Source organism: Eubalaena glacialis, chromosome 1 (assembly GCF_028564815.1).
Source record: "Eubalaena glacialis isolate mEubGla1 chromosome 1, mEubGla1.1.hap2.+ XY, whole genome shotgun sequence".
Classification (NCBI taxonomy): Eukaryota; Metazoa; Chordata; class Mammalia; order Artiodactyla; family Balaenidae; genus Eubalaena; species Eubalaena glacialis.
The window spans coordinates 189,421,166-189,565,344 of NC_083716.1; the positions used below are offsets into that span (position 1 = coordinate 189,421,166).

The 144,179-nt window shown below is 37.2% G+C and overlaps 1 protein-coding gene across 1 annotated transcript; it reads left to right on the top strand.

Annotated features, from left to right (window-relative positions):
- Positions 1-10,088: 10,088 nt before the first annotated feature.
- Positions 10,089-79,717, top strand: DNAJC10 (DnaJ heat shock protein family (Hsp40) member C10). Its single transcript, XM_061185622.1, has 24 exons — positions 10,089-10,296; positions 10,863-10,913; positions 11,825-12,174; positions 13,754-13,916; positions 16,565-16,615; positions 22,059-22,141; positions 22,746-22,877; positions 23,450-23,543; positions 24,596-24,673; positions 50,963-51,006; positions 51,655-51,792; positions 54,859-54,948; positions 55,728-55,841; positions 57,386-57,500; positions 62,269-62,396; positions 62,696-62,812; positions 66,921-67,022; positions 68,252-68,407; positions 69,368-69,501; positions 70,159-70,212; positions 70,488-70,635; positions 74,062-74,181; positions 75,994-76,098; positions 77,236-79,717. The coding sequence occupies exons 3-24, from the start codon at positions 11,971-11,973 to the stop codon at positions 77,245-77,247; spliced, it is 2,382 nt and encodes a 793-aa protein (XP_061041605.1). The 5' UTR covers positions 10,089-10,296; positions 10,863-10,913; positions 11,825-11,970; the 3' UTR covers positions 77,248-79,717.
- The last annotated feature ends 64,462 nt before the right edge of the window (positions 79,718-144,179 follow it).

Consider the following 144,179-nt stretch of genomic DNA (forward strand, 5'->3'; position numbering starts at 1 on the left):
TCCGCGGCACATGGGATCTTCCCGAACCAGGGCTCAAACCCGTGTCCCCTGCATTGGCAGGTGGATTCTTAAGCACTGTGCCACCAGGGAAGTCCCAACATTGCTGTTCTTAATTCACATATTAAATTTATTCATCTATTCCTTCAACAAATACTAAAATCTACTCTTTAACAGATACCTCTAGAATATCATAGGCAAAGCAGACAATATTTCTTGACTCCATGTAGCTGACATTCTAGTAACGTAAGTTAAGTTGAATTTTTTATAATTATTTTTTGGTAAAAATCGTTGAAAAATTTCCTCCCTGCCCCTACCCCCAAAAGATCACCTGTGTCCCTCCTGGGATGCACATAGCCCACTTTGTGTGCACTATTAACTCCACTTTTTTTTTTTTAATTAATTAATTAATTTATTTATTTATGGCTGCTTTGGGTCTTTGTTGCTGCACATGGGCTTTCTCTAGTTGCAGCGAGCAGGGGCTACTCTTGGTTGTGGTGCATGGGCTTCTCACTGTGGTGGCTTCTCTTGTTGTGGACCATGGGCTCTAGGCGCAAGGTCTTCAGTAGTTGTGGCACGCGGGCTCAGTTGTTGTGGCTTGCAGGCTCTAGAGCTCAGGCTCAGTAGTTGTGGTGCACGGGCTTAGTTGCTCCGCAGCATGTGGGATCTTCCTGGACCAGGGCTTGAACCTGTGTCCCCTGCATTGGCAGGTGGATTCTTAACCATTGTACCACCAGGGAAGTCCCCCCTCTTTTGTTAGTTGTATTTTTATGTTTTGGGTTTTGTTTCTTAGTTTTGTGCCTTCTTTGTTGAGTTGATCTTGAAATTTTGGTGATTCTTAGTTATGCTATCTTTGTTTTTACAACTCTTCTTGATAGCCTATATGTATATGCTATTCCCATGTACGATAGGATCTCCTTTGTGTTCATGAAGGAAGGGAAAATGTGCTGCTGAGAGGAATGTGACGTTCATTAATATTCTGAGTATGTCATCTTCTCCTCCCTCCTAGCAAACCAGGACCTTTCCTTGACACCTTGAAAAATCTCATGCCCTCACTGTACCTGTCTGGCAGCAGATGCCTCCTTAGTGTACTGCTTGATTGGTTGGAAGAGAGTGATTAGAGGAGGCTGTGCAAAAAAGAGTTAACATAGCAAACCTGAGACTGCTCTCCTTGGAAAGTCTTGCTGGGAAGCTGGTCTTTGTCTGGGGTCTGGGAACTTGGCTGGTAAACAGTTTCCTGGTACAAAACTTTCCTTAAATGATAAAAATGACTCACTGTACCTAAACTCTAAAACAACGTGGTTTGTGCTGAACATTTACTTTCCTTCTGGTGGTCGGTCTACAATTTTGGTGCCTACTAAGCAGAGGATGCCTACCTGCCCAGTTGCCAATAAAAACCTTAGCCACTTAGTCTCTAATGAGCTTCCCTTGTACACAACCCTTTGCATGTGTTGTCACAACTCGTTGCTAGAGGTGTGCATCCTGTGAACCCTACTGGGAGAGGACTCTTGGAAGTTACTTGGTTTCCTCCAGACTCTGCTCATGCATTTTTCCCCTTTACTGTTTCTGCTTTGTATTCTTTCTGTATAGTAAATCTTAGCCATGAGTGCAATTACATTCTTAGTCAGATGGGTCATTCTAGTGAATCATCAAACTTGGGGATGGCCTTGAGTATGCCCAATACAGGGGCTCACCTGCATAGCTACCCTAAATTCAGTGCTTCAACCCACCAACATCTCCATGTTCTTTCATTCCCATGTCATTCTCTTCTTAATAATATCCAGAGCCATTCTCACATTTTGCAGCATTCTTCTCCTTTGGGCTTTGCTCAGTGATTTCTTCTGTTAACTCAACACCTCCTGTCTTCCACATTTCAGGGATCCCTCAAAATTTCTGGTCCATTGAGGGCACTTGTTGTTCTGCAACAATGATTTGGATTTTTTTAAAATAAACATCTCTATCATCTCTAAAGATTTGGGATGTGGTAGACTGTCAAGCACATTTTATCAGTTTATATTCCAATCTCCTGGTCCCCCTTTTTCTTTTCATTTTTTTTGTTTTTGGCCATGCCACATGGCTTGCGGTATCTTAGTTCCTTGACCAGGGCTTGAAAACCCCAGCCACTCCAGTGCAAGTGCTGAGTCCTAACCACTGGACTGCCAGGGAATTCTACCCCCATTTTTTAATCAAGTAAAATAGAAAGAAAAAATATTTCATTAGGACTGTCAACCTGTATTTGCTTTTTGTTTGCTTTCAATTCAACTTAGCAATTATTTATTTAGGAATTAGTGCCAAGAAAATCCAATGTACACAAAATATATATACAGATATGTGTATATATACATATGTATATTTATATGTGTTATACATTTTATGTATGCTTTATTGTGACTTTTTTGTTTAAGTATTTAGTTACTACATAACTTTTTTAACACTAAAAACTGTAGTGTCAAAAAATTGGGATAGGGGCTTCCCTGGTGGCGCAGTGGTTGAGAATCTGCCCGCCAATGCAGGGGACACGGGTTCGAGCCCTGGTCTGGGAAGATCCCACATGCCGCGGAGCAACTAGGCCCGTGAGCCACAACTACTGAGCCTGCGCGTCTGGAGCCTGTGCTCCGCAAGAAGAGAGGCCGCGACAGTGAGAGGCCCGCACACCGCGATGAAGAGTGGACCCCGCTCGCCGCAACTAGAGAAAGCCCTCGCACAGAAGCGAAGACCCAACACACCCAAAAATAAATAAATAAATAAATAAAATTTTAAAAAAAAGAAAAAGAAAGGAGGAAAAAAGAAACAGAAAAGGCAGAACAAATAACACAAAATAAGACTCTAGAAATAAACCCACATATATCAGTAATAACAGTAATTATAAGTGGACTAAACTATGCAGTTAAAAAAAAATTGGGATATAGGAAAATAAGCATAAAAGAAAGGTCAGTTGTAGGTAAAAGGAGACCTGTTTATTGGAGACTAAAATGTAAAATTATAATTATCATAGAAATATAAGCAACTGAAAATTCAACTGATTCAACACACATAATGAATGTCAATTCTATCAGTAGGTGCTGTAGGTGATTTTAAGACATCAACCAATTTGTCTTTACAAATAAGGTCTGATCTAATAGAGTATTACAATTTACCCCCAAAGTCAAGCACTTGTGATAGGTTATTACGGAAAAAAAAATCTATGAAAATAACACCTTATTAAATAAAAGCTGTCAAAAATACTTCAGTTAATTAGCTGATTATGGACTCCAGATCAAGACTGCCCAGGTTGGAATCCAGCTTCTACCACTTACCAGCTGTGCAACAGTGGGCAAGTAGCTTAACCTCTCTTAGCCTCAGTTTCCTCATCTGTAAAACTGACATAATGATTGCACTTACCTCATAGAGTTGTTATGACAATTGAATGTGTTAATATAAGTAAAGTGCTTGATATAGTGCCTGGGACATATAATGTATATTAAGTTTCAGTTATTATGATTATGATTATCATTTCATACTGGCTGAGAAATCTAAAAACACAGGTAGTAGTCCCATTTCATTCATTTACGTTTGAGTAATGAGTATTTTGACTCATTTGAGTCTTTAGGCAAGTCACTCATCAACATTCTTGGGCCTCCATTTCCTCCCCTATGAATTTAAGAAGTAAACTTTACAACCTCAAAGATTCTACCTGGTTCTAAAATTCCAAATTTATTAAAGAATTTTTTTAAATTTAGAAACACCTATACTGTCCTCTCATTCTACTCTGTACACTTGAGCCCCAAACTGAGTCCCTCTGGAATACATTGTTTATATCACTCATTCAACATTTACTATTTTGCTACATGTGAATGTGTGTTCTTCATGCCTCTCCTCCTAGGACAGACATTAATGACTTTAGAGACAAAGGGCTATTCTTTCCTCTTTGCACATAATAAATATTGATTCTTCATTCCATTGTAATGCATGTATTGAATAAGTGCCAAGCACTGTTCTAGCTAGGCAGTGAGAAAAAAAGTAAATAATATCTGATTCCTGATCTCAAAGAATTCATTAGACCAACCAATGAATTGTAATTACAATATGGTGTGATAAATGGAATAATAAAGGATGGAGTGATCAAACATGCTTGAATGGCTCACAGAAAAATAATTTTTAGAAGAAACGTGAACTGGATCTTAAAAGATAAATAGCAATTCCCCAGATGGAACTAAAAATGAAATAAAACAGTCCCCTCGTTATAACATATCTCATGCATATATGATGGAGCTATTTTATCAAGTTTTGATTTATTGTACTGAAGCTGGCAAGGCTTCAGTTTCTCTGAAGCAAGTGGACATTAATTATCTGAAGTAGAGATCTGTCTTCAGATATCTTTCTCTTCCCCACCATGACCAATTCATCACCAAATCCTATGTATATTACCTCCCACTTTTTTCTTGAATCTGTTCATTTTTCTACATCTGAACTAATTCCACCCTAGTTCAAGACATTATCCCCTAACACCTAGGCCATTGCAATAGTCTCCTAGCCAGTTTTCCTATATTTACTATTGCCCTCTTACTATAAATTCTTCAAACTATAGCTAAAATGATTATTAAAAAATAATCCTGGCCCTTCCCCATCCTGAATAATTCAGACCAAAAGCCATTAGGTGGGTTTGGCACGAGTTAGAGCCCAACCAGGGTGGGGAGAGTGTCCATACTGGGTGAAGGAAAAGAGATGAGGGAGCAAGTGAGTGCATATTGGAACCATTTCTGGGTGTCCCTGTGGGAGTGCAGCCTGGCATAGGTTGGAACCTGCATGAAGTGAGTGGAGCATCTGCTCAGGAGAGTGACCCAGTATAAAGTGTGAGAAACCAAGTGGGATGAAGAGGGCAACTGCACAGGAGAGGGGCTAGCATCATCATATTGGAATTGGAGGTACTGGTGGGACCTCATAGTTTTATATATATGTAAATGTGAACATGTGTATGTGTGTAATTGTGTGTGTGTGTGTATGTATACGTATATGTATTCCCAACCTCTGTCCACTGGTAAGAAATGGGAGTAACAGCATCCCAAAAGCATGGAGCATGGTTAGCACCAAGATCTTGCTATCTAAATACCATTCTCTGAAAGAATCAGGACTTTTATAGAAATGGCTGGTATCAGGGCTGAGGCAGGAAAAGTGCTGGATGAGTGTAGAATGTCTTACTGTGCTCTAAAAGAAACATATTCAAAAAATGATGGGGATTGTCAAAGAAACATGAAAGTCAGCTTGAAAGAATTCCAAATAGTCAAATCTAGAACAACTTGGGCATCTAAATAAATGATAATAATGGATTTTAACCCTTTAAACAAAATAGGAATCCATGAATCCATAATAACATAAATTAATGAATAAATTGAAAGTTTGAGGAGCAACAGGATGTTCATAGGGTTTTGAAGTTTCTCCCCACAACGCACTTCTTAATTACAAAGAGAAAAAATGTAACTTTACAGTGGAAAGGCCTCACAGACACCTCTTTAATCAAACGATCCAATTTAACACTACCAATAATGGGACAAATCAAAATTGGGGACCACATCATAACATGCAATGAAAACAACAAAACGTCACTTCTATTAGATTCGCGACAAAGATGCATAACCTAAATCTGATCATGAGTAAACATCAGACAAACCAAAAAAGGGAGACATCTATAAAATAACTGGCCTGTACTCTTTACAAGTATCAAGATATTGAAAGTCAAGGAAAAACTGAAGAACTGTTTCTAACTGAAGGAACTAAGGAGTTATGACAACTAAATGAAACACGTTGTTCTGCACTGGATCCTACAAGGACATAATTGGGACAAATTGCAAAGCCTACAAGGGATATGAGGATTAGATAGTAGATTAGATGGTAATAATGTATCAGTGTTAATTCTCTGATGATTGTGTTGTGGGTATATAGGAGAATGTCTTTGTTTGTAAAAAATACACACCACAGTTTTGGGAAATAATGGGAAAACATGTCAGCAACTTACTCTCATATGGTTGAGGAAAACAAAGAAACTTTGAATTTTTTTGTAACATTGAGATTGTTCCCCAATTTTTAAAAGTAAAATCATAACAATAACAATGATGATGATGATGATATTCCACTGTCTAAAACTGGCTGTGACTTTTTATTGCTTAGGAAAAAAGATGAGAATCCCTAAAATGAACTATGAGACTTTGCATGATCTTGTCCCTGTGTACTTTACCAGGGTCATCCTGCTGACTCTCTCCTTTAGGCTCACTGCATTTTATTCTTTTTGATCCTCAATCAACCCATGGACTTTTGAAGTACAAAGACCATGCACCTGCTCTTCCCTCTGCCTAAAACATTCTCTAATTCCTTGCCCATATACATTAAATTTCTTTTTTATTTTATTTCATTTATTTTGGTAATACCTTTTCAAACACTTTGCTCCCCAAAGGTCAGTTCTCCGTTATTTACTCTCACAGCACTATATATTTTCCCTTCATAATTATAGATTTGCTTGAATAAAAGATTAATGTGTCCTCCATTATCCTACTTCTTTGGGGCAGAGTTATAACTTTGCTCACCACTTTACCCCAAGGACCTAGCCCAGAGGACAATAAACAATGTTAATGAATAAATGAACTGTTTATGATCAATCCATTCACTTGGGCCCTTGAGTCTCTCCTATATCTGCAGCCTCCCTCTCTTTTTTGGCTCCTAACCAGCTTTTAAACTTGTTCAAGTCTTTTCAAGCCTAAAGCATTTCCTCTCTTGAATCCACATCCTCCTTGAATTGCAATAAGTTTACCTGCCTCTCTCTTCGTCCAAACTTTCAGTAGATTCCTATTGACTTACAATTTCCATTTCCTCAGCTCCCATCCAATCTCCAGTCCACTGCAATCTGGCTTCCACCCTTACCACCCACTAAAATTGTGCTTTCTGTGATGGCTATAACCTAACTACCAGACCCAATTAACAAGTTTTAGTCAGTATCTTACCTGAATCATTCTCATTAACTTCCTTCATGTTTAGTTGTTTTTGAATATATCTAATCATCTAATTTTTGACTCCTTGATGAGCTCTTCTTTTTCAGATCACTTCTCAAATTAATTTGTTTTATTCAAAAAAAATGTATTTAGTACCTACCATATGCCAGGAAGAACTGGGGATACAACAGTAACTAAAACAAACAAAAATTCCTGTCTTCGTGGAGCTTACATTCTTCTTTTTTTTAAAAATTAAGGTAGAATTCACGGGCAGCATTATATTAATTTCAGGTGTACAACATAATGATGTGATATTTCTATGTATTGTGAAATGATCGCCACAATAAGAATTTTACAGAATTTTATTCTTGTGATAAGAACTTTTAAGATCTACTCTTTTAACAATCAAATACCCAATACAGTATTATTCACTATAGTCAACCCTGCTGTACATTACATCTTCAGGACTTATTTATTTTATAACTGGAGGTTTGCACCTTTTGACTCCTTTCTGCATTTCACCAACCCTCCTACCCCCAGCCTCAGGCAACCACCAATCTGTTCTCTGTATCTATGAGCTTGGTTTTTTGTTTTGGGGTTTTTTTTAGAATGCACATATAAGTGAGATCATACAGTATTTGTCTTTCTCTGCCAACTTATTACTCTTAGCATAATGCCCTCAAAGACCATTCATGTTGTCTCAAATGGCAATATTGCATTCTTTTTTATGGCTGAATAATATTCCACTATATATACATATTTTTCTTATCTATTCATCCTTCAATGGACATTTAGGCTCTTTCCATATCTTAGCCATTGTAAATAATGTTGCAGTGAACATATTGATGCATATGTCATTTCTAATTAGTGTTTTCATCTTCTTCTGATAAATACCCAGAAGCAGAATTGCTGGATCACATGGTAGTTCTATTTTTAGCTTTTTGAGGAACCTCTGTACTGGTTTCCATAGTGGCTATACCAATCTAGATTCCCACGAACAGTGCACAAGGGTTCCTTTTCTCCATGTCCACTCCAGCATTTGTTATCTCTTATCTTTATAACAATAGTCATTCTAACAGGTGTGAGGTGTTATCTCATTGTGGTTTTGATTTGCATTTCCCTGATGGTTATGTAATAGGGAAGAACCTTTGTATTCTATTACAAGTTAATCACTAAAGGGATGTTGCCTATAAGCTTAAATTACACATAATGCCCATCTCTGGGAACCCTGCCTCCCAGGTAACCAGCATTAAGGTAAAATACCTTTGTATAGCTCACAGGAAACATCCTGACCAGGCCCACCTGTGAATGACTGCAAGGAAGAAATTAACACATCCCCTCTGGAGATTGACCAGAACCGGGAAATGTTTGACTTTACTCCCTCCCCTTTTAGTATAAAAGAAGGCTGAATTATAACTCAGGCAAGATGGTTTTTTGGGACACAAGTCTGCCATGTTCTTGGTCTGCTGGCTTTCTGAATAAAGTTGTTCTTCCTTGCCCCCAAAACTGGTCTCTTGATTTACTGGCCTGTCATGCAGCGAGCAGTATGACCCTGCTGTGTACCTTTATTTGGACATAATCTAGGGAACTTGAAATAGATATATCCAAATCAGAATCCTTTATCTTCTCCCTAAACAGATCTTCGTTCCGTGAGTGGTACTCAGCCACCTAAACCAGAAGTTAACCCTAGATCCTTTCTCTCTTTTATCTCCCACAACCAACTAATCACCATTTCTTGCCAAATTTACTCTTTCTCTAACATTCTCCTAACTGTTCTCCCTTTCTCCAGTCATGGTCCCTTTGTATTCACTCTCCAATAGCTACCAGAATGATCTAAAATACAATCTCAGTCCCTTACTTAAAAGCTTTAAGTAGCTTCCTGATTACCTAAAAGGTAGTCTATGTCTTCATCATGGCATAAAACCCACTGTAATCTTGGCCCCTGCTTGATTCTCCAGTTTTCTTTTTTGCTCTTCAATTTACTCTAAAGATTTTGGTGGCTCACAGGGTGACAATAATGATTAACATTACAGTCTCTGGAGCCAGGCTGCTCAGGTGTGAATCTCAGCTCTATCATATATTTACCTTGGTTTCCTCAACTGTGAAATGGATATATTAATAGTCCCTGTCATATAAGATTACTTGGAGGACTGAATTACATGTGTGCTTAGACCAGTTCCTGGCACTTATTAGCTACTATTACATTAGGCTGCTTCTAATATTTCTGCCTTTGCTCTGACTACTTTCTCTTCTTTTGGGCAATATATTAGTTTAGCTATGGATCCTACATGGTCATCATTTTTTAACAAGCTGACATTTGATTTACTACACATGAAATTGTTACCAAGTACAACTTATATTAGGGTTGATGTCATAAGCAGGCATCCTCTTCATCAGAATGTTTTCTCTTTTGATGGTTGCAACTGCAGCTACTTCCATTGTTCTAGTTACATTTCTGCAGATCAAAAATGCAGTTTCTATACCACATCATTTAGATGTAAATGTGGGAGAGAGGAGTATGGATAACTCCCCAGTTTCCAGTTTGGATGACTAGGAAGTCAGGCAATACTGTAGAATGCTCAAAGGTTTGTCACCCACACACACTCATAAATATTTTTATTTCTTCCAAATTTCCTACTGCCTCTTCAGCCCTCTAGACCGACACTGCTATCAATGTCACTTAAGTTAAATTCCCCTTTCTGCCCCACCCACCCACCCAACGACCAGAAAAATCCTCTATAGCTCTGCCTTTCCCTTTAAGAAGAACAGGGTCACAGGGAAATTGCACGCCTAAACCCGCCCTCCGGGGGAGGGGGGGAAATTGGTCCCGTCACCACAGCAACGGGAGCAAAAGGGGGCGGACTTTGTCGTCCAGCTTCCTGCCCGCGGCGTGCGCCAGCCGCGATGGTGCGGCAGCGCGGGCTTTGTGGGTATTGCGTGTTCTTCAGCTCCGGGTTGGAGCCGGAGCCGGAGCCGCAGCCGGATTCCGCGCAAACGGCCACGTCAACCTAAACCTACACCGCCCTCCCAACCCCTCTGCGCCCGCAGATCCTGAGGCGAGTCCTCCCAAGCAGCGTCCTCCACGCCTTTCCCACAATGCCCCGCGCCAGGCCCCGCCCCGCCTCGCCTAGGAGACGGCCGCGCGAGGAGCCGAGCCGAGCCGGCCGCGCTCGTCGCTGCCGGTGCGGCTGCTCGTACCACATATCGGGCGCCGCGGGCCAGTGGTCAGAGAGTGCGTGCTTCCTTACCGCACGCACAGCTTGGGTTTGGCCGAGTGGGGTCCGCCGCCGGGGATTGAGGATGGGGAAGTAGCTGTAGGAGACGACCTCGCAGCACCGAGGTGGGCATGGGTGGGGAGCCGGGGCTCTGCTGGAGCTGGCGGCGGCCTGGGCCCTCCGGGAAGGGAGGGGCTAAATGCCTGTGCACCGGAATCTCCCATCCTCTTCGCTCTTGAGGCTGGTTTATTGTGTTCTCGCTTCCAGTCTTCTTCCTCCTTTCTACCTACACCGCCATTCCTCCGCCCAGCAATTCCCCGGTTTTTGCTCCAATTTCTCACTTTACCCTCAGTTATCCAGGTTCCTTTCTCCCTAATCCGACCTGAGATTTCACACACCAGCAACACTTGACAGTCTCTTTCACCCAGTGTCTCCCTTTCCCCTCTCCCCGCAACGCATCCTGGAGTGGTGGCAGCGAGGAGTTAGTGTTGCATTTACCTGCAGCTTCCACCTGTCCCCGCAGCTCGGCGCACAGCCTCAGGCACGCCCACGCTGTCTGAGAACCACCGCTAGGCAGGGAACAAACACCGCTTGTCTAAAAGTGGTGTTTGAGAATATATTCTCTACTTTATTCTAAACGTTGTTTTTTAGTCTGGATGTTTATTAATCTCCATCACTCTGTTTTACAAAGGGTTTTCTGGTGGCGTGAAAAGGATTAGAAATGAACCAAAACCATTCACAGGTAAGGAAAAAAATTTTTAAATAGGCATTTAGGATTAAATGAAGAAAGGAGGAACTGAGGATGCTAGGAAGGTTAGATTTTTCGAAGCATTATGACATGTTTGGAACTATTGATAAAGTATACAAGTTTACATGTGATCTGATTTTATTTTTACCCTGCACAGGTGAGCATGTCTAAATAACTGATTCCTTTTCTCCTTTTGTTTCTTTTTCTATTTTTATTAATGCCAAATGTAAACTTTGCAATAAAATTACAGTTAACTTGCAGTTATTAGTCTTCTAGTTTATAAAATAGTAACTACTTAGGTATAAGTAAGCACCTTCTGAGAAAATTCAGGGGAAAAAACGTCTGACTATGTAAGTTGTTACAGCGATATAAATTCACTGCTATTCTTGGACGGTTTATATGAAAAATACAGACCCTTTGGAAGGATCTGGTGCTTCTTTCTAGTACCCCCAAAGGATATTTCCTACAAGTGAAATTTGATTGAAATGAAAACTGAATAGCCTTAAAGGGGTGAAGAAATAACCAAAAAGGAAGCAGATCAAAAGAGGCAAGCTTAAGCTGGGTAGAAGATGGAAGGAAATAGCTCTCCCCCCGCTCTCCCGCCTTGTGTTCTGGTGCTGATAGAGCAAGTTGCTGCACTTGTTTGTTTGTCAAGAGTTCTAGGTAGCTGCAACCTCACTAGCTACTTTTTACCTTTATCTGCTACCTTGAGTGATCTCACGAATCTGGCTACCTAGATAACGGAAGCAGTGAAGGGGGCCCCCAAAGAACAGAGCCTGAGGCACTCACCATGATTAGTCATTTACTGGAGATTTTATTGCTGACCATGTTATTTAGTAAATAGCGTTATTGATGTGTTTGGTTTTTTATTAATGTATTTCAACTACCTGATTTTCTCTCTTTAGATTAACATTTTGGGAAAAAATTCGTGATACCTGTTTCACCTTTGGAGTAATGTGGACAGAAGTTCTCAGATTTGCATATTACATCAACCGGAACCAGTGGCATTATCTTAATGTTCACTTGAGTCAGAACTTGTACAAGAAAAACAATGGGAGTCTGGTTAAATAAAGACGACTATCTCAGAGACTTGAAAAGGGTCATGCTCTGTTTTCTAATAGTGTATATGGCCATTTTAGTGGGTACAGATCAGGATTTTTACAGTTTACTTGGTGTATCCAAAACTGCAAGCAGTAGAGAAATAAGACAGGCTTTCAAGAAATTGGCATTGAAGCTACATCCTGATAAAAACCCGGTGGGTAAAAATTTCTTTTTAAACATATCTAATTAATGTGTTTTAGTAAGTTTGGGTATATATTTAAATTATTTTTAAAATTATTTTAAATAAGTGCTCAAAATGCTTAAGAACAATCACATGTCAAAAATCATAATGCAACTTCTGTACTAAAAACAGAAGAAGCAAAATGTTCTAAGTTCAGAAGAGTGTAAAGGAATGTCAGTACCAAAAATGCAGTTCTCTCTTAATTTGAAAACTAATTTCCAACAGTTATATTACAGATGTTAATCACAAAGCAGTAGATTTCCTAGTAAAGCAGTTTAAAATCAAGTATTTTAGAACAGTAACAGAAAAATTATTTCCTTAGAACTTAGAGGATATGTCTTGCTAAAAATGGCAGTAATAGCTAATAATAGTATGCTTCAACTTTAACTATTTTCTCCCATGTGCAAGTCTAAGAACAGTCAGAAAGTATTATAAATTAAAACTTGGGAGCAGCCAAATCCAGTTAATTCCAATCATAAATATTTGATTATGTATCCTATGATGTAATCCTTCAAAACTGTATTAGTTTTAATTCTTAAGGTATTTTTATAATTTATCTCATTCATTTTTTTCTTAATGAGATTTGATACTCATCAAGGAGAAAGATTTAATTATATCTAGATAGAATTTTTTTTACTGTTAATTTCAGTAACTGCAGTTTTTTTGGTTTTTTTTTTTTTACTATTTTTATTTTTTATTTTTTATGTTTTATTTTTGGCCTCACCACGGATTCAATCCCTGACCAGGGATTGAACCCTGGCCACTGCAGTGAAAGCCTAGAATCCTAACCACTAGGCCACCAGGGAAGTCCCTAGATAGAATTTTAAATAGGATTATTTTATTTCAATTACATAAAGCTGAGCAATAGAATCAGTATTTCTCTAAAACTCTTGTTAATTGGTAATCTTTTCTTGAGATCTACATTGTATTGTGTTTAGGGTTTTCATTTTTTCAGATTTTTCTTTAAAATTTCAGAATGTTATTTCTTTTAAGTTTCTACATGAAAGATGGTAGACTACTTACAACTAAGTATTATTTAGATGAAAACATTCTTCAAAAAACAATTCTATGAAACGTATTAATCCAGTTTTGAGTTGTTACTCTGATATTAGTCCTTATGTCATTATCTGATAGATTGGAGTACATAACTTTTTTTTACTTAAAGTACTGGGTTTTGCCTCAAATAGAAAAATAACCTGCAAATTTCTTTGTGATTGTTTTAAGGGTAACACATAATATTTACAATATTAAGTGTTTCCAAGTGTTCATTCGTCAGTTTTTTCTGTTGCATCTTTTAGAAGTAGTGACTTATATTTGATGACCACTTCTATCAACCTTTTGAAGCATCAATTCTCATTTCTATTACTTTTCATATTTTTTAAGATTGTAGTTCTTTAAAAATACTTTTTGACTTTTTTATTTCAATGCATGAGCACCCATTTCATATTGTTCTACTCCTCCTTGGTATCTGTTCACACAGAAATCTCAGGATTAAGTTAAATCAATTGATTGTGTATCTGAAACAAATATTATATCTAATATTTTTTAATAGAATAACCCAGATGCACATAGTGATTTTTTGAAAATAAACAGAGCATATGAAGTACTCAAAGATGAAGATCTGCGGAAAAAGTATGACAAATACGGAGAAAAGGGACTTGCAGATAATCAAGGAGGCCAGTATGAAAGCTGGAATTATTATCGTTATGATTTTGGTAAGATGATATGATATTCTTATGAATATGATTGTTTATTCGAGTAAATTTAGAAAATTTTGTTTCACCACTTAGCTAATGTATAAGCTATTATGTAGTTAACATGTGTCCCCTTGACCTTCATTTTTTTTTTTTTAATTTAATTTTATTTTATTTTTGGCTGCATTGGGTCTTTGTTGCTGCACGCGGGCTTTTCTCTGGTTGCAGCGAGCGGGGGCTACTCTTAGTTGTGGTGGACAGGCTTCTCATTGTGGTGGCTTCGCTTGTTGGGAGCACGGGCTCTAGGCGTGTGGGCTTCAGTAGTTGTGGCACACGGGCTCAAGTAGTTGTGGCTCGTGGGCTCTAGAGCACAGGCTCAGTAGTTGTGGCGCACGGGCTTAGTTGTTCCGCGGCATGTGGGATCTTCCCGGACCAGGGCTCGAACCCGTGTCTCCTGCATTGGCAGGCAGATTTTTAACCACTGAGCCACCAGGGAAGCCCCCCCTTGACCTTCTCTAATATAACATGAAAGTGGAATTCAAAAGGAAAGTCAAGGGCTTCCCTGGTGGTGCAGTGGATGAGAATCTGCCTGCCAATGCAGGGGACACGGGTTCGAGCCCTGGTCTGGGAAGATCCCACATGCCGCGGAGCAACTAGGCCCGTGAGCCACAACTACTGAGCCTGCGCGTCTGGAGCCTGTGCTCCGCAACAAGAGAGGCCGCGATAGTGAGAGGCCCGTGCACCGCGATGAAGAGTGGCCCCCGCTTGCCACAACTAGAGAAAGCCCTGGCACAGAAACAAAGACCCAAGACAGCCATAAATAAATAAATAAATAAATAAAATTAAAAAAAAAAAAAATTAACAAAAGGAAAGTCAAGTAGTATGTAGATACCTGTATAAATATGAAGGTGTTTTGGTCATAATCTTGTTAAATACTTTTAAAATAAGGATTGCTATTTAATTTTTTAAAATATTTGTATTAGAAGTTAAATATTGAAGCCTTTCAGCATTTTTAGAGCATCATATTTTCCAAGGAAGACTAAAGTTTCCTTTAATAGTGGTCACTTCAGTAGATATGCCATTCTTCTTAATTAGTAATGATTAATAATGGTTGAAGGTATTGACAGGAATGAGAAATGAGACAAGAGCAGAGAGAGTAAACAAGTTAAAGAGATTGAGGGAGGGGGAAGGTAAATACAGGTATCAAGCAAAGAGGGAGCATTCTGATACCCAGTAGTTCTCTTGTGATTGTTTTAAGGGTAACACATAATATTTACAATCTCTCTTAATTAGCCTCAAATGCAGGCAGAGAACTGAAGTATGCTTTTATCTTAGACTAAATAAAATATTTTCAGTTTGTATCTGGAGTATTTGTTTCTCAAGACTGACTTTTTTTTTTTTTAACTGGTTTTTTTTTTTTTTTAATAAATTTATTTATTTTTATTTATTTATTTTTGGCTGTGTTGGGTCTTCGTTTCTGTACGAGGGCTTTCTCTAGTTGCGGCGAGCGGGGGCCACTCTTCATCGCGGTGCGTGGACCTCTCACTGTCGCAGCCTCTCTTGTTGCGGAGCACAGGCTCCAGACGCGCAGGCTCAGTAGTTGTGGCTCACGGGCCCAGTTGCCCCGCGGCATGTGGGATCTTCCCAGACCAGGGCTCGAACCCGTGTCCCCTGCATTGGCAGGCAGATTCTCAACCACTGCGCCACCAGGGAAGCCCAAGATTGGCTTTTCAAAATAGTATTTTCAGGTATAATCACTATAGCTTAATAGTCTATAACAGGTGTCAGCAATCTGTATTTCACAGGCTAAGTCCGGCCTGCCACCTGCTTTTGTAAATAAAGTTTTATTGGAATACAGGTTTGTTCATTTATCTGCATATTATTTTTCTCACTTCAGGGGCAGAGTTGAATAGCTGTGACAGAAACCATATGTCCCACAAAATCTAAAATATTTACTAACCCCAGGTATATATCCATCACTAATATTTAGATAATTTATGTAGTAATGAGAAACTTTCTCACATTGGTGTTAACATTATAAATAAAATTTATATTTACTTAAGTTTGCTTCTACCTCTGCAAGTATTCTAATTATATAAGACTTTTAGCAATACAAAATATTTTTCAACGATAACACATTAAAAAAAAAACATGCAGTCTGAAAGTGAATGAGGTCTGTAATCTAGTTAACAGTAATGTACTAGTGCCAATTTCCTGGTTTGGATATTGTACTAAAATTACATAGTATGTCACCATTAGGGGAAGCTGGATGAAAGATAAGTAGGACTCTGAACTGTTTTTACAATTTCCTGCAAGTCTATAATTATTTCAAAATAAAAACTTTTTTTAAAAAACGTATAATAGAAATTTTCTGTGGAGATGACATTGTGTGAATATTGGGAATCCCCGCCCCCTGCCACACACAGACACACACACCCCATGACAGTCCATATCAGGAAACTAATGTCTTTTGATACTCTTTAAATGTATCACCAATGATATTATTACTCTTTGCTTTTCTCTTAGTGTGTTGCATATTCTTCCACTTGGAGATTTAGTATAGCAATCTGATTTTTGATGATTGAAACAAAAGTAAGTAACATCTTTTATGTGGTAATTTATTTTTATGATGAAGTTTTAACTATAATTTTATGTACTTTTCAAAATAGGTATTTATGACGATGATCCTGAAATCATAACATTGGATAGAAGAGAGTTTGGTAAGTTTGTGGGTATATGATTTTCTAAAGCTAGTTCAAGACCAGTCTCTTAACTGAAATGCTCAAGGACAAATGTATTTAGAATTTAGAAATTTTTAAAATTTTAGCAAGGTAATATGGTATATACTGTATTTTAAATAATGTTCTATAACCATAGTTGAGGTTTTCACATAGTTTCGTTTATTGTCATTATCAACTTTTCTTCATTATGTCAGTGAACTTTTATGACATTCTGTGTATTAGCAACAATAATTCCTCTCATTTGGCAGTTGAGGAAATGAAACCTTAGAAGTGCTAGCAACATTCTCAACATTCTGTACGTGTGTGTTTGTGTATAATTGACACACTTGAAATAATGAACCAATATTCTTTTTTCTATATTTTTTCACATTATTAAAAAGTGTTTATATTTAAGAGTAGTTATGTGAAAAAAAAAGCCTAACACAAAATTGTATATGCAGTATAATACAAATCATACAAAAGGTATACACATATATGCATAGAGGATAAAAGCTGGATGAGAACAAAATAAAAATATCAGCACTGATAAAAAAGTTCTTAGCAGAATGTGGGGCAGTGTACTATTTTTTAAAAAATAATATTTATGCAGTGAAATGCATAAATGTGTATACTAAATAAAAGAAGTAAAAATAACACATAGCCCCCATATCAGTTCAGGATAGGTTTGTATGCCAGGTGAGCTTCCTGCAAACTTGCAGAAATACTTCTGGATTTAGAACTTTTATATTTCAGGGTTTTGAATAAGTATGTGGTTATTTTTGGAAGCAGATTTAATTTGATCTGTGATTTGTGTGAAAATGGATATAAAAATATACTTCTACTGCACTTTGCATTGCATTGTAGAAAACCTTAAAGATTCTTACATTTTCAAATTTGTACACTTGTAATAAAATATTCTTTTCTACTTCAAACCAATATATTTTACCTCAAATCATATTTCAATTTTATTTTGCTGTGTTACAGTCTCATTTAATTTAGAAAACTAAAATAGCATACTAGCTGCAAAATAAATTTATATAATTTCTCATGTTATCATCATAAACAATGTGTTACAGTCACTTGTTTCTGTACAGTTCCTTCTAAGCAAGAATTGCATCGTATTCTTACTTTGTATATCATGTTGGCGAGTTCAGGCCTACAAGGTAGCTGTTCAGTACATTATTTTGTTAAAAGTCTTGTAGTGAACACTTGAACAAGCTGTAAGGAAAACGAGTGTCTTCTCTACAGAGGAAATGGAGGAAAATTTGATTCATTTGTATTGTTGGTAGACAGAACTGACACCCATGTCACAAGCTTGCAGAATCATAACTTTTTGGAGTGTAGTTATATGAACCTATTGATTTTTCTGTGGTTATTGTCTCTCATCTGCTAGTCAATCAATAAGTATTTTATGGTCCTGTGGGGCAGAAAACTTTGGAATTAGAGATAGAATTACAGGAACTGAACAAAACCTGCAAGCTGACTAATCCATGAATCCACCCAGAATGAAAGACTTTCCTGATGGTTGTATTGCACATGGGTTCAAACTTTTTCAGATTTGTCATTATAGAGAAAAGGTTAAGAACTGCTAATAATTCATATTGAACTCCAAATAGTAGTTAAGAATTAATTAACAGTCACAAAACCTTAGAGACAGTTTTTCAGAAATAATTAACTGACATTGATAGGTTCGGTGCAAAGTTGCCACTATTCAGTCTGAACTCTAACACTACCCTGTGTATTACTAGGCTAAGACAAGCTGATCCCTAAGTTTTAGCTGAAGAAGCCGAGGGAGGACGATAAATAAGGATGGATAGTCGTATCAACTTGTGCCTATGTAAATATCACATTAGCATACTTGGTTATGGGTCTCTTTCCATTACCAGTAGTTTCTATTGGTTTGGGTCACTTAATCTGGTCTTTTGTGTAACTAATTATATAAACAATTATGGAGTTATTTTTAAGTTTTGTATGTTCTCTTGCTCCAGAGAGAAGTTATATTTTCTTCTGAGTAGGGTCACTAACAATCTCAGATCAGCTTTATCCAAACAGAGACTGAAATGATTCAAAAGCTGAGCTTTGTACTTGTACAGGACTGGTCTCCTTCCAGTTCATCTTTATTTACAGGACCCTTCTCTACGTGTGCCCTGAACTCCGTCTTTGTCCCTCTAGTCTCATGAATCTATTGAAAGCTCTGCTCAGTTTCTTGCCTATCAGCTACCTCCTGGCAAACACTGGCCCCCTGATTTCTACCTCCTCCCATTCCTCGGCCCTGTAATTCTTCTCTGCATTGGTAACTCTCTGATGCTTTCAACAGGAGTCTTTTGTATTTTGTCCAGTTCTGAAGTTGTAGTGGAAGAGTTAATCCAAATTACATAGTTCACTTTTATCAGGAGTGGAACTCTGAAATGTTCAACTATAGTACAGAAGAAAAAATGTGATTAATAAACTTCACTTTGAAGTTCTTATCCTTCCCATTAAACATGATGCATATTATCTTTTTATATGTCACAGAAAAGTATTATGCAGTTATTAAAACAAGTTCTAGATAGTACCTGTGAAAGCAAAGAACATCTTGCACTTAACAGTAGTCATTTTGAGTAGTACCCACACAATACATTCATCCTTTTGAAGACAAGCTCAAGAAATTAAAGAGGAACTCAAAGCACTTCTGCCTTTTTTTACATTTTTCTAGGCTAACAGAAGCTATTAGCTATAATCACATAAATATTAACAGACGTTAGCTATAGTTGTATAGTTTAGAAGCTGAAAATCACATTTTGAAATATACTTTTCTATTCTGAGTCACTGGGTTATGCAAAAACATCCCATTGAGCTTTGATAATACAGTATTAAAAATATTTTTAATAATAGTGGGAACTGGGCAAATAAGTTAGAAGTAGTCTATGAAAACAAAGTACCAAGATGGGAGACATTTTTTTTTCCCACTTTAAATAAGGTTTTGTGTCAAATTAAATGCCATTATTTTTTTCCCTTCCAGTTTTATTGAGATATAACTGACATACGGCACTATATAAGTTTAAGGTGTACAGCATGATTACATCCATCGTGAAATGGTGATCAAAATAAGTTTAGTAAATATTCATTATCTTATACAGATACAAAATTAAAGAAATAGGAAAAAATGTTTTCTTGTAATGGAACTCTCAGGATTTGCTCTTAACAACTTTTATGTATGATATACAGCATTGTTGATTATATTTATGATGTTGTACCTTCCATCCCTAGTACTTATTTGTCTCGTAACTAGAAGTTTGACCACCTTCATCCAACTCTCCCTCCCCCCGACCCCCGCCTCCAGTAACCACAAACCTGACCTCTTTTTCTGTGAGTTTGTTTCTGAAGTATAATGACATACAACACTGTGTTAGTTCCTGTTACACAACATAGTGACTTGGTGTTTCTCTACATTTCAAAGTGATCACTACAGTAAGTCTGATTATGATATGTCACCATACAAAGATATTACCTAGTCGTTGACTACTCCACACACTGTACGTAGCAGTCTCTGTGTGTGTGCTTATTAACTCATTTTAACAACCCTGCATTTTTACTCCCTCCACCACCACATTTACTGACTTTGACGTCATATTTTACATCTTTTTGTTTTATATATTCCTTAATTATTTATTGAGTATATATTTTACTACTTTTGTCTTTTAACCTTTCTACTAGCTTTATACATGGCTGATTTACTACCTTTATTGTATATTTGACTTTAACAATGAGATTTTTTTTCCTTCCGTAATTTTCATTTCTCTAGTTGTGGCCTTTCCTTTTTCACTTAGGTAAGTCCCTGTAACATTTCTTGTAAAGCTGGTTTCATGGTGATGAACTCTTTTAGCTTTTGCTTCTCTGTAAAACTTTTGATCTGTCCTTCAAATCTTAATGAAAGCCTTGCTGGGTAGAGTCTTCTTGGTTATAAGTTTTTCCCTTTCATCACTTTAAATATATTGTTAAGATGTTCAAAGAATTTGGGAGAAGATTGAATGAACAGAGTGAGAAGTTAGAAGTTTTTGAACAAAGAGTTAGAAAATATAAAGAACAACCAAACAGATGAAGAATATGATAACTGAAATGAAAAAATACACTAGAAGGAATCAACAGTAGATTAGATGATGCAGAGGAATGGATCAGTGAGCTGGAAGACAGAGTAATGGAAATCACTGAAGCTGAACAGGAAAATGAAAAAAGAATAGAAAGAAATGAGGACAGTTTAAGAGACCTCTGGGACAACGTCATGTGTACTAACATTTGCGTCATAGAGGTCCCAGAGGAAAGGGGCAGAGAACATATAAGATTTTACCTAAATTCATACCAGTTGATCTAAGTCAGCATGGCAATTATTTTGACAACCTAGATAGAGTGGTCTATTTGTCAGACTTTCTAACCTTTGCCAAAGAACAGCTGATAAAATCCTGATGTATACACTTCGCTTGTAATGTATGGCTTAACTGTTTTTCACATAGATCTGTGTGTCTTGTAACTGAAATGTAGGTGAACCTTACTGCACATGTTACTAATTAATCTGAATCAGTTACACATATTTAGAATAGTGTGCATGTTTTGATGTCTTGGTATAATTTATTATAACTTATGAAAATATTTTCTTTAAAAATTACTGATAACTGATTTTCATATGGAATTACATGGAGACTAACTAAAAGCAAATTTTCTTAACTTTTTTATCTTGAATGTTAGAGCACATCCTTACAATGATAAAATTTTTAAATGAATAAATTTTGTTTATATCAGGTCCTCTTATAGATTAGATTATAACCTATAAGGTATTGTTGGGTAGATATTATGTAGTGTTCAGATCTATTAGCAAATATGTATTCATGTTATGAATTGTTAAAAACTTTGATCTAATATTTCAAATAACACAATTTTCCAAGGAAAATGTCTTTTTAAGAGCAAAGATTAGATTTAATCCCCACAGTCCTTACTATGTCGTGTAGGTCTCTTCATTCTTTCAGAATCTGGAGTAGCTGTCAGAATTGATTGTGTGCTTAACCAGTGCTGCAGATAGTAGAAGAGCTTAAATCTCAGTCTCTCTATTGTTTCTCTTCATTTCTCTCAACCACACAGACTGTCATGAGGTTTGGCTGTTGCTTCCTTTTGTTGCTTCCTTTCTTTTTACAGCTTCTTGGTGACATTGATCATGCAGTTCAAGGTTGTTTCTTATTCAAGTAGGGCTTGGAAGAGTCAAAAAAAAAAGATATTGTTAGTTTGACAGTTGAAATAGTATGTTTTCTTCTTATAGAAAAAATTATACAGAAAATGATAAAGGCAGTGTGAGAAATACATGACTTTTTTTCATTCTGATATCAAGGAAAATTCTTAACTAAAATAGGTACAAACCTTTAGTAAATTGGTTGTTTTGGTTGTTCTAAGTTGTTTTGGTTTTATGTACTTTCAGATGCTGCTGTTAATTCTGGAGAACTGTGGTTTGTGAACTTCTACTCCCCAGGGTGTTCACACTGCCATGATTTAGCTCCCACAGTACGTATTTTTTACATCCTGATTATTAAAGTCTTACTGTTTACAACTGATCTGTTATTTGAGTGTTTTTTTAAATTTGAGTGTTATTTGAGTGTTTTTTCTATTAGTAGTAACTGTAACAGAAATGACTATAATATTTTTTCACGTGTATATGGTTTTATTTCCTGAGCATAATCTCCTTTAAGAAAGTACAGCTTGGGGATTTCCCTGGTGGTGCGGTGGTTAAGAATCCGCCTGCCAATGCAGGGGACACGGGTTCAAGCCCTGGCCCGGTAAGATCCCACATGCCACAGAACAGCTAAACCCGTATGCCACAACTACTGAGCCTGTGCTCTAGAGCACGTGAGCCACAACTACTGAAGCCCGCGCGCCTAGAGCTCGTGCTCCGCAACAAGAGAAGCCACTGCAATGAGAAGCCTGTGCACCGCAACAAAGTGTAGCCCCCTCTCTCCGCAGCTAGAGAAAGCCTGCGCGCAGCAACAAAGACCCAGTGCAGCCAAAAAGAAATAATTAATTAATTTAAAAAAAAAGGAAAGTACAGCTTGAAGAATGTTCAGGGAAAGATAAATGATCTTATCAGAAGAAACTTTTTTTTTCCTCATAGTGGAGAGACTTTGCTAAAGAAGTAGATGGATTGCTTCGAATTGGAGCTGTTAACTGTGGCGATGATAGAATGCTTTGCCGAATGAAAGGAGTGAACAGTTATCCCAGCCTCTTCATTTTTAGGTCTGGAATGGTAAGAGATAAAATTGGCTTTTTTTTTTTTAATTGGTAGAACGTTATAACAAGGGGAATACTAGAGAAAACACTATGTGAATTTGTAGAATCTTTTGATTTTTAAGTCTTATTTTAGATGCCATCTAACTGTAGTCATAATAAACATTTTTTATTATACTGTGAATACTTTTAGATGCCATTATTTTGTCTTTGTTCTATTTCAAAATTAAATGTTTGCCAATTTCAGTTTCCATCTTAAAGAACATAATGTTAACCAATATACATGTTGTACTTTATAATTTACAAAGTATTTTACAGGTGTTTTCTCTCATTGAATGTAAAGTTCTGATTTCCCTTCCTCTCCCCAGTGTTAAGTGATAAAAGTGAAACTAAAAACATTATAAATAGTATTATTCAAATGTCTGACATGGAATGTGTGCAATCAAGATTCTTAGCATGTCAGTTAGAAATACACTGTACTATTGAGAGACAGATCTTACTTATTCAGAATAATGGAGAATCAAGGTATTTGGTATGAGTTTTAAAAAGAAAAAGTAAAAGACATTTCTCTTTTTATAAATAAAAAAATAGGCTGCAGTGAAATACCATGGTGACAGATCAAAGGAAAGTTTAGTGAATTTCGCCATGCAGCATGTTAGAAGCACAGTGACAGAATTATGGACAGGTAATTTTGTTTTCATAATTTGCTTGATTTTCAAGGATACTTTGAATTGGTATTTTAAGTTTTTCAGTGGCAATATTCTGGTCATAATACTGAAATTTTTGAATATCTTTTCCATGCTTCTTAGAAGGGAATTGTGTCATTTGTTCTGAGCCCTACTAAATAGTAGGCATTTAATAAATTAACTATATTTATATATAAACTAAAACAATTTTGATGTAGGACATGGGTATGAAGTGGGGCTAGGTGAAAAGGCAACTTTTAAAGTGCAACTAAATATTTAGTAAACCAAGTGTTTTATTGCTTTCATAAGTATACTACATCAAGCAGTAAATTCATGCCTGTCTCGTCTAATCTTAGGTTTTGAATTCATCAAGTGACTTTAGGTGGGTTATTTAATTATCTGTACTACCCATGAAATGATAGTATTTACTTCTAAAGGGATGCTCATATCATTCATTGAATACAGTTATGTCCCTGAAACTATGTTAAATACTAGGGCTGTAGTAATAAACTGTATAATCCCTGCCTTCCGGGACCCCATTAGTAAACCATTAAAATGCAGTGTAGTAACCATTATGATAGAGGTAAGCTTAGGGAAGCATGAAGGATATGAAAGAACTCAGGTGGGGAAAGGAGGAAGGGTTAGGAAATTCTTCTTGAACGAGGTCAGATATAACCTGTCTTGAAAGTGAAGAGGAAGCCTTAAAAGGTCACTGTATTTGGGAAACTGGCAGTATTTCATGAATCTAACAAAAAGATGGGTAATGGGTAGAGTGGCTTGGGGAAGAATATGGCTGGCTGAATGGGTATACAAAGCTCAGATCACAAGGGGCCTTACTTGCCAATTTGTTTCTTAATGAAATAATTTAGATTTTATGTGATTAAAAAAAATAGTTGAAGGAATTTGATATGCTCAAGAGGATTTTTAGGAATCCTGAAAACTACTCAGAGTGGATTGGAAATGGGTGACATTAGAAGGGAAAACCCATTTAGAAAACGGTTTCCATTATGGAGTAGTAAATGATCAGAAGTTTTCTTTATTTTCTCTTAAGGAAATTTTGTTAACTCCATACAAACTGCGTTTGCTGCTGGTATTGGCTGGCTGATCACTTTTTGTTCCAAAGGAAGAGGTAATATTTGTTATTTTGTTATGATGAAGAGACCATGACATTTGATTTTTAGGTGACAGTCTTTTTTTTCCCCTAGGTTTATTGAGATATAATTGACATAGAGCATTCTGTAACTTTAAGGTGTACAATTTGTTGATTTGAAACACATGTTGCAAAATGATGACCACCACCATAACATTAGCTAACACCTCCATCCTGTCACCTATTTACCATTTCTTTCTTGGGGCGAGAACATTTAAGATCTACTCTTTCAGAAGCTTTCAAGTATTTTATACAGTATTGTTAGCTATAATCACTATATGCTGTACAGTAGATCCCCAGAAGTTATTAATCTTGTAACTGGAAGTATGTACCCTTAGATTAAGTGGAAGTCTTAAGTATGCTTGTATAATTGATTATTTTCAAAATACAGTTTGTACCCAGTTATAATTTTTTTATTTAATGAATATTTCTTTTTGATTATTTTACACATAGGTTATAAAATTATTAAGTTCCTTTTTTCTTTTGAAGTTGAAGTATATATTTACAATATTGTGTTAGTTTCAGGTGTACAGCATAGTGATTCAGTTTGGTTTTTTTGTGGAATATATTCCAATAATGGAATATATTCCATTATAGGTTATTATAAGATATTGGGTATAATTTCCTGTACTATACAGTAAATCCTTGTTGCTTATCTATTTCATGTAAAGTAGCTTGTTTCTGTTAATCCCACACTGTTAATTTGTCCTTTCCTCCCTCTCTCTCCCCTTTGGTAACCATAGAGAACCATAGTTCTCTGTGCTATACAGTAGGACCTTGTTGTTTATCCATTCTGTATGTAAAAGCTTACATCTGCTAACCCCAACCTCCTATTCCATTCCCCCCCAACCCCCTCCCCTTTGGCAACCACCAGTCTGTTCTCTATATCCGTGATTCTGTTTCTGTTTCATAGGTTCATTTGTGTTGTATTTTAGATTCCACATGTAAGTGATGTCACATGGTATTTGTCTTTCTCTTTGACTTACTTCACTTAGTAGATAGTCTCTAGTTGCATCCATGTTGCTGCAAATGGCATTATTTCATTCATTTTTATGGCTGAGTATTATTCCATTGTATATATGCACCACATCTTCTTTATCCATTCATCTATCGATGGACATTTAGGTTGTTTCCATGTCTTGGCTATTGTGAATAGTGCTGCTGTGAACATAGGGGTGCATGTATCTTTTTGGAATGGAGTTTTGTCTGGATATAAGCCCAGGATTGGGATTGCTGGATCATATGGTAATTCTGTTTTTAGTTTTTTGAGGAACCTCTATTCTGTTCTCTATACTGGCTACACCAATTTACATTCCCACCAACAGTGTTAGAGTGTTCTCTTTTCTCCACACCCTCTCCAGCATTTGCTATTTGTAGACTTTTTAATGATGGCCATTTTGACTGGAGGTGGTACCTCACTGTAGTTGTGATTTGCATTTCCCTAATAATTTGTGATGTTGCGCATCTTTTCATGTGCTTACTGGCCACCTGTATTTCTTCTTTGGAGAAATGTCTGTTTATGTCTTCTACCCATTTTTCGATTTGGTTGTTTGGTTTTTTGTTGTTGAGTTGTATGAGCTGTTTGTGTATTTTGGAAATTAACTCCCTGTTGGTCGCATCATTTGCAAATATTTTCTCCCATTCTGTAGGTTGTCTTTTTGGTTTTGTTTATGGTTTCCTTTGCTGTGCAAAAGCTTTTAAGTTTGATTAGGTCCCATTTGTTTATTTTAGTTTTTATTTTTATTGCCTTGGGAGACTGAGCTAACAAAACGCTGGTATGATTTATGTCAGAAAATGTTTTGCCTATGATTTCTTCTAGGAGTTTTATGGTGTCATGTCTTATATTTAAGTCTTTAAGCCATTTTGAGTTTATTTCTGTGTATGGTGAGAGGGTGTGTTCTAACTTCACTGATTTACATGTGGCTGTCCAACTTTCCCAACACCACATGTTGAAGAGATTGTTTTTTCCCCCTTGTATATTCTTGCCTCCTCTGTTGAAGATTAATTGACCATAGGTGTGTGGGTTTATTTCTGGGCTCTCTGTTCTGTCCCATTGATCCATATGTCTGTTTTTGTGCCAGTACCACACTGTTTTTTTTTTGTTTTTTTTTAAATTAATTTATTTTGGGCTGTGTTAGGTCTTCGTTGCTGCGCAGGTTTTCTCTAGTTGTGGCTAGTGGGGGCTACTCTTCATTGTGGTGCATGGGCTTCTCATTGCGGTGGCTTTTCCTGTTGTGGAGCATGGGCTCTAGGTGCACGGGCTTCAGTAGTTGTGGCACACGGACTTAGTTGCTCCGCGGCATGTGGTATCTTCCCGGAGCAGGGCTCGAACCCGCATCCCCTGCATTGGCAGGTGGATTCTTAACCACTGCGCCACCAGGGAAGTCCCCACACTGTTTTGATTACTGTAGCTTTGTAGTTTGTCTGAAGTCTGGGAGGGTTATGCCTCCTGCTTTGTTCTTTTTCTTGAGGATTGCTTTGGCAATTCCGTCTCTTTTATGGTTCCATATGAATTTTAGGATTATTCTAATTCTGTGAAAATGTCATGGGTAATTTGATAGGGATTGCATTAAATCTGTAGATTGCTTTGGGTAGTATGGCCATTTTAACAATATTAATTTTTCCAATCTAGGAGCATGGGTTATCTTTCCATTTTTTTGAATCGTCTACAGTTTCCTTTTTTAATGTTTCATAGTTCTCATTGTATAAGTCTTTCACCTCCTTGGTCAGGTTTATTCCTAAGTAGTTTATTTTGGGGCTGCGATTTTAAAAGGTATTGGTTTTTTACATTCTCTTTCTGGTATTTCATTGTTGGTGTGAAGAAATGCAACCGATATCTGTATGTTACTTAAAAAAATTTTTTTATACAGCAGGTTCTTATTAGTTATCTGTTTTATACATATTAGTGTATATATGTCAGTGCCAATCTCCCAATTCATCCCACCACCAGCCCCCACCCCTGCTTTCCCCGCTTGGTGTCCATACGTTTGTTCTCTACATCTGTGTCTCTATTTCTGCCTTGCAAACTGGTTCGTCTCTGTACCATTTTTCTAGATTCCACATATGCATGAATATACGATATTTGTGTTTCTCTTTCTGACTTCATTTTATATACAGTCTCTAGGTCCATCCATATCTCTACAAATGACCCAATTTTGTTCCTTTTTATGGCTGAGTCATTTTCCATTGTATATATGTACCACATCTTCTTTATGCATTCATCTGTTGATGGGCATTTAGGTTGCTTCCATGACCTGGCTATTGTAAATAGTACTGCAGTGAACATTGGGGTGCATGTGTCTTTTTGAATTACGGTTTTCTCTGGGAATATGCCCAGTAGTGGGATTGCTGGGTCATATGGTAGTTCTATTTTTAGTTTTTTAAGGAACCTCCATACTGTTCTCGATAGTGGCTGTATCAATTTACATTCCCACCAACAGTGCAAGAGGGTTCCCTTTTCTCCACACCCTCTCCAGCATTTGCTGTTTGTGGATTTTCTGATGATGCCCATTCTAACCGGTGTGAGGTGATACCTCACTGTAGTTTTGATTTGGATTTCTCTAATAATTAGTGATGTTGAGCAGCTTTTCATATGCCTCTTGGCCATCTGTATGTTTTCTTTGGAGAAATGTCTATTTAGGTCTTCTACCCATTTCTGGATTGGGTTTGTTTTTTTAATATTGAGCTGCATGAGCTGTTTATATATTGTGGAGATTAATCCTTTGTCCATTGATTCGTTTACAAATATTTTCTCCCATTCTGAAGATTGTCTTTTCATCTTGTTTATGGTTTCCATTGCTGTTCAAAAGTTTTGAAGTTTCATTAGGTCCCATTTGTTTATTTTTGTTTTTATTTCCATTACTCTAGGAGGTGGATCAGAAAAGATCTTGCTGTGATTTATGTCAAAGAGTGTTTTTCCTATGTTTTCCTCTAAGAGTTTTATAGTGCCTGGTCTTACATTTAGGTCTCGAATCCATTTTGAGTTTATTTTTGTGTATGGTGTTAGGGAGTGTTCTAATTTCATTCTTTTCCGTGTAGCTGTCCAGTTTTCCCAGCACCACTTATTGAAGAGACTGTCTTTTCTCCATTGTATATCCTTGCCTCCTTTGTCATAGATTAGTTGACCATAGGTGTGTGGGTTTATCTCTGGGCTCTCTATCCTGTTCCATTGATCTATACTTCTGTTTTTGTGCCAGTACCATAGTGTCTTCATGACTGTAGCTTTGTAGTATAGTCTGAAGTCAGGGAGTCTGATTCCTCCAGCTCCGTTTTTTTCCCTCAAGATTTCTTTGGCTATTCGGGGTCTTTTGTGTCTCCATACAGATTTTTTGTTCTAGCTCTGTAAAAAAAATGCCATTGGTAATTTGATAGGGATTGCACTGAATCTGTAGATTGCTTTGGGTGGTGTAGTCATTTTCACAATATTGATTCTTCCAATCCAAGAACATGGTATATCTCTCCATCCGTTTTGTCATCTTTGATTTCTTTCATCACTGTCTTACAGTTTTCTGAGTACAGATCTTTTACCTCCTTAGGTAGGTTTATTCCTAGGTATTTTATTCTTGTTGTTGCAATGGTGAATGGAATTGTTTCCTTAATTTTTCTTTCTGGTCTTTCATTGTTAGTGTATAGGAATGCAAGAGATTTCTGTGCATTAATTTTCTATTCTGCAACTTTACCAAATTCATTGATCAGCTCTAGAAGTTTTCTGGTGGCATCTTTAGGATTCTCTATGTATAGTATCATGTCATCTGCAAACAGTGACAGTTTTAGTTTTTCTTTTCTGATTTGGATTCCTTTTATTTCTTTTTCTTCTCTGACTGGTGTGGCTAAAAATTCCAAAACTGTGTTGAATAATAGTGGTTAGAGTGGGCAACCTTGTCTTGTTCCTGATCTTAGAGGAAATGGTTGCAGTTTTTCACCATTGAGAACAATGTTGGCTGTGGGTTTGTCATATATGGCCTTTATTATGTTGAGGTAGGTTCCCTGTTTGCCTACTTTCTGGAGAGTTTTTATCATAAGTGGGTGTTGAATTTTGTCAAAAGCTTCTTCTGCATCTATGGAGATGATTATATGGTTTTTATCTTTCAGTTTGTTAATATGGTGTATCACATTAATTGATTTGCGTATATTGAAGAATCCTTGCATCCCTGGGATAAATCCCACTTGATCGTGGTGTATGATCCTTTTAATGTGTTGTTGGATTCTGTTTGCTAGTATTTTGTTGAGGATTTTTGCATCTATATTCATCAGTGATATTGGTCTATAATTTCCTTTTTTGTAGTATCTTTGTCTGGTTTTGGTTTCAGGGTGATGGTGGTCTCATAGAATGAGTTTGGGAGTGTTCCTTCCTCTGTAATTTTTTGGAAGTGTTTGAGAACAATGGGTGTTAGCTCTTCTCTATATGTTTGATAGAATTCACCTGTAAAGCCATCTGGTCATGGACTTTTGTTTCTTGGAAAATTTTTAGTCACAGTTACTTGTGTAACTTTCATTACTTGTGATTGGTCTGTTCATATTTTCTATTTCCTCCTGGTTCAGTCTTAGAAGGTTATACCTTTCTAAGAATTTGTCCATTTCTTCCAGGTTGTCCATTTTATTGGCATAGAGTTGCTTGTAGTAGTCTCTTATGATGCTTTGTATTTCTGTGATGTCCATTGTAACTTCTCCTTTTTCATTTCTAATTTTATTGATTTGAGTCCTCTCCCGCTTTTTCTTGATGAGTCTGGCTAAAGGTTTATGAATTTTGTCTATCTTCTCAAAGAACCAAATTTTAGTTTTATTGATCTTTGCTATTTTCTTTGTTTCTCTTTCATTTATTTCTGCTCTGATCTTTATGAGTTCTTTCCTTCTACTATGGGTTTTGTTTGTGCTTCTTTCTCTAGTTCCTTTAGGTTGTAAGGTTAGATTGTTTATTTGAGATTTTTCTTGTTTCTTGAGGTAGGATTGTATTGCTATAAACCTCTCTCTTAGTACTGCTTTTGCTGCATCCCATAGGTTTTGGATCGTCGTGTTTTTGTTGTCATTTGTCTTTAAGTATTTTTTGATTTCCTCTTTGATTTCTTCAGTGATCTCTTGGTTATTTAGTATTGTATTGTTTAGCCTCCATGTGTTTGTGTTTTTTACTTTTTTTCCCTGTAATTGATTTCTAATCTCATAGCGTTGTGGTCGGAAAAGATGTTTGGTATGATTTCATTTTTCTTAAGTTTACCAAGGCTTGATTTGTGACCCAAGATGTGATCTATCCTGGAGAATGTTCCATGTGCACTTGAGAAGAAAGTGTAATCTGCTGTTTTCGGATGGAATGTCCTGTAAATATCAGTTAAATCTATCTGGTCTATTGTGTCATTTAAAGATTGTTTTTCTTTATTAGTTTTCTGTCTGGATGATCTGTCCATTGGTGTAAGTGAGGTGTGAAAGTCCCCCACTATTATTGTGTTACTGTCGATTTCACCTTTTATAGCTGTTAGTATTTGCCTTATGTATTGAGGTGTTCCTATGTTAGGTACATATATAGTTATAATTGTTATATCTTCTTCTTGGATTGATCCCTTCATCATTATGTAGTGTCCTTCCTTGTCTCTTGTAACATTTTTTATTTTTAAAGTCTATTTTATCTGATATGAGTGCTGCTACACCAGCTTTCTTTTGATTTCCATTTGCATGGAATATCTTTTTCCATCCCCTCACTTTCAGTCTGTATGTGTCCTTAGGGAAGTGGGTCTCTTGTAGACAGCATATATACGGGTCTTGTTTTTGTATCCATTCAGCGAGCCTGTGTCTTTTGGTTGGAGCATTTAATCCATTCACATTTAAGGTAATTATTGATATGTGTGTTCCTATTACCATTTTCTTAATTGTTGTGGGTTTGTTTTTGTAGGCCCTTTTCTTCTCTTGCATTTCCCACTTAGAGAAGTACCTTTAGCATTTGTTGTAGAGCTGGTTTGGTGGTGCTGAATTCTCTTAGCTTTTGCTTGTCTGTAAAGCTGTTGGTTTCTCTGTCAAATCTGAATGAGATCCTTGCTGGGTAGAGTAACCTTGGTTGGAGGTTCTTCCCTTTCATCACTTTAAATATATCTTGGCACTCCCTTCTGGCTTGTAGAGTTTCTGCTGAGAAATCAGCTGTTAACCTTATGGGAGTTCCCTTGTATGTTATTTGTCGTATTTCTCTTGTTGCTTTTAATCATTTTTCTTTGTCTTCAATTTTTGTCAGTTTGATTAGTATGTGTCTCAGCATGTTTCTCCTTGCATTTCTCCTGCCTGGGACTCTCTGCGCTTCCTGGACTTGGGTGGCTATTTCCTTTCCCATGTTAGGGAAGTTTTCAACTATAATCTCTTCAGATATTTTCTCGGGTCCTTTCTCTCTCTCTTCTCCTTCTGGGACCCCTATAATGCAACTGTTGGTGCATTTAATGTTGTCCCAGAGGTCTCTTAGGCTGTCTTCATTTCTTTTCATTCTTTTTTCTTTATTCTGTTCCATGGCAGTGATTTCCACCATTCTTTCTTCCAGGTCACTTATCCATTCTTCTGCCTCAGTTATTCTCCTATTGATTCCTTCTAGTGTATTATTCATTTCAGATATTGTATTGTTTATCTCTGTTTGTTTGTTTAATTCTTCTAGGTCTTTGTTAAACATTTCTTGCATCTTCTTGATCTTTGCCTCCATTCTTTTTCCGAGGTCCTGAATCATCTTCAGTATCATTATTCTGAATTCTTTTTCTGGGAGGTTGCCTATCTCCACTTCATTTAGTTGTTTTTCTAGGGTTTTATTTTGTTCTTTCATCTGGTACATAGTCCACTGCCTTTTCATTTTGTCTTTCTTTCTATGAATGTGGTTTTTGTTCCACATGCTGCAGGATTGTAGTTCTTCTTGCTTCTTTGTATGTTACCCTTGTATCCTGTTACCTTGCTGAATTTGTTTATCAGTTCTAGTAGTTTTTGTGTGGTGTCTTTAGGGTTATTTATATATAGTATCATATCATCTGCATATGATGACAATTTTACCTCTTCCAATTTGGATATCTCTTATTTCTTTCTCTTGTCTGATTGCTATGGCTAGGACTTCTAATACTATGTTGACTAGAAGAGGTGAGAGTGGGCATCCTTGTCTTGTTCCAGATTTTAGGAAGGCTTTCATCTTTTCACCGTTGAGTATTGTATTGGCTGTAGGTGTGTCATAAATAACTTTTACTATCTTGAGATATGTTCCCTCTGTACCTACTTTGGTAAGAGTTTTTATCATGAATGGACGCTGCATTTTGTCAACTGCTGTTTCTGCATCTGTTTAGATGATCATGTGGTTTTTGCCTTTTCTTTTGTTTATGTGGTGTATCACATTAATTGAGTTGTGTATGTTGAACCATCCTTGTGAATTTAGGATGGATCCCACTTGGTCGTGGTGTATGATCTTTTTTATGTGTTGTAGGATTCGGTTTGCTAATGTTTTGTTGAGGTTTTTTGCATCTATATTTATCAAAGATATTAGCCTGTAATTTTCTTTTTTGGTTGTGTCTTTGTCTGGTTTTGGTAACAGGGTGATAGTGGCTTCATAGAATGTCCTTGGGAGTGTTCCCTCCTCTTCAGTTTTTTGAAAGAGTTTGAGAAGGGTTGGTATAAATTCTTCTTTGTATGTTTGGTAGAATTCACCTGTGATGCTCTGTGGTCCTGGACTTTTGTTTGTAGGGAGTTTTTTAATTACAAATTCTCTTTCACTTCTGATGATTGGTCTTTTCAAATTACTTCTTCTTGATTCAGTTTTGGTGGGCTGTATGTTTCTAGAAACCTGTCCATTTCTTCTAGGTTGTCCAATTTGTTGGTATATAATTGTTCATAGTATTTTGTATTTCTGTGGTATCAGTTGAGATTCCTCCTTTTTCATTTCTTATTTTGTTTATTTGCATTCTCTTTCTTTTCTTCTTGGTGTGCCTGGCCAGGGGTTTGTCTATTTTCTTTACCCTTTCAAAGAACCAGCTCTTTGTTTTATTGATTTTTTTTTAATCTCTATTTTATTTATTTCCTCTCAGATCTTTATTATTTCCTTCCTTCTGCTGACTTTAGGTTTTGTTGTTCTTTTTCTAATTCTTTTTAGTGGTAGGTTAGTTTGTTTATTTGAGATTTTTCTTGTTTTTTGAGGAAGGCCTGTATCACTATGAACTTCACTCTAAGAACTGCTTTTTCTGCATCCCAGAGATTTTGTATCATTGTGTTTGCATTGTCATTTGTCCCAAGGTATTTTTTAATTTCCTCTTTGATTTCATCGTTGACCCATTGGTTTTTTAGTAACATGTTGTTTAGTCTCCATGTAATTGTTTTTTTCTCTCTTTTTTTTGTGGTTAATTTCTACTTTCATGCCATTGTGGTCAGAAAAGATGCTTGAGATAATTTCTATACTCTTAAATTTGTTGAGGCTTGTTTTGTGCCCTAGTATGTGGTCAATCCTAGAGAAGGCTCCATGTGCACTTGGAAAAAATGTGTATTCTGATTTTTTTTGGATGTAATGTCCTGAAAATATCAATTAAGTCTAGCTGTTCTGTTATATTACGTAGGGTCTCTGTTGCCTTATTGATTGTCTGGAAGATCTGTGCATTGATGTGAGTGTGGTGTTAAAGTCTCCTACTACTGTTGTATTCCTATCAATTTCTACCTTTATCTCTGTTAATATTTGTTTTATGTATTTGGGTGCTACTGTATTAGGTGTATGTATGTTGATGAGTGTGAAGTCCTCTTGTATTGATCCTTTTATCATTATATAGTGTCCTTCTTTATCCTTCTTTATGATCTTTGTTTTAAAATCTATCTTGTTTGATATGAGCATTGCAACTCTATCATTTCCTTTTGTATGAAATATCTTTTTCTGTCCCCTCACTTTCAATCTATGTGTGTCCTTTGCCCTAAAGTGGGTGTCTAGTAGGCAGCATATTTTAGGCTTTTGTTTTTTAGCCAATCTTCTACTCTGTGTCTTTTGATTGGAGCGTTTCGTCCATTAACATTTAAGTTAATTATAGATAGATATGTATTTATTGCCATTTTAAACCTTGTTTTCCCATTGATTTTATATTTCTTGTTTGTCTCTTTGTTTTCCCTTTTGTGTTTTTTTTTTTCACACACACACACTGTATTTTATTTTTACAAGAGATAAATAAACTGACACCAAGCATTGTAAATGGATGACCTTTTTGTGGTTTTATGATTTTCTTTTGTATTATACTTGTGTTCTCCTCTTTTTGGTTTTTGTGAATCTATTGTATGTTTTTGATTTGTGGTTACCCTGCTTTTCTACCATTTTAACCCTTCCTATTTCTGCTTGCCTTAGACTGGTAGCCTTATAGGCTCAAATATATTCTAGGAAAAAAATATATACACATTTTCTTACTCCCCACATCTTATGATTTTTGATGTCCCCTTTTACGTCTTCATGTTCATCCTTTTGCTGTTCATTGTGGTTATCATCACGTTCACAGAAGTTTTTGATTTTTTTTTTTTTTAATTTGTGTACTGGCTTATTTAAGTGACTTACTTTGAGGTTGTGATTTTCTCTTTCCTATAGAGTCTTGCTTCTTTTCTCTCTGTTGTTTTTTTTTTTTTTTTTTTGGCCACGTCACATGGCATGCAGGATCTTAGTTCTTCGACCAGGAATCAGACCCATGCCCCTGCTGTGGAAGTGCAGAGTCTTAACCTCTGGACCGCCAGGGAAGTCCCCTGAGAAATTCTTTATTTCTCCTTCTATTCTAATGATAATCTTACAGGGTAGATTATCCTAGGTTGTAGATTTTTCCCTTTCAGGATTTTGAATATATCTTGCCAGTCCCTTCTGGCCTGCAGTATTTCTGTAGACAAATCAACTGATAGTCTTATGGCGGTTCCCTTGTAATTAACTCTTTTGTTTTTCTATTGCTGCTTTTAGAACCCTCTCTTTAACTTCTGCCACTTTTATTATCATATGTCTTGGTGTAGGTCTGTTTGGGACCCTCTGTGCTTCCTGTACCTGGATATCTGTTTACTTCTTCATGTTTGGGAAGTTTTCAGCCATAATTTCTTCAAATACACTTTCCATCCCTTTTTCTCTTTATTCCACTTCTGGAATCCCTATTATGCATAGGTTGGCACGCTTTATATCAGAGGTCCCCAACCACTGTGGCCTGTTAGGAACCGGGCCGCACAGCAGGAAGTGAGTGGCGGACAAGTGAGCGAAGCTTCATCTGCCACTCCCCCTCGCTCCCCCTCACTCACATTACCACCTGAACCATCCCCCTACCCCACCCCACCCCCCACCCCCACCCCTGTCGGTGGAAAAATTGTCTTCCACACCAGTCCCTGGTGCCAAAAACGTTGGGGACCACTGCTTTATATTATCCTGTAGGTCTCTTATATTGCTTTCATTTCTTTTTCATTTGGCTTTCTGTCTGCTGTCCTGATTGGGTGATTTCCATTATTCTGTTTTCCACGTCACTTATCTGTTTTTCTGCACTATTCATTCTGTTTTTCATTGCTTTAACTCAGCTTTCATCTCGGCAAATGAGTTTTCTAATTTTTCTTGGTTCCTCTTTATAGTTTCTAGTTCCTTTTTACACTATTCTGCATGTCTGTTGATAGCCTTTCTTAATTTCTTCAGTATTTTCATTACCTCCTTTTTGAACTCGGTGTCTATTAGACTGAAGAGGTTTATTTCATTATTTGTTCTTTCAGGGGAATGCTCTTGGTCTTTTAACTGGAAGTGGTTCCTCTGCTTCTTCATTTTAGTTATATTTCTCTTACTCCCTGAGTTTAGGAGAAACAATTATCTTGTGGTCTTGAATGGCTATTTATACGTGGGGGCATCCCTGTGTAGCTCGTGTGGGTTTAATTTATTTGTTGTAGGGACTGTTTTTAGTATGGATGCCTGTCACCTCTTTCCTCAGCATGTGCTTGTTGTTATCCCCTTGATAGGGGGTGTGCAGTTGCAGTGGCTGGTGCCCAGTCCTGGAGTTCTTGGCAGCAGTGGCAGCTCAGGGGCCCCCCTGGAGCATGCGATGGGAGCAGAGGTGGCTTGCGACCACTCCTGAGGTCTGGGAGGGAGGCGGCAGCAGCCTGCAACCGCTCCTGGCATCTGGGCAGGCAGTGGTGGCAGCTTGTGACGTCCCCTGCATCCCTTGCAGGCAGTGCCCTACCCTCTCCAAGTGTGTGCACAGGGAAAAAGGCTACAACCCGCATCCCGCCCCTCCCCTCCCCTCATGCACCCCCCAAATAATGGCAGCTGGCCTCTAAGGCAGCCCAGGCTTCCTCTGTGCACACCACCAGCCATGGTCGCACTGGATTCCAGCACCCCCCCGGGCTGTCTTCACACAGTCAACCCCAGTCCTCTCCCCAGTTCCGATTTCCGAAGCCTGAGTTCCAGTACCCAGCCCCTGCCCGCACTGACAGACATGTGCCTCCGGCTGGGGAGTGCAGGGTGGTGACACTGACCGTCTGTGCAGTTCTTCCTTCACTCTGGCTGCCGCGAACTAGCTGCTGCACTCTCCTCCGAGTCTCTGAAGCTCCCCTTCTGTCCTGGCCAATCTCCCTGCCAGGGGTCTGGCACATTTCCTCTTTCACAGCTCCCTCCCAGGGGCACAGGTCCTGTCTCGATTCCTTTCTTGCTTTCTTTTTTTTCTTTTTTCCTACCTGGTTACATGGAGATTTTCTTGCCCTTTCAGCAGTTTGAGGTGTTCTGGCGGTGTTCAGTAGATATTCTGTGAGAATTGTTCCACATGTTGATGTATTTTTGATGTATTTGTGGGAGAAGGTAAGAGTCACGTCCTACTACTCTGCCATCTTGATTACTCTCTCCTTTAAATCATTTTGAATTTATTTTTGTATATGGTGGGAGGGAGTATTCTAAATTCATTGATTTACATGTAGCTGTCCAGCTTTCTCAACACCATTTGTTGAAGAGACTGTCTTTTCTCTTTATTGTTGTTTCCTTTGTCATAGATTAATTGACTGTAGGTGTGTGGGTTTATTTCTGGGCTCTTTGTTCTGTTCATCTATATGTCTTTGTACTAATACCATGCTTTGTGATTACTGTAGCTTTGTAGTATATTCTGAAGTTGAGAAGGGTTATGCCCCCATCTTTGTTCTTTTTCCTCAGAATTGTTTTGGCAATTCTGGGCCTTTTATATTTTCATATAAATTTTAGGATTATTTGTTCTAATTCTGTGAAAAATGTCATGGTATTTTGATAGGGATTGCATTAAATCTGTAGATTGCTTTGGGTGGTATATCCATTTTAACAATATTAATTCTTCCCATCTAAGAGCATAGGATATCTTTCCATTTTTTTGAATCATCTTCATTTCCTTTACCAGTGATTTATAGTTTTCAGCATGTAGGTATTTCACCTCCTTGGTTACATTTATTCCTAGGTATTTCATTTTTTTGATGAGATTTTAAATGGGATTTTTTTTTTTACTTTATCTTATATTTCATTTTTAGTGTATAGAAACATGACAGATTTCTGTATATTAATCTTGTATGCTGCTGTCTTACCAAATTCCTTTAATAGTTCTTATACTTTTTTGGGTGAAGACTAGGGTTTTGTATATAGAGTATTGTATGTCATCTGCAAAGGGTGGCAGTTTTACCTTTTCCCTTCCAATTTGGATACCTTTTATTTCTTTTCCTTATCTGATTGCTGTGGTTAGGACGTCTAATACTGTGTTGAATAGAAGCTCTGAGAGTGGGCATCGTCGTCTTATTCCTGAATTTAGAGGGAAGGCTTTTACCTTTTCACCACTGAGTATTATGTTGGCTGTGGCTTTGTTGTAAATGGCCTTTATTATGTCATAATATGTTCCCTCTACACCCACTTTGGTGAGAGTTTTTATCATGAGCGGATGTTGAATTTTGTGAAATGCTTTTTCTGCATTTGTTGAGATGATCATGTGATCATGTGGTTTTTGTCTTTCCTTTTGTTAATGTGGTGTATCACACTGATTGATTTGCATATGTGGAACCATCCTTGTGATCCTGGAATGAATCCAACTTGATCATGGTGTATGATACTTTTCAGGTATTGTTGGATTCAGCTTGCTAATATTCTGTTGAGGATTTTTGCACGTATATTCATCATAGATACTGGCCTGTAACTTTTTTTTTTGTAGTGTCTTTGTCTAGTTTTGTAATTAGGGTAATAGTGGCCTCATAGAATGAATTTGGAAGTGTTCCCTCTTCTTCAATTTTTTGGAATAGTTTGAGAAAGATTAGTTTAAGTTCTTTATGTTTGGTAGAATTCTTCAGTGAAGCCATTTGGTCTTGGACTTTTGTTTGCAGAAAGTTTTTCTTTTAATTATTATTACAGATTCTGTTTCACTTCTAGTGATTAGCCTGTTCAAACTGTGTTTCTTCTTGACTTAGTGTTGCCAGGCTGTATGTTTCTAAAAATTTGCCCATTTCTTCTAGGTTGTCCAGTTTGCTGGCATGTAAACTGTTCATTGTATTTCTCTTCTGATTTTTTGTATTTCTGTGATATCAGTTATTTCTCGTCTTTCATTTCTTAATTTGTTTATTGGAGTCCTCTCTTTTCTTCTTGATGATCCTGGCTTGTCGATTTTATTTATCTTTTCAAAAAATCAACTCTTGGTTTTATTGATCTTTTCTTTGTTGCTTTTTTTTCTCCTGATCTATTTTATTTCTCTCTGATCTTTATTATTTCCTTCCTTCTGCTGACTTTGCACTTTGTTTTTCTTTTACTAATCCTTTTAGGTGGTTGGTGAGATTGTTCATTTGAAATTTTTCTTGTTTCTTGAGGAAGGCCTGTATCGCTGTGGATTTCACCCTAAGAATTGCTTTTGCTGCATGCCAGAGATTTTGTAATGTGTTCTCATTTTCCTTAATCTCAGGGTATTTTATAATTTCTTCTTTGATTCCATCTTTGACCCACTTGTTTCTTAGTAGCATGTTGTTCAGCCTCCACTTGTTTGTTCTTTCTCTGTTTTTCTTTCCATAGTTAATTTCTGATTTCATATAATTGTGGTCAGAAAAGATGCTTGAAATAACTTCTATCCTCTTAAATTTGTTGAGGTTTGTTTTATGACCTAGCATGTGGTCTGTCCTATAGAACATTCCATGTGCACTTGAAAAGAATGTGTATTCTGGGGTTTTCAGGGGATGTAGTATTCGGTAGAAATCTGTTAAGTCCAACTGGTTTGTTGTATCATTTAAAACCACCGTTTTCCTTCTTGATTTTCTGTCTGGATGATCTGTCCATTGATGTCAGTGGAGTGTTAAATCTACTATTACTGTATTTTTGTCAGGTTTTCCATTTATGTCTTTTAGTATTTGCTTTATATATTTATGTGCTCCTATATTAGGTGCATATGTATTTTTTTTCACATTTCCAAGTTTATTATGTAATATTTAAACCATGTAACCATACATATAAAAGTTCATAATTTGAATTTTTTCACTTAATATCATATCTTTTTTATGTTACTAATACATTTTTTTTTAATTCAAACAAAAAGTCACAAAAATTATAATCATCCTCATCAGTTCACTCAGTCCCATGTAATTAATTTTTTTTATCTTGATCTTTTGTTAGCACTTTTATGAGTTCATCAGTTTTTCATTAGAGTTCTGAAAATGCTTATTCATTCAGTTCAGCAGTACAGTCAGTTACCAGAAACCTGTACTTGTCAGAGTCTTTTCCATGAATTCCTTGAAGATGAAACCCTTTTATAGGAACATTTTTGCAAAAGCATCAGAGTACACCCAGAACTGTCTGTAAATGACAAAAGACTTCAAAATGACCACGGTTAAAGATTTGATGAAAGTTCATAATAATGCAATTGACAAGGAAATTTAGTTATTTCTGAGATACATATTTTAAAGTAATAACTAGAATTATGACTTATAACATTATACCAGAACATATAAGATTTTTAGAAATTTCATGTAATGTCTGAAACATTTATATTATCATATTTCCATACAAATAACCCAATGAAGGTTTAGCATTAGTTGTTTTTTTTGTTTTTTTATACTGCAGGTTCTTATTAGTCATCAATTTTATACACATCAGTGTATACATGTCAATTGCAATCGCCCAATTCAGCACACCACCATCCCCACCCCCCCGTGGTTTTCCCCCTTGGTGTCCTATATGTTTGTTCTCTACATCTGTATCTCAACTTCTGCCCTGCAGACTGGCTCATCTGTACCATTTTTCTAGGTTCCACATACATGCGTTAATGTACGATATTTGTTTTTCTCTTTCTGACTTACTTCACTCTGTATGACAGTCTCTAGATCCATCCACGTCTCAACAAATGACTCAATTTCGCTCCTTTTTATGGCTGAGTAATATTCCATTGTATATATGTACCCCATTTTCTTTATCCATTCGTCTGTCGATGGACATTTAGGTTACTTCCATGACCTGGCTATTGTAAATAGTGCTGCAGTGAACATTGGGGTGCATGTGTGTTTTTGAATTATTGTTTTCTCTGGGTATACGTCCAGTAGTGGGATTGCTGGATCATATGGTAAATCTATTTTTAGTTTTTTAAGGAACCTCCATACTGTTCTCCATAGTGGCTGTATCAATTTACATTCCCACCAACAGTGCAAGAGTGTTCCCTTTTCTCCACACCCTCTCCAGCATTTGTTGTTTGTAGATTTTCTGTTGATGCCCATTCTAACTGGTGTGAGGTGATACCTCATTGTAGTTTTGATTTGCATTTCTCTAATAATTAGTGATGTTGAGCATCTTTTCATGTGCCTCTTGGCCATCTGTATATCTTCTTTGGAGAAATGTCTATTTAGGTCTTCTGCCCATTTTTGGATTGGGTTGTTTGTTTCTTTAATATTGAACTGCATGAGCTGTTTATATATTTTGGAGATTAATCCTTTGTCCGTTGATTCATTTGCAAATATTTTCTCCCATTCTGAAGGTTGTCTTTTCGTCTTGTTTATGGTTTCCTTTGCTGTGCAAAAGCTTTTAAGTTTCATTAGGTCCCATTTGTTTATTTTTGTTTTTATTTCCATTACTCTAGGAGGTGGATCAAAAAAGGTCTTGCTGTGATTTATGTCACAGAGTGTTCTTCCTATGTTTTCCTTTAAGAGTTTTATAGTGTCCAGTCTTACATTTAGGTCTCGAATCCATTTTGAGTTTATTTTTGTGTATGGTGTTAGGGAGTGTTCTAATTTCATTCTTTTCCGTGTAGCTGTCCAGTTTTCCCAGCACCACTTATTGAAGAGACTGTCTTTTCTCCATTGTATATCCTTGCCTCCTTTGTCATAGATTAGTTGACCATAGGTACGTGGGTTTATCTCTGGGCTTTCTATCTTGTTCCATTGATCTATGTTTCTGTTTTTGTGCCAGTACTATATTGTCTTGATTACTGTACCTTTGTAGTATAGTCTGAAGTCAGGGAGTCTGATTCCTCCAGCTCTGTTTTTTTCCCTCAAGACTGCTTTGGCTATTCGGGGTCTTTTGTGTCTCCATACAAATTTTAAGATGATTTGTTCTAGTTCCGTAAAAAATTCCATTGGTAATTTGATAGGGATTGCATTGAATCTGTAGATTGCTTTGAGTAGTATAGTCATTTTCAGAATATTGATTCTTCCAATCCAAGAACATGGTATATCTCTCCATCTGTTGGTATCATCTTTAATTTCTTTCATCAGTGTCTTATAGTTTTCTGCATACAGGTCTTTTGTCTCCCTAGGTAGGTTTATTCCTAGGTATTTTATTCTTTTTGTTGCAATGGTAAATGGGAGTGTTTCCATAATTTCCCTTTCATATTTTTCATCATTAGTGTATAGGAATGCAAGAGATTTCTGTGCATTAATTTTGTATCCTGCAACTTTACCAAATTCATTGATTGGCTCCAGTAGTTTTCTGGTGGCATTTTTAGGATTCTCTATGTATAGTATCATGTCATCTGCAAACAGTGACAGTTTTACTTCTTCTTTTCCAATTTGTATTCCTTTTATTTCTTTTTCTTCTCTGATTGCCGTGGCTAGGACTTCCAAAACTATGTTGAATAATTGTGGTGAGAGTGGACATCCTTGTCTCGTTCCTGATCTTAGAGGAAATGCTTCCGGTTTTTCACCGTTGAGAATGATGTTTGCTGTGGGTTTGTCGTATATGGCCTTTATTATGTTGAGGTAGGTTCCCTCTATGCCCACTTTTTGGAGAGTTTTTATCATAAATGGGTGTTGAATTTTGTCAAAAGCTTTTTCTGCATCTATTGAGATGATCATATTGTTTTTATTCTTTAATTTTTTAGTATGGTGTATCACACTGATTGATTTGCGTATATTGAAGAATCCTTGCATCCCTGGGATAAATCCCACTTGATCATGGTGTATGATCCTTCTAATGTGTGGTTGGATTCTGTTTGCTAGTATTTTGTTGAGGATTTTTGCATCTATATTCATCAGTGATATTGGTCTGTAATTTTCTTTTTTTGCAGTATCTTTGTCTGGTTTTTGTATCAGGGTGATGGTAGCCTCAGAGAATGAGTTTGGGAGTGTTCCTTCCTCTGCAATTTTTTGGAAGAGTTTGAGAAGGATGGGTGTTAGCTCTTCTCTAAATGTTTGATAGAATTCACCTGTGAAGCCATCTGGTCCTGGACTTTTGTTTGTTGGAAGATTTTTAATCACAGTTTCAATTTCATTACTTGTGATTGGTCTGTTCATATTTTCTGTTTGTTCCTGGTTCAGTCTTGGAAGGTTATACCTTTCTAAGAATTTGTCCATTTCTTCCAGGTTTTCCATTTTACTGGCATAGAGTTGCTTGTAGTAGTCTCTTAGGATGCTTTGTATTTCTGCAGTGTCTGTTGTAACTTCTCCTTTTTCATTTCTAATTTTATTGATTTGAGTCCTCTCCCTCTTTTTCTTGATGAGTCTGGCTAATGGTTTATCAATTTTGTTTATCTTCTCAAAGAACCAGCTTTTAGTTTTATTCATCTTTGCTACTGTTTTCTTTGTTTCTATTTCATTTATTTCTGCTCTGATCTTTATGATTTCTTTCCTTCTGCTAACTTTGGGTTGTGTTTGTTCTTCTTTCTCTAGTTCCTTTAGGTGTAAGGTTAGATTGTTTACTTGAGATTTTTCTTGTTTCTTTAGGTAGGCTTGTATAGCTATAAACTTCCCTCTTAGAACTGCTTTTGCTGCATCCCATAGGTTTGGATCGTCGTGTTTTCATTGTCATTTGTCTCTAGGTATTTTTTGATTTCCTCTTTGATTTCTTCAGTGATCTCTTGGTTATTTAGTAACGTATTGTTTAGCCTCCATGTGTTTGTGTTTTTTACGTTTTTTTCCCTGTAATTCATTTCTAATCTCATAGTGTTGTGGTCAGAAAAGATGCTTGATATGATTTCAATTTTCTTAACTTTACTGAGGCTTGATTTGTGACCCAAGATGTGACCTATCCTGGAGGATGTTCCGTGCGCACTTGAGAAGAAAGTGTAATCTGCTGTTTTTGGATGGAATGTCCTATAAATATCAATTAAATCTATCTGGTCTATTGTGTCATTTAAAGCTTCTGTTTCCTTATTTATTTTCATTTTGGATGATCTGTCCATTGGTGTAAGTGAGGTGTTAAAGTCTCCCACTATTACTGTGTTACTGTCGATTTCCTCTTTTATAACTGTTAGCAGTTGCCTTATGTATTGAGGTGCTCCTATGTTGGGTGCATATATGTTTATAATTGTTATATCTTCTTCTTGGATTGATCCCTTGATCATTATGTAGTGTCCTTTCTTGTCTCTTGTAACATTCTTTATTTTAAAGTCTATTTTATCTGATATGAGTATAGCTACTCCAGCTTTCTTTTGATTTCCATTTGCATGGAATATCTTTTTCCATCCCCTCACTTTCAGTCTGTATGTGTCCCTAGGTCTGAAGTGGGTCTCTTGTAGACAGCATATAGTTGGGTCTTGTTTTTGTATCCATTCAGCAAGCCTGTGTCTTTTGGTTGGAGCATTTAATCCATTCACGTTTAAGGTAATTATCGATATGTATGTTCCTATGACCATTTTCTTAATTGTTTTGGGTTTGTTTTTGTAGGTCCTTTTCTTCTCTTGTGTTTCCCACTTAGAGAAGTTCTTTTAGTATTTGTTGTGGAGCTGGTTTGGTGGTGCTGAATTCTCTTAGTTTTTGCTTGTCTGTAAAGCTTTTGATTTCTCCATCGAATCTGAATGAGATCCTTGCCAGGTAGAGTAATCTTGGTTGTAGGTTCTTCCCTTTCATCACTTTAAGTATATCATGCCACGCCCTTCTGGTTTGTAGAGTTTCTGCTGAAAAATCAGCTGTTAACCTTATGGGAGTTCCCTTGTATGTTATTTGTCATTATTCCCTTGCTGCTTTCAATAATTTTTCTTTGTCTTATTTTTTTGCCAATTTGATTACTATGTGTCTCGGCGTTTTTCTCCTTGGGTTTATCCTGTATGGGACTCGCTGCGCTTCCTGGACTTGGGTGGCTATTTCCTTTCCCATGTTAGGGAAGTTTTCGACTATAATCTCTTCAAATATTTTCTCATGTCCTTTCTGTCTCTCTTCTCCTTCTGGGACCCCTATAATGCGAATGTTGTTGCGTTTAATGTTGTCCCAGAGGTCTCTTAGTCTGTCTTCATTTCTTTTCATTCTATTTTTCTTTATTCTGTTTCGCAGCAGTGAATTTCACCATTCTGTGTTCCAGGTAACTTATCCGTTCTTCTGCCTCAGTTATTCTGCTATTGATTCCTTGTAGTGTAGTTTTCATTTCAGTTATTGTATTGTTCATCTCTGTTTGTTTGTTCTTTAATTCTTCTAGGTCTTTGTTAAACATTTCTTGCATCTTCTCGATCTTTGCCTCCATTCTTATTCCGAGGTCCTGGATCATCTTCACTATCATTATTCTGAATTCTTTTTCTGGAAGGTTGCCTATCTCTTCATTTAGTTGTTTTTCTGGGGTTTTATCTTGTTCCTTCATCTGGTATATAGCCCTCTGTCTTTTCATCTTGTCTATCTTTCTGTGAATGTGGTTTTTGCTCCACAGGCTGCAGGATTGTAGTTCTTCTTGCTTTTGTTGTCTGCCCTCTGGTGGTTGAGGCTATCTAAGAGGCTTGATGGGAGGCTCTGGTGGTGGGTAGAGCTGAGTGTTGCTCTGGTGGGCAGAGCTCAGTAAAACTTTAATCCACTTGATTGTTGATGGGTGGGGCTGGGTTACCTCCCTGTTGGTTGTTTTGCCTGAGGCAACCCAACACTGGAGCCTACCTGGGCTCTTTGGTGGGGCTGATGATAGACTCTGGGAGGGCTCACGCCAAGGAGTACTTCCCAGAACTTCTGCTGCCAGTGTCCTTGTCCCCACGGTGAAACCGAGCCACCCCCTGCCTCTGCAGGAGACCTTCCAACACTAGCAGGTAGGTCTGGTTTTGTCTCCCCTGGGGTCACTGCTCCTTCCCCTGGGTCCCGATATGCACACTATTTTGTGTGCACCCTCTAAGAGTGGGGTCTCTGTTTCCCCCAGTCCTGTTGAAGTCCTGAAATCAATTCCCACTGGGCTTCAAAGTCTGATTCTCTATGAATTCCTCTTCCCGTTGCCGGACCCCCAGGTTGGGAAGCCTGACGTGGGGCTCAGAGCCTTCACTCCAGTGGGTGGACTTCTGTGGTATAAGTGTTCGCCAGTCTGTGAGTCACCCACCCACCAGTTATGGGATTTGATTTTACTGTGATTGCGCCCCTCCTACCGTCTCATTGTGGCTTCTCCTTTGTCTTTGGATGTGGGGTATCTTTTTTGGTGAGTTCCAGTGTCTTCCTGTCGATGATTGTCCAGCAGCTAGTTGTGATTCTGGTGTTCTCGCAAGAGGGAGTTAGAGCTCGTCCTTCTACTCCACCATCTTGGTTCCTCTATCTCTAGGTGCGTATGTATTAATGAGTATAATATCCTCTTCTGGTGTTGATTTCTTTATCATTATATAATGCCCTTCTTTGTCTTTTTTTTATGGCCTTTGTCTTAAAGTCTATTTTGTTTGATATGAATATTGCTACCCCCACTTTCTTGTCATTCCCATTTGCCTGAAATATCATTTTCCTTCTCACTTTCAGTCTGTGTGTGTCTTTTATCCTGAAGTAAGTCTCTTGTAGACAGCATATTTCAGGTTCTTGTTTTTTTAAATCCAATCAGCCACTCTTTTGATCAAAGCATTTAGTCTGTTGACATTTAAAGTAGTTGATAGGTTTGTACTTATTACCATTTTAATCCTTGTTTTCCAGTTGTTTTTGTAGTTCTTCTTTGCGTATTCTTTTTGTTTTTTCTTTTGGTCTGATGATTTTCTTTTGTTGTATGCATGACTTCCTTCCTTTTTGCTCTTTGTGAATCTATTTTATGTTTTTGATTTGTGGTTACCGTGGAATTCAGGTATGTTGACCCGTAACTCTATCTACTTGATGTAAACTGATAGTCATTCAATTCAAACACATTCTAAAAGATAAACATTTTTTACTCCCCTCCCTGATACTTTGCAATTTTGATATCCTATCTTACATGTTTATACTTATCCTTTTATTTTTATTATAGAGTCACTTTTACAATTTTTTTTGATTGTTTAGTCTACATACTAGCTTATTTAAGTGATCTTCAATTCTTACTATATATTTGCCTTGCCTCTTTTGATTTTCTCTTTCCTATAGTTTCTTGCTCCTTTTCCATTTAGAGAAGACCCTTTCTTTTAGGGTAGGTTTAGTATTACTGAATCTTTTTAGTTTTTGCTTGTCTGAGAAATTCTTTATCTCTCCTATTCTAAATGATAATCTTGCTGTATAGAATATCCTAGGTTGCAGGTTTTTTCCTTCCAGAACTTTTAGTATATTATGCCACTCCCTTCTGGCCTGCAAATCAGCTGATAGCCTTATGGGGGTTCCCTTGTGATTAACTCTTTGTTTTTTTCTCGCTGCCTTTAGAATGCTCTCTTTGTCTTTAAGTTTTGCCATCTTAATTATGATATATCTTGTGGGTCTGTTCGGGTTCATCTTGTTTAGGACCCTTTGTGCTTCTTGTACCTGGATATCTGTTTCCTTCTTTAGGTTTGGCAAATTTTCAGCCATAGTTTCGTCAAATAAGTTTTTGATCCCCTTCTCTCTCTCTTCTCCTTCTCAAACCCCTATTATGCATAGGTTGGCACATTTTATATTATTTTATAGATCTTGTAAGTTCCTTTCATTTTTTTTTTTTCACTTGTCTTTGTCTGCTCTTCTGATTTGGTGATTTCTATTATTCCGTCTTCCAGCTTACTTATTCATTCTTCTGTGTCATTTAGTTAGCTGTACATTGCTTCTAGATTTCTTTTTATCTTAGAAATTGAATTAATTATCCATTTTTGATTTGTTCATCTTTATAGTTTCTAGTTCCTTGTTACAGTGATCTGCATTTATATTGATCTTTCTTAATTCATTTAGCGTTTTTATTACCACCTTTTTGAACTTGGGGTCTGGTAGACTGGTGAGCTCTGTTTCATTATTTGTTTCAGGGGATTTTTCTTGCTCTTTTAATTGGGAGTATTTCCTCTGCCTTTTCATTTTACTTAACTGTCTCTGTCTCTGAATTTAGGAGAAACGATTATCTATTATGGTCTTAAAAGGGTGTTTTTATGTGGTAGCATCCCTGTGTAGACTCTGTGTGTACGATGGACACCAGCCCTGTCTTTCTTCAGGGTATGCTGGTCGTTATCACCTAGATAGGGGGTTTGGTTGGTTTTGGGGGATCTAAAGACTGTGCAGGGTGTGAGGCGGGACTTCCTCTTTGCTGCCTAGTTGTTGCCGCCCTGTCAGGGACAGGGTCTGCTCCCCAGCTGTTGGAGTAAATGCCCTGAGGGTCGGGCTCAATCAGGCTCCATTCCCCTTGAGTGGTGCCCTGCCCCCAAAGGAGGTGATTGCTGAAGCAAGTGAGGCCCATGTGCTCACAAAGGACCAGTACACCTCCTCTGTAGGCGTCCGAGGCTCCAGTCAGAACCAGCCCAAGGTCTCATCCCTTCTTCTGTTTATCCCAGATCTAGTGCAAGGCTGTGGTGTGGAGTGGGTGGGGCTGGGACATTCACTAGGCTGGGGCTGGGGGTTGGGGTGTAGTGGCTGCAAGAATTGAGGTGGCTGTGCTACCACCAGGGCACTGGGCTGACCCTGTGGCAGTCTTCTCCCAGGACCTGTCTGCCCCAGCTCCGAGGCTAAGCTGCTGTGTGGAGTGGGTGGAGCCAGAGCATCGGCTCCACTGGGAGGCAAACTGCAGGGTGCTCCTGCGGCACTACCTGAGCAAGTGCTGACAGTGGCCACCTCCACTCCACCCAGGTCACATCCCAGGACCCCCAGTCTGTCTCTGCATAGCTAGACCAAGTCTTCTCCCAGGGCTTGGTTGGCCCAAATCTAGCACCAGGCTGTGGTATGGAGTGAGCGGGGCCGGGATGTTCAACCAGCTCGGATTGGGGAGTGTGGCGAAGTGGCAGCTGCCAGTGCAAAGCTCTCTCCGCCCTGATTTTTGGTAAACCAGCACATGCGTACTCCTCATGAGTAGAGTCTAGGCTCCTCTAGCCCTTCTGTCTGTCCCAGCAGTTCTCCTGGCAGCCAAGGGTGCTTGTCTCCCCCTTGCAGGACCCCAGGACTGGAATGCCCAGTCTGTGGCTCAACCCACTTGCTCCCCACATTGAGGGTCTGCCCATGGGGACCTTCTCTTCCTTTCAGATCCCTCTCAGGTGGGGGTCCCAACCCTATGCCTTTTCCATCCTACCTGGTTATATGGAAATCTTTCTTGCAGCCTTGGTTGTATAGGAGTTCTTCTGCCATTTTCCAGTTAGTTTTCCATGAGAATTGTTCCACATGTAGATGTATTTTTGGTATGTTGTCAGGGGAGGTGAGCTCTATGTCTTCCTACTCCACCATCTTGATCTCTCCTCTACAGTTATTAATTTCTTAAAGTATCATGTGGTTTATGTTCAATGGGCAAATTTTTCAGCTTAATTATACTTATGGTAAATTATACCATCAGATAGCTACAAATGTTTTTGACACTTCGAAAAAATAATTAGTTGTTGACAGATACAACCCTCACAAAATAATAATTTTTTGCAGTTACTGACTTTCCCTCGTATGTATTCATTTCAAAAATGTACATGTTTGCCTCATAAAAGTATATATTTGGGGGACTTCCCTGGTGGTCCAGTGGTTAAGACTCTGCACTCCCAATGCAGGGGACACAGGTTCAATCCCTGGTTGGGGAACTAAGATCCCACATGTCACGTGCTGCGACCTTGAAAAAAAAAAAAGTATATATTTGAAGATGATAACTTTCCATTTCTAGGACCCTTTCCCCTAGTAAATTAAGTTGGAAGTTCAGTACCCTACACAAACATAAACTGTATTCAAGCAATAAGATTGGTTAAAAATTGGTCCTAGTGTTAGAAAATATCCTAATTAATTAATGCATTTTCATATGTTTAATCCCAACATGGATCTTTTCCCCATACTTCACCTCTCAGCCTTTATGCTGCTATGTTGGAAAGGTATTGCCTTGCAGCTAAAATCAGCCACTCACCCCATGGGGTAAGGCCCATCTTAGGAATGTATTGCCTTGCAGCAAAAATCACCTAATCACCCTTAAACTTAGTCTGTCATTGAGGGGTTTTCTCTCATTTTGGCCTAATGCACATGTTTCTCTCCATTCCACACATAAGGAAAACTTTTAAAGCTTTCTGACATTATTTTACTTTTACCGTAGGTAGATTGATTTTACCTATCCCCGTGAGCTCTGTGATGCTGCCTCTCCCTTTCTTCTAAATCTATCTCATTGTATCGTAGCATTCATATTTATAGGACTTACATAAAAATAGTGAAGAAGCTATTCTAAGATTGTATTGTATTTTAAGGATTCTGCACATATTGTTATTTATCAAATAGGCATTACATTTTATTACCCCAAATCATGAGATCCCTTGGATAAAGGGTACTGTTGATAGGAGGAGACATTTGAGAATAAGATCCTAAACAGGTACTTGAAAGGGAATTCCTTCTTTTTTCTTTAGCTGGAAATCCTGAGAAACTAAGGGGAGAGAATAAAAGACTAAGGAGAGGGAAGGGAAGGGTAGGGAGAGAAAAGGGGACGGGGGGAGGGAGAAGAATGAGACATTGACCTCTATGTCTACCTAGTAAATAAAAGTCTCAGTATTTACCAGCACAGCCCAATTAATTGCCTAAGAATCAACATGATGGTTTGGGGGAACAGCAAATGAAAGTACAGACTTAAGCTGAAATTGCCTCATAAGTTTTTTTTTCCCCCACCAGATTGTTTGACTTCACAGACACGTCTCAGGTTAAGTGGGATGTTGGTAAGCATCAATTACTTTGTAAAATTGTATCACCATGTTAAGAAACACATTTAAAAACTGATTCCAAATATTTTCTTTGGTGGTTTCTTAAACATTTATCTCACTTATTTGTAATCTTGCTTGTTTTCTGATAAATGTATTCATAGCTATAAGTTTCTTTCTAATTAATTAGCTGTGTTCAGTACATTTTAACATGTGGTGCTTTCGTTATCATTCACTTCTAAGTATTCCATTAGAGTTCCTCTTTAACCAGAAAGTTATATATTAGTGTTTTTGTCATTTCTAAACTTTATTTTTTGTCGTTTTGTTATTTTACTTATTTAGCTCTCATCATGTTATGGTCAGGGAGTGCCGTCTGTGTGTTGTTGATACTTTAACACTATTGAAGTTGCCTTATCGGTTGGGAGTTTGCCACTTATGAAGGTTGTTAATGTTCTGTGTATGCTTGAAAATGTTTCCTATGTAAGGTGTAATTTTTATATATATTAGATTAAATTTATTAATCATGTTATTCAAATCTGCATCATTTTTTGAGTGTTCTTTTTAAAAGTTTAATTAATAGTAGAAAAGTTGTGTTTTTGCTAAATGTAAATCCTTTTAACTTTTTCTTCCACTTACAACACGATTTTTTGTTTTTTTCCATTTTAGGATGGTCTTGTTAATGTAGGATGGATGGACTGTGCCACCCAGGACAACCTTTGTAAAAGTTTGGACATTACAACAAGTACTACTGCGTATTTTCCTCCTGGAGCCACTTTAAATAACAAAGAGAAAAGTGGTATTTTGGTATGAATCACTTTAATTTCTTTACACACACACGTATTCAAATACATCATTTTCTAAACAATGAGCAAAACAATGAACCAGTTTATATCATCTGATTATAGGACACTTAATTATTTAGAACAAATATTTCTGGGATTCTGTTTAATACTTCAGTTTATAAAGTTAAGCTATAAGGATTATTTTTAAACTGGCGTAAACCATTACAGTTTTAAAAACCCAAAGGTATGGAATACATTCTTAGGTTAAATGAATATTTATTGGTTTCCATTTATTTGTATATTTTCTAATGTTAAAATATAGATCATTGGTAGATTTAGATGGAATCTGGTATCTGTTTTTTTAAAGCACCCTGTTTGATTCTGGTGTAAACTCAGTTTGGCAATCTACTGGTGTGGTTCACATTCCTAATTTTATAAATGAGGAAACTGAGGTTCAAGATAGTTGTCAAGGAGCTGAGACAAATACTGGGATATCGGATAGGCCCCTAGAGAACCCACAAAGAAAAAAAGACTGATATAAGACAGACTACCTTTAGTTTTCTTTTCTGTATTTTAATCTTTCCTTTTTTGGTATTGACAAGATTACACATATTCATTACAGAAATTCATATTTGGTATATAAATGTATAAAGAAAGATGCAAAGTTCATTAGAATTAAATCACCCATAGGCAAGCACCATCAAATCTTGGTACATACCCTTCCAGGTCTCTACCTATATGTACATACAATTATGACTTCATGCAGACAACTCACCAGTTTTGTCTTTGGCCCAGACATGGATATTCTCCAGCCCATGCAGTATTTCCCCTGGGATATTAATTGATGTCTTGAACTTAGATCTGTAACTAAACTCCTCATATTTCCCCATACGTCTGCTGTACCCAGTTTTTCCCCATCTCAGTTGATGAAAACTTCATCTTTTATGATTAAGGCCAAACACTTTGGGAGTCATTCTTGACCCCTCTTTTTCTCATACCATATAACCTATACCGTATTCATCAGGGAAATCTGTGGCTCTGTCTTTAAAATCTTTCCATAATCCACCTCCATTGCACTTATCCCCTTATAAAATACACTGTAATTTACTTATTTATTTACTCTTTCATTATTTTTCTTCTGCAGTAAATTTTAAGTTTGGATTTTCCATTGATGTATCCCAAATGCCTAGAAGAATATCTGGCACATAAGTACTATATATAGTGCCTACTTATGTGCCTTATATTGTGTGTGTGTGTGTCCCTGAATAGTAGTATATACAATAATTCCTATAAATATATACATCAATCAAAAATACATCAACAATTCCTGAATAGTAATCCATTGACTAAATGTAACATACTGAGTTTAATCAGTCCTCTCTTGATAGATATTTGTTTCTACTTTTTCATGATTGTAAGCAGTGTTGTAATGACTATCTTGTTCACCTTTGTGCGCTTCTTCTGTTACCTGTTCAGAATGAGATGGCTGCAGCAATTTTAAATTCAATTCATATTGCCAGAATGCCCAGAAAAGTTGGGTTTATCTACACTGTGCCATTAGCTCATGAGGATTGCCTGTACCCTGGCCAACACTTAATATAGGCTCCTGCCTTCAGTACTACAATCTCATATTTCAGTGAGGTCTTTGGGCTTTTTGATATAAAACAGCAAGCTCAGATATGATCTTAGGAAACATAAATGAGTGATATTAGAAATGTGACAACACAGAGTGACAAATTAAAAGTCCCTGTCCCTCCTAAAAGCATTCACGTTTTAAAAAATGTAAAACACTATGCCAGCTAAATATGTCTGGCAGGTGAAATTCAGAGGCTGGACAGTACCCTTCTAGATGTAACTGCCAAATTTTACTCTAAAACAAACAGGTTTATAAGGAGGTTCTACTGGATTTATAACTTACATATTTATATAAGCTGCTATGGGAGTATTTTTAGTAAAATCTTCATGAATGTGACTAAAGTCAATGAGCTTATAGTACTGAGACATGAAAGTCCTCTGTTTTGGCCTTTTAAGCCCTTTGGTAACAAGTTATTTCATAGATTTTTGAGAATATGCTATAGATTTTTTTTAAGCTGAAAATCTGAGTTTTCTGTTCTTATGTTATAGACATTGTTTCTATTGATTATTCTCATGTCGAACACAATTAAACTGTGAATACAGTGGTAGTTCCTACAAGTTTTTAATGGAGTTTTAGATCTTTCAAGTAATATATGAATTTCAAACAAATAGTTTATTATAATTAAAGATATACAGTAAACTGTTTCATCAACCCCTGTATACATTTTCTTGATGTAACTATTGCTGCACTCTTTGTAATAGCAGCTGCTTCCATGAGAATTAGAAGAGCAAAGAGAGTTCTGTGAGAAAAATATGCTGAGGATAAAATATGGACAGAAATAAAGAAGGTTTGTTAGAATCGAGATGTGTCTATTTCAGTTGTTTTGTTTTAAATAAGAGACCTAGATCTAAAATATATTTAATTTAAAATATATCTCTTATATATATACATTTTACTCTGTAAAACTCCTAAGTGGTTTGGTTTTGGTACATTATTTCTAAAAATCTCTATAATAAACAAAGTCCATTCCAGTTTTCCAATAATAAGTTTTTCTTATCTTAATTCCTATTAATTATTGATTGGGGTATGAAGCATCTTAGGTCACCAAATATTCTAGTGTTTTAACAATTTTTAAAGAATTCGTAAAACTGAACATAGCATAGCTTTTTCCCAGTGAGCCAGAGGTCACTCCAGGTTATTTTGAGGATTATCATAGAATATGCAGCACAGTTAATAGAAAATTCCAGGTAATGAAACACCTAATAATGAAATTTATTTTACATCACTATTTTTTAAAGAAACAACCCAGTTTAATAATTGCCACAATATGATATACTGTCCTTTTTTTTTTTTTTTTTGGAAAAGGACAACATTTAGGATAATTAGCTTAAAAACTGTGTAACTTCTATGATTTTTTTCCTTAAAAGTTCTTTCTCTGAAAACTGAAAAACTAAGACACTAAAATAAGTGAATATTGATTAAAAAGATTACAATATGATTCTCTTATTCTAGTTTCTTAATTCATTGGATGCTAAAGAAATATATTTGGAAATAATGCATAACCTTCCAGATTTTGAACTACTTTCGGCAAACACACTAGAGGTAATATTTTTTTTAATAATAAATAGTATTAAATGTTGGTAACATTTCAGATCTTAACATTTTAAAATCAGCGTTTGTTTTATTCATTTTGGAGAAGAAGTAGCAGTTTCAAAGGACTTATATATATATCAGTTGGTTCTAGGTTGAACTCTAATGCCAGGGTTGCTGGCGTTGCGGCTTCAGTGTGGATCTGTAGTTTTGGAAACCTAACTAGTCCTGAAGGTAGGCTGTAGGAAGTGCACCAGAAAAGGCAAGATTTTGATCACAAAGCAACTTTGGATCTGATCTGGAACTCTTTGTTCTCGCTTACAGAACTATCTGTGTTGTTCACTGAGAATTAAGAAGCAACTTTAGAAATACTCAGTTTGTAGTAGAATCAATTATTTTTTTCTACTTTTTGATCCCAGAGTGTTCTAAGTCTATATCCCTACCAAACTTTTTGTTAAACCTGAAGAAATCTGACTTCCCCGCCTTTCAGCTTTTTGGCTCTGTGTTGTTGAAATCATACTTTTTCCTGGAACAGTCATCGTCTTTAAGATTTTATGATTTAGTGACTCTTTTCTTTGTGTAATATTATATAATTGATTTATATAGCATTATTCCAAATAAACTACAAAATAAGAATATGACTGGATCTGAATTTTAGACAGTATTTTGAAGTAATGGGTAGGATAGTTAAAATTAAGTCAAAGAAATAGAAATTATTGATAGAACTCTTAGGATTTCCCATCTCTGATGTTTCTTTTCCTTTGTCACTTTCTTCTTTAATCACTTTTAAGGATCGTTTGGCTCATCATCGGTGGCTCTTATTTTTTCATTTTGGAAAAAATGAAAATTCAAATGATCCTGAGTTGAAGAAACTAAAAACTCTACTTAAAAATGAACATATTCAAGTAAGAAAAGTGTATTCTGCCTAGCCTTCTGCTTATGTGCTTTCTTCTTAATTTAGTACATAAAGTTAATGTTTTAAATAACATAAAAATGTTTATTTGAAATTCTAGGTTAAGAAACCCCTAAATGCCTTTGTTCTTCTGTTGCATTTTCTTTTTTCTATTAAAAGTTAAAATGATATCCGAAAAAGGTTAACCTTCATTTCTCTTGGGTAGTTATGTGATAAATCTGTATGATAGTTTTTCTGGAATGCATACTATAGAATAGGATATCTTTCCCTTTTTTAAATTCTTATTTCTTTATGTAAGTAATTTCATATTCATTATTTTAAATTAAGATATATAAATAAGCACAAAAATGAATTAAAGTAGAATGCCTAAAAATTATCCACATTTTCTCCACTGTTAATAAACCTACTAAGAATTTACTGTTATAATAACCTTTCAAGCTTTTTAAGTGTGGGCATATGTATGTGTGTGCACATATATGCATATTGTAATGGCCATTGTAATAGACACACATGTAAATTTATATGTATGCTTTTTAATCAAATTAGATTCACTAAATTCTCTTTTGTAAAATTTTCCGTTTAGTGATATAAATTTTTCCACATACCAGTGTAATATATATGTGTATATGTGTGTATGTATATATAAATATATCGGTCATCATCCTAAAGACCAAGCAGTATTTCACTGTATGGTTACATCATTATTGTTTGACAAATCGTCTTTTACTGGTGACTTTGTTTCCATTTTTATGTCAAAAAGATATACTGCAAAAATGCAGTATGAGGAATTTTTTGAACCAAGGTTATATATTTTCTTCAGAGTTTTTTATCCTCATTACCAGAGTCTTCCAGGAAGTTTATATCAGTTTATATTCTTACTGACAGCATGTAAGTGACCATTTCTCTATACCAGTGCCAGCCCTGGTATTATCATTCTTTATAATTAGCACTGTTCTGATAGGCCAAAAGTGATTTGTTAATAATACTCATTTTCATTTATTTGCTTTCTGCTTTATTTTCCATGTATGTCTCTGGCCCATTTTCTTTCTCCTGATAGGATGTTCATCTTTTTATTTCTTAATAGATCCTTTGTCTTAAATGCTACAAATATTTTTTTTGGTTTATCATTTGCCCACTGGGTTTTTTTTCCATACCGTATGAAAATGTGAACCTTTTTCTTTATTATTTCTGCTTGTAGGGTCTCTCTTAAGACGTTCTCTCTTTCCCCCACCCCAAGATTATATAAATATTCTCTACATTTTTAGAAGGGTGGGTTTCTTAAACAACTTAATATTTTCTTGGAAATTTCCTCTCAGGTTTTTGAAATCTCTAGGAGGCATTTTTTTTTATAGCTAAATTTAGTTTCAGTGTTAAATGTAAATTAATGATTTCTGTCTCTTACTTTCATGGTCCATTAACTTCTGTTTAGAAGCTGTGTTGTTATAGCAATGTCATTTTTGGATTATCCTTATGAATATTTAACTGAATGGGTAAGATTTTATTTTCAATGGATTAAACCTTCTCTTTATACTTTAGGTTGGCAAGTTTGACTGTTCCTCTGCACCAGACATCTGTAGTAATCTCTATGTTTTTCAGCCATGTCTAGCAGTATTTAAAGGACAAGGAACTAAAGAATTTGAAATTCATCATGGTAAGAAGGGAAAAAGTGATAAAAATTTCTTGATTTTCAAATAGTAATTCTTAATTCTACTTTTTAACCTTGTTTTATATGGACATGATTATGAAAAATAACTTTGCTCTCATTTATTAGTAAATTTGTTTCTTGTGGGGAAAGATATTTTGAATTAAATATAGTTGTTTTATCTTCTTTACTCTTTAAAATAAATCCCTTTTTTCTCCCCAATATTTTGATCAGTGTTTCAACAAGGGCTCTGATGACTTGTCAGGCTAGTAAGTAATTTCAGGGTTTGTCTTGTTGACAAAAATAAGAAACATCTAGTTTCCATTTCAGTGTGCCAAATGTAGCATCTCAATCATTATGGGCAATTTCTAGACATTGTTTTGGATTTTTCAAACACTGGATGACCAGACATCTCCATTAACTGCTTTGTTATCTCCCTTGAATTTATATTTCTGCATTTCACCTTGTTTGGGACTTTAGCCCTGCATCATGAAAGTACGGTTCCAATTCCTAGGGTTTGGAATACAACATTGTCCCTGTCCTGAAAAAGGTCAAATGTAGCAAGAGACATAAACTACTGACTGTAATACAGTCAGTAAATAACAGATATTGATAACTATGCCTGTTACATGACAAGCACTCTTCTAGGTGTTAGGAATGCAAAATTATAGGACATGGACTCTGCTCTCAGGAAGCTTAAAATATCATCTAGTGGTGGGTGAGAGGAGGGAGAGTTATAAGAAAATATGAAAAACATTGTAATAGTCATTATGTATAAATTATAAGATAAAATAAAGAGACTTTTGCATAGTATAGGTCAGGAGGTGATCTTTGAATTAAAATGACATTTGAATACTCAATTTCCCAAAGCAAATAAGAGAAAAACAAGTGAGGCCCTGTAGACTGAAGGAATTCTGTGAGCAAAGACTTGACAAGATAAACTTAACAGTAACTACTGTTTATTCAGTATCTTTTATAAATGAGATGTTTTTCTAAAAGAATTTGCATATTGTGCATATCCATTTTTATCTTCACAACAACCCAGCAAGGGAGAAAACTGAGGCTCAGAAAGATAAAGTAACTTGCCCATGACAACTAGTAATTGGTCAAGGTAGATTTTGTATCCCAATGTGTCTGACTCCAAAGCGTAGGCTTATAGCCACGCTAAACTATGCCACCTCCTGAAAGTGCTGGAAATGACCCAAGTTTTAATAATGGAGTTCTGTTCTTTTTCACCTCTGAAATATTTCTCAGATTCCCCCTCGCTGCCTTATTTCAGGTCCATTATTTCCTTCATCTTCTTTAATATTCTCCAATATAATTGTCTCATAGCATTTTCTCTTTACAATTAATTACTTGTTTTATTTGCAGATTTATTACCCTGGAATACCTAGAACATTCACGTGTCACTTTTTTGCCTTGAATCTCCTGATCTCTTTTAGAATAAACTTCAGATTCCTTAGCATAGGAGCAATGACTTTGTCTGTCTTGCTCACCACTGTATTTCCAGCACCTAGGATGCTGGTGCATAGTAGCTCAGTAAATAGTTGTTAAATTAATAGGGTACATTCACTATCTGCCTCTGCCTCATCTTCCTCTGCCTCATCTCCCACCTCTGCCCCTCCCAATAATCTTAGCTCCGCTACTTGTGGATCACTGAAAATATGTTCTTTCACTCCTATGCCTTTACACAAGACTTTTTTCTTCCTCCTGCATTGTAATCATTTCTTCCTGCCCCTCAAAATATTTAGCAAACTCCAAGTCACCCTTCAAAACTTTGCATAAAGCATTTTCTCCCTGTAATATACCATGAATACCCAAGTACTTCCTTTTGTATGTTGTCACTAACTTCATAGCATAACTTGTATTATTTCTTTGGATTTAAATAGGTATTGAGTATTGGATTTAAATAGGTGTTTATTATGAACATTATGAACTAGTAGAGAAAACAGACAAGTAGATGGGCAACTTTTAAAATGTCTGAAGTGAGGAGTATTATCTATTTCTGAGTAATAAATTACCCCAAAACTTAGCAGCTTAAAACAACATTTATTAATTCACACAGTTTCTGGTGTTCAGGAATCTGAGAACAGCTTAGCTGAGTGGTCTGGCTCAGGTTTTCTCATGAGGTTGCAGTCAGGGTGGATAAGGACTACAGTCATCTGAAGGTTAGACTGAGGCTGGCAGATTTGGTTCTAAGCTGACTCATGGCATAGTCAGGAGGCCTCAGTTCCTTACCAGGTGGGACTCTCTGTACGGCTACTCACTTCTCTCAGAATGAATTATCAGAGAGAGAGAGAGAGAGACACACACACACACACACAAATGCAATGATAATCTGATCTCAGATAATATAAACCGTCACATCCACCATATCCTATTGGTCACATACACCAACCCTGGTACAGCAATGGTATGAGTACCTGAGGTAGGGATCATTGGGGGCTATCTTGGAGACTGACTACCATAAGAGATAAGTATGGGTTGCACTTAGGCAGAACATATAGATGGAATAATTTTCTGAGGTTAGAGAAAGCAAGCTCTTCATTGAGATCTAAAGTAGAAGTAGTGGTTATACAAATAAAGAGGTGTTAAACACATTCCAAGCCCAGGAACCAGCAGATGTATTCATGGACTCTGAAATGAAAGGGTATCTCATTCATTCTTAGAAAGCAAGAATTTCAGGATAACTGGAATGTTGAGTGTGGAAAGGAATGAGACTTGAGGCTTGAGAGGGCACCAGGGGTCCAAATTATGTGTTTCCTCTGTCAGGTAAAGTAATTTGGACTCTATCCTGGAGGCAAAGCAGAGGGATTCATGGATTTAAGCAGAGATATGATTTAACTAGTTCTACATTTTAGAAAGGCGACTGGCTGCCTAGAATGGATAGAAACAAAAATTGGATGAAGGGAGAGCAGGTAGTAGTCTGATGCAGTCATTTATGTAAGAGGAGATGGCTACCTTATCTAAATAGTGGAAATGTGGATGAAAAGAAGTGGACAGAGTTTTTAAATACCAAGAGTACAAAATCAGTATAACTTGATGATTGTGGGGTTGTTTTTGTTTTTTTGTGTGTGTGTGTGTTTTTTTTTTTTTTTTTTTTTGGCTGCATTGGGTCTTCGTTGCTGTGTGCGGGCTTTCTCTAGTTGCAGTGAACGGGGACTACTCTTCATTGCAGTGCGTGGGCTTCTCATTACAGTGGCTTCTCTTGTTGTGGAGCACTGGCTCTAGGGCGTGCAGGCTCAGTAGTTGTGGCGCACGGGCTTAGTTGCTCCGCAGCATGTGGGATCTTCCTGGACCAGGGATCGAACCTGTGTCCCCTGCATTGGGAGGCGGATTCTCAACCACTGCACCGCCAGGGAAGCCCCAGTGATTGTGTTTAGATGTAGGGGAATAAGAAAAGGAAACCCAAGCTTCTGACTTGGTGAATTGGCAACTGAGTGACTGATTGCACCATTCTGTGAGGAAGAGAACACTGGGGGAGGAGGTGCCATGGAGTAGACACCCCCAGTTCACAGTTGAATATAGGCCTGGTCCTTAGGAGAAGAGTTTGGGCTAAAACTGTAGATACAAATATCAATGGTAATTGAAGCCTTGGGTGAGTATGAGCTTGTCAAAAGTGCATAGAGAGACAAAATCAGGGCCCTATGGGTCACTTTTAAGGGACTGTCAAAGATAGAATTCATGAAGCAATTCAAGCAGCAGCAGCTAAAGAGTGAGAAAAAAGCAGGAGAATGTGGTGTCATTTATCACTCTATTTAAATACTTATGAAAATCTCTCTCTCTCTCTCTCTCTCTCTCTCTCTTCTACTGGCCTGTGAACTCCTTAAGGAGAAGGTCTGTATCTTTTTTAATTTTGCATGCACTATGGCATTTAAAACAGGATCTGACACGTAATAGGTGCTTGACTTAATATTGACTATTGAGTGAATAAATCAGAGGGCACATGGGAAAATGGACTATGTGCTGGTCCTAAGAAAGCTATTATTTGCCAAGCCAAGGAGTATATTCTTTAGGCAGTGGTCTTTAAGCAAGGAGACAACATGATCAGATTAATGTTTTTTTTTAACTTGCCTGTGGTAGCAATGTAGAAAATGAATTAGTTAAGGAAGGCAGACAGAAAGACCAGCTTGGTTATTTCAGTAGGTCAGACTAAATTTAGGCAGTAGCCTAAATTGGGGTTGGAGATGGTAAGAGATGGAGCTGTGATACAAGGGCAAAGAAAGAAGGCAAGAATAACTCTGGGAAATCTTATTTAGGCACCTAGTGGATGATTATGCCATTGCCAAGGTAGGGAAGGTGAGAAAAGGAGCAAGTTTAGGAGAAAATAGCTCAACTTCAATTTGGATATATTTTGTTTAAAATGTTTATATGACATCCAGGTAAATATTTCCACTGGGCAGTTGGTAATACAGGTTTTGAATTCATAAGAGAAGTCTAGGTTGAAGAAACAGCTTTAAGAGGCTATAACAGTAGTTCAGGTAAGCAAAAAGAACTCAACACTGCAAGGAAATTATTCTGCCTCTGAGGATGAAGGAACTTTTCAAAGAGATCTTGACATTTTATCTGATCCTCTAAGAAACAGAGTAAAGGAAAGGTTTCTCCTGGCAGAGCAAACCTATGTGTATATAGTATACAGAACACTAAAACCTCAACAAAATCAATTTGTTAATAAGTTTATCTTCTCTTTAATATTTCAAGTACAAAAGCTTTGAAATGTTTCTATGGATAAAAAGACAGAATGTAGATTTTAATTTTTTCTTTCTCTGTTTCAAAGGAAGGAAGATTCTTTATGATATACTTGCCTTTGCCAAAGAAAGTGTTAATTCTCATGTTACCACACTGGGACCTCAGAATTTTCCTGCCAATGACAAAGAACCATGGCTAGTTGATTTTTTTGCCCCTGTAAGTTATGTTTATCTGTCAGATTTCGATATTGTCATTTTCTCTTGTCACAGCAAAAAAAATTTTCTGGGTAACCTTGAACCATGAATATTAGAATCATGTTACTCAGTTTGGCCTCTGTCACATATTAACTTCTAAGAAAGGCTGATATACTTGCCCCTCCCCTCCAAGGATTGAGAATATAAATGCATAAGATTTGTAACTAAGTATGGTTTGTCTTACTTAGCATTTGCTTGTAAAAATGGTGTGTTTTTTTGTTTCATTTGGCTCAGTGCTTATGAATATTTTTTCTTTCATAGTGGTGTCCACCATGTCGAGCTTTATTGCCAGAGTTACGAAAAGCATCAAAGCATCTGTACGGTCAGCTTAAGTTTGGTACATTAGATTGTACAGTTCACGAGGGACTCTGTAACATGGTAAGGCAAAGTACAAAAATTTATTCTAATTAATGTTTTTGTAAAATGTTTTGGCAGCCTAATGTTAAAGCAATAAAATAACTTTCAAATGTACATCTAACATTTAGAGTAGTAACAAATTATTTAAAGAAATAACTTCAACAAAATGATATAAAATTATGATTGGACTAAATGTAAATAGATAATATGTGGTTCAATGTAGACAGGGTCTTATTTATGAAACTCAGAAAAATATTTAGTTGACTTGATAAAATACATGATTATTCAATTTTCAATTATTTAAGATTTTTCTTAACTTAATATTACCTTTTGGTGGTATATAGTTTTTATTCTTTGTCTTTTAAGTGTAGTTAATAGAAATTAAACGAGCTTCTTAACTTTTGTTTACATACAAAATATTTTCTTAGGTTAATAAATACTCTTCAGTTTAGGAAGAACTAGAAATTATAAAATATCCTTGGGGGAAAAAAAAACCTAAATCAAATCAAGCCTCCAGATATCAGTGTATAGGAAATCCAATGACAGAGGAACATGTCAAGTGACACCAGGTACATACAATCTTCAAGTCCCAGCATGTAGAGAACTTTACAGGACAAACACCAGTTTATTGGATATATACATTGAAAGAAGGAAAAAAGAAATGAAAAAGACTTACAAGACATATCATTCAAATGCAGTGTCTAGGCCTTGTTTGGATGCAGTTCAAATAAACTAACTCCAGAAAAAAAAAATAGAGATAATTGGGGAAACTTGAACACTGGATATCTGATGATTTTCAGTAATTATTATGATGAAGATATACAGATGGCCAACAGGCATATGAAAAGATGCTCAACTCACTAATTATTAGAGAAATGCAAATTAAAACCATAATGAGGTATCACCTCATACCAGTCAAAATGGCTGTCATCAAAAAGTCTACAAACAATAAATGCTGGAGAGGGTGTGGAGAAAAGGGAACCCTCGTACACTGCTGGTGAGGATATAAACTGGTGCAGCCACTATGGAAAACAGTATGAAGTTTCCTTAAAAAAGTAAAAATAGAGCTGCCATATGATCCAGCAATCCCACTCCTGGATATATATCCGGAAAAAGCAGAAACTAATTTGAGGAGATATGTGCACCCTGGTGTTCACAGCAGCACTATTTACAATAGCCAAGACATGGAAACAACCCAAGTGCCCATCAACAGACAGTTGGCTTAAGAAGATGTGTGTGTATAATGAAATATTACTCAGCCATTAAAAAGAATGAAATATTGCCATTTTCAGCAACATGGATGGACCTAGAGAGTACTATAGTGAAGTCAGTCAGACAGAGAAAGCCAAATATTATGTGAAATCACCTACATGTGGAATCTAAAAAAATACGAATGTATATACACAAAACAGAAACAGGCTCACAGAAACTTACCATTACCAAAGCTCGCGAGGGGGACAGATAGGGGTATGGGATTAACAGATACACACTACTTACTATACATAAAACAGATAAGCAACAAAGACTTACTGTATAGCACAGGGAATTATATTCAATATCTTGTAATAAGCTCTAGTGGAAAATAATCTGAAATATATATATATAAAACTGAATCATTTTGCTGTACAATTGAAACTAAAACAATATTGTAAATCAACTATACCTCAATTTTTTAAAAAAAAGAATGTGTTTTAAAAACATAATAGAAGTAAATGTAGGGTGAAATCTTTATGCATCTGTGTGAGGAATAATTTCATTCCACACAGACATGCATCCCTGTGTAGGCACACATACACTAAGGATAAAAATTATGAATGGGAATGAATTTGGCTACGTTAAGTGTTAAAACTATTGCCAAAGAAAGAGACATTATAAAGTCAAAGCAAACAACAGACTGAGGAAATATTTGCAGCACATATAACTGACAAAACCTTACTGTCCAGAATATTTAAAGACTACAAATCAATTTTTTTTAAATAGAAGAAAAATGAGAAAGTGTACAGACATTTTGTAAAGGAGGAAATTCAATAAATATGGAAAATGTTCGACTTCGCTAGTCATCAAGAAAGTACAAATTATAGCAATAGTCATACACCCTCCCCATCCATCAAATTTTTTTAAAATTTAGCTGACAATAGCAAGTACATGAATAAATAAATTATCCAGTCACAGAGTGGAATAACCATAGAGGACTTAAAACTAGATCTGTCTTTACCAGCATGGGTAAATCTCAAGAATATAATGAAAAAAGCAGGTTGCAGAATAGTATAGAGTATGATGAAATTATAGAAAGTGTATTTATAAGTGCTGAAACATTACAATATACTGCTTAGGGATACATATGCATGTAGCCAAAGTGTAAAACATCAATGGATTGGATACATGCTCTTTCCTAGTGTCAGGGAGGAAAGGAGATGGGATGAAGAAAGAACTTTCAACAGTCTGCCAGAATGGCAGAAAAGTTAATCATCCTTAAATGTAGCAGAGATATACGTGAGTGTTTGTTAGATTATTCTCTCTTTTCATTATGTTTGAAATTTCATTAAAATAAGTTTAAAAAATGAAATAAATAAGGCCTTTCTTTGGTTTTGAATGCCTTGTATGAGACTTTAAAAAGGTGCTAAGCAAAGATAAAAAATTGTGATAAACTAATTAATTTGAATTCCTGTAGTTTTTCTACTTTTAATCTCAACTTTTAAATATCCTATAGATAATTAAGCAAAGTTTAAAGATTTAAAACTATTGCATCAAATTCACCTGGAATAGAGGTCAGGATTCACTACTCACTAATTGGTTAACTTGACCAAGTCACTTAGCCTCTCAGTACCTCAGTTTCCTCATCTATAAAGTTGACTTAGTAATTTTAGCTTCTGAATAGAATTGATGTGAGGAACAGATGAGAAACTGCATGTGTCAGTGCTAAAAAGATGCTCAGCACATAATAAGGACTTGTCAAATGTTAGATAAAATTATTGTTTTGTTCATCTAATGGGCTATTTGTGCTCATTTACGAAAGTTTGATAAATGTTTCCATTGTTTTTTCTAAAATTATTTTTGAATCCTAGTCAAAGATTCCAGTTTGCTAATGAGTGCTTTTCAACTTTGAGGATGCAAAGTTCAGCTACAGCAAATCCACAGATAGGGATCTCTTTATAACTTTTTAAAAAAATAAATAAGAAGAAAAACTTTAGAGAAGTGCTTTCTGGATTAGTGTTCATACTAATTCTGAGGAGGAAATTATAGTATTTTTTACCATAAAAGCTGACTTGAGCAAAGAATAAAAAAGTGACCTCATTTTTAGGGCAGGATTCATAATTCTTTAGCCTAAAATATGGTTCTATACACATGAATTATTAATTTATTTCCTTATTCTTGCTTTTTTTTTTTTAACAGAAAACTTTTTTTTTTTTTTTTTTTTAATTTATTTTTGGCTGTGTTGGGTCTTCGTTTCTGTGCGAGGGCTTTCTCTAGTTGCGGCAAGCGGGGGCCACTCTTCATCGCGGTGCGCGGGCCTCTCACTATCGTGGCCTCTCTTGTTGCGGAGCACAGGCTCCAGACGCGCAGGCTCAGTAGTTGTGGCTCACGGGCCTAGTTGCTCCGCGGCATGTGGGATCTTCCCAGACCAGGGCTCGAACCTGTGTCCCCTGCCTTAGCAGGCAGATTCTCAATCACTGCACCACCAGGGAAGCCCATATTCTTGCTATTTTTATTTCCTAGATTTTTCTTCTACTTCTAAACAAATTGGAGTGTTTATTATGGTATTTAAAAAAAAAACACTCAAGCTAGAGATTAATCTGCTCTTTACATCCGCATCCACCTTGGTTCAGGAGAGCAGAAGAGGACCAAGCTAATAATTACCCATCCTCACTTCTCAGTGTTTCAGTGCCTGTGGATTTTATGGCTAATGGAGTAACTATAAATAAGGATCAGATACTCAGGAGTACAACAATAAATCTATTTCCTTTGCTAAATCTGGCCAGGCTAAAATTTTTCAGTCACCAGCAGTTTAGCAATGAGTTTTTAAAATCTTGTTGTTGTTACTTAAATAAAGGAGAGCTGGTTATGAATTTGAAACAGTTGGGTAAAGTGTATAAAATCTTTGTTTAATTTGTGTTCTCATTCCTAACAGTATAACATTCAGGCTTATCCAACAACAGTGGTATTCAACCAGTCCAACATTCATGAATATGAAGGACATCACTCTGCTGAACAGATCTTGGAGTTCGTAGAGGTATTTTAAGTTATAGCCTGTGGCTATAAATCCTTCCATGTATGTTTACACTTTGTATGAATATTTGATAATGTTTAATAATAAGATTTGTTCTTTTTATGCCAAAACATTTCCTGACAACATTAATTTGTTAAATTTTCTACTCTTTTAAATATTACAGACTTATTCTCAGAGTTTATAGCAAGTATATGTTTTGTTTGTTGCCTAGTATAGTGCTTTGTACTTATGGACACAATTATTTATTAACACATGAAATTGTAACTTTTACATAAAGCCTTGTCACCCCCTTTCCCTGTTTTCTCAGGTAGAATTACCACAGATTATTTCTTTTCGGTCCCATATAGATGAGATAGCAGTGAGCCCCATTGTTGGATAATTCCAAGAAATATGTGGCTAAGGACAGTCTTACCCCAACCGCCAATGGAGGGCTTCTTCAAGCCCAGGCAGCTTATGCCAAGCCTGCTGTGTTATTAGCCCAGAAGTGCTCTACATCTACAGCATCTCCTTTTTTCTCACTAATAGTCTTAATTGACTAAAATAGTTACAGGGGAACTCCTAAGAAAGAAATGAACAATTCTAGCTTATTATCCGTGCAGTAACCATTCTACTTTCTGTCCTGCTCATCTCTCCCTCCTCCTCCAAAGTAATAGTTTTTTGTTTTGTGTTGTTTTTGATTGTTTCCCCAGGGAAGCAAACATCTTCATTAGTATTACCCAATCATGATAGACTGAAGCTCTGTTAAAACAGCATTTGGAGCAAGTGATCTGAGGTTGTGCAGTATCTCAAGTCAGAATGTCAGAAAAATAGAATAGTAGGCTTTCCATAAATAATTAAAGGGTCATTTCCAAACCAATTATTGGTTCCAAAAAGAACTATATGGCCTGTGTAGACATCTGGGCAGCTCTTGGAACTCTTGCCTCATCTACCTCTAACCTTAATTAAAGTTGCCTCTTTTCTCTACCTAAGATGATTTTAGTGATGTATAGAAATAAGAAAATATACCTTGATTTAATAAGACTGATGGGCAAAATCCAAACTTAAAAAATAAATTAAGGATCATTTCTTACTTTTTAAAATAATTCACTATAGATTCTCTTTATATATCCTAATGTATCTTTTGATTATTCAGAAACAGAAACCTTTCTAAATGACATATACCAACAATTTGCCAAGAATATATGAACTACTCCTTTTTATATCTGTTACAATGAACGCTGTATTCTCTTTAGGATCTTATGAATCCTTCAGTGATCTCCTTGACACCCACCACTTTCAATGAACTAGTTAAACAAAGAAAACATGACGAAGTCTGGATGGTTGATTTCTATTCTCCATGGTGTCATCCGTGTCAAGTCTTAATGCCAGAATGGAAAAGAATGGCCCGGGTGTAGTAAAATAGTTTATTATAAATCTTAACATTTACTAAGAATGTTTATTTAACAATTATTTTGAAACTGAGATGAGTGAACCCACCTCTAGATTATCACTTAATAAAAGTTCTGATCACTTTTTATATACCAATTAGATTTCAACTCTGCTTCTGTCTGGTATATGAATAGTATAGAATAATTACCCTTTTTTCTATGTCACTTGGTGTATATTTGACCAAATTTCTGCCAGCATCAACACAAAGATCTCCTTTATTTCCTATTAACATTTTTTCTACTTCTTCATTTTTAGAGCTTAAAGATACAGTTTCTTCACAATATTGTGAGGCTTTAAAGTAAGAAAAAAATGGCCTTGATCAATAAAACAGATTTTTAAATTTCCTACAGAGCGGTATAAATCATGAAGGATCGGAAACAAATTATTTAAATACCAGAATGGAAAATGAAATTACTATTTTGTATTTATTTATAAGATAAATAATAAACAAACCTAAGAGTTAAGATTATTTCTGGTATCTTAAATTCATAATAATATAATTTTCTGCTCTTTTCAATAAAATTTTTAAATTTGGGCGTGACTCAGTATGCTATCTGTGACCCATGGCTGCATTTGACAAAGTAACTCTGTGAAATACCATTGCAAAGAACTTCATTAGTTCTTGGTTTCTAACACTTTGAATTTTATAACTACACAATTTTCCCCATGTCATAGATGAACAAAATCAATTATTTAATCTGCAATAATTGTAATAAGTTCTTGACTACAAAATTAGATTTCCAATGCATTACTATAAATGTTCTATTATGTTTTAAGCCCTTACCCATTTTTATTTGGTGAAAATCACTGATAAATAATATAATAATCATCTCACAGTGACTATTTCTCTATTGTAAACATATATAAAATAGTTGTAATTTTATTCTAATTACTTTGATCTCTTTTTTTTTCTTTTATAGACATTAACTGGACTGATCAATGTGGGCAGTATAGACTGCCAACAATATCATTCTTTTTGTTCCCAAGAAAATGTTCGGAGATACCCTGAGATAAGATTTTTTCCCCCAAAATCAAATAAAGCTTATCAATATCAGTAAGTGTTCTCTAAAATTTGAAGATGTTTATATAATCATTTATTTATACAGTTAAAATTTTAAAGTTATCCTAACTGAATAAAAGTTAAACCACCAGTATTTTTGGGAGCCCACCATGTTTAAGATAGTGTGCTAATGAGAAATTTACAAGATGAAAAGTGAATTGAATAGCCCCACTGATCATGAAGCTGACAATCTAGTAAAGAAAATGAGGAGAGGAAGAACATTTATTAAGCCCCTGTTTGGTTTCAGGTATTCTACCAGAGGGTTTTTGCTCACATTATTTCCACTAGTTCTCATGGGTCTTAAAAAGTGGGTAGGAATTTGACAGACAGTAATAACTGGAATAAAGGTTCAGAAAGTAAAGCCTTGGAGATTTTGAGTTTTGCCATTACCACAGATCTATAGGAGATGTCCAGCAGGCAGCTGAACATTCAGGTCTGTCCAGAGTACAAAAAGACATCGAGACTAGAGAAAAATATATTTGGAAAGCCGTGTAAGCAGTATTTGCAGCTAGGTATATCTGAGAAAAGAGATGCTAGATTAAGTCAGTCAACTAAACTTATCTTTTAAATTGCTGCAAAGAGATTGTTTTCTGAACATGTCCAATAACAGAAAATAACTGTCTACAACTTACGTATTTTTTCTTCTTTCAGTAGTTACAATGGTTGGAATAGGGATGCTTATTCCCTAAGAATCTGGGGTCTAGGGTGAGTAATTAAAATATGTATCATTGTATAAATTATATTCAATGCTATTTACCTTCCTCTCATGTCTGTAGCTAAATTTACTGAGTTGTTTAAGGTTCTAGCATTTTAAAGTACTCAGTAAAGAATTATAATTTACCAAGATAAGGTTGTGCTTTATTACATTATTACATTGTCATTCTTTGAAGTCATGTAACTTAGAAAGATTTGCAATATTCTATTTTAGATGTTTGCTTTGGTTTTGTATAATGAAAAATAATTTTCATCCCTTGTCACAGATTTTTACCTCAAGCATCTATAGATCTAACACCTCAGACTTTCAATGAAAAAGTTTTACAAGGGAAAAACCATTGGGTGGTTGATTTCTATGCTCCTTGGTGTGGACCTTGCCAAAACTTTGCTCCAGAGTTTGAGCTCTTGGCTAGGGTAAGTCATGTCTATCTACTTAAATAAGTTGTGGTCACTGGCATGTTTTAATAATTAGATAAGACATAGTAAATATAATTTTATTTCTTAAAAGTTTCCTTGAATTTAAAAAACTCTGTTCCATTTCTGTGATTATAATCTTTGCAGTAGATTTCTTCCTTCTTTATTAAAGCTTTTAGCTAACATCCCTATCTTGGTTGACATTGTCTTCTTAACCAAAATAGCCAGAAACCTCACTTCTTCTGCTTGTTCCTTATTTTCTTCCCATCACCATTACTCTGCTGCCATCCAAGCAGTCACTAGATCCTATCAGTTCTATCTCCTAAATGCCTTTCAAATCTGTCATCTCCTATCATCTCCTCTGCTAGCCTTTTGTTCAAGCCTTCATCATCTCTCATCTAGACTCAATCATATGTGCCTCTTAACAAGTCTCATATTGCCAGTCTACCTTCTTCAGTTACACCCTGATGATCTTTCTGAAATACCGCCTTCTCTGGCTTCCTGTTAACCACCTTACTTGACCTGCATCCTTGACTACAAATCTCTGATGTGACCCTTCTGACCTCTTCAGCTTTATCTCTCTCCCTGACCTCACACCTTACACTCCAGGCACTTGTTCTCTGAACAAATACCCTTATATACATGCTGTTTCCTCTCTAAAATGCCTTTTCCTTACCTTGGTCATCTGGATTTTTTTTCTCCCTATCGTACAAAACCCAGCTCCAATGGCATTATGTATTCTCTAACCTTCCCACTTAAGCAGTGTCACCTGGATATCATGTACTCCATCAGTGTGCTTATACAATGCATGTTAACTATATATTTAGATATCTTTCTCCTCTATAAAACTATGAGCTTTGTGAGGGCAAGATACATGTCTTATCTATCTGTATACCCCCTGTGTCTTAACTCAGTAAACGCTTATAAAATTAAACTAAATGCAGTCTGTTTTGGTGTTTCTGTCAGTGGCCTCATCCATCCAGACTGATAGCTTCCTCACCTCTTTACTCAAGGAACTTTGCCTTTGGCTCTGAAATATTCATTAGAATGAGAAAGTCAGTACCAGTTCCACCAGTCTAAAACAAAAGCTGAACATCCCAAGCCGGGGGAGTTTTTTAGCAAAAGGATTTCAAAGCCCTATGGAGCCGTAAAACATTGTTTTAGTTATTGACTGGTCTTTGAAATAAGAGGTTATTCATTTTTTTCTACTTATATCTTCTTTTCCTCATATGCTTCCTTTTTCTCCAGTAAGTCTAACAAAAATGTTTTATTCCCTTATCCCTTAAAAACTTAGTTATATATTTTGTAATGCAGCAATAACTTGCATATAGCAGAAAATTATTAAAAAAAGGTCATTCAGCAAATCCTAAGCACCAAGTAGCATTATGCCAAATATTAGGGCTAAAAAAATGGAAAGACAAAAATTCCCTGTCTTTAACAAGATTTTAATCTAGTGGGAAGATAAAATGCAAATAAATGTGTATAAATCAATAGGATCATTACTATAGTGAAATTAGAGGGGAAACAAGAGTATGGGAAGAAGAAGGTCAGAGTCATGCCAGGAGGAGACAAAAGGCTCCACAGAAAAGTTAGTATTTGAGATGAGAATTACAACATGACTAGGAGTGTGGCACTTTGAAAGGGTTGGCTAGAGAGTACTCTAAACAGAGAAGACAGAATTTGCAAAGATACAGGGACACAAGCCAGTGGAGCATGTTCAGGCTTCTCCACTGTTGGTCCAGGATTACCAGAAGATAACGACAGAAGGGGAGTGGCAAAAACTGAGGCTCTTAAATAGGCAAGAAGGAGATGGTTTGGTCCGCTTGCCTACACTATTCACATTGTACACTCTTGCTCACTGTTTTCATACTGTTCAGAATGTATTCTATATAAGCATTGGAAGAGAACTGTTGGATATGTCAGGATCCATTTTATATTTTAGAAGGATCCCATTGAATGGACTGAACATGGGCCATCAAGATCAGAGAAAGATCAGAGCACCAAAAACAATATGGTGTCCTTCTGTAACCTAAAGTACAAGTCAACTAGATTTTTCTGACCTTCACTATGAGAGTGTGTGTGCATGCGTGCATACATGCTTCTGCATGCAGCTTTGCTGGTGCCCTAGCACAAGTTAGTCCACCTGTTGAGTACCCCAGCCTTGGGGACAAAATTAGAGGTAGCAAAGATATTTTAATTGTCCTGAAGTGAGAGGTGATAACCTGAACCAGGATTATGGCTGTGGTGATAGAAAGAATGGAACACGTGTAAGAGAGATACAAGAATGACTAGGATTTGGTATTTGTTTGTGATAAGTGTAGTAGAAAAAGGAGTCTAGGATGGCCCTAGTTTCTGGCCTGAACTGAGTGAATAGTTGGACAGAAGGAGTAGTGGGCTAAGGCGAAAGGATTCATTTTAGAAATGGTATGTTTAAGGTGCTTATTTAAGTGAAACAGGCCAGTACCTAGTTGACTGAAATCAAGGGTTAATAGGGTTCAGCAGCAGATAGGTATATAAAATCTCCCTGGGAGATTTTTCACAGTGAAAAAAATTGTTGATGAGAGATGGAACTGTGATTGGACATTTTAATTTGAGGGGCGGGTGTAGGAGCAGGTCCCCATGCTAGAAATGAGGAAGAATAGCCAGAGGAGTAGAGTAGCCAAGAGAATAGTGATAAGCCAAGAAAGAAAAGAGGAAAGAAAGGTGTAGTCCGTAGTGACAGATACCCATTAAGAAGACTGAAAATTGTCCATTCAGTTTGGCCAAATAGAAGTCATGGGTGAACTTCTGGTGGTTTCAGTGGAGGGAGCAGTAAGAACAGAAGTTAGCTAAAATGTGTTGATAATAAGTAGATGATGAGGAAGTGGTCAAAGAATAAACTGCTCAAAAAGAGAAAGAAAGAAGCAGGGTGGTAGCTAGAGGAACCAGTGCAGTTAAGGAAGGAATTCTTTTTTGGTCATATGTGTATATACTGAAGAGTGAGAAAGAGCTCTGAGAGAGAGGGACCAGAGAATGTAGACATAGTCAGCCTTCCACAAGAGGAAGAGTGCTGCCTCAGCAGATGAGACCAGAGATCTGAGGGAGGTGGAGGACAGAATCTGAGACGTTTGTGGTGTGACAGACACACTGTGGGTAACAGGAGGAAGGCGAAGAAGTAGTTCAGGATAAAGCTTCTCAATTTTCTTGATAAGGCAAAGGAGAGTTTATTTGCTATTGGCGGGGCTGTGCTAGGTAAATAAGAGTTCAGAGCTAGTAAGAATTTGGAAGCAATCTTGTTTGAATGGAAATGATTAAAACTACTTTTTTTTTTTTAGTAACAAATCCTTAGATTTATATATATTTAAAATTTTTAGTATCATATTGCTTTGTGGTTGCCAGAATAGTATATGCCAAAGAGAATAGCAAAGCATATTTTTCTCTTTTCAGATGATTAAAGGAAAAGTGAAAGCTGGAAAAGTAGACTGTCAAGCTTATGCTCAAACCTGCCAGAAAGCTGGTATCAGAGCCTATCCAACTGTTAAATTTTATCCTTATGAAAGGGCAAAGGTATGTACATGCCTTCTTCTGTGTGCCTTTCCTTTAGCAGGTAACGCTTTTTTCTAGTTTCTTTCCCTTTGTCATTTTTAATTTCACTGCATGTCACTGAAACAAGCTTCTTTTCACATACACACCAAGTGATTTTAAAAGATTTTTCTGCCTCACAGTTGATATGATCTCCATTGCCTTAAAATTTTTATACTCCTGAATAGGGAACTACTAAATAGACACACCAAAATACTAATAGTAGTTTTCTGCGGGGGGTAGAATTCAAGGTAATTATTTTCTGTGAAGTTTTGTATTTCCTACTTTTATAGAATTAACATATATTATCTTTATAATTAGTTTTTCTAGGAAAGAAAGAGAAAATTAAGAGAATACTGTCATAATACTTTTGAAATAGCCTTAGTACCTGAGCATTTATCTTGAGGAATACTTATTAATGGTTTAGACTATAAAATAAAAGTTAGGGTTCCATGGTTCATTCATAATTTCTTTTTTGGGCCACTGACAATATGCTTTTTTTTTTTTTAAACAAGAAAACTTGGCATTTACCAGTAGGTCTCTGTGGTCATTGATACAAAAGCGTATGTCTTTCAGCCAGTATAATTGCTAACTGAAAGGACTCATGACCTTTGCTGTCTTCCCAAGTAAAAGAATAAGACATTTTTGACAATAGAACTGTGATAAAAATAAGTATCTGCCATGCATTCATGTTTTCTCGTAAAACATTGAAATAAATAATTTCAAATGTTTTAATATATACTTTTAAAGAATATCAGATTAAGATCTTGTGTTATTTACTTGTGATTATAATTAATACGTTTTGAAATAGAGCTAAAGAAATTAGATGATGAATTTCAGAAATGTAGATTTGTCAGACATCTAGATTTTTCAGTGAAGGATTTTGATTTATGAGGAAGCTATCTCTGTCTTAAGAACAGTCTGGGGTAAGCAGAACTCAGTGATAGTAAGGGAGCTTTATACCAGAGCCTGAATCTTAACTCCTTTGGAATTACTAGCTTCCCAATTCTCAGAACACCTGAGAATTAGGTGACATAAATAGGCGTCTTATTCAGGTAGAATGATGTTAGGGAAGTATCGGTATAATGAGCAGTCACAGAATTAACCAGGCCATACAGGGAGCTGTTTGAGAACATGATGTTACCATGTGTCCAGAGGATAAGATTAGGACCCAAAATATCCCTGTCCAAATGGAAAGGGAGGGGTAGAATCCAGAAGTCCAGCAGACAAGGCCAAAGCAGAATGGTGATTGAAGTGAGAAATTCAAACCAGGTGAGCAGCTATACACAGAAACAGAATCCTAGCATACAGTTTGGAGTTCCCACCAGGAAGAAGGAAACAGGTGGCTCCAGATCCAAAATAAGCGGGCCTGGATGTATTGGCCTGTCCTCTCCCCTGCTTTTTAGCCACCTTCCTGCTGTGGGCAGATGAGAACCAGGAAATACACATTGCTTTGCACTGTTGTAGTTGGTCAAGGTTTTGTCTATGCCAATGACTTTAGATTAGAATGCTTTGAGTCCTCTGGGGACATCTTAAACAATTTAGATGTTTTGAGGCATTTGGAGTTAGCAATGCATTTTAATCAAGGTATTAATTTACATGTTTCCATAAAAGTATTGTTAGTATTTATTTCAGGTAAATTATTGGTTAACTGCTTTTGCAGCAGCATTTCCTTGAAGAAATTGAGGTTTTAAACACTTGGAACTTTAAGGAATATTTAATCAAGTTTCTTAGATGGAAATGTCATGTTTTGATTAGATACTTAAAAGGTTATAAGAAGAATGTTTTCAATTTTAGAGAAATACTTGGGGAGAGCAAATAGATTCCAGAGATGCAAAAGAGATTACTACCTTAATATATGAAAAATTGGAAAACCTCCAAAATCATGGAAAGAGAAATAAGGTAAGGACTAAATCTAGAGCTGACTTTGGCAAACAGTATTTAAATTTATTCTCACTATATAGTATATGTATCAATAAACAGTAAAATGAAGCTTCAAAAATTAATAAGGTAGTTAGAAATTTCTTCTTTGGAAAATATGACAAATTTAGCCTCTGGACACTTAAATGCTTAGAAATTGGGACAAGTAAAACCATTTAACAGAAAAATAGTGACTATGGTCATAAGTTATTAAAATTTGTTCAAATGTAAACGCATTGATTTGAGCCTCATAACACTTTGGAGAGCAAGTTTTCTTTTGTTCTTGGTATAGTCAGGATGTATTAAAACCTGTATTCATCTTGCCCCCCACCCTTGAATTATTAACCTATCAAGAAGCATTGCAGCCTCTTTCCTGCTATTCTTCAGAGAGCTATTCGTGTTTTCCTTTTTTAAATCAGTATCATTCTAGGACATATTTAGAAACAGACCAAAGAGTTTACAAATGCTAGAGCGCTTTCTGAATGGAATTTAATACAGTCACACATGAGGTTTCTTGGATTCTTTCCCTATAAGGTGAAAAGATGAAAGAACAGCACAGCCTCTGAAGAGGGCTAGAGATGTCTGGCTTTATAGATCCATATTAGAACTACAGACCCTGGTATAGGAAGCTTTACAACCTACCTCAAGAATTATGTTTTATCCAAATCTAAAAGATAGAAAAGAGATAGTTATGAAACTTTTTTTTTTGTTTCAGTGAACAAAAATGTTTTTCTGGTATTTTGGCTATGTTCGTTTTCTCAAGATGTTTTATTTTTAAAATTGTGACTTATCTCAAGTGAAACATTTGAAATTGAAAACATTAGTCATAAAGTAGAATATGCTAACTGAAATTAAGTTATAGAGCACATCAAAGTATGACTTTGAAAGTGTGGTAAGTTATAATTGGTATTATCTGCCATGGGCAGGTGAGAATTGTGAGATACCCTTTTTCCATTGTTATAACAGGCGAGGTATACTTCATCTGATCTATTAAATAAGAATATTGAGTAATTATTTTTGAAAAGGTAAAACTTAGGTCAGTTTATTATTTTTAACTTCTTTTTAACATTAGATGTTGAAAGAGAAAGGAATTCAATCACTTTTACATTATTATTGTAGGATGAACTTTAATGATGTTGGAAATGAAGAAAAAAATTGAAAAATTGACAGATGACGTCAGAAGCCACCTTTTCAGAATGTTACTATGTTCTGGATGGGAATAAATGAACATTATCTTGGACTTGTAATTGCACTGCTTGAATTCTGTACAACATTAATATAAATGAAGGGTCTGCAGACTTTTTCTGTAAAGGGCCAGATTGTAAATACTTTAGGCTTTGTAGACCATAGATGGTTCTTTGTCACATAGTCTCTGTTTTTATTTTGTTTACAACCCTTTAAAAAATGTAAAAACCATTCTTAGCCTCAAGGCTATACACAAATAGGCCACAAGCCACATTCAGCCCGTGGGCCACAGATTGCTGACCCACAGAAAGATGTTTAGGCTGGCTGGCTCAAACATGAGCCTGCTCTATGATCTACGTACATGCTAAGTTATACAAAGTGTACTTTATCAGTTTAAGTTTTGTGGCTGGCCTGAAAAGAGAACTTGGTTTTCAGCCACCTGTTCTCCTAAAAAAATCTCTGAAATTATCTGACCATGTATTTCATTTAAAAAACATACTCAAAATGTGGGAAAATAAACAGATACCCTATTTTCATGCTGTATTATAGTGAAGAGATTCATTTTCTTTCCTTTTCTAAAGGTTGAAGAATTGGTTTTAATTTTTCACATATGAGAAAAAATTTTTATAACAGAAAGTAAACAAATCCTATTGATTTCTATAGTATCCATATATACCTGAGGGGAAAAAATATTTATAGCAATTAACTGGGCATTGTAGAGTATCCCAAATATTTCTATATTTTAAAGGTATGTGTTCATTTATTTTCTGAATTGCTTTCATAATGTTTTCCCTGTGATGGTTATTGATTTTTGAAGCATCTTTCTAATATTTGTTTTTGACTTCTGGACTTTGTTTTGATGCATATCCTTTATTTACATTTGCCTTTTTTCCTTCATGGTTTTGGTTTTTCACTCTTGTCCAATCTTTATTATTCAAGAAGGAAAAATTAACTTGTAGATTTGTTTCCCTAAAGCTCATAATGATGCTGTGTTTATTCCAATTATTTACTGTTGGAGGCTGCCATTTTCAGATAAATGTTGGCGTAACAACTGAAGTTAATTTTGTAAGAAAATCAAGTATAAAAATTTAAGGATGGGATCTTTTAGTTTCTTAATTGTTCAGGCTCAAAGAATCCAAATTTTTTTTCCTTGCACGTTAACAAAACATTGTAACATGTAGTTATTTAGTTATAATTCAGAGTGTATGGAATGGTAAAAATCCCAATTGATCAAAAGAGGTCAACAGATTTTTTTCAAAACTTAAGTTTTCCCAAAAACCTATTCGAATCATGCTTTATTATGTTGGGAGAATTTTGTTTTTGTTTTGTTTTGTTTTGTTTTTACCCCATTCCCCAAAATTTCCTCATAAAGGTTAATTTATAACTGCAATTTATCCAAAAAGTAATCTATTTTTTTTTTCATTTTTCAAGTCTAACCCTGTTCTTCATATTCTCTCCCATATTGTTTCTTGTGTATCTTTTAACTTCTTATCATCTTGAATTCCACTTTACACATGTGGGCACATAGAGAAGAGTCACCACTTCTAACCTTAATTTTATACCACCTTTTTTACTTATGATCAGTAATGGCAAGTGCCTTTAATTTATTAAATTTTCAAAGCCTAGAAGATTTTCAAAATTGACTTGTTTCTACAAGAATTCCAAAATGGAATGCCTGAAGAAGTTTTGGTAAATATTTACTGAACTTGTACCAATTATGAGAGTACCACTATGCTGGACACAGAGAAGTGTGCAAAAGTAAACTAAACCCAAGGCTTAGTCTCTGTCTCCCTAGTGTCTGTAAATTCACAATTCTGACATGGGACCCATAAACAAGCTTATAGATACCTGCACTATTACCTATAAATAGAATGCCAAACTTACTGGTTGAGAAATATCTTAGGCAGTAAATGAAATAGTAAATATTATGTATCCTGTAACTGGGCCTAGGTATGTGCCTGTAGAATCAGCTCAAAAGCCAGGACAACCTGGGAGACATGTTAAGTAACACATAGCATAAAAGTAACATGCATCAGAATTTTCTGCAATCATGTCAGTATCATTGGGTATTTAAAAACTGCTGACAGGATTAAAGGTTCTAATGACCACATTAGTGCAGTAGAGCACCTCTAGAGTGCCAAGTAAAACATGGCATTTTTCTCAACAACACCATTTTTGTGTGCAGCTAGCCTTGGGTAACACAGCACCATTTCTCACAGACCAGAGTGCATTCTATCAGGCAGCTAGACTTGAAAATTAGATGTTTAATGTGGTTATGTGAAACTGTTGGGAATGTGCGTTTGGGGCATTAATGATGCTTGCCTGTTCTAGTTTCCCAAATTTTATTTAATGTCTTTCATATCTTTTTCATTTTAAGGATATGATTAAGATTTTAAAATAAAATATTTCAAAATAACTTTTAATATTTTAAAGGTTTTCTTTAAATTTGTCCTTGTTTTCTAATAGTATTCAAAGCAGGAATTTTCTTTGACGTGTACAGTTATTAGAAAAGCATTACTATGTTGTTTCCTATGGGACACATTTTACAAAGATACTTATATAAGAAAGTTTTTAATGAAGAGGTAGTGTTTTTAATCCATTTAAACAATTTTTGTGTAATAGTCTAATTTCTTAGGTCTACCAACAAACTCAAATGTCTCATATTCAGTCCATCATGACTGTTTAAGAAATAGTACAAAGTTTAAATTAACAAAATGCATTTAAAATTTTCTGTAATGATACTTGCAGGATAAAATTGATTCTGAAGATGAGAAGGAAATAACCTTTCTGGTAGTATACCACTTTATATAAACCAAAACTTTAAATGTGCCCAACGGGAGTTCCCTGGTGGTCCTATGGTTAGGACTAGGCGCTTTCACTACCATGGCCCAGGGTCAATCCCTGGTCGGGGAACTAAGACCCCCAGAAGCCATGCTGCGCAGCCAAAAATAAAATAAATAAATGTACCCAAATTCTTCTGGTGAATAATCTTGTTTTTAGTAAGAGTAATAAGAAAATTTAGGTCAACCGCCAAGCTAAGTATAAATGTATTACTGATCATATATAAAGATGTTAGTGATTGATTTACTGGCTTGAGTCTTTTTTTTTTTTTTTATTTAACACTAGATTTGCATTTAGGTTCTTGTACAAATGACCCACAGGTTTGAACTGTGCAGTTTCACTTACATGAAGATTTTTTTTCAATGAATAGGTTCTGCAGTACTACATGATCCGTGGTTGGTTGAACCCATGGATGCAGAATTTCAGATACATAGGGCCAACTCTAAAGTTACACATGAGTTTTTGACTGTGCTGGGGGTTGGCAACCCTAACCCACACATTGTTCAAGGGTCAACTGTACTGTCACCCAATCCCCTTGTTAGCGGCTGGATATATTTTGTGAGCAGAAACTAACAAGAATAACAGATAGAGGCTGATGCCAAACTGTCCCATATCAATATTAAATCCAGGAATGTGGTATCTTGACCACTTGATTGCATTATCTTGTCACTTGAGTGAATTATTTAGTAGCCTGATGTCCTGAAAATTAGTAATCATGTGCGAAAAGGTCTGTGCTGCTCTAAATTAGGGTTTGCTTAAGATTCAAAAGTGGGTAAGTAAAATAGATCAGTAGAAAAAGGTCCAACAGAAGGGTCCCAGCATGTGGAGAAACTTGGTCCATCAAGGGCTCCTGAGACAAACCATACACTTAACAGTACCTGAGATTGGTCCTCATGACCAGACACAGTAGGAAAGAGGAAAACCCAGAAATGTGTTATATTCATCAGTCTGCCCTCTGGTCTAACAAGTGATAGACAATTCTTCATTAAACTACTGCTATTCCAAACATCTTCAGGAGGTAAAATATTTTTTTTTAAATAATAGGTTCCAGTACAAGATGACTCCCAAACTCACCTCCTCCCATGGACAAATTGAATATACAGCTGCATACAGAACAATTCCCTCTGAAAGAAATCTAGAATCTAGCTGAGCAACTCTTACACATCAGGTGAATGAGAAAAAACCCACACTGGAATGGGTAGGAGAGGCTGAGACACTATCTCACCATAAACCCCACCTGGCACAATGACACGACCAAGAGGGAACTCAGGACTACCAGTTTCTCCCTAAGGATCAAAAGGTTCAGACCCCACAGCTGGTGCTCCAACTTTTAAGACTTGGACCCAAGAGATGGGCCCCCAAAGCATGTAGCTTTGAAAGCCAGCAGGGCTTGCCTCCCTGAGACCCACAAGGCTAGTGCAACCTGAGAAGCAGTTCCTTACAGGATTGTATGGACTCACTGTGGCTAATCCCCCAAGGCCTAGCACAGAGGGAACATACTGAAACTGCCCAGTCTTTACATGGAACAGGCCTATTTGCTTATCTTAAATGCTTTAGCCTGAACGGCAGTCTTCTACTTTAACACACTCCTAGGGACTCACTACCTTACTACTCTACAGAGACCATGGAGGCTGGCAGACACCATCTTTGTGTGTGCCCTCTGCCTCACCAGATGACCAGCACCTCCAGAGAAGGAGTTTGTGCAAACATCCAGCACCCCAGCTATTATGGCTGCCACCCAGGGGACATCCCTTGAACACCTGGTTCTGGTGGCCAGCAGTGCTTGTGGATCCCATAGGACTGTAGCAAACAAGCAGTTCCCCACAAGCCTCAGTGCAAAGAGAGCAGACAGAAATGCCATCTCCCAGTCTTCCTCAAGAGGTGTATTTGCGTACTTTAAAAGCTGCTGCCTGAGAATACAGTTTCCAATCAGCCTGCATCTAAGTGCGGGACTGAGATCCATCCCCTTTGGGACACTGACAGGTCTTGGTACACTCTCCACTACTGAGAGCCACTAAGAACAAAGAAGTCTGCTTGGAAGATCACAAAGATGTGAGAGCCAAGAGCTAGGGCATGGTTAAATGATAAGGTTCATCTACACAAGACCACTCCTTCAAAACTGGGAGAGGTGGTTTTACCTAACGCATAGAAACCAACACAGAGTCAAGGAAAATGAAGAAAGAGGACTATGTTCCAAACAAAGAACTAGATAAAACCTCAGAAAAAGACCTTAATGAAATGGAGTGATTTATCTAATAAAGTTTCAAAATATAGTCATAAAGATGCTCACTGAGGTCAGGAGAATGATGCATGAACAAAGAGAATTTCAATGCAGAAAATGTAAGAAAGAATGTAGCAAGTAAAAATTACAGAGCTGAAGAATACAATAACTGAACTGAAAAATTCAGTAGAGGGGCCAACAGTACACTAAATGAAGTAGAAAAAGTTATCAGTGAAGTCAAAGACAAAACAGTGGAATTCATCCAATCAGAGCAGTGAAAAGTGAAAGAAAGAAAAAGAGTAAAGATAGCTTATAGGACACTATCAAGCAACCCAGTATTTGCATTACAGGAGTCCCAGAAAGGGCAGAAAAATTTGAAGAAATAATGGCTATAAGCTTCCCAAACCTGGGAAAAGACACAGACACCCAGATCCAGGAAGCTCAGAGTTCTAAATATGATGATCTAAAGAGACCCACACTAAGACAAGTTATAATTAAATTGCAAAAGGGAGAATCTTTAAAGCAGCAAGAAAAAAAAAAAAAAAACTTCTTTCATACACGGGAACCCCCATAAGACTATAAGCAGATTTTTTTAGCAGAAACTTTGCAGGCCAGGAAGGAGTAGCATGGTGTATTCAACATGCTGAACAAAACAAAAAACTGCCAACTAAGAATAGTCTACCTGGCAAAGTTGCCCTTCAGAATTGAAGAAGAGTTTTCCAGAAAAGCAAAAGCTGAAAGACTTAATCACCACTAGACATGGCTTACAACAAATGTTAAAGGGGATTCTTTAAGCTGAACTGAAATGACACTAGTTAGTAACAGGAAAACATACGAAAATATAAATCTCACTGGTAGAGGTAAATATATAATTAGATTCAATACTCTAATGCTGGTGAGTTAATCACTTACAAATCTAGTTACAAAGGTTAAAAGACAAGTAACAAAAATAATGAATTACAATAATTTCTTAATGGATACACAAGAAAAAAAGATGTAAATTGTAACATCAAATACATAAAAGGGGGAAGTAAAAGAGTAGAGTTTTTGTAGGTTACTGAAGTTAAATTGTTATAGCATAAAACAGACTGTTATATATAACAGATTATGTAAGTCTCATAGTAACCACAAAGCAAAAACCTACAGTAGAGTCACAAGAGATAAAGAGAAGAGAATCAAAGCATATCATTACAGATCATCATCAATTCACAGATGAAGGCAACAGAGAAGAAGAACAAAGGAACTACAAAATAGCCAGAAAACAATTAAGAGATGGTATTAGTAAGGCCTCACCAACCTATAATTAATCTAAATGTAAATGAATTTAATCTCCAATCAAAACACATAGAATGGCTGGATGGATTAAAAAAAAAAAAAACCCAACTATATGCTACTGACAAGAGACTCACTTCAGCTTTAAGGACACAGATAGTCTCAAAGTGAAGGGATAGGAAAAGACTTCATGCAGATGGAAACCAAAAGAAAGCTGGGATAGCCATACTCATACCAGAGAAAATAGACTAGCACAAAGCAAGTAATAGTGACAGGAAGGTCATTATATAACAATGGTGTCAGTTCAAGAAACAGTACAAGAAAATGTAACATTTGTAAATATTTATGCACCCAACATAGGAGTACCTAAATATATAATTATTAACAGATTTAAAGGGAAAAATTGACAGCAATACAATAATAGTAAAGGGCTTCAATATCCCACTTTTATCAATGGATAGATCTTCCAGACAGAAAATCAATAAGGAATCATTGGACTTTTAAACAACACGTTTGGCCAGATGGACTTAACAGACATTTACAGAACATTTCATCCAAAAGCAGAAAAATACACATTCTTTTCAAATGTACATGGAACATTATTCAGGATAGATCATATGTTAGGCCATGAAACAAGTCTTAATTTAAGAAGTTTGAAATTATATCAAGCATATCTTCTGACCACAGTGGTGTGAAACTAGAACACAATTATAAAAGGAAGACTGGAAAATTTTCAGATATGCAGAGATTAAACAATATGCTCCTGAACAGCAAATGGGTCAAAGAAGAAATCAAAAGGGAAATCAAAAAATAACTTGAGACAAATGAAAATGGAAATACAAAATACCAAAAGATATGGGATGCTGCATTTCTAAGAAGCAAACAGCAATAAAAAACCTACCTCAAGAAACAAGAAAAGTGTCAACTTTAACTTTACTCCTAACTTTACTCCTAACTTTACTCCTAGAGGAACTAGAAAAACAAGAACAAACAAAGCCCAACGGTAGTAGAAGGAAGGAAATAAATATCAGAGCAGAAATAAATGAAACAGAGACTAAAAAGTAAACAGAAAAGATCAATGAAACTAAGAGATGGTTTCTTGGAAAGATAAAATTGACAAAACTTTAAATTGGATAAATGAGAAGAAATGGATAATTCCTAGAACATACAACCTACCAAGACTGAATTATAAAGAAATAGAAAATCTGAACAGACCCATTACTAGTAAGGAGGTTGAATTAGTAATCAGAAACTTTCCAACAAACGAAAGTCTAAGACCAGATGGCAACCTTTCTCAAACTCTTCCAAAAAATAGAAGAGGAAAATTTCCAAACTCATTTTAGGAGGCAAGCATTACCTCAATACCAAGACCAGTCAAGGAAACTATAAGAAAGGAAAATTACAGGCCAATATCCCTAATGAACAATGATGCAAAAATCCTCAACAAATTATCATCAAACCTAATTCAAAAATACAGTGAAAGGATGAAACCCCATGATTAAGTGGGATTTATTCCAGAGGTGCAAGATGGTTCAACATCTGCAAATCATCTACTAATCACATTTTAAAAATGAAAGATAAAAATCATATGATCATCTCAATAGATGCTGGAAAGTCATTTGACAAAATTCAACATCTATTCATAATAAAAACTCTCAAGAAAGTAGGTATCAAAGGAATGGTACCTCAACATAATAAAGGCTATGTGTGGCAAGCTAACAGCATACTCAATGGTGAAAAGTTGAAAGCTTTTTCTCTAAGATCAAGAACATGATAAGGATGTCCACCCTTGCCACTTTTATTTAGCATAGTACTGGAAGCCCTAGCCAGAGCAATTAGGCAAGAAAAAGAAATAAATGGCGTCCAAATCTGAAGGGAAGAAGTAAAACAGTTTCTACTTGCAGATGACATGATATTATATATAGAAAACCCTGAAGACTCTACCAAAAAACTGTTAGAACTAATAAATTAGTAAAGTTGCAGGATACAAAATGAATACACAAAAATCAGTTGCATTTCTATAAACTAATAAACTGTCAGAGAAGTTAAGAAAACAATTCCATTTACAATTGCATCAAAAAGGATATCTAGGAATAAATTTAACCAAGGAGGTCAAAGACCTGTACACTAACAACTATAAGACATTGATGAAAGAAATTGAAAAGACTCACATAAATGGAAAGACATTCCATACTCATGGATTGGAAGAATATTGTTAAGATGTCCATACTACACAAAGCAATCTGTAGGTTCAATGCAACATCTATCAAAATTCCAATGGGGGACTTCCCTGGTGGCACAGTGGTTAAGAATCCGCCTGCCAATGCAGGGGACACAGGTTCGATCCCTGGTCTGGGAAGATCCCACATGCCGCGGAGCAACTAAGCCCGTGCACCACTACTACTGAGCCTGCGCTCTAGAGCCCATGTGCCACAACTACTGAAGCCTGCACGCCTACAGCCCATTCTCTGCAACAAGAGAAGCCACTGCAATGAGAAGCCCGCACACTGCAACAAAGAGTAGCCCCTGCTCGCTGCAACTAGAGAAAGCCTGTGCACAGCAACAAAGGCCCAACACAGCCAAAAATTCCAATGGCATTTTTCACAAAACTACAACAAACGATCTTAAAATTTGTACAGAACCACAAAAGACCCCCAAATAGCCAAAGCAATCTTGAGAAAGATTATATTTCAAAGTTACAGTAATTGAAATAGTATTACTCTATTTTTGAGTAAATTTAAATTTAGACTTACCCTAACTAGTCACTAACCTTTCTTTTCTTAGTTCTACGTTTTGTTTCTTTTACTTTCTATGTTGATAAACAACTGAAAAAAAAATGTTTAATGATTTATAAAAGTGATATGTGTATTTATATAATAAATTTTTCAGGCTTGGAATAGCAATGTTTCATATGGTTTACTATAAAAACTGAGGTTATTGCTAGATCAACTGCATTGTGATTTTTCAAACTACCTCAGCAATTCATTCTGTCCCAAAAAACAGTCACCAAAGAACACAAGACTCAATAATATGACATATCAAAAGGCCTTAATCTAAATCACTATATAAGGGGTTAGGAAAGCTAATTTAATCTGTATTAACTATAATGATAAATTCAAAATGCAAAAACATACCTATTTTACTATAGAGATTAAGTTACTTTTAGAATTCATTTTGTTGATGTGTTTTGCATAAACTTGGAAAAAGCCTAAATGAGAAATTTTTCTACCTCCTCCCTCCAATATTTACAATTATCTTCTCAGGATCAAAGCCATGGCTTTCTTATGTTCTGCTCTGTTTTCAGAACCTAGCACATGTATGTATAATATATACTCTAATTAACAACCAGCAGTATCATTCTGTATTGTTAAATTTGTTAAAATTAATTTGCCAGTAGTTCAACTGTGATAAGAATTGTTGGCTAGAAGTTATACTCATATTTTTTCTTTTTTATATTCTTTTATTGTTATTATTTTGAGGTGTACAACATAATGATTCGACATTTGTATACATTGTGAAGTGATCACGGTAAATTTAGTTACCATTGAACACATGTTTAATTGACAGTGCAACCAAGGGCACTGAATCAACAAATATCAAACTTAGCATGTCCAAAACTGAACTTACGTTTCTCTTTCAAATGTGTTCTTCCTTAGAATTCACACTTTGTTAAGGGAGTTATTCTAAGGGTCCAACTAAAACTTTGGAGTCATCATAATTCCCTCTTCATTGTCCCTAAGCCATCAATCAATCATTTCATCTACATATTCTACCTCATCTTTATATCTAGATTCTGTGCTCTTCACAGATTTCTACTATATTATTTCAGCCCTTTATCATTTCTGACCTGCTATTTTACAGCAATCCTTCAGTGTCTTTGCTTACATTTAAATATAATTTTAATTTTACTCTATAGAAGTTATACTCATTTTATGCCTCAAAATTTGTAGCAGATGATCTATAAGTTTAATTAGCAGATTTTATAATGCTTAGAGGATATTATAATAGATATGGAAATTTTTAGAAGTTAGTAATTTTTATTGTACACTTAAGGTAGCTTTACTTATCAAGAAAGCACCTATTCCTTTGAAAGGAACTTTCTCAAAGAATTTTTATGACTTCATAATTTCTTTTTTCTCCATTCAGTCCCTATGACAGACTTCCCCCAAAAGATCTTAATCAGAAATAACATCAGGCACCAGTAGATGGCAGTGAAAAATAAGCAGAGACATAGAAGGTATTTCATTAGTCAGAAAATGCTGTCTCTGCTTCAGTACTGAATGAGAATTCACACAGCCCAGTTTGCCTTTGTTTTTCACCAAAAATCCTGAATATCAGTCACATACATTTGACTATGAGAAACTACAGAGAAACTAACACTGTACTTTGCATCCAAAAGTTTATAATCTAGTATAGCAAATAAGACAAAGTAATACTCAAGCGTGTGAATGATACGAAAGAATAAATTTAAGACAGTCATATAGGAATATATACTACTGCAGACAAGTAAACATATATACATATATTGAGGCTCAGTGATTCCCATTCATGACAAATGCTGCCTAGATAACAGTGTACATGGATTACTTTTAAGAAATTATAAAACATTAAACTGTACTAATAATATTTTAATTTTTTTATTCAAAGGCTCCTCAGGATTTTTGGTGTTTTAACACTGCTTTAATTCATGAAATAAGAGGTTCAGTGTTTGGGTAAAAAGAGCTGAGCCCTGGTTTAAGAAATGTGTTTCCTGGGTCCTAGTTTTGGTTCAACTACTTATTAACTCCAAGTTTGGACAAACCTCTTTATCTCTTTGTACCCTGATCAACTCCTTTGCTCAATGGTAAAACTATCTCTTCTTTCTACTTCATCAGGTAGTTATGTAGACAAAATGAGGTAACGTATTTAAAAAAAAAGAAAAAAAATACATATGCAGGCAACAGAAATCAAGAATGTGAGAAATTTTGTAGGACAGATGACATAGTTTCTTTAAAAAAGATAGCAAGGGGCTTCCCTGGTGGCGCAGTGATTGAGAATCTGCCTGCCAATGCAGGGAACACGGGTTCGAGCCCTGGTCTGGGAAGATCCCACATGCCGCAGAGCGACTAGGCCCGTGAGCCACAATTACTGAGCCTGCGCGTCTGGAGCCTGTGCTCCGTGACGGGAGAGGCCGCGATAGTGAGAGGCCCGTGCACCGCGATGAGGAGTGGCCCCCGCTTGCCGCAACTGGAGGGAGCCCTCGCGTAGAGGCAAAGACCCAACACAGCCATACATACATACATACATACATACATACATACATACATACATAAATAAATAAATGCAAGAAAAAAAATACAGACGGAAGGGTAATCTATAGATTAAAAGAGATATTAGAGAGAGGGGCTTTTGAGTTATATTAGCTAAAGGCAATGTATGGACTTTATTAAGATTTTGATTTGAACAAACAGACTGCAAAAAATTTTATGAAACAGTTGGGGATATTTAGAACACTGAGTGTATATTTGCTATTAAACAAGTATTCAATGAAGGGGAATTGTTTTCAGGTATGTTAATGGTATCTACAAAATGAAATGTCTGGGATTTGCTTGAAAGTAATTCAGTGACTAGGATGTGGGGGGAAATGAAATAAAACATAACCAAAAAAGGGAAAAAATAATAATCTAGGGGCTGAAAGTGGTTGTTAATGAAATAAGACTGTGATATCTTATTAACTATTGGAGCTGAATAAAATGGACAAATTAGGGTTTGGTATAGTATTCAACTTTTTCTATTTGAAAATTTCCAGAATAAAGTTTTTAAATAACTAAGTTTAATTTTTAAAAAGCAACATATTGCCTTTATAACGAAGATATTACCAAACTTTTATGCAGAACACCAAATGACAAATTTGTAATAATCATCTCTTTGCCAGATATAAATCCGTTTGCTGAATTAGGAAAGGTAGGAAAATTACTACAGGATAAAGATGGAATTGGTTGGCACTAAGTAGGACTCTTTTGGAAGAGAATATGTGCAATTCATTTCCCTTTCATTCCTCCCTCCCAGCTTGAACCTGAGAGCCATTTCACTGTTTAGAGCCTGTGTAATTGGCCCGAGCTGTCAGAATGCTTGAAAATTATGATGCTGTTTCCTCACTCAGGTCATAAGACTGAATTCTCAGACAGAAAGAATTGACTAGAGATTGTCTAGTCGAACCAGACTAATAAAACTAAAGACTGATGATACACAGAAGTCTCACCATCTTCTGCAAGGGTGACCTGAGGGGCAGGGTACATCATCTCCCTAAAGTGACCTTCTCTGCTGTTCCTAAGGGCCATTTCCTTGCCTGGCAGCACCTAGCCCAGGCCCTTGATGGATACCACAGCTTTGAATTGCCAGCCGTCAGTGCCTGCTACTCTCAGGGATGCTCTTTCCTGAACTGAATCTCTCTTTCCGGCCCTGGATCAATTGATCTCTTTCTCTCTCTGCAGCCCAACAGTTCGCTGTTATTCTCTCAGTACTGCTTCTATACAAAAACTTGTGTGTATGAGAAACTAGACTTTTTCCCTATAAACAGCACTGTAAGAGAGTTTTGTGCATTGTGCAGCATCTATTCGAATCAGACGATTCTGAACACCTTTGAATAATATTATTCATTTAAGAATCATGGTATACAGTAAATTGTTGTATAATTAATGTATGAAATGAACTCACATGGATTCTAGTCTGGGATATATTCAATACAACCCCCGTCCCCTCAACTCCTTCCTTCTGTGTTCTAAAGCAGAGCACAGGCTTCCCCTTGGCTTCAGATGTGCTTCCATAGTCCTCGGAGTCACAGTTTTTCTTACCCTTGCCCTGTCTTCTTGAGTAGAGCCCATCATTCCTTCCGATGTTACATGAATTTAGTTCTCGAGGGAACCTAGGAGCAGCTCTCAAGATTCTTTGCATGTCCCAGCCATGAGGTACACATGCACACATACAAATTGGGCCCAGAAACATTCTTAGGTAAGCCATCATGCCCCAAGTTGGAGGCACAAATTCAGTCCTACTGAGTCTAGTAGCTTTTAAAAAGGAGATTCCCTTGGTTTGAGAGGAGAAAATCGGGAAGGATTCAAGCACCTACATTTTTGCTGTAATATTATTTTCAGATTTCACAACAGTCTATGAATAATTATTTTTAAAGACTATGAAGAGAAAGTGCTGCTCACATCAGGAGGTGAAAACTCCAGTGGAAATAGTGGGGATAAAGGGGTCTGAATGCATAGGATCTCTGCAACAGAGACCAGTGGTTTGGAAGTCTGTTTGAAGGAATTAATGATAGTGGTAATTTGATAATGATCACCTGTTTCCTCTTGCAATACAAAAGATTAAACTGCGGTGGGACTTAATAGGTAATACTAACATGGTAAAGTTCAATTTGAAACAAAATTATCTCCAAAAATCTCTTATGCATTGAAAAAAATATTGGCTGGGATCAGCTAAGGAACAGATTCACCTAAGCACAGTCTTAATGTTTCCTACAACCGCAGTCCTATATCCAAATCAGTTGCAGCCCCACTGGTCACATGAACACCAGAGGGGATGATCCATAGTCACCGTGTTACCACTTTCCGTATTCAGTCCAGCTCCAGCAAGGGACACATCACCCACTAGTTTTGGGGGCTTCTGCTTCTTAAGGCTCTAGAAATTGGGAAAGGAAATATCTGCTTTATCTACTGTTGACCTGGTGTTTTGATTTCCGAATAGTTTACAAGTTCTGCTGTTCAAGAAGTTCAGGCAAACCTATGAACTACTACCAAACAGTCCATGAGTTAGAACAAAAATGTGCCTGTCAAAGCAACAGGCTCTAGATTTATGTCTTTCTATGCAAGACCACTACTGAAGGCCTACATGCTTGGTCTTGCCAATTGAAAAGTCAAAGAAATCTAATTTAGTCTAAATGGGTATAGGAATGAAGGTAGTCACTTGAGATTTAATAGGCAAAGATTATCTTAGGAGTTAGATGCCTCTTAGTTGAACTAATGATTAGTAGAAAACTAAGACATACTCCTTCACTATAATCTCAGGTGTAAGTGTAACAAATATTTTAAAGGGCCACTATTTAGCGAACATGAGAGAAAACTAGAGTAAAAATAAGAAAGGATAAATAAGAAGTATTAAAAGTTGAAAATTACCTAGAAAGTAAGGATGGAGAGTTGAAATATTATCTCAGAAGAAAAAATGTTAGCAATGGGTAGTAGTTCTAAGTTCTTCACCTTTTAGAGATTGTTTAATGCTGCTATGAATATGGGTGTACAAATATCTCTGACACTCTGCTTTCAGTTCTTTTGGATATTTACCTAGAAGTGGAATTTCTGGATCATATGGTAATTCTATTTTTAATTTTTTGAGGAATCCCATAATGTTTTCCATAGTGGCTGCACCATTTTACATTCCCATCAACAGTTCACAAGGGTTCGAATTTCCCTAACTCCTCACCAACCCTTGCTATTTTCTCTTTGATAATAGCCATCCTAATGAATGTGAGGTGATAACCTTTTGGTTTTGATTTGCGCTTTGAGTTTTTTAATTATTACATTTTCCATACAAAAATATTTTGTGGAAGTTGGCTAATTTATATTTTCATACTTCATTTCATAGTATTTTCCCACCTGGATTCATCCTTCAAACTCAAACTCTGTCTTCCTCTATGAAGCTTTTGCTGACTTCTTTACTCCACATTGATTTCTAAATTTCTAAAAATATCTCACTCTCTACCACATAATTTAGCATTTGTTTATAAGAAAGCATAAGCTTTTATTCAGCACTTTACTATTCTCCAATTATTCTATATGTTGTCTTCCAAAGTAGATTGTTAGATCTTCAGGAGCAAAAGAAATTTGTTTTTTACTTATGACCCTCAAGAGTCACTAACTTACTTTAGGGGGCTAAATGCTTGGTATTCATTTAGTTTGCATGACTTTCTACATGTGAAATTTGAGAAGTTTGTAAAGTAAGTATTTTGGCCTTATAGAACTGAACAATACTTAGATGTATTTCAATCTGCTATATAAAATGTCAAATGTATAAACAACAAGGTCCTATTGTATAGCACAGGGAACTATATTCAATATCCTGTAACAAACCATAATGGAAAAGTATATGAAAAAGAATACACACACACACACAAACACAAATATATATCTGAACCACTTTGCTCTACACCAGAAACTAACACAACATGTAAATCAACTATACTTAAGTAAAAAATAAAATAAAATAAAATGTCAAATGTAAAAGCCATTATCTAATGAAGCATGGTTTCCCTTTTTTTAAAAATAAATTACAACAGTATAATCATGCCTTCTAGCACCAAGAATCAAATAACTTTAGTTGCTCAATATATCAATTACATAATAACCTTAGCTGCTTAATATATCAGTTATATTGCCTGCTATGCTGAGTTGTTTTTTACATTGCCTTTGCTTTATTCTCTATCTTACTTCTTCCAAGTAACTGTATCCCTTCCCCCTTTCTGTCCAACTATCCTTAGTCTTTCTCTCTTGTTCACTATTTAAATTTTATGACTATTTTTTATTACTTTTAAATTTTATTACTATTTTCAAGTAAATATTTTTTAATATTCTTCATTTGGGATAAAATATACACTACATAAATTCGGTGGATAAATACCCACACACAGATCTACCCTACATGAAATGTGTTCCCTCAGAAGTGGGCCAATTCATCCATTATGGGATCAAGCCATAAAAATTGAATCCAAGCAGTAATTCTCAATTTAAAAAAAGAAAGTCTAGAGCCTCATTTTCAGTCCTCCTTAATCATAACTAGTTGGCAACAAATGTTGGCATTTCTTGGTGTGAATAAGCCTTAACATAAAAACTCCTCACAGTCTCAAGAGTTAGAATTTAAGGGAGAAATGTATCCAGGTGGCCATTTATACACAGTATTTTTAAATACCATTTTGGCCAAATGAATATCAAGTGAGTTGCTGTCAAGTGAAATTTTAAAAGCACATAAGTATCTTGAACTTTAAAAGTTCAGCCCGGGGACTTCCCTGGTGGTCCAGTGGTAAGGAATCCACCTTACAATGCAGGGGACGTGGGTTCCATCCCTGATGGGGGAACTAGGATCCCACATGCCGCAGGGCAGCTAAGCCCGCACACCACAGCTACTGAGCTCACGTACCTCAACTAGAGAGCCCATGTGCCTCAAACTACAGAGCCCACATGCCCTGGAGCCTGCGTGCCACAACTAGAGAAGAGAAAACCTGTACAACACAGCTAGAGAGAAGCCCACGCTCCACAACAAAAGATCCCGCATGCCTCAAGGAAGATCCCACATGCCACAACTAAGACCAGACGCAGCCAAAAATAAATAAATTTTTTTTTAAAAAATGGTGTGATGAATTGGGAGATTGGGATTGACATGTATACACTGATGTGTATAAAATGGGCGACTAATAACCTGCTGTATAAAAAAAATAAATAAAATTTAAAAACTAAAAAAAAAAAAATTTCAGCCCAGCTAGAGGTCATTATGTGTCCTGACACTATGCAGGGGAAAATAGATTTGTCCATGATGATTATATAGCTATTAACAGAATATTGGCCCAAACTGCTCCAATTCCATGTCTCATCTTGAAGATACTCTTCAAACTGGCCTCTTCTGTGAAATTTTCCTTGACATGTGAAACCTGGCTCCATTAACGACTACTATATTCTGCCTCTCACGTCTTTTCTGCTTAATAAATCCAGCATCCAGGCATACATATTATACACAGTGTTTTGAGACACTCAAATATAATGTGGATAAGACACTTCAAAAACAGGAATATAGTCATTATAAGATGCAATAAGACTTCTAGTCAGAATTTATAGAATCATGTTTTAATTAATTGCAACATGGGTATAAAATAGATGTTTAAAAGTCAAAAGTGCATCTCACATTTCAACAATGGATGTTTAAAGTGTTTGTAAATTATATTTTGCATTTGACTAAGTACTGAAAATGTGAATTTTAAATTAAATTCTAAACAGTATTCTAGAGAATCAGAAAATTGGATTCTAACACTCACTGTGTAAGTTTAGGCCTGTCCACTTATCTGTTTTCTTGATCTAGACTGCATGAACCTTGAAGGCTAGGACTGTATCAGCATTCAACACATTTTTGGAGAATAAATGAATGAAAGAAAAAATAGGTATGCAAGTCCACTTATAAGCAATTCTCACAAATGTATATAAACCATCAATGAACAATTGTTCTTTAAACTCTATGCTGTGATCTTTCAGTTTTCATTAGAATTAACTGCATCAGCTGAAGTATGTGTTTTATTGAATTAACTAAGTTCACACTACTGTAGTTGGTTATCTTCGTGAGAGGGGTTTGAGGGTATGGAACAGGATAATATTTTGAAGTCCAAAAATAATGTAAAAGACATATTCTTTTTTTCCCCCAAAGTGTTTCATTTAAGCTGTTACCAACCCTGGTAGAATTGGTTGGTTCTTTTACAGCTTCATGTTTGGTCCCTCAAATTAATGTCCAAAAAAAGTTCCATCCATGGACTTGGTGTTTAACATATCCCATTTTTTGAAAGAACAACTCTTTGCACCCCACAAACTACAGAGCTATTGACTTATACCAGTCCATCTGAAATGCAAGCCAGTTTCTTTCTTGATAAATTACAAGACTGTAATCTCTAAGTGAGTACAGGTTAGGTTCAACTCGTCCACTCACGGAACACTGTGATCCTCTTTGTCATCCTTCCTTTGGCCTGCCTGAATAGGAATCATTTATGAGCTAGCTGTATGAGTTCAACATAACCAATATCATGCAACAAAAATTTATTGAGCACTTATAAGGTACAAGGCTTTGTTCTAGGCATTTAAGATAAAGTAAATTTCTTCATCTCATGAAGATTTGATTCTCTCAGTGAGAGATAGACAATAAACATTTAGCATAAGTAAATGTTATAGTATGTTACAAGTATGTTATAGAATAGAGAAAAAGGTAGAACAAGGTAAGAGGGATTGAGAGTACAGGGGCAGCAGCAGGAGGGTTGCAGTATTAAATAAGATAGGCAGGGAGAGTCTGCCTTTGAAGGAGACTATCTGTGGGTGGAGCATATCAGTAGTGAGAATAGCTAAAGAGCAGGCTCCAACACATGCTAGGCAAGTTCAAGGAACAGTAGGGAGGCTACTGTGGCAGGAGAGGAGTAAGCCACTGGAGAGTAGTAAGGTTTGAGGAGAAACTGAGAATTGGGAGCCAGACCATAGAGGGCCTTGCAGGTCATTATAAGCACTTTAACTTTTACTCAGCGTGAAACTGTTAAATTCCAGAACCAAACAGAAGGCCCTAAAAACTTCCAGACAAGAAACACACATACACGTACACAAAAACACACACACTAAGTTACCTACAGAAGAACAAGAATCAGACTGTAATTGGAACTCCGGATATGTTGGAAAACTGTGAAGGACTTTCAAGTTCTGAGAGGAAAGTATTTTTAACCTAGGCTTCTATACACACCTACCCAGACACAAATAGCAGGCAGGTAATAAAGATGTTTTCTCGGGAATTCCTTGGTTAGGACTCCATGTTTCAGGGTGTTTGATCCCTGGTCAGGGAACTAAGATCCTGCGAGTCATGTGGCATGGCCAAAAAGAAAAAAAAAGTTTGCTTAAAAAAAAAATAAATATTTTTTTCTCTTAGGCAGTTAGCTGATAGTATGCCTCCACTAAATGAAGGCATTAAAAAAAATGCGTGAGATCCAAGAAACAAGAGAGCAGTGAAGCAAAATCACAAGACAACAACTGAGCAAGAAGATTAAAGATGACCAGGTCAGATTGGAGCCAGAAAGTGAGGCCCTGGGAAAGAAAGCTCTGAGGAGGGAGGGGGAAGTATAAGGGCACATTCATGTCTGGGAAAAACTAGAATATATAGGAAGTAATTGGTGGGGTGTAGAAATGAAGAATGCACTCAGACTCTCTCCTTTGAGTAATCATAGCATTAAAACTAGAGTAAGGGGAATTCCCTGGTGGTGCAGTGGTTAAGAATCCGCCTGCCAGTGCAGCGGACACCGGTTCGATCCCTGGTCTGAGAAGATTCCACATGCCGTGGAGCACCTGAGCCCGTGCACCACAACTACTGAGCCTGTGCTCTAGAGCCTGTGAGCCATGACTACTGAGCCCACGTGCCACAGCTACTGAAGCCTGGGTGCCTAGAGCCCATGCTCCGCAACAAGAGAAGCCACTGCAATGAGAAGTCCACGCACTGCAATGAAAAGTCCACGCACTGCAATGAAGAGTAGACGCTGCTCGCTGCAACTAGAGAAAGCCTGCACACAGCAACAAAGACCCAACGCGGCCAAAAATAAATAAATAAATTAATTAATTAATAAATTTCTTTTTTAAAAAAGAAAAAACTAGAGTAAGAAATATAAGTCTAGCCCACCACTTGGCTTTTCAGTGAGCTATTTTTTTATTTTTTATTTTTATAAATTTATTTATTTATTTTTGGCTGTGTTGGGTCTTCGTTGCTTCACGCGGGCTTTCTCTAGTTGCGGTGAGCAGGGGCTACTCTTCGTTGCAGTGTGAGGGCTTCTCATTGCGGTGGCTTCTCTTGTTGCAGAGCATGGGCTCTAGGTGCATGGGCTTCAGTAGTTGTGGCACGCAGGCTCAGTAGTTGTGGCTTGCAGGCTCTAGAGAGCAGGCTCAGTAGTCGTGGTGCACAGACTTAGTTGCTCTGTGGCATGTGGGATCATCCCGGACCAGGGCTTGAACCCATGTGCCCTGCATTGGCAGGTGGATTCTTAACCACTGCACCACTGGGGAAGTCCAGTGAGCTAATTTTTTTAATAAAACATAGAAATAAAATTAATTAGTCATGAAAATGCAAATACTGTCATTGATTTTCAGATTAACAACACAAAAATAAATATACACTGATCCAAATAAAGGGAAGGGTAGGAGCACTAATGTCCTTATCTCCCAGAGAGAAGATAGACTCTGTAGTTCAGGGATTGCAAACTCACATAGCCCAGTAGGCAAAGTAAATGAGGGCAGTTAGAACATGCCCTATCTAAATGGGGCAGCAGCAGCTCCTTAGCTCCAAAGGATTGTTGACATGAAGAAACAGAGACCCAGAGATTCCAATGTACCAAGAAAAGCCTAGATTTTTATGAAAAATCTTTTAATGTTGACAGCTACTTTAAAACATTTTAAAATATTAATAGGGCCAAACAATGCCAGATCCAGCCCAGGGTTTCCAGCTTATGACATTGCTATAGCAGATGGACAAGAAAATGAAGGAAGGTGTTTGAAGGTACAGAGTTAACCAATGGAGAAGCTGAGCTGGTAGCAGCAGCTTTAAAACATGGGAGGCCACTCTTGCCATTTCTATATAACACAGTATTGGAAGTCCTAGCCATAGTAATCAGACCAAAAGAAAAGAAATTAAAAGCCTCCAGATTGGAAGGGAAGAAGTAAAACTGCCACTATTTGCAGATGCCATGATACTACATATAGAAAATTCTAAAGTCTCCACAAAAAACTATTAGACCTAATAAATGAATTTAGTAAAGTTGCAGGATACAAGATTAATATACAGAAATCTGTTGCTTTTCTATACACTAAAAATTAACTATCAGAGAATTCAAGAAAAAAATCACATTTACAATTATATCAAAAATAATAAAATACCTAAGAATAAACTTAACCAAGGAGGTAAAATACATATATGCTGAAAACTGTATAACATTGATAAAGGAAAGCAAAGAGGACTCAAAGAAATGGAATGATATTCTGTGCTCTTGGATTGGAAGAATTAATACTATTAAAATGGTATACTACTCAAAGCAATTTGCAGATTTAATGCAATCTCTATCAAAATACACAGGACATTTTTCACAGAAATAGAACAAATAATCCTAAACTTTATATGGAACTGCAAAAGACCCTGTATAGCCAAAGCAATCTTGAGAAAAAAGAACAAAGCTGGAGGTATCATCCCCCAAGACTTCAGACTATACTACAAACTTACAATCATCAAAAGAGTATAGTACCGGCACAAAAACAGACACATAGGTCAATGCAAGAAAATAGAGAGCCCAGAAATAAACACATGCATTTATGGTCAATCTATGACAACAGAGGCAAGAAGATACAATGGAGAATAGACAGTCTTTTCAATAAGTGGTACTGGGAAAACTTGACAGCTACATGTAAAAGAATAAAATAAGAACATTTTCTCCACCATATACAAAAGTAAACTCAAAATGAATTAAAGACCTAAATGTAAGACTGGAAACCATAAAACTCATAGAAGGAGACATAGGCAAAACACTCTTTGACATAAACTGTAGCAATATTTTTTTGGACCTGTTTTTTTTAGGCAAAGGAAACAAAAGCAAAAATAAACAAATGGGACCTAATCTAACTTAAAAGCTTTTGCACAGCAAAGGAAACCATTGACAAAACAAAAAGACAGCCTACTGAATGGGAGAAAATATTTGCAAATGATATGACTGATAAGGAGTTAATATCAAAAATACATAAACAGGAGCCAGGAAACAAGATGGCAGAGTAGAAGGACATGCTCTCACCCACTCTTGCGAGAACACCAGAATCATAACTAGCTGCTGGACAATCATCGACAGGAAGACACTGGAACTCACGAAAAAAGATACCCCACATACAAAGACAAAGGAGAAGCCACAGTGAAACAGTAGGAGGGGTGCAATCACAGTAAAACCAAATCCCATAACTGCTGGGTGGGTGACTCACAGACTGGAGAACACTTATACCACAGAAGTCCACCCACTGGAGTGAAGGTTCTGAAACCCATGTCAGGCTTCCGAACCTGGGGGTCCGGCAACGGGAGGAGGAATTCCTAGAAAATCAGACTTTGAAGGCTAGCGGGATCTGATTGTAGGACTTCGACAGGACTGGGGGAAACAGAGACTCCACTCTTGGAGGGCACACACAAAGTAGAGTGTGCATGGGGACCCAGGGGAAGGAGCAGTGACCCCAGGGGAGACTGAACCAGACCTACCTGCTAGTGTTGGAGGGTCTCCTCCAGAGGCGGGGGGTGGCTGTGGCTCACCGTGAGGACAAGGAAATAGGCAGCAGAGGCTCTGGGAAGTACTCCTTGACGTGAGCCCTCCCAGAGTCTGCCATTAGCCCACCAAAGAGCCCAGGTAGGCTCCAGTGTTGGGTTGCCTCAGGCCAAACAACCAACAGGGAAGGAACCCAGCCCCACCCATCAGCACGCAAGCAGATTAAAGTTTTACTGAGCTCTGCCCACCAGAGCAACAGCCAGCTCTACCCACCACCAGTCCCTCGCATCAGGAAACTTGCACAAGCCTCTTAGATAGCCTCATCCAGCAGAGGGCAGACAGCAGAAGCAAGAAGAACAACAATCCTGCAGTCTGTGGAACAAAAACCACATTCACAGAAAGATAGACAAGATGAAAAGGCAGAGGGCTAAGTACCAGATGAAGGAACAAGATAAAACCCCAGTAAAACAACCAAATGAAGTGGAGATAGGCAACCTTCCAGAAAAAGAATTCAGAATAATGACAGTTAAGCTGATCCAGGACCTCGGAAAAAGAATGGAGGCAAAGATGGAGAAGATGCAAGAAATGTTTAACAAAGACCTAGAAGAATTAAAGAACAAACAAACAAACAGAGATGAACAATACAATAACTGAAATGAAAACTACATTAGAAGGAATCAATAGCAGAATAACTGAGGCAGAAGAACGGATAAGTTACCTGGAACACAGAATGGTGAAATTCACTGCTGCGAAACAGAATAAAGAAAAATAGAATGAAAAGAAATGAAGACAGACTAAGAGACCTCTGGGACAACATTAAACGCAACAACATTCGCATTATAGGGGTCCCAGAAGGAGAAGAGAGACAGAAAGGACATGAGAAAATATTTGAAGAGATTATAGTCGAAAACTTCCCTAACATGGGAAAAGAAAGAGCCACCCAAGTCCAGGAAGTGCAGAGAGTCCCATACAGGATAAACCCAAGGAGAAACACATGGAGACACATAGTAATCAAATTGGCAAAAGTTAAAGACAAAGAAAATTACTGAAAGCAGCAAGGGAAAAATGACACATAACATACAAGGGAACTCCCATAAGGTTAACAGCTGATTTCTCAGCAGAAACTCTACAAACCAGAAGGGAGTGGCATGATATACTTAAAGTGATGAAAGGGAAGAACCTACAACCAAGATTACTCTACCTGGCAAGGATCTCATTCAGATTCGATGGAGAAATCAAAAGTTTTACAGACAAGCAAAACCTAAGAGAATTCAGCACCACCAAACCAGCTCTACAACAAATGCTAAAGGAACTTCTCTAAGTGGGAAACACAAGAGAAGAAAAGGACCTACAAAAACAAACCCAAAACAATTAAGAAAATGGTCATAGGAACATACATATCGATAATTACCTTAAATGTAAATGGATTAAATGCTCCAACCAAAAGTCACAGGCTTGCTGAATGGATATGAAAACAAGACCCATATATATGCTGTCTACAAGAGACCCACTTCAAACCTAGGGACACATACAGACTGAAAGTGAGGGGATGGAAAAAGATATTCCATGCAAATGGAAATCAAAAGAAAGCTGGAGGGCTTCCCTGGTGGCTCAGTGGTTGAGAATCTGCCTGCCAATGCAGGGGACACAGGTTCGAGCCCTGGTCTCGGAAGATCCCACATGCCGCGGAGCAACTGGGTCCATGAGCCACAACTACTGAGCCTGCGCGTCTGGAGCCTGTGCTCCGCAACAACAGAGGCCGTGACAGTGAGATGTCCGCGCACCATGATGAAGAGTGGCCCCCGCTTGCCACAACTAGAGAAAGCCCTTGCACAGAAACGAAGACCCAACACAGCCAAAATAAATAAATTAATTAATTAATTAATTAAAAAAAAAAAGAAAGCTGGAGTAGCAATGCTCATATCAGATAAAACAGACTTTAAAATAAAGAATGTTACAAGAGACAAGGAAGGACACTACATAATGATCATGGGATCAATCCAAGAAGAAGATATAACAATTATAAATATATATGCACCCAACATAGGAGCACCTCAATACATAAGGCAACTGCTAACAGCTATAAAAGAGGAAATCGACAGTAACACAATAATAGTGGGGGACTTTAACACCTCACTTACACCAATGGACAGATCATCCAAAATGAAAATAAACAAGGAAACAGAAGCTTTAAATGACACAATCGTCCAGATAGATTTAATTGATATTTATAGGACATTCCATCTAAAAACAGCAGATTACACTTTCTTCTCAAGTGCGCACAGAACATTCTCCAGGATAGATCACATCTTGGGTCACAAATCAAGACTCAGCCTATTTAAGAAAATTGAAATAATATCAAGAATCTTTTCTGACCACAACGCTATGAGATTAGAAATGAATTACAGGGAAAAAAACGTAAAAAACACAAACACATGGAGGCTACACAATACGTTACTAAATAACCAAGAGAGGGCTTCCCTGGTGGCGCAGTGGTTGAGAATCTGCCTGCCAATGCAGGGGACACGGGTTCGAGCCCTGGTCTGGGAAGATCCCACACGAGCCCTGGTCTGGGAAGATCCCACATGCCGCGGAGCAACTAGGCCCGTGAGCCACAATTACTGAGCCTGCGCGTCTGGAGCCTGTGCTCCGCAACAAGAGAGGCCGCGATAGTGAGAGGCCCATGCACCGCGATGAAGAGTGGCCCCCGCTTGCCACAACTGGGGAAAGCCCTCGCACAGAAACGAAGACCCAACACAGCCATAAATAAATAAAAATTTAAAAAAAAAAAATTAAAAAAAAAAAATAACCAAGAGATCACTGAAGAAATCAAAGAGGAAATCAAAAAATACCTAGAGACAAATGACGATGAAAACACGACGATCCAAAACCTATGGGATGCAGCAAAAGCAGTTCTAAGAGGGAAGTTTATAGCTATACAAGCCTACCTCAAGAAACAAGAAAAATCTCAAATAAACAATCTAACCTTACACGTAAAAGAACTAGAGAAAGAATAACAAACAAAACCCAAAGTTAGCAGAAGGAAAGAAATCATAAAGATCAGAGGAGAAATAAATGAAATAGAAACAAAGAAAGCAATGGCAAAGATGAATAAAACTAAAAGCTGGTTCTTTGAGAAGATAAACAAAATTGATAAACCATTAGCCAGACTCATCAAGAAAAAGAGGGAGAGGACTCAAATCAATAAAATTAGAAATGAAAAAGGAGAAGTTACAACAGATACTGCAGAAATAAAGAGCACCCTAAGAGACTACTACAAGCAACTCTATGCCAATAAAATGGACAACCTGGAAGAAATGGACAAATTCTTAGAAAGGTATAACCTTCCAAGACTGAACCAGGAAGAAACAGAAAATATGAACAGACCAATCACAGGTAATGAAATTGAAACCGATTAAAAATCTTCTAACAGGGCTTCCCTGGTGGCGCAGTGGTTAACAATCCACCTGCCAATGCAGGGAACACGGGTTCAAGCCCTGGTCCGGGAAGATCCCACATGCCACGGAGCAACTAAGCCTGTGCACCACAGTTACTGAGCCTGTGCTCTAGAGCCCACGAGCCACAATTACTGAGCCTGCATGCCACAGCTCTTCAGCCTGCATGCCACAACTACTGAGCCCATGTGCCTAGAGCCTGTGCTCCACAACAAGAGAAGCCACCTCAATGAGAAGCCCGCGCACTGCAATGAAGAGCAGCCCCTGCTCACCGCAACTAGAGAAAGCCCGCGCAGAGCAACGAAGACCCAACACAGCCAAAAATAAACAAAAACAAAATCTTCCAACAAACAAAAGTCCAGGACCAGATGGCTTCACAGGTGAATTCTATCAAACATTTAGAGAAGAGCTAACACCCATCCTTCTCAAACTCTTCCAAAAAATTGCAGAGGAAGGAACACTCCCAAACTCATTCTATGAGGCCACCAACACCCTGATACCAAAACCAGACAAAGATGCTACAAAAAAAGAAAATTACAGACCAATGTCACTGATGAATATAGATGCAAAAATCCTCAACAAAATACTGGCAAACAGAATCCAACAACATATTTAAAGGATCATACACCATGATGAAGTGGGATTTATCCCAGGGATGCAAGGATTCTTCAATATACGCAAATCAATCAATGTGATACACCATATTAACAAATTTAAGAATAAAAACCATATGATCATCTCAATAGATGCAGAAAAAGCTTTTGACAAAATTCAACACCCATTTATGATAAAAATTCTCCAGACAGTGGGCATAGAGGGAACCTACCTCAACATAATAAAGGCCATATACAACAAATCCACAGCAAACATCATTCTCAATGGTGAAAAACTGAAAGCATTTCCTCTAAGATCAGGAACAAGACAAGGATGTCCACTCTCACCACTATTATTCAACATAGCTTTGGAAGTCCTAGCTACAGCAATCAGAGAAGAAAAAGAAATAAAAGGAATCCAAATTGGAAAAGAAGAAGTAAAACTGTCACAGTTTGCAGATGACATGATACTATACATAGAGAATCCTAAACATGCTCCCAGAAAACTACGAAAGCTAATCAATGAATCTGGTAAAATTCCAGGATACAAAATTAATGCACAGAAATCTCTTGCATTCCTACACACTCATGATGAAAAATCTGAAAGAGAAATTAAGGAAACACTCCCATTTACCACTGCAACAAAAAGAATAAAATACCTAGGAATAAACCTACCTAGGGAGACAAAAGAGCTGTATGCAGAAAACCATAAGACACTGATGAAAGAAATTAAAGATGATACCAACAGATGGAGAGATATACCATGCTCTTGGATTGGAAGAATCAATATTGTGAAAATGACTATACTACCCAAAGCAATCTACAGATTCAATGCAATCCCTATCAAATTACCAATGGCATTTTTTATGGAACTAGAACAAAAATCTTAAAATCTGTATGGAGACACAAAAGACCCCGAATAGCCAAAGCCGTCTTGAGGGAAAAAAATGGAGCTGGACGAATAAGACTCCCTGACTTCAGACTATACTATAAAGCTACAGTAATCAAGACAATATGGTACTGGCACAAAAACAGAAACATAGATCAATGGAACAAGATACAAAGCCCAGAGATAAACCCACGCACATATGGTCAACTAATCTATGACAAAGGAGGCAAGGATATACAATGCAGAAAAGACAGTCTCTTCAATAAGTGGTGCTGGGAAAACTGGACAGCTACATGTAAAAGAACGAAATTAGAACACTCCCTAACACCATACACAAAAATAAACTTAAAATGGTTTAGAGACATAAATGTAAGATCAGACACTATAAAACTCTTAGAGGAAAACATAGGAAAAACACTCTTTGACGTAAATCACAGCAAGATCATTTTTGATACACCTCCTAGAGTAATGGAAACAAAAACAAAAATAAACAAATGGGACCTATTGAAACTTCAAAGCTTTTGCACAGCAAAGGAAACCATAAACAAGACGAAAAGACAACCCTCAGAATGGGAGAAAATATTTGCAAATGAATCAATGGACAAAGGATTAATCTCCAAAATATATAAACAGCTCATGCAGCTCAATATTAAAAAAACCAACAACCCAGTCCAAAAATGGGCAGAAGACCTAAATAGACATTTCTCCAAAGAAGATATACAGATGACCAAGAAGCACATGAACAGCTGCTCAACATCACTAATTATTAGGGAAGTGCAAATCAAAACTACAATGAGGTATCACCTCACACCAGTTAGAATGGGCATCATCAGAAAATCTACAAACAACATATGCTGGAGAGGATGTGGAGAAAAAGGAACCCTCTTGCACTGTTGGTGGGAATGTCAATTGATACAGCCACTATGTATGGAGGTTCCTTAAAAACTAAAAATAGAATTACCATATGATCCAGCAATCCCACTACTGTGCATATACCCAGAGAAAACCATAATTCAAAAGGACACATGTACCCCAATGTTCATTGCAGCACTATTTACAATAGCCAGGTCATGGAAGCAGCCTAAATGCCCATCGACAGATGAATGGATAAAGAAGATGTGGTACATATATACAATGGAATATTACTCAGCCATAAAAAGGAACGAAACTGGGTCATTTGTTGAGACGTGGATGGATCTAGAGACCGTCATACAGAGTGAAGTAAGTCAGAAAGAGAAAAACAAATATCGTATATGAACGCATTTATGTGGAACCTAGAAAAATGGTACAGATGAACCAGTTTGCAGGGCAGAAATTGAGACACAGATGTAGAGAACAAACATATGGACACCAAGGTGGGAAAGCGGCCTGGGTGGGGGTGGGTGGTGTGATGAACTGGGCGATTGGGATTGACATGTATACCCTGATGGGGATAAAAATGATGACTAATAAGAACCTGCTGTATAAAAAAATAAAATAAAATAAAATTCAAAAATTCAAAAACAAAACAAAACAAAACAAAAAGAGTCATGTACCACAATGTTCATTGCAGCTCTATTTACAATAGCCAGGACATGGAAGTAACCTAAGTGTCCATCAACAGCTGAATGGATATAGAAGATGTGGCACATATATACAATGGAATATTACTCAGCCATAAAAAGAAACGAAATTGAGTTATTTGTACTGAGGAGGATGGACCTAGACTCTGTCATACAGAGTGAAGTGAGTCAGAAAGAGAAAAACAAATACCCTATGCTAACACATATATATGGAATCTAAAAAAAAAAAAAAGGTTCTGAAGAACCTAGGGGCAGGACAGGAATAAAGACGCAGACATGGAGAGTGGACTTAAGGACACAGGGAGGAGAAGTGTAAGCTGGGGCGAAGTGAGAGAGTAGCATGGACATATATACACTACCAAATGTAAAATAGATAGCTAGTGGGAAGCAGCCGCATAGCACAGGGACATCAGTTCGGTGCTTTGTGACCACCTAGAGGGGTGGGATAGGGACGTTGGGAGGGAGATGCAAGAGGGAAGGGGTACGGGGATATAAGTATAGGTATAGCTGATTCACTTTTTTATACAGCAGAAACTAACACAACCATGTAAAACAATTATACTCCAATAAAGATGTTAAAAAAATACATAAACAGTTAATACAACTCAATATAAAAAAAAATTTTTTAATGAGCAGAAGATTTGAATATACATTTTCTATAGAAGACATACAAATGGCCAACAAGTACATGAAAAGGTGCTCTACATCGCTAACAATCAGAGAAATGCAAGTGAAAACCACAATGAGATATCACCTCACACCTGTCAGAATGGCCATCATAAAAAGACCACAAATAACAAACGTTGGCAAGAATATGGACCAAAGGAAACCTAGTAAACTGTTGGTGGAAATGTAAATTGGTGCAGAAAAAAAGTATGGAAGCGCCTCAAAAAACTAAAACTAGAACTACTATATCATCCAGCAATTCTGTTCCTGGGTGTATATCCGAAGAAAACAAAACACTAACCCAAGAAGATATATGTTCCCTTATGTTCTTGGCAGCGTTATTTAAAATAGCCAAGATATAGAAACAACCTAAGTGTCCACCAACAGATGAATGGATAAAAAAGATGTTATATATATATATATACACAATGGAATATTTCTCAGCCATAAAAAAAACAATAAAATTCTGCCACTTGCAACAACATGGATGGAACTAGAGGGTATTATGCTTAGTGAAATAATTCAGACAGAAAAAGACAAATACTGTATGTTATTACTTATATGCAGAATCTAAAAAACAAAATGAAAGAATATAACAGAATACAAACAGACTCACAGATATAGAGAACAAACTAGTGGTTACCAGCAGGGAGGGGGAGAAAGGAGGGACAAGATAGGGGTAGGGAATTAAGAGGTACAAACTACTATGGCTAAATTAAATGAGCTACAAGGATTTATTGTACAATACAGGGAAATATAGCCATTATTTTATAATACCTTTAAATGAAGTATAATCTATAAAAATATTGAATTACTGTGTTGTACACCTGTAACTAAATATAACACTGTAAATCAACTATGCTTCAATTAAAAAGAAAAAATTAAAAAAATTTAAAAAACAGGAGGGCCATCTATTAAAGTCAAGCTAGGGAACTTATATTAAAGCTACTTTGGCATTGCAAGCACACTGCTTGTGTTTATTTCAGAAAAGGGCTAGCAGAAATTATGGGAGCTAACGTTCCTAAGTGCCAACGTGGAGAACAGTGATAAAACCATTGGGAAGAAGGAGGAAGAGATAAGGTATAAGTGTGCAAGTCCCCAGCAACGAAGACCCAATGCAGCCAAAAAAATAAATAAGTAAATAAAATAAATAATAATGACCTTTTGGAAGCTCAGAGGTTGAAGAGGAAGTTGTTGACAGCCAGCAGGAGTAAAGGCAATACCAGATCGATGGATCCACAGTAAGCCTTCTGACCCCAGCACCCCTTAGATTTTCTCCAAGGAATCTCCAAAGGAGACCCATGAAAGAAAGATAACCTTCTCTGAACTCAACCTGGAGTGGCCCCAAAATGTCTGCTGAGAATAATTGGATTAAGAAATATAATGAACCAGACACTCCTCCTCCACTGCACGCATCTAGCAGATCTGAGCTGAATGAAGGGAGAAGCATTAATTGGATGAGAGCAGGGGTTTTAATACTGTATGGGAATGGGGACATGTGATGAATAGTCTGGAATAGACTAAAGTCTCTTGTAATCTAACAGTTAACAGAAAAGCTATGGAAATTTTCTAATGTTTTCATTTAAGAACTAGGAGGAAAAATGAATGTACAAATCAAATCTGAAATTACAAAAGGAGAAAGAACAAAATAAATAAATAAATAAGTGTGCAAGTCCTCACCTATCATAATAGGAAATCAAATGCCAATGTCTAAATTAATATATTTTTAAAGGCACTATAAGCATGTTACTTAAATACTTGAGGAAGAATTAAAAAAGAGAAGTAAATTTAAAAAATGGTTGTTGCCACATATAACAGAACTACTTCTACATTTATCTTTTGTCCAGCAACCCTACTTCTAGGAAGTCTACACTGAAGATATACCTCCACAGTATGAAAATACATGGGCACAAAATTTGTCACTGTAGCATTATTTGTAATTGCAAAATACTATGAACAACCTAAATGCTCATATGTAGGAGATTGGTTTTATAAACTATAGAATGCAGTCTCAATAGAGTAATAGGTAGCGGTGAAAAATTCTTTTAAGTTTATTTCTTGAGAGGAAGCTCATATAAACAGATATGGAGTGAGTTCTAGATATACTGTTAAGTGAACAATGCAAAGTTCAACAGAATATCTGTAGTATGGTATCTTTGTATCTTTGTCTAAGAAAGAAGGGGAAATATGAAATACATGTGTTTGCTTATTTTTGCAAAAAGAAACACAGAAAGGATAAATAAGAGATTAATGCAATCAACACAGTATGGTACTGGCACAAAAAAAGAAATATAGATCAATGGAACAGGATAGAAAGCCCAGAGATAAACCCATGCACATATGGTCACCTTATTTTTGATAAAGGAGGTAAGAATATACAATGGAGAAAAGACAGCCTCTTCAATAAGTGGTGCTGGGAAAACTGGACAGCTACATGTAAAAGAATGAAATTAGAACACTCGGGAGTAGGGGCAAGATGGCGGAAGAGTAAGATGGGGAGATCACCTTCCTTCCACAGATACAGTAGAAATACATCTACACGTGGCACTGCTCCTACAGAACACCCACTGAACGCTGGCAGAAGACGTCAGACCTCCCAAAAGGCAAGAAACTCCCCACGTACCTAGGTAGGGCAAAAGAAAAAAGAAATAACAGAGACAAAAGAATAGGGACGGGACCTGCACCAGTGGGAGGGAGCTGTGAAGGAGGAAAGGTTTCCACACACTAGGAAGCCCCTTCGCGGGCAGAGACTGCGGGTGGCGGAGGGGGGAAGCTTCAGAGCCACGGAGGAGAGCGCAGCCACAGGGGTGCGGAGGGCAAAGCGGAGAGATTCCCACACAGAGGATCGGCGCCGAGCAGCACTCACCAGCCCGAGAGGCTTGTCTGCTCAGCCGCCGGGGCGGGCGGGGGCTGGGAGCTGAGGCTCAGGCTTCGGTGCTAGCCGGGAGGGAGTCCAGGAAAAAGACTGCAGCTGCCGAAGAGGCAAGAGACTTTTTCTTGCCTCTTTGTTTCGCGGCGCGCAAGGAGAGGGGATTCAGAGCGCCGCCTAAACGAGCTCCAGAGACGGGCGCGAGCCGCGGCTATCAGCGCGGACCCCAGAGACGAGCATGAGACGCTAAGGCTGCTGCTGCCGCCACCAAAAAGCCTGTGCGCGAGCACAGGTCACTCTCCACACCACCCCTCCTGGGAGCCAGTGCAGCCCGCCACGGCCAGGCTCCCGTGATCCGGGGACAACTTCCCTGGGAGAGCGCACGGCGCGCCTCAGGCTTCTGCAACATCACGCCGGCCTCTGCCACCGCAGGCTTGCCCTGCGTCCGTATCCCTCCCTCCACCCGGCCTGACTGAGCCAGAGCCCCCGAATCAGCTGCTCCTTTAACCCCGTTCTGTCTGGGAGGGGAACAGACGCCCCCAGGCGACCTACATGCAGAGGCGGGTCCAAATCCAAAGCTGAACCCCGGGAGCTGTACGAACAAAGAAGAGAAAGGGAAATCTCTCCCAGCAGCCTCAGAAGCAGCGGATTAAAGCTCCACAAACAACTTGATGTACCTGCATCTGTTGAATACCTGAAGAGACAACGAATCATCCCAAATTTAGGAGGTGGACTTTGGGAGCAGGATATATTAATTTTTCCCCTTTTCCTTTTTTTGTGAGTGTATATGTGTATGCTTCTGGGTGAGATTTTGTCTGTATAGCTTAGCTCTCACCATTAGTCCTAGGGTTATGTCCGTCTGTTTTTTTTTGTTTGTTTTTTTTGGGTTTTTTTTACTTAAAAAATTTTTTTCCCTAATAAATGTTTTCTTAATAATTTTTTCCTTATTATCTATTTTTAAAAAATTAAAAAAAATTTTTTCTTAATAATTTTTTCTTATTTTTATTATAAAAAATTAATAAAGCTATTTTTAAAAATTAAAAAAAATTTTTTTTCTTAATAATTTTTTTCTTATTTTTTATTATAATAGCTTTATTTTATTTTATTTTATCCTCTTTCTTTCTTTCTTTCTATTTTTTCTCCCTTTTATTCTGAGCTGTGTGGATGAAAGGCTCTTGGTGCTCCAGCCAGGCATCAGGGCTGTGCCTCTGAGGTGGGAGAGCCAACTTCAGGACACTGGTCCACAAGAGACCTCCCAGTTCCACATAATACCGAACGGCAAAAATCTCTCAGAGATCTCCATTTCAACATCAAGACCCAGCTTCACTCAACGACCAGCAAGCTACAGTGCTGGACACCCTATGCCAAACAACTAGCAAGACAGGAACACAGCCCCATCCATTAACAGAGAGGCTGCCTAAAATCATAATAAGGCCACAGACACCCCAAAACACACCGCCAGACGTGGACGTGCCCACCAGAAAGACAAGATCCAACCTCATCCACCAGAACACAGGCACTAGTCCCCTCCACCAGGAAGCCTACACAACCCACGGAACCAACCTTAGCCACTGGGGACAGATACCAAAAACAACGGGAACTACGAACCTGCAGCCTGTGAAGAGGGGACCCCAAACACAGTAAGATAAGCAAAATGAGAAGACAAAAAAACACACAGCAGGTGAAGGAGCAGGGTCAAAACACACCAGACCTAACAAATGAAGAGGAAATAGGCAGTCTAACTGAAAAAGAATTCAGAATAATGATAGTAAAGATGATCCAAAATCTTGGAAATAGAATAGACAAAATGCAAGAAACATTTAACAAGGACGTAGAAGAACTAAAGAGGAACCAAGCAACGATGAAAAACACAATAAATGAAATTAAAAATACTCTAGACGGGATCAATAGCAGAATAACTGAGGCAGAAGAACGGATAAGTGACCTGGAAGATAAAATAGTGGAAATAACTACTGCAGACCAGAATAAAGAAAAAAGAATGAAAATAACTGAGGACAGTCTCAGAAACCTCTGGGACAACATTAAACGCACCAACATTCGAATCATAGGGGTCCCAGAAGAAGAAGAGAAAAAGAAAGGGACTGAGAAAATATTTGAAGAGATTATAGTTGAAAACTTCCCTAATATGGGAAAGGAAATAGTTAATCAAGTCCTGGAAGCACAGAGAGTCCCATACAGGATAAATCCAAGGAGAAACACACCAAGACACATATTAATCAAACTATCAAAAATTAAATATAAAGAAAACATATTAAAAGCAGCAAGGGAAAAACAACAAATAACACACAAGGGAATCCCCATAAGGTTAACAGCTGATCTTTCAGCAGAAACTCTGCAAGCCAGAAGGGAGTGGCAGGATATACTTAAAGTGATGAAGGAGAAAAACCTACAACCAAGGTTACTCTACCCAGCAAGGATCTCATTCAGATTTGATGGAGAAATTAAAACCTTTACAGACAAGCAAAAGCTGAGAGAGTTCAGCACCACCAAACCAGCTTTACAACAAATGCTAAAGGAACTTCTCTAGGCAAGAAACACAAGAGAAGGAAAACACCTACAATAACAAACCCAAAACATTTAAGAAAATGGGAATAGGAACATACATATCGATAATTACCTTAAATGTAAATGGATTAAATGCTCCCACCAAATGACACAGACTGGCTGAATGGATACAAAAACAAGACCCATATATATGCTGTCTACAAGAGACCCACTTCAGACCTAGAGACACATACAGACTGAAAGTGAGGGGATGGAAAAAGATATTCCATGCAAATGGAAATCAAAAGAAAGCTGAAGTAGCAATTCTCATATCAGACAAAATAGACTTTAAAATAAAGACTATTACAAGAGACAAAGAAGGACACTACATAATGATCAAGGGATCGATCCAAGAGGAAGGTATAACAATTGTAAATATTTATGCACCCAACATAGGAGCACCTCAATACATAAGGCAAATACTAACAGCCATAAAAGGGGAAATCGACAGTAACACAATCATAGTAGGGGACTTTAACACCCCACTTTCACCAATGGACAGATCATCCAAAATGAAAATAAATAAGGAAACACAAGCTTTAAATGATACATTAAACAAGATGGACTTAATTGATATTTATAGGACATTCCATCCAAAAACAACAGAATACACATTTTTCTCAAGTGCTCATGGAACATTCTCCAGGATAGATCATATCTTGGGTCACAAATCAAGCCTTGGTGAATTTTATTACTTATTTATTTATTTATGGCTGTGTTGGGTCTTCGTTTCTGTGTGAGGGCTTTCTCTAGTTGTGGCAAGTGGGGGCCACTCTTCATCACGGTGCGCAGGCCCCTCACCATCGTGGCCCCTCCCATTGTGGAGCACAGGCTCCAGACGCGCAGGCTCAGCAATTGTGGCTCACGGGTCCAGCCGCTCCGCGGCATGTGGGATCTTCCCAGACCAGGGCTCGAACCCATGTCCCCTGCATTGGCAGGCAGATTCTCAACCACTGCACCACCATGGAAGCCCCCTTGGTAAATTTTAAAAAATTGAAATCGTATCAAGTATCTTTTCCAACCACAATGCTATAAGACTAGATATCAATTACAGGAAAAGATCTGTAAAAAATACAAACACATGGAGGCTACACAATACACTACTTAATAACGAAGGGATCACTGAAGAAATCAAAGGGGAAATCAAAAAATACCTAGAAACAAATGACAATGGAGACACGACGACCCAAAACCTATGGGATGCAGCAAAAGCAGTTCTAAGAGGGAAGTTTATAGCAATACAAGCCTACATCAAGAAACTGGAAACATCTCGAATAAACAACCTAACCTTGCACCTAAAGCAATTAGAGAAAGAAGAACAAAAATACCCCAAAGCTAGCAGAAGGAAAGAAATCATAAAGATCAGATCAGAAATAAATGAAAACGAAATGAAGGAAACAATAGCAAAAATCAATGAAACTAAAAGCTGGTTCTTTGAGAAGATAAACAAAATTGATAAACCATTAGCCAGACTCATCAAGAGAAAAAGGGAGAAGACTCAAATCAATAGAATTGGAAATGAAAAAGGAGAAGTAACCACTGACACTGCAGAAATACAAACGATCATGAGAGATTACTACAAGCAACCCTATGCCAATAAAATGGACAACCTGGAAGAAATGGACAGATTCTTAGAAATGCACAACCTGCCGAGACTGAACCAGGAAGAAATAGAAAATATGAACAGACCAATCACAACCACTGAAATTGAAACTGTGATTAAAAATCTTCCAACACACAAAAGCCCAGGACCAGATGGCTTCACAGGCGAATTCTATCAAACATTTAGAGAAGAGCTAACACCTATCCTTCTCAAACTCTTCCAAAATATTGCAGAGGGAGGAACACTCCCCAACTCATTCTACGAGGCCACCATCACCCTGATACCAAAACCAGACAAAGATGTCACAAAGAAAGAAAACTACAGGCCAATATCACTGATGAACATAGATGCAAAAATTCTCAACAAAATACTAGCAAACAGAATCCAACAGCACATTAAAAGGATTATACACCATGATCAAGTGGGGTTTATTCCAGGAATGCAAGGATTCTTCAATATACGCAAATCAATCAACGTGATACATCATATTAACAAATTGAAGAATAAAAACCATATGATCATCTCAATAGATGCAGAGAAAGCTTTCGACAAAATTCAACACCCATTTATGATAAAAGCCCTGCAGAAAGTAGGCATAGAGGGAACTTTCCTCAACATAATAAAGGCCATATATGACAAACCCACAGCCAACATCATCCTCAATGGTGAAAAACAAACCATTTCCACTAAGATCAGGAAGAAGACAAGGTTGCCCACTCTCACCACTATTATTCAACATAGTTTTGGAAGTGTTAGCCACAGCAATCAGAGAAGAAAAAGAAATAAAAGGAATCCAAATCGGAAAAGAAGAAGTAAAGCTGTCACAGTTTGCAGATGACATGATACTATACATAGAGAATCCTAAACATGCTCCCAGAAAACTACTAGAGCTAATCAATGAATTTGGTAAAGTAGCAGGATACAAAATTAATGCACAGAAATCTCTTGCATTCCTATATTCTAATGATGAAAAATCTGAAAGTGAAATTAAGAAAACACTCCCGTTTACCATTGCAACAAAAAGAATAAAATATCTAGGAATAAACCTACCTAAGGAGACAAAAGACCTGTATGCAGAAAATTATAGGACACTGATGAAAGAAATTAAAGATGATACAAATAGATGGAGAGATATACCATGTTCTTGGATTGGAAGAATCAACATTGTGAAAATGACTCTGCTACCCAAAGCAATCTACAGATTCAATGCAATCCCTATCAAACTACCACTGGCATTTTTCACAGAACTAGAACAAAAAATTTCACAATTTGTATGGAAACACAAAAGACCCCGAATAGCCAAAGCAATCTTGAGAACGAAAAATGGAGCTGGAGGAATCAGGCTCCCTGACTTCAGACTATATTACAAAGGTACAGTAATCAAGACAGTTTGGTACTGGCACAAAAACAGAAATATAGATCAATGGAACAGGATAGAAAGCCCAGAGATAAGCCCACGCACATATGGTCACCTTATCTTTGATAAAGGAGGCAAGCATATACAGTGGAGAAAAGACAGCCTCTTCAATAAGTGGTGCTGGGAAAATTGGACAGGTACATGTAAAAGTATGAAATTAGAACACTCCCTGACACCATACACAAAAATAAACTCAAAATGGATTAAAGACCTAAGTGTAAGGCCAGACACTATCAAACTCTTAGAGGAAAACATAGGCAGAACACTCTATGACATAAATCACAGCAAGATCCTTTTTGACCCAGCTCCTAGAGAAATGGAAATAAAAATACAAATAAACAAATGGGACCTAATGAAACTTAAAAGCTTTTGCACAGCAAAGGAAACCATAAACAAGACCAAAAGACAAGCCTCAGAATGGGAGAAAATATTTGCAAATGAAGCAACTGACAAAGGATTAATCTCCAAGATTTACAAGCAGCTCATGCAGCTCAATAACAAAAAAACAAACAACCCAATCCAAAAATGGGCAGAAGACCTAAATAGACATTTCTCCAAAGAAGATATACAGATTGCCAACAAACACATGAAAGGATGCTCAACATCACTAATCATTAGAGAAATGCAAATCAAAACTACAATGAGGTATCACCTCACACCAGTCAGAATGGCCATCATCAAAAACTCTACAAACAATAAATGTTGGAGAGAGTGTGGAGAAAAGGGAACCCTCTTGCACTGTTGGTGGGAATGTAAATTGATACAGCCACTATGGAGAATAGTATGGAGGTTCCTTAAAAAACTAAAAATAGAACTACCATACGACCCAGCAATCCCACTACTGGGCATATACCCAGAGAAAACCATAATTCAAAAAGAGTCATGTACCACAATGTTCATTGCAGCTCTATTTACAATAGCCAGGACATGGAAGCAACCTAAGTGTCCACTGACAGATGAATGGATAAAGAAGATGTGGCACATTTATACAATGGAATATTACTCAGCCATCAAAAGAAACGAAATTGAGTTATTTGTAGTGAGGTGGATGGACCTAGTCTGTCATACAGAGTGAAGTAAGTCAGAAAGAGAAAAACAAATACCCGTATGCTAACACATATATATGGAATCTAAAAAAAAAAAAAAAAGGTTCTGAAGAACCTACGGGCAGGACAGGAATAAAGACGCAGACGTAGAGAATGGATTTGAGGACATGGGGAGGGGGAAGGGTAAGCTGGGACGAAGCGAGAGAGTGGCATGGACATATATACACTACCAAATGTAAAACAGGTAGCTAGTGGGAAGCAGCTGCATAGCACAGGGAGATCAGCTCGGTGCTTTGTGACCACCTAGAGGGGTGGGATAGGGAGGGTGGGAGGGAGATGCATGAGGGAGGGGATATGGGGATATATGTATACATATAGCTGATTCACTTTGTTATAAAGCAGAAACTAACACATCATTGTAAAGCAATTATACTCCAATAAAGATGTTAAAAAAAAAATTGAATTTACATGCAGCCACTTTTCCTAAAAAAAAAGAAATTAATGCAGTTGGAGACCTACGAGAGGTGTGGTAAATGGGGTAGAAGGGATAGAAGAGAGAGCAACACTTCTTTAAAAAAACCTTTTTGTACTTTTGGAACCATGTGATGTTCTACATATTCAAGAAATAAAATTAAGCCAACAAAGATGAGAGTAAAAACCCAAAATTGAATGCAAACAAATATAAATGAACCCAACTATACTTCAAATGAACAACATAACCAAACTGAAAGGGAATGGGGGTGACTAACCCAAGGAATTTTTAAACCTGATTTGACCATATGCCTGCAGTCTAGGGGAAATGCAAATAAATCTTGAACTCTTTTTAACTGTTTTGTTTTCAGTAGTGATATGGGTATAGTAATTCTTAAACAATTATTTGTACATTATAGGAATGAACAAATGAGTTAACATGTTAGTGTTGTTGAGAGCTGGGATTGTCACTATAGAAGAAGGGAGGATAAAATATGAAATGAGTGACGTCAAGGAAGAAGTCTGAGGGGTTGGATTGAATTAGAGGAATAGGTAAGTAGGTAGGTGGAGAGATGGACAGATAGATAGATGAGCTAGCTAGATTAGCTAGGTTAGATGAGCTAGATTAGTTAAATTAGCTAGCTAATCCTATTGGCTCATGAGAGCTAATTGTGCATTTCTTTCCAGAGATGCATTCAGTGACTTCATAATGGTAGCTTGAAACCATCTATAGTGGGGGTATTTACACCATGGAAATTGGCAAATGCTAAAAATCAGGGTTTCCCACCTCTCCCAGCCTTGCCCGTACTAGCTAGTTGTTAAATTTTTACAGTTCCTAGATAGCCAGCTAGTTAGCTAGGTAGATTTCCCTGGTCAGGGAACTAAGATCTCGCAAGCCAAGCAGCACGACCAAAAAAAGGCAGGGGAGGGAGAGAGAGGTCAAGTGGGCTCTCTCTTACGGTAGCATGTGAACTGATAAATATAGGAGTGCTTAAATTATAAAATCAATACGTTGCAACAATACTAGTAAAGATTGGTTCAGGACATCATCATCAAGTGATACTAAATCCAGAAAGAAATTTGACGAGGAGCAGGAGCATTTCCATGGTCTCAAAATCTCTCTCCACAAATTGCTTATTAGTTGAAAGAGGGGAAAAAGTAACTATGGGGAAGGAAGGCTGGGCCACACATTGACCAGGGGATTATATTACCAACATGGAGCAGAGAGATAAAGTGTGTCTCCAGATAAAATGCTCTGAGAAGGAAATATTATGTTTATGTTATTCCAGTTGGGTATGCACAGCCTAAATCTAGTAACAGGTAAACATCAGGCAAACCCAAATTGAGAAACATTCAAAAGTCTCAATATCAAGGAAAAATTTTGAAAAGACACTTCACCAAAGAAGATATACGTATGACAAACACACCCAACGTGCTCAACATCATTAGTCATTAGGGAAATGCTTAAAACCACAATGAGACACTCCTACACATTTAGTAGAATCACTAAAATTAAAAAGGCTGACATTCGAAGTGTTCGCTAGAAATTGGAGGATCTGAAACTCTCCTACACTGCTATAGGAATATAAAATAGTAAAACCACTTGAAAAGTTTGGAAGTTTCTTAAGAAATCAAACATGGGCCTACCATATAATCCACATATTTCCTTATAGGTCTATCTAGAAGGTAAATATGTCCATACAAGATTTGTACATGAATGTTCATAGCTTCATACGTAATTGCCAAAAACTGTAAATGACCCAAATGCCCATCAACAGGTGAATGAGTAAACAATCCATAGTGTATCCATACAAAGGAATACTTCAACAATAAAAAAGAATGGAATATTGATGGATGCATCAACATGGATGAATCTCAAAATAATTATGCTGAAAAAAATAGTACACACTTTATCATTCCACTTGCATGACTCTAAAAATATAAACTAATCTAGTAATAGAAAGCAAATCAGTGGTTGTATGGGGAATGGGGGAATGGGGGAGATGGGGTGGCTGGAGAGAGAAATTACAAAGGGACATGTGGAAACTTGTATACATACTTCAAAACCTATCAAATTGCACAATTTATATACAGTTTACTGTGTGGCAATTTTATCTCAAAGTTTTTAAAAATTAAAAATGTAAAAATAAGTGTTAATGTTGTAAAAGACAGAGAAAGGCCGAGGAATCATTTCAGAATAAAGGAGATTAAGAGGAGTGACAAATCAATACTTGATCCTGAACTGAATCTTGCACTTACAGAGAACAAATGCTCTAAAGGACGTTACTGAGACAATTGAAGAAGCTGCAATATGAACTATAGATAAGAAAAAATATTGAGCCAATGTTAAGCTTCCTGAATTTGAGAGTTGTACTGTGGTTTTTTAAAAGAATATACAACTTGTACTTAGGAAATACATACTGAAGTTTCTAAGGGTAAAGGGCCATGATGTATTCAAACTACTCTCAAATGGTCAAAAAAATTAATCATATGTCTATCTATCTATATCTATCTCTATATATGTATATAGACTGAGAGGATGATAAAGCAAATGTGGCAGAATATTTTAAAAAATTATAAATCTGGGTAAAATGCAAAAACAACAACAGAAAATTTAAGTGGTAGCCTTTGGTGAGTGAAACAGGAAAGGAGAGGGCTGCTGTAAAGGATGATTGCTTTTTTGGTTAAGATTCTTTATACTATTTTATTTTTTAAATTATGTTTATATTTTTATTACTTTGGTTTTATTTTTAAGTTTAAAAATGTTAGGGGTCCATTACTGAGATTTTTTTTTAATCACTGAGGTATGTATTTGGTTATACCTGCTTTCAGAAGTCCATACTGAAATTGTCTGTGGGGAACTTTTTGATCCCCACAGAGTCATTCTGGCTCCATATATTTTGGGGGTGGTCAAGGCCCCAGACTCTATCCCATTGAATGTAGTCCTATACAGACTGGGTGGCCCTCTATTCAAAGTCTCCTTGCATTTCCTCAGCTTTTACAAGAAAATCTGTCCTTCACCCAACTCAGTCAGCTGCTAAAGCTAAAGCTCTGTACTTAACCAATAGCACAGAAAAGCTGCACTCCAGGTACTGGTCAGGAAATAACCTCAAACTCGCTACCACTCAAAGTTTTACAAAAGCTCAGTTGAGAGGAATAATAATTATGGACAGCGGCCTGTGAAATCTACAGTCCATTCTTCCCTCTAAATAGCTTAAAATGTTTTCCTAAATTAAGCCAGACCAGCAGAGATCCACAAACCTGACCACATCTTCAGAAATCACCACCCTTGCAGAATTGCCTTTTACTGAACTTGGCTTTGGTGTTGGTTATACATTATGACAGAGTGAAGAATGTAAAAAAACAGACCTATGAAAACCTGACAGCCTAACTGGAGAATAGTGTCCACTTCATCACATAGTGACTTCTTTGTGAGAATTTACAAGAGAATTTTCTTCCTGGTCTCCCAACTAGAAATAATTATGCTACTCTTGAACAACTAGCTTGTTTTTTATCTCCTAAACACTGTGAATCCTGTAACTGTTCGTTTTTCCTTCTTGATTTTGTCTGCCAAAAATCTTAGAGGTAAACTTGTGGTCTGCCTCTAGCAGGACGGCGGGACCTTACAATTTTTACTTTGTGTATTGATCTTATTTCCAGCCTCATTGTTGAATCAGTATAGCATGATGGAGCCAGAGTGCTGAGCTTTGAGCCCCAGAGCTCTACCCCTTACTATTTGTATGGTCACAATCACTTCTCCACGCCTGTTACCTCGTCTGTAAAATGATGAGAATAACAGCACTAATCTTGCAGGGATGTTGTCAAGATAAAATGAGTTTCTATATGCAAAGTGCTTAGAACAGTGCCTACCTCTCCCCAGCAAATGGTATATGTTTAGGCATTATTATTCTTATCTCACCTTGCCTATTCTCACTTTTCCATTATATTGATTTCCTCTTCACCAATTTTTAATGTAATCTTTTTTCTTATTGTATATGTGCGTGTGTATATATATGTGTGTGTGTGTATTTGTAAGCCACTTTAAATGGTTCCTGGACCAAGACTGGGTGTAAAAAAAAAAGCAAATGAACACAAAAATATCAAAATGTATAAAGCAGTTGAGAATAAATTAGAAATAACCAATGTGAAAATTTGATTAAGTTTTACAAAAATAAACTTACACAATAGCCACAATATGGATTATCATCTAGGTAGACTTTAATCTGGCACTTGCACCTTTCAGAAGCCACCAGAAGTCTGATCATGCTCTGATTTGCTCCTAATTACAATTTGTCATGATGGTGGGTTTCCGCGAGAAAAGGCTCACCCTTTATACCACATAACTGTTCAAAGTTTGCCATTAGGAAGCTACACGAAGCTCTTAATCAATAGACAAGCCTGCAGGAGAGGGATTTCTCTGCCTTACCCTTGATTCAGTGAGGGTCTGGGTCTCTAAAGAGGCATCCCTCTGATTGCTCCCCTAACAAGGCAAGGCCTCCTTTCCATGTATGTGTGTGTGTGTGTGTGTGTGTGTGTGTGTGTGAAAAGCATTTTTTTTAGATAAAATGAAAGTCAGATACCTGACATAAAGAAAGATGTAGGACAGAAAAAGATGTTGTCTAAAAGCACTGAAAGGTTTTACTTCTGATATTGAATATATTTCAGTTAAAATAAAATCCTGTTTTATTTCTTCACAATTTAAACCTGCTACTGATGTACAGAATACAAAGTCTGTTTCTCATCCACTTTTCTTTTCTCACTGTCTCTGATGACCGCTGTTGGGAGGGCTGGCCTTGGACATAGTGTCAGAGATCATCAAAAAGGACCCCTTGCTGGGCAGAAATACTTTCTTCAAATTATTAGCTGCAATGAATTAGAGCTTTGTTCCTTTGGCTAATTCACAGTAAGGTTTCTCGTATTATAATGAAAGTAACCCCTAGGAGATATGTTAAGCCTTCTCAACCACCTTGAGATAACACTATTGAATTTTAACTAAAAGCAAGTTTTAATAAAGGAAGGGAGTTAGTCAACAAATATTTACTCAGTACCCACTTTGGGCTCAACAGGCATTGGAGGCACACTAATACAGTATTCCCTCATGGAGCATCTTAATGGAGGGAGACCAGGAATAAACAATGCGTCAGGTAATAAGGTCAAAAAGAAATCAAAGCTGGAGAAAGGCATTATGTGATGGGGGTTGGTGTGGGGGCAGATGGAGGGATACTATTTAGTGGTCCAGGTGGTCCGGGAAGGCCTCACAGATGAGCGAAGAGATCTCACAAAAGGCTTATGGTGAGGGGATGGGTTATGACTAAGATGCGAAAGGAAAACCACCCAGAGAAGGCAGCGAAGGGTCCTGGAGTTACTTTGCTGGTTGCTGAACAGCAGTCAAGTTCTGAGTCCTAATCTTGGCTCTGTTGACTCCCTGCCCTGCCTCACCTCATCTTTCAGATGAGGGTAATAATGTTTGCCCTGTCTGTACCTTGGAGCTACTGATGTTTGAGTTAATGTTTAGAGAATATTTTGAGCTCCACAGGCAAGAAACATTAGGAAAGTACAAGGTACAATTATGTTGTTTTCCCTGTATTTTTCTCCTACTTCTTTCAACTCTGGCTGGGTGTTTTTTTTTTTTAATTAAGACAAACAAACAAATAAACAGAGCTGGTGGTCTATTCCTCCCTCTCTGTGAGCCAACGTCATAGGTCAGTTTATAAATTCTTCATCTATCAAGGGCAGTCCTGAAATCATCCTGTATACTCTAGGGTCAAAGTCAACAAGAAACTAAAAAAGAAAGTGTTTCTTCCCTTTAAGGTAAACAAACTCTCTCAGCCAATCACTGCTAGACACAGTGTATAGGGGTTAACCCTTACTAGGAAGGCTCCCTTAGAGAATTTATTCTCAGAAAAGCAAAAGAGCAAAGGATGTCATGGAGTCCTTGAGGTAAGAAGGAGAGCTGTGTAAATAAAACCCCTGGCAGCAGCTTGTTTGTTTAATGTGTTGATTGTTCTAGAGAGGTGGACAGAACCCTGCAAGACATAATTTACTTTTTCTGGGTCTGTAAAATTCAATTAAACTCTTTTCAAAGCCCTCAGATTGTATTCTAACTTCCTTCCATTTTCTTTTACCTACAACAGTAAAATGGGGTAAACCTGGAGAAAACAGGATGATAGAGGGAGGAAAAAAATTAAGAAAATTTTGAGTCAAGTACTAAAATTGGGAGCAGCAAACATTCATGAAAATATTTGGAATTAAAGTCTTTAAATACTTAGAATGGGATTTTGAAAACAACTTTTTATTATGGAAACCCCAAACATTTACAAAAATAGAGAAAATAGTTTAATGAGCAGTTAATTGCAGCTTCACCAATTTTCAACTCATCAATGTGTTTCATCTATGTCCCAACCCAATTCCCTGTGCCTCCGTGAATTATTTTTAAGCAAACCCCAGATCGCTCCATCACTTCATCGGTAAATACAGTCAATTCTCATTTTTCTGGGTATCTATGTTCTATAAATTTATCACAAACACTGAATTAGCAAATACTGAACCACTGCTCATGGTAGAAAAACAGGGTTAGGTTCCTGCAAGCCTCTGGTCACCTTGTGGACAACTGGTCAATACACAGCCTTGTCTTATGTGTGTCTGTTTAAAGACACATGATATATAATGTTGATTTATTAACATTGAACTCACGGTCAGCAACACCATGACTCATAACAGAAAGAGGTTTACCTAATGCATGGTGTTTCTCTGTAATGTACATCATAGCCTTCTTATAGTTAGGAACACTACGCAGCACTTCAGCACTACGCTTGGAGGCCATTTTAAACAGCAAAATAACCCAGAAGAAGCGCAAAAATGTGATCATTAAGTAGATTATGAAGTCACTTGTTTACAGTACAAGGACTGAAACAAGAAGGCTGAGAGTCACCTTGTTCAACCTTAGCTGGGAACGTGTGCATTGGGCCACTCCAATTTTGTGCTGCTCTGAACGTGTCTGCAAATGACCATACAAACATCACAAGTGTTGATTTAGGGGTTACAGATACATTTCAATGAGTAGGTAAGTTCACAAATCCACAAATAAAGAGGATCAATTATATTTAGACATGTATCTCATGTAAAGATTTCTTTTTATTAACATAACCACAATACCATTTTTTAACTTCATATTAGCAATAAAAATGGGTATTTTTAAATGATATTTGTCATTCATTAGTGACATTCAATGATGCCACTCATTCAATCATGACAATTAAATAATATCACTCATTAATTCAAACATTTATTAAGTGCCTACTGCATGCTTTAATATTGGATGAGACAAAGATAGAACAACAATTACCTAGTGTCCCATCTCAAATATTATAGTAATTTCAAATACATCACATCAAGGTTTATTTTTTAAATTTTCTAATGTATTTTTTAGGGCAAGATTCCCTGCCATCATGAGGCTCCATCCACTATAGTAATATAATATTTTTAGGAAAGCATACTTTAATTCTTCACATCCTTAGCAAACCAGCCACTATACTGTTCACTTTTATACTTCTGCCTTTTGTATTGCTATATAAAAACCACATTAATGAAACTTTTTAGTTGTTTAATGTCTGCTTAGTAAATGTCCATTTGTAATGTGACTGAGATCCTGACTTATAATGGCAATTATAGTTTTCAAAGGCGGCAAAATACAAGAGTTCCAGCAACATGATTTATCCAGGATAATTACCCAAGATATGGCAGTAAAGTACTTTAAAATGGGAAGAAGTGGGGGCGATGAACTGGGAGTTTGGGGTTAGCAGATGCAAACTATTACATATAGACTGGATAAACAACAAGGTCCTACTGTATAGCACAGGGAATTATATTCAATATCCTGAGATAAACCATAATGGAAAAGAATATTAAAAAGAATGTATGTATGTGTATAACTGAGTCACTTTGCTGTACAGCGGAAATTAACACGTAAATCAACTATACTTCAATTAAAAATAAATTAAAAAAAGAAAAAATAAAATATGAGGAAAGAAAGTTTTCTGTTGACAATCTTGATGGCACTCCTCTTAAAGCACCCTGGATCCAATTTTTAGGTTATCAGTATATGAATGGCTAGATCTACAGACAATGGGAAACATGTTAAGTGGTACACACACCAAGACTGTTTCATTTTTTTTTCTATTTTCAAATAAATTTCCTTTAAGCCTATTATTGCCAGAAACACTTTAACAGTATCATGGAACAATCATCCTTTTTTGATGCTTCAAGTATTGGAAACCAAAAACATTCCTTTCTAAACAGTGAAAATTAAAGTCCTCAATCTAAACTCTCAAATTTAAATAACACCGACTATTGTAATGAAAAATGCATAATTTCAAGTAATTGCATTTGGCCTATTATTCCTATTTCGTCATAGGAAAACTGCGCTGTGGGACTGCCATATTTGAGCATGGTAGTGTTTTTGTGTTTTAGACTCAAAAGTACTAGAGATTTGAAAATTGAGCAAGCCAGGAAATTCACGTTCAGATGTGAATAATTCAAAGCTAAAACAATAGTTATGAGATTGCTAATAAAAGTTTAATAATATTTCCTCAGTATGAACAGCGGATTTTTCCTTGTATTCTTAGCTGCAATACGTATTTCAGAAGAACCATTTCAATTGGCTTAAGATACAATAAAATCTTAAGCCCCAGACTCACTCAAAGCTCTTAGTTAAATAGAAAGTTCTTGCTTTTAACCTTTATTCTAAAAAATTAAATGAGGTTAAGTGGTTTCCAGTCTGGCATGTAAGAAGCTCAGAAGTCACTGGTTCATCCTAACAATAAAGAAAAAGCTGAACAAACTGAAAAATCAACAATTCAGGGTCAGAAGTTGGGAATGAATGGGTGGAGCACAGAAGATTTTTATGCAGTGAAAATACTCTATGTTATTGTAATGATGGGATGGATACATGTCATTATACATTTGTCCAAATCCATAAATGTACAACACCAAGAGTGAACCCTAATGTAAACTATGGTTTTTGGAGAGTTATGATTTGTCAATGCAGGTCACCATTTATAACAAATATATCACTTTGGTGGGGAATGTTGACAATGGGGGGAGTCTATATATATGTAGGGACAGGGAGTATATAGGTAATCTCTATATCCTCCTCTCAATTTTGCTATGAACCTAAAACTTCTCTTTAAAAATTATCTTTAAAAAAATCAACAACTCAGGGAATTCCCTCTCAGTCCAGTGGTTAGGACTCTGTGCTTTCACTGCCAAGGGTGTGGGTTCAATCCCTGGTTGGGGAACTAAGATCCTGCAAGCCATGCGGTGTGGCCAAAAACAAAAATAAACTCTTCTTAGATCCATAACAGAAGTGAGGTCACAGGGTCAACCACTGTTTCCCCACCTCCAAATTGGAGAGACCAATAGGTGAATGAAGAGAATCAACAACTTACCAGAGCATAAACCTATAAACAAAACCTCCATGGGAACCCATGCAGGAGTAGCTGAATCTGAACTATAATGGATGAATTGCTAGAGGCTAACTATGGACAAGTCAGAGAGAAAAACTCCTAGGGGATTCAGTCATTAGGGGCCCTCACACGCCTGTGTTTTACCTGCTGAAACTCTACCAAATTCTCACAGTGACTATCAGAGAAAAATCTCGTCATGCTTCCAGCAGGGGGAGGAAGAAAAAACCATTTTGAAATATAGTAGAGCATCCTGTTCTTAACAAGACCTGCCCTCAGGAGAAACAATATAACCAGAGTCTAACCTGCTGAAGTTTTGTCAGAACCTAACTGACTTGGGGGAAGGGAAATAGCCAACTCCAACCACAAAGGCAGAAAAAGAGCAGGAGACAAAAATAAGAACAAAGAACAAGAGCAACAGATAGAAAACAGTAACATAGTAGATATTAACCAACTATCTCAATAAAACTTTTTGCCTTTTTTCTGATTTTTTTCCAATTTTATTAAGAAATAATTGACATATCACTGTATAAGTTTAAGGCATGCAGCATGATGATTTGATATACATATATTGTGAAATTATTACAACAATAGTTTCAGTTAACATTGATCTTCTCATATATATACACGGAAAAAAAAAGAAAAATTAAAAAAAAATTTTTCTCCTTGTGGTGAGAACGCTTAGGATTTACTCTCTTAACTTTTCTGTATAACATACAGCAGTGTTAGCTGTAGTCACTTTGAGGTCACTGGTCTAAATTCACCAATTAAAAGATACAGATTGTCAGAGTGGATCAAAAATCAAGACCCAGCCATATGTTGCCTACAAGAAATCAAGGGGGTTTTTTTCTTTTTGAGATAGTGATTTTATTTCCTTTGTATATATACCCAGAAGTGGGATTTCTGGGTCATATGGTAGTTCTATTTTTAATTTTTGGAGGAACCTCCATACTGTTTTTCCATAGTGGCTGCACCAATTTACATTCCCACCAACAGAGTACAGGGCTCCCTTTTTCTCCACATCCCCACCAACATCTGTTATCTTTTGACTTTTTTTCTTTCAGTTTTATTGAGATATAGTTGACATACCACACTACATAACCTTAAGGTGTACAGTATAATGACTTGACTTATAAGAAACCCACTTTATTTATTTATTTATTTTTTTAAATCAGTCATCAATTTTATACACATGAGTGTACACATGTCAATCCCAATCGCCCAATTCAGCACACCACCATCCCCACCCCACCACGGTTTCCCCCCTTGGTGTCCATACATTTGTTCTCTACATCTGTGTCTCAACTTCTGCCCTGCAAACCAGTTCATCTGTACCATTTAAGAAACCCACTTTAAATATAAAGTCTACATAGATTGAAAGTAAAGGGATGAAGAAAAATATATCATTCTAATACCAATCAAAATAAATCAGGAGTAGCTATATTAATTTTGGACAAAGCAGACTTCAGAGCAAGGAAAGTTATCAAGGATAAAGAAGGGCATTGCATAATGTTAAAGGGGTCAATTCTCCAATAAAATATGACAATCTTTCACATATATGCACCTAACAATGGAGCATCAAAATACATATGGCAAAAAAAATGGTAAAACTGGAAAGGGAAATAAACAAATCAGCTATTGTAGTTGGAGACTTCAACACTCCCCCTATCAGAAATGGACAGATCCAGCAGGCAGAACATCAGTAAGAACATAGTTGGACTTAATACCACACATCAGTCAACTAGATATAATGAACGTCTATAGACTATTTCATCCAATAACAGCAAAATACACATTCTTCTCAAGCTCACATGGAACATTCATCAAGATAGAACACATTCTGGGCCATAACACACACCTTAACAAATTTAGAACAATACAAATCACACAGTGTATGCTCTCAGACCACAATAGAATTATACTAGAAATCAGTAACAGAAAGATAACTGGAAGATCCTTATATCTGTGGAGGTTAAACAACACACTTCTAAATAACACATGGGTCAAAAAAGAAATCAAGAAAAAAGTTTTAATATTTTGAACTAAATGAAAATGCAAACACAAGTCATAAAAATTTGTGGGATACAGTGAAAGCAGTACTTTGAAGGAAGCTTATAGCATTGAATGTATACATAGTTGACCCTTGAACAACACTAGTTTGAACTGCACTTAAATGCAGATTTTTAAAATTAATTTTTATTGGAATATAGTTGCTTTGCAATGTTGTGTTAGCTTCCACTGCACAACAAAATGAATCAGCCATACACATACAGATATCCCCTCCCTTTTGGACTTCCCTCCCATTTAGGTTACCCCAGTGCATTAGGTAGAGTTCCCTGTACTATACAGTATGTTCCCATCAGTTGTCTATTTTATACATAGTATTAATATATGCAGATTTTTAAATACATACTGTGGTACTAAATGATCCACAGTTGGTTGAATCCATAGATGCAGAACTGCATGTAAGGAAAAGAGGGCCATCTATAAAATTATACCAGATTTTCAACTGCTTGGAGGGTTGGCGCCTCTAATCCCCACATTGTTCAAGGGTCAACTGTGTTAGAAAAGATTATCTAAAATCAATCACCTAAGATTCTGCCTTAGAAAACTAGAAAAAGAAGAGAAAATTAAATCCAAAGTAAGTAGAAGAAAATAATAAAAATTAGAGCAGAAATCACTGAAAAAAGGAAATAGAGGGGAAAAAAAGAAAAAGCTGGTTCTTTAAAACAATCAGTAAAATCTCTAAGCACCTAGCAAGGCTAACTAAGAAAAAAAGAGAAGACACAAATTAATAATATCAGAAATAAAAGAGGGGACATCACTACAGATCCTGCAGACATAGAAAGGTTAATAAAAGAATACTGTGTACAACTCTATGCCCACAAATTTGATAACCTATATGAAGTGAACCATTCCTTGAAAGACACAATTTGACAAAACTTACAAAGAGAAAATAGACAACCTGAATAGGCCTATACCTATTAAAGAAATTAATTCAATAATTAATAACCTTATAAAACAGAAAGCACCAGGCCCAGAGAGGTTCACTGGCGAATTCTATCAAACATTTAAGGAAGAAATTATACCAGTTCTCTACAACCTCTCTCAGAAAATAGAAGAAGAGAAAATTAACTAACTCATTCTATGAAGCCAGCATTACCATAATACAAAAACCAGACAAAGACATTATAAGAAAAATACAGACCAACATTTCTCATGAACATAAATATAAAAGTCCTCAATAAAATATTAGAAAATCAAATTCAACAATGTATAAGAAGAATTATATATTATAACCAAGTGCGATTTATCCCAAGTGGGTTGGTTCAACATTTAAAATCAAATAAGTAAAGGTAAAAAGTATAAGTAAGAGTGAAGAGTACAAAGTACAAAGTAGAAGTAAGAAGTAAAAGGTGAAAGTAAAAGTGTAAAGTAAGGTGAAAATTAAAAGGTGAAAACAAAAGTAAAAGTAAAAGTGGAAAGAGTAAAAATAAAAAGTAAGAGTGAAAGGTTAGAAGTAAAAGTAAAAAGTAAAAATAAAAAGTAAAAGGTGAAAGTAAAAAGCGAAAGTAGAAGCCAGGTGAAAAGAAAGAGTGAAACGTTAAAAATAAAAGTGAAAAGTAGGAGTAAAAGTAAAACGTGAAAGTGGATGTTTAAAGTGAAAAGTGAAAGTAAAAAGAAAAAGGAGAAAATACAAGTGAAAAGTGAAAAATAAAAGTTGAAAGCAAATGTTAAAAGTACATGCAGACTCCCCTGGTGGTCGGGTGGTTAAGACTCCACCCTTCCACTGCAGTGGGTTCCATCCCTGGTCAGGGAAGTTCCGCATGCCAGGAAGTGCAACCAAAAAAAAAAAAAAAGTGAAAGTAAAAAGTAAAAGCTCCTTAGAAGTAACAAGCTACCTAGAAGTAAAAAGTTAGAAGTAAAAAATGTGATCCATCACATCAATAGGCTAAAGAAAAAATCACATGATCATGTCAATAGATGCTGAAAAATACTTTTTTTATATCCACATCCATAATGATAAAAATTCTCAGTACACTAAGAATAGAGGTGAACTTCCTCAATTTGATAAATATATACATATACACAAAAAACCATATGGCTAACATTACATTTAATGATGAGAAACTTGAAGCTTTCCTATTGAGATCAAGAGCAAGGCAAGGATGTTCCCTCTCACCACTGCTTTTCAACATTGTAGTGGAAGTCTTAGCTAATGCAGTAAGAAAAGGATATAAAAGGCATACAGACTGGGAAGGGAGAAATAAAACTGTTTTTGTTCGTAGGTGACATGATCATCCATGTGGAAAATTCTAAGGAATCAACAATAACAAAAAATCCTTATAAGAAAACGCCTATAAACAATTATCATAAGGTTGCAGGATACAAAGTTAATATACAAAAGTCAACCACTTTCCTACACAGGTACACCTCGTTTCACTGCACTTTGCAGATATCATATTTTTAAATGGAAAGTTTGTGGTATTAAAAATACTTTATTGCTAAAGAAATGGCAATTTCTTTAGAATATTGCATAAACTTAGTTGATAAAGCAGCAACAGGGTTTGAGAGGATTGACTCCAATTTTGAAAGTTCTACTGTGGGTAAAAAGCTAACAAACAGCACTGCATGCTACAGAGAAACCATTTGTGAAAAAGGAAGAGTCAATTGATGCAGCAAGCTTTACTCTTGTTTTCTTTTAAGAAATTTTCACAGCCACCCCAACCTTCAGCAGCCACCACTCTAGTCAATCAGCAGCCATCAACTCTGAGGCAAGACCCCCCACCAGCAAAAGCATTACAACTCACTGAAGAGCTCAGCTGATGGTTAGAAATTTTTTAGCAAAAAAATATTTTTAGCTAAGGTATATGTACATTTTTAAAGATATAATGCTATTACACACTTAATAGAGTATAAGTATACAGTATACTACAGTACAGTATAAACATAACCTTTATATGCACTTGGAAACCAAACAACTCATGTGACTCACTTTGTTGCATATTTACTTTATTGCAGTGGTCTGCAATTGAACCTGTAATATCTCTGACATATGCCTGTGTACCAGTAATGAACAAGTGGAATTTGAAATAATAAAACACAACACCACTTACATTAGCACCCTTCCAAATGAAATACTTATGTAGAAATCTAACAAAATATGTATAAGGCCTATAAGAGGAAAATGACAAAACTCTGAAAAACTACAAAACTGTAAAACTTTACTCTTTTCTATCTGTCCTGTCTACCTGTCCAACTTTACCTTCACTCTTTTTGATCCTTTCCACCTTCATTCTCACCCACATACTATACACTCTGACCATATGCAACTAATGCAACTGAAAGGTCGTACCATTTTTTATGTCTCTATGCCTTTGCACACACTATTCTAATAAGCTCTCACCAATAGTGACTGTTATTACCTATTCTAAAGGACTATAGAAATATTAATATGCCCACTTAATGAAGAATAAAAACACAGAAGCTTAATGAAGATAATACAGGAAGTAAAGTATGTCAGGGTGATCTGAAGCACCCACAAAGGCAGGACCCTCTTCATCCTGAAACTGCTCGTCAGGGTCATCGACAGACTCTATCCTAAGGTCCCTTTTCTGCCCTCCATTTGCTTGGCCTCTCAGTAGCACGGAACACTGTCCAGCTTCAATGACACTACATTCTCCTGGTCTTCCCCTTCCTCACTAGTCTGCCTAACTAATCTGCTTGCTTCTCTCCTACTTGACCTCTAAACATTAGTGTAACACAGGACTCCATTCTCAGCCCTCTTGTCCCCTGTTTTTCTCCACCTATGTTCACTTGTTGGACAATCTTATGTGTTCCCATGGTTTCAGATACCATCTGTCAATGACTCCCACATTTGGGTCACCAGCTCTTTCTCCTCTAGGCTCCAGATTCACTTATCCAACTGCCTACTTGACGTTTTCTTTTGGAGATATTAAAGGCATTTCAAACTTTACATAATCAGAACAAAGCTTTCTGTCTATCTGCCCCCCCGCAAAAAATTTCTGTTCCTTCCATACCTTTTCATCTCAGTAAAATGGCCCCACAGTTGCTTATACCAAAAACCTAGGAATAGTCTTTAATGCCTTTGTTTGCCTCCCCTTCTATATCCAATTCATCAGGAAGTCTTATTGATACTACTTCCCAAATATATCCTGACTTCTCCTCCTTCAGCTCCCCTGGTACTACCCTATTTCCAACTTTTAGCATCTCCTGCCTAGATAGCCACACAGCCTCCTAGCTGGACGTCATGTCTATACTCTTGCTCTTCCACAATTTGTTATTCATGGAGTAGTAGAAGTGATCTTCACAAAGTGTAAATTAAATGTCACTCTCTGGCTGAAGAATCCCTCAATCTCACCCCATTTCACTTAGAATAAAATAAAACTCTTCCCATGATCTACAACAATCTTGGTGATGTAACCCCTGCCAATTTCTCAAGCTCATCGGGCACTGCCCTCCCTCTTGCCCCCTACCCTCCAGCCACACTGGTCTTCTTTCTGTTCTATGAACTCCTCAAAGTCATTCTCCACCTTTAGGCCTTTGCACTTTCTGTTCCCTCTACCTAGAATACTGTCCCCCAGATATCCGTGTGATTGGCTCCCTCTTGCCATTTAAATCTCAATTTGAATATCACCTATAAAAGCCAGTTCTCGAAAATCGTGCTGCTCTTATTTACAAGTCTCGTTTAAGTGACTGTGGGTATGGTGATTATATAAAATAAAACAGGGAGCACCTGAGGAGGACACAGTTTTGGAGAAAATGAGTTCAATTCAGAACCTGTTGAGTTTGAGATAGAATGCCACCAGGCATTTGAATGGATGGGAAAGAGATATGATTGAACATGTAGTTACCAGTGCAGAGGGGGCAGCAGAAGGCATGAGAATAGGCAGGTTTGCCTCAGGAAATTAGAAAAGTTATAAAAGGACTGGTGGTAGAACACTATGAAATGATACTCATTCATTGATGAATATAGGAAATGGTTCCAAAAGGGCCTAGGGGATAAGAAGGAATAAGAAAACCAGTGAAGAATGGGTACACAAGGCAAAGGAGAAAGAAGTTTCCAGAAGAATGAAGTGATAAACTCCTATAAGAAATTGAAAGTGTAAATAAAACAAAAAGGGTTCAGTGCTTTTGGAAATGATTGATCATTGATGGCCTGGGCTAGAGCTTCAAGCTGAATTGCAATAGGTTAGAGAGAAAGAGTGTAGGTGATGATACTTGCCTGCTTCTTTTATCAAATGTCTCCTTCACCAGACTTTAAGCCCCATGAGTGTAGAGCCCAATCTTTCCAGTATAGCCATGTTTTCCAGAACTCACTACAGTGTGAGGCACATAGGATACACCGCTACCCTCAAAAGCACTTACCCAGTGAATGAATGAAAGGGAGCAGCTGGGGGAGGAGCAGGGATAAGGAGAAGAAAGGAGAGAGAAATGGAGAAAGGAAGGGAAAAGAGAGAAAGAGAAAGCCAAACAAGGAAAGATGCAGCAGTGGGTAGATAGAATCTAATTGTTTTCAAGACTAGAACATATTGAGCATATTTATATGTGGAGGCAAAAATAACCCAATAGGGAGAGTTTTCAGACACAGGAATGAGAAAGACAAATAGAAAGAGAAACCTCAGTGAGAGGGTAGGAGATGGGCTCAGAAACCAGAGGAAGGATGAATTTTATGTTGATAATACAATGAAAATTAAGCTTCAGTAAGACCGGCAGAATGCCATTGATAAGTAAAGGGTGATTTTTAATTATTTCATAATACTAGTTTCCTACTGATTTAATCATGCAATTATGAGAAATAGCTAATATTTATATCCAATTTTAAATTCCTGATGAAATTCTTAATAACCTAGTTATCATTTATACTTGTTCCATCAGAATTTTAATTTTTAGAAAAACTTCCTACTTTAGCCATAAAACATATACGACCAAGAATAAAGAACAAATATGCTTAAATTTCACATAAAATAAATGGTTGAATCTCAAATTAAAAAAAAAAAAAATTGTTCTGTTTTGCCAGTTTCAGAACAAATAAAGGGAGACAGAAGAAACTGAGAAATAAGGTTCGTTGTTTGTTACAAAAAAGATTCCAGTCTAAGTCTCATCTATTTTCGTCCATGTCTTTTGAGGAATGTAAACTTCTCCCCACCTCCAGAAAAAAAAAAAAAGAAAGAAAAGAAACTGAATAGTTACTAAACTCTACTTCAGCATTGTGCTAATATAGCCAAATTTCTTGTTTACCGAAATTGAACTGTCCTAACATTTCTCCTGTATGTTCCTACCTAAAAGACAAGGCTCTGCTGATTTCTTTGTGCTTTCTAAAACCTTATTTTGGCCTCACCCTTAACCCAAGGAAACAAATCTGAGTTTTACCTAATTTGAATCTTAGTTAAAAGACAGGCAAGAAATACAAATTTATTTTATGCTTTAAAAACTTGGTGCCTGGGGCTTCCCTGGTGGCACAGTGGTTAAGAATCCACCTGCCAATGCAGGGGACACGGGTTCGAGCACTGATCTGGGAAGATCCCACATGCCGTGGAGCAGCTAAGCCCGTGCGCCACAACTACTGAGCCTGCACTCTAGAGCCCGCGAGCCACAACTACTGAAGCCCGCGCGCATAGAGCCCGTGCTCCGCAACGAGAGAAGCCACCGCAATGAGAAGCCCCCGCACCGCAACAGAGTAGCCCCCGCTTGCGGCAGCTAGAGAAAGCCCGCGTGCAGCAACGAAGACCCAACACAGCCAAAAATAAATAAATAAAATTTTAAAAAGATAAAATAAAAAATAAAAACATGGTGCCTAACTAGGACCTAACATCAGATTCTTCATCTCTGTTTCATAGGGTATTTGTCAGGGCTGACCTTAGAGTTCCCCCTTTTATAAGAAGATAGTGAGGCTCAGGAAGTCAGTGACTTGACCACATGCCACTAGTTATCAACAAAATTAGGACTATCTCAGGTGTTCTGACTCCTCGCACCCTTCATTTCCCACTACCTGTGGGTGCTCTTTTAAAGTACTTGCAAATATATGTGGCTAAAAAATTGTGTTTCCAAGGAATAGTGTATCCCATCTGGTTCTTCTAAAATAAATTTTGAATTCCATTTTTTATTCATCTCAATCGCACCTACTTTCACTCATTCAGAAGGTAGCATCCTGTTTGTTGAGAACCAGAGCCCGTGTTCCCATTTTGCCTCCTGGGCACCTCTTCAATCCCACCCCCAACCCCCCAAACACACACATAACTGAAGTGCAGGGGCTTTCACACTCCAGGATCTCTTTTGACCAATGGGAGCCACTGGATACATTTTTCCACCTTTTGCTCCACACCCATAATAGCCCTGAACATAGTCTCTCTTAGACTCAAGCAAATTTCTTTTTCCTTAAGCTCCAGGAATAGTCTCTTGCATCTTTGAAACCATCGTTCCTTCCAATTCTTGTTTCTTTACAGAGTTGAAGTTAGGTTGCTGTGGTTCTCCTAGAGAGGAGAATGAAGAAGGGAAAAAAAGCAGGGAATGTACTGCTTATAAAAGCCTGACATGCGTGGTCCATCCCAGAGAGATGGGGCAGTGACCAGATGTGACACAACAAAAAACCATCCTTTACTTAACATTTCTCATCACACTGAGGGAAAAATAGAGACTTTGACAACACTTCTTTAAAATTTCATTTAAATCCTCTTACATCCATTAGAACTTTCCCTGGTCTTCTCTCCTCAAACTTCTTTGGTAAAACTTCTCTGCCCAGCCGGACTTATAAAGTTCAAACCTTCCCCCTCTTCAATTTTGATAACACTCTTATCTGAACTTTTTTTCTTAAAGTCCCTTCCCTCCACTTCCTGCCCTTTTGGCACTAACTCTGTGCCCCTTCTCCAAATCTCCCCCATAAACAACAATAACAATTTCAGAAGTTTTCTAGGAGTGAAAGTACCTTAGGATACACAGAATGAGTCAGGATCCGTATTAGTGCAGTGGTTCTCAAAGTGTTGTCCCTGGGGCAGCATCAACGAGCACTGGAACTTGACAGAGACAGAAACGCTCAGGTCCCAACCGAGATCTACTTAGAAATGCTAGGGGTAGGGCCCAGCGAGCTCGTTTCACAAGCCCTCCAGGTGTTTCTGATGTGAGCTAAATTTTGAGGGTATAATAGTCATCGTGGTCACCTGGTACTCATTCAACACAATGAGTATAGATCAGAACCCCCACGGAGCATTTAAGACCAACCCCCCAGAGACCAGTTTCAATTGGACTATGATGGGGCCCAGAGTTTCTAGCTGATTTTACTGTTTGGCCAGGGTGCTGAAACATTGTAGTATCCTCAAATAAGAACTAACTAGGGAAACAATTTTTTTCAATTGTGGAGGGTTTCAGGAGTGGGGGAGAAAAGGGATAGTGCTGGTTTCCTGGTTTAAGTTCAAAATATTTAGCTATCTTTATAACCTTAATTCTAAAGTTGTCATTAACATGAGTATGGAGCAAGACTGCATGTCCAATTTTTTAAATCTTGCTTCAATAAAATATATAAACGATCATTAGAATTTCTGAGTACATGTGATAGAACTGCTTAAAGTAAGCAAAACTATTCCGAGCATCGTGGACACCTAGATTGGCAACAGAGCACTTGTGGTTCATTGATGGCTGGCTGGGTGCCCTCCCCCTTAACAAATTTAGCAACCCTTCAGGTCAGTGCCCTGGCCAACTGGCCTTCTCACACCCTCCTCTCAGCCCCCAATCCTTTGGAACACAACTACAATTCTGCTAATGTCTTCAGACAAAGGCATCATTTTATTCAGCTTTTATTAATAGCAGCAAGTGTTAGAGACTTTGTAGACTGAACCCTGTGGGGAAAAAAGTTAGAGACCGGGTGTGGATTTAAGCATTATGCCACCTCATCAGGCCATTTTTCCACTTTCTTTTCATAAGGACCAAAACAGACAATGTAAAAAATACCAATTGCAATATTCCAAATGGAAATGAGACACTGCTTTGGGAGTTCACTAGTGAAGTTTATGTTTAGATAAGATAACAAAGAACCACACAAATCTCTACCTTTTCTGGCTTAACCTGCCTCCATTACTGCCAGTTGATTTGATTTGGGGATTTTTTTTTCCTTTCAATTTAAGTAATCACCTGGCATGTAGTTAGAAATAGTATAAACTTTTTGTTTCAAGAAACTTAAAAGTTGACCCATGGGGTTGGGATAGGGAGGATGGGAGGGAGGGAGATGCAAGAGGGAAGAGATATGGGAAAATATGTATATATATAACTGATTCACTTTGTTATAAAGCAGAAACTAACACACCATTGTAAAGCAATTATACTCCAATAAAGATGTTAAAAAAAAAAAAGTTGACCCATGTATTCAAGTTTTAGTATTTTTATCTTGGTTGCATGAATTACCCTGATTAGAAAATCAATTGCAACACAATTAGCCAAAAATCCAGTGTGTTATCTGGTTACCCCATGAACAATGGCCAAGCTGCAGTTCAGGGAAAATCACCAAAAGCATGTGGTATTTATAGGGAATTTGAGCACCAGCTTGTCTCTATGCCCAACGACAATAAAACACTTTAAATATCTATTCTGTGCTTGCAGTAGGTTAAATGAGCATGAAGGAAATACATAAGAGGAGCACTGTCTATCCTCCAAGAGAAAGCACATCTGTTCTTTTGCTCACGATAAACAGTGCCAGGAATGGATACTCACCACAAAAAACTACCTGCTGAGAATTCCATAAAATCTTGAACCTTGTCTTTGAAGTTATTTGCAAAACTCAGGGAAAACAGAAGTTGGGAAAAACACCGTAGAGAGATGGAACTTGAACTCTCCCCCCTGCAAACTATTGATGTGCAGAGCATGAAAGTAGCAGGGCAAAACATGGGCAAATTTGCATGAGGCGATTCCAGCCCCCTTCTGAGCTTCCAAGTGATTGACAACTGTCAGGGAACCCAGAAGGACTTAACCAAAGAAAGGCCCAGCGGCAGGAAATAAAAACACACTGTGGTAGTAGAGACCAGCCAGGGAGCATGGCCGCTGCAACTAGTGGATCACCAGAGGGAGAGAGAGCTTCTAGGCCATGGTGGTGGCAGATGCCAGTCCTCAACCCGCCCAGGCGAGGAGCCCTCTTGGCTGAGGCGGCCCCAAGGCAGGGATCGCCATTAGACCTGTAAAGTTAAAGCAGCAAAGTCCACTCCAGCCACGTTTCTGAGGCTTGGCCAAAGGGCCTGCAAACCCTAAGATAATGTTTTTTTGGTTTCTTAGACTAGACCAAATGTACACAGAAAACTCCAAGATCGAGTGACTCCTCCTCCCCTTTGAGTCATTATTACTAATAAAATTCTAATTCTAAGGAACTACAAAAGAGTAAAAATTGGAATTTAAAATATGACGGGCTTTTAAAGAACCTCTGCTGAAGGCAGATAACACCGTCAGCCCCGGAAGGCGAAACATGACTTCTTCCTTAATGCTTAGCTGTTTTCCAAGGAGTCTGCTGATTCGACAGCTATATTGAGCCAAAGTTAAAACTGGACTTTCTCTGCTTAAAATTACATGATTTTTGAATGCAGCAAAGATGATTATCTAAATCTTGGTAGAATTTAAGGGCCAAAAGCAGGATACAGAGGAGGCAATGCGGAAGTGAATCTTGGAAGACGTGCGTAAACTAGTCACATTATCAAAGGGCAGGATTGCTGGACCCAGAGAGGCAGCAAAAGGTAAAACCCTGAAACTTCAGCAGAGAAAAGTAAAAATATTTTGTGGCCACAAAAAGACCTTAAGATGCTGATTATATATTGTATCATAAAAATAAAACCTACAGATTGTAGTTGATAATCCGATAATTTGTAGTGAAAAATACAAATATAGACAATTAAAAACTCACAAAAATAGGCAACACTTACAAACTTCACCAGTAGCCAGGCAGCACATTCACTGTTTTCTGGGCATCATCTCACTTGAATGTTTAGTAGTCCTGTAGGGTAGGTAATGGTATTACTCCCCCTTTAGAGATGAAAAAGCTGAAATCTGACAGAGCTCACCCTCTTGACCATGACATGATTATACGGTCTCATCGTTATAAACTCCTCCAAGGATAACCAGTGTATTAAGCTCCCCAAAGATGTTTATCACCAAAGCACATGTAGTATGAGAATTAATTTCTTGGCACAAGTTGTACAAGTGAATGCTTGGGCTCTCAGATCCCTCTATTTTTCACCACTTTTTTCTGGTGCTTTACAATTTTTGATGCTTTTAATGCATTATTTTTTCCTCTGCATCTTTCTCAAATCATTTGCAGACTGCCAACTATACTTTTTGAATCAGTACATTTGGCTTAACAGAAATGGGAACCAGAAAAAAAGATGTTTTGATGTTCTAGCATTTTTTTAACCTCAGATTTTTTTTTTTTTTTGAGCAACTGTAATCATTATATGGTAACTTTGAGTCCTGCTTTATTCATTTAAATTATAACATAAGAATTTCTTGCATCATTAAACACTCTTACAAAAACATTTGAATAGTTGATAGCATTCTCTCAATTAACTAAATCATAGGCCTTTTAACCAATCCTCTGTCACATGAGAGACATAAAGCTAAATTTGAAGTATAAAATTTACCTTAGCTCTAGAGATCTAGAAACTAATCAGTGGGTACTGCTGTTAGAGTTGGTACCTAAAAGGCTATTGCAATCCGTAAATTGTATAGCCTGTCACACTTGATCAATTTTTACCATATTAACAGTGATTACACGTTTCTCATGTTTCACTGGGAAAGCAAATCATTGACTACAGCTGGCAATATTTTATTTTACATGGAACACCGCAGCTGGAGGAACGCCAGGCTAGCCTTGAAGAGGGCTTTAATTGATGCAAACATTTAGGGGCAATGTCTTGTGCTGGCTGAATTTCTTTCTTTGCTAACCCTCTACTTGGTGTCTGAATATTTTCAGAAGTACACACAGGAGTTACATACCCTTCACCGAGGCCCAAGGAGAACCCAGGAGCCCAACAAGCTTTACCCCAAGAATGCAAAACAACCCTCCAACCATCCAGGATACGTCATAGGTACTTCTTAACAGCGTGTTTGGAAACTCATTTGAGCTCCTCAAGTTTTACAGCTGTTTCAAATCAATAAGTAAGGACAGTAACTTCAGAGAACATATTTTGAATACCAGTAATTCTTGCTGCAGGATTTTTATAAGCAAGAATGAAATAAAAATGAGAAGAGGAAAAGAGAAATAAAAACTTTTCCTACCACTTTGGTTTATAAACTCTTCCTGACATGCATCATGTTTTACCTGAATCAATTGATAAAACAAAGAAAGGTTTATGTGTGAGTGAGATGCAGGTTTATCAATATCATGTTTATTCATTCAGCAGGAATATTAACATGTAGTTGCAGTTGTTTTGTTATTAGAAAGAAATATCAAACCAATTCTACCCACATAATCCACAAAATTTGAATCAACATGTTGTATAATTTAGACTGTAATTTTCCTAAAGTTGATTTGTTTTCATTGGGCACTGTAAGAAAATGAAAAAAAAAAGATCATAGGAAACATTCTCTAGGACATATCCTTGATTTACTAAAGACAGAGACAGACGCAAAGAACCCAATCTTATTACAGCTGCTTTTTACTTCACACAACAAAGAATGCTGCTGTCTACAGTAAAGGCACTTGAAAAAACAAAAATAGCTTTTAAAAAATTAAGTTACTATGTCATACTTGAATCTTTAAAACATAATTGAGGATCAGTTGGAATCAGCTGATGAAAATATTTTTATTCTAATAAATAGCCATATACATACACATTTACACACACACATACATATACACTTCTCACAAGTCTAGCCTTCTATGTTAGTTTAAAAACTTTGATGTCAGCATTTTAATGCTTGTATATATTTTCACTATATGCATGTCAACATAAGAATGATTGTAGGGGAAACACTGTCACTCTCTGGAAAGAAGCTGAGGGTGGTCAGGAAGGCCTCTTTGAAGAGGAGTCACTTGAACAAAGATCTCAATGAAGTGAGGAGGCCAACCATGAGGAAATCTATGGAAGAATATTCCAGACAGGCAAAACCTTTGCAACTGACATCTTCATCCCCATTTTATAGAGGAGAAAATTAAGACTCAGAGAAGTTGAGTAACTCATTAATAAATGGCAAAGTTGGAACTCAAAGCCATATCTTGGAAGTCTAAATTTTATGCTTTTTTTGTATGACCACAAAAGATTCATATTTTAAAATTTTCACCTGATGGAAGAATAACCCAATACGTATATGTGGACTTTGAATTTAAACATGTACCTTATCGAGAGGAGCTTCAAGATGGCGGAAGAGTAAGACACGGAGATCACCTTCCTCCCCACAAATACATCAGAAATACATCTACATGTGGAACAGCTCCTACAGAACACCTACTGAACGCTGGCAGAAGATCTCAGACCTCCCAAAAGGCAAGAAACTCCCCACGTACCTGGGTAGGGCAAAAGAAAAAAGAAAAAACAGAGACAAAAGAATAGGGACGGGACCTGCACCAGTGGGAGGGAGCCGTGAAGGAGGAAAGGTTTCCACACACTAGGAAGCCCCTTCGCAGGCGGAGACTGCGAGTGGCAGAGGGGGGAAGCTTCGGAGCCACGGAGGAGAGCGCAGCAACAGGGGTGCGGAGGGCAAAGCGGAGAGATTCCCGCACGGAGGATCCATGCCGACCAGCACTCACCAGCCCAAGAGGCTTGTCTGCTCACCCGCCGGGGCGGGCGGGGGCTGGGAGCTGAGGCTCAGGCTTCGGAGGTCGGATCGCAGGGAGAGGACTGGGGTTGGCGGCGAGAACACAGCCTGAAGGGGCTAGTGCGCCACAGCTAGCCGGGATGGAGTCCGGGAAAAAGTCTGGAGCTGCCGAAGAGGCAAGAGACTTTTTCTTGCCTCTTTGTTTCCTGTGCGCGAGGAGAGGGGATTCAGAGCACCGCCTAAACGAGCTCCAGAGATGGGCGCGAGCCGCGGCTATCAGCGTGGACCCCAGAGACGGGCATGAGACGCTAAGGCTGCTGCTGCAGCCACCAAGAAGCCTGTGTGCGAGCACAGGTCACTATCCACACCTCCCCACCCAGGAGCCTGTGCAGCCTGCAACTGCCAGGGTCCTGTGATCCAGGGACAACTTCCCCAGGAGAATACACGGTGCGCCTCAGGCTGGTGCAACGTCACGCCGGCCTCTGCCGCTGCAGGCTCGCCCCGCATCCGTACCCCTCCCTCCCCCCGGCCTGAGTGACCCAGAGCCCCCGAATCAGCTGCTCCTTTAACCCCGTCCTGTCTGAGCAAAGAACAGACACCCTCAGGCGACCTACACGCAGAGGCAGGTCCAAATCCAAAGCTGAACCCCGGGAGCTGTGCGAACAAAGAAGAGAAAGGGAAATCTCTCCCAGCAGCCTCAGGAGCAGCAGATTAACTCTCCACAATCAACTTGATGTACCTGCATCTGTGGCATACCTGAATAGACAATGAATCGTCTCAAATTGAGGAGGTGGACTTTGGGAGCAAAGATATATATATATATTTTACCTTTTTCTCTTTTTGTGAGTGTGTATGTGTATGCTTCTGTGTGTGATTTTGTCTGTATAGCTTTGCTTTTACCATTTGTCCTAGGGTTCTGTCTGTCCGACTTTTTGTTTTTGTTTTTTTTTTACTTAAAAATTTTTTTTCTTAATAATTATTTTTTATTTTAATAACTTCTTATTTTATTTTATCTTCTTTCTTCCTTTCTTCCTTCCTTCCTTCCTTCCTTTCTTTCTTTCTTTCTTTTTTCTCCCTTTTATTCTGAGCCGTGTGGATGAAAGGCTCTTGGTGCTCCAGCCAGGCATCAGGGCTGTGCCTCTGAGGTGGGAGAGCCAACTTCAGTACACTGGTCCACAAGAGACCTCCCAGCTCCACGTAATATCAAACAGCTAAAATCTCCCAGAGATCTCCATCTCAATGCCAAGACCCAGCTTCACTCAATGACCAGCAAATTACAGTGCTGGACACCCCATGCCAAACAATTAGCAAGACAGGAACACAACCCCATCCATTAGCAGAGAGGCTGCCTAAAATCATAATAAGGCCACAGACACCCCAAAACACACCACCAGACGCGGACCTGCCCACCAGAAAGACAAGATCCAGCCTCATCCACCAGAACACAGGCACTAGTCCCCTCCACCAGGAAGCTTACACAACCCACTGAACCAACCTTAGCCACTGGGGACAGATACCAAAAACAACAGGAACTACGAACCTGCAGCCTGCGAAAAGGAGACCACAAACACAGTAAGTTAAGCAAAATGAGAAGACGAGAAACACACAGCAAATGAAGGAGCAAGGCAAAAACAAACCAGACCTAACAAATGAAGAGGAAATAGGCAGTCTACCTGAAAAAGAATTCAAAATAATGATAGTAAAGATGATCCAAAATCTTGGAAATAGAATGGAGAAAATACAAGAAACGTTTAACAAGGACATAGAAGAACTAAAGAGCAAACAAACAGAGATGAACTACACAATAAATGAAATTAAAAATTCTCTAGAAGGAATCAATAGCAGAATAACTGAGGCAGAAGAACGGATAAGTGACCTAGAAGATAAAACAGTGGAAATAACTACTGCAGAGCAGAATAAAGAAAAAAGAATGAAAAGAACTGAGGACAGTCTCAGAGACCTCTGGGACAACATTAAACGCACCAATATTTGAATTATAGGGGTCCCAGAAGAAAAGAGTAAAAGAAAGGGACTGAGAAAATATTTGAAGAGTTTATAGTTGAAAACTTCCCTAATATGGGAAAGGAAACAGTTAATCAAGTCCAGGAAGCACAGAGAGTCCCATACAGGATAAATCCAAGGAGAAACACACCAAGACACATAT

Coding starts and splice junctions, on each gene's coding strand:
- DNAJC10 (XM_061185622.1), top strand. CDS start 11,971: ATGGGAGTCTGGTTAAATAAAGACGACTATCTCAGAGACTTGAAAAGG. Junction 54,949..55,727: donor TTTCGGCAAACACACTAGAG/GTAATATTTTTT, acceptor ATCACTTTTAAG/GATCGTTTGGCTCATCATCG. Junction 74,182..75,993: donor ATCCTTATGAAAGGGCAAAG/GTATGTACATGC, acceptor TTTCAATTTTAG/AGAAATACTTGGGGAGAGCA.